Source organism: Brassica napus, chromosome C3 (genome assembly GCF_020379485.1).
Source record: "Brassica napus cultivar Da-Ae chromosome C3, Da-Ae, whole genome shotgun sequence".
Lineage (NCBI taxonomy): Eukaryota > Viridiplantae > Streptophyta > Magnoliopsida > Brassicales > Brassicaceae > Brassica > Brassica napus.
Genome location: NC_063446.1, coordinates 184866 through 287219, shown reverse-complemented (window position 1 = coordinate 287219; position 102354 = coordinate 184866). Strand labels below are relative to the sequence as shown.

At 35.1% G+C, this 102354-nt stretch overlaps 14 protein-coding genes, 2 long non-coding RNA genes and 1 pseudogene across 19 annotated transcripts; 7 read left to right on the top strand and 10 right to left on the bottom strand.

The window, feature by feature from the left end:
• Window positions 1-4958: 4958 nt before the first annotated feature.
• On the top strand, window positions 4959-6170 carry BNAC03G00540D (uncharacterized protein At2g39795, mitochondrial). 2 transcript variants are annotated; one of them, XM_013890777.3, is made up of 3 exons: window positions 4959-5296; window positions 5405-5766; window positions 5855-6170. In XM_013890777.3, exons 1-3 carry the CDS (start codon window positions 5030-5032, stop codon window positions 6012-6014), a joined length of 789 nt encoding a protein of 262 aa, XP_013746231.1. In that variant the 5' UTR covers window positions 4959-5029; the 3' UTR covers window positions 6015-6170. The 2 variants fall into 2 exon arrangements, with proteins under 2 accessions (XP_013746231.1, XP_013746236.1); XM_013890782.3 differs by having other exon boundaries at window positions 4960-5296; window positions 5414-5766.
• LOC106448978 (PRA1 family protein A1) lies at window positions 6124-7727 on the bottom strand. The gene is made up of 7 exons (XM_013890794.3): window positions 7397-7727; window positions 7160-7200; window positions 7001-7079; window positions 6812-6898; window positions 6648-6736; window positions 6478-6549; window positions 6124-6384 (listed from the first exon to the last, which is right to left on the bottom strand). Exons 1-7 carry the CDS (start codon window positions 7552-7554, stop codon window positions 6281-6283), a joined length of 630 nt encoding a protein of 209 aa, XP_013746248.1. The 5' UTR covers window positions 7555-7727; the 3' UTR covers window positions 6124-6280.
• A 9009-nt stretch (window positions 7728-16736) lies between these two features.
• Window positions 16737-20506, bottom strand: LOC106448992 (BEL1-like homeodomain protein 9). Its single transcript, XM_013890802.3, has 4 exons — window positions 19501-20506; window positions 18418-18812; window positions 17875-17935; window positions 16737-17442 (listed from the first exon to the last, which is right to left on the bottom strand). The coding sequence occupies exons 1-4, from the start codon at window positions 20206-20208 to the stop codon at window positions 16882-16884; spliced, it is 1725 nt and encodes a 574-aa protein (XP_013746256.1). The 5' UTR covers window positions 20209-20506; the 3' UTR covers window positions 16737-16881.
• Window positions 20507-25778: 5272 nt separating this feature from the next.
• LOC106362080 (glutathione S-transferase T3-like) lies at window positions 25779-26976 on the top strand. Its single transcript, XM_013801900.2, has 3 exons — window positions 25779-26642; window positions 26741-26794; window positions 26893-26976. Exons 1-3 carry the CDS (start codon window positions 25779-25781, stop codon window positions 26974-26976), a joined length of 1002 nt encoding a protein of 333 aa, XP_013657354.2.
• Window positions 26977-37654: 10678 nt separating this feature from the next.
• On the top strand, window positions 37655-39701 carry LOC106377199. 2 transcript variants are annotated; one of them, XR_002656307.2, is made up of 7 exons: window positions 37655-38073; window positions 38467-38536; window positions 38655-38806; window positions 38919-38982; window positions 39066-39131; window positions 39210-39273; window positions 39441-39701. XR_002656307.2 is itself a non-coding variant. In XM_013817384.3 (6 exons), the coding sequence occupies exons 1-5, from the start codon at window positions 37948-37950 to the stop codon at window positions 39080-39082; spliced, it is 429 nt and encodes a 142-aa protein (XP_013672838.1). In that variant the 5' UTR covers window positions 37659-37947; the 3' UTR covers window positions 39083-39131; window positions 39441-39701. The 2 variants fall into 2 exon arrangements, 1 of the variants encoding a protein (XP_013672838.1); XM_013817384.3 differs by lacking the exon at window positions 39210-39273 and having other exon boundaries at window positions 37659-38073.
• A 5718-nt stretch (window positions 39702-45419) lies between these two features.
• Window positions 45420-48186, top strand: LOC106449002. Its single transcript, XM_013890812.3, has 3 exons — window positions 45420-45727; window positions 45906-47683; window positions 47775-48186. The coding sequence occupies exons 2-3, from the start codon at window positions 45908-45910 to the stop codon at window positions 47997-47999; spliced, it is 2001 nt and encodes a 666-aa protein (XP_013746266.1). The 5' UTR covers window positions 45420-45727; window positions 45906-45907; the 3' UTR covers window positions 48000-48186.
• Window positions 48187-48442: 256 nt separating this feature from the next.
• LOC125583988 (laccase-9-like) lies at window positions 48443-52558 on the bottom strand. The gene is made up of 2 exons (XM_048751678.1): window positions 48739-52558; window positions 48443-48627 (listed from the first exon to the last, which is right to left on the bottom strand). Exons 1-2 carry the CDS (start codon window positions 49703-49705, stop codon window positions 48443-48445), a joined length of 1152 nt encoding a protein of 383 aa, XP_048607635.1. The 5' UTR covers window positions 49706-52558.
• A 2413-nt stretch (window positions 52559-54971) lies between these two features.
• LOC106441311 (laccase-8-like) lies at window positions 54972-58870 on the bottom strand. 2 transcript variants are annotated; one of them, XM_022717461.2, is made up of 6 exons: window positions 58629-58856; window positions 58144-58295; window positions 57789-58033; window positions 57164-57274; window positions 56111-57079; window positions 55028-56006 (listed from the first exon to the last, which is right to left on the bottom strand). In XM_022717461.2, exons 1-6 carry the CDS (start codon window positions 58728-58730, stop codon window positions 55822-55824), a joined length of 1764 nt encoding a protein of 587 aa, XP_022573182.2. In that variant the 5' UTR covers window positions 58731-58856; the 3' UTR covers window positions 55028-55821. The 2 variants fall into 2 exon arrangements, with proteins under 2 accessions (XP_022573181.2, XP_022573182.2); XM_022717460.2 differs by lacking the exon at window positions 57164-57274 and having other exon boundaries at window positions 54972-56006; window positions 58629-58870.
• Window positions 58871-64192: 5322 nt separating this feature from the next.
• On the bottom strand, window positions 64193-66030 carry BNAC03G00470D. The gene is made up of 2 exons (XM_013874640.3): window positions 65437-66030; window positions 64193-65363 (listed from the first exon to the last, which is right to left on the bottom strand). Exons 1-2 carry the CDS (start codon window positions 65805-65807, stop codon window positions 65108-65110), a joined length of 627 nt encoding a protein of 208 aa, XP_013730094.1. The 5' UTR covers window positions 65808-66030; the 3' UTR covers window positions 64193-65107.
• A 1158-nt stretch (window positions 66031-67188) lies between these two features.
• On the top strand, window positions 67189-70339 carry LOC125584024. Its single transcript, XR_007321031.1, has 2 exons — window positions 67189-68666; window positions 70103-70339. It is a non-coding gene; the product is annotated as an uncharacterized LOC125584024 (long non-coding RNA).
• A 1888-nt stretch (window positions 70340-72227) lies between these two features.
• Window positions 72228-73788, top strand: LOC106426874 (L-type lectin-domain containing receptor kinase VIII.2-like). Its single transcript, XM_013867605.3, has one exon. It carries the CDS (start codon window positions 72533-72535, stop codon window positions 73598-73600), a length of 1068 nt encoding a protein of 355 aa, XP_013723059.1. The 5' UTR covers window positions 72228-72532; the 3' UTR covers window positions 73601-73788.
• LOC106426873 (pentatricopeptide repeat-containing protein At5g01110-like) lies at window positions 73714-76424 on the bottom strand. Its single transcript, XM_013867604.3, has one exon. It carries the CDS (start codon window positions 76229-76231, stop codon window positions 74030-74032), a length of 2202 nt encoding a protein of 733 aa, XP_013723058.2. The 5' UTR covers window positions 76232-76424; the 3' UTR covers window positions 73714-74029.
• A 2010-nt stretch (window positions 76425-78434) lies between these two features.
• Window positions 78435-81561, top strand: LOC125583987. Its single transcript, XM_048751677.1, has 4 exons — window positions 78435-80321; window positions 80480-80572; window positions 80931-81122; window positions 81214-81561. Exons 1-4 carry the CDS (start codon window positions 80112-80114, stop codon window positions 81334-81336), a joined length of 618 nt encoding a protein of 205 aa, XP_048607634.1. The 5' UTR covers window positions 78435-80111; the 3' UTR covers window positions 81337-81561.
• A 370-nt stretch (window positions 81562-81931) lies between these two features.
• Window positions 81932-83385, bottom strand: LOC111203685. The gene is made up of 2 exons (XM_022697652.2): window positions 83280-83385; window positions 81932-83178 (listed from the first exon to the last, which is right to left on the bottom strand). Exons 1-2 carry the CDS (start codon window positions 83293-83295, stop codon window positions 82421-82423), a joined length of 774 nt encoding a protein of 257 aa, XP_022553373.1. The 5' UTR covers window positions 83296-83385; the 3' UTR covers window positions 81932-82420.
• A 3708-nt stretch (window positions 83386-87093) lies between these two features.
• On the bottom strand, window positions 87094-87954 carry LOC106433814. Its single transcript, XR_001286645.3, has 3 exons — window positions 87839-87954; window positions 87424-87579; window positions 87094-87348 (listed from the first exon to the last, which is right to left on the bottom strand). It is a non-coding gene; the product is annotated as an uncharacterized LOC106433814 (long non-coding RNA).
• Window positions 87955-90746: 2792 nt separating this feature from the next.
• Window positions 90747-91844, bottom strand: LOC106433800 (putative F-box protein At3g22650). Its single transcript, XM_013874630.1, has one exon. It carries the CDS (start codon window positions 91842-91844, stop codon window positions 90747-90749), a length of 1098 nt encoding a protein of 365 aa, XP_013730084.1.
• Window positions 91845-100548: 8704 nt separating this feature from the next.
• The window catches only part of LOC125584023, a 1881-nt pseudogene continuing 75 nt past the window's right edge, over window positions 100549-102354 (bottom strand).

Here is a 102354-nt window from a genome sequence, read left to right as displayed (position 1 = left end):
AGGGTTTAACCCTAGGGCAGGGTTTAGGGTTTAGCCCTATGCAGGGTTTAGGGTTTAGGGTTTAGGGTTTAACCCTAACCCTCGGCAGAGTTTAGGGTTTTGGGTTTTGGGTTTAACCTTAACCCTCGGCAGGGTTTAGGGTTTAGCCCTAGGTCAGGGTTTAGGGTTTAACCCTAGGGCAGGGTTTAGGGTTTAGCCCTAGGGCAGGGTTTAGGGTTTAGCCCTATGCATGGTTTAGGGTTTAGCCCTCATACAGGATTTAGGGTTTAACCCTAGGCATGGTTTAGCCCTTGGACAGGGTTTAGGGTTTAGCCCTATGCAGGGTTTAGGATTTAACCCTCGACAGGGTTTAGGGTTTAACCTTAAGACAGGGTTTAGGGTTTAACCCTCGACAGGGTTTAGGGTTTAACCCTCGACAGGATTTAGGGTTTAACCCTAGGACAGGGTTTAGGGTTTAACCCTAGAGCAGGGTTTAGGGTTTAGCCCTAGGGCAGGGTTTAGGTTTAGCCCTATGCAGGGTTTAGGGTTTAACCCTCATACAGGGTTTAGGGTTTAACCCTAGGACAGGGTTTAGGGTTTTAACCCTAGCCCTAGGGCAGGGTTTAGGGTTTAGGGTTTAGGGTTTAGCCCTAGGGCAGGTTTTAGGGTTTAGCCCTAGGACAGGGTTTAGGGTTTAGACCTAGCCCTAGGGCATGGTTTAGGGTTTAGCCCAATGGCAGGATAGGGTTTAGGGTTTAACCCTAACCCTCGGCAGGGTTTAGGGTTTAGCCCTAGGGCAGGGTTTAGGGTTTAGTACTAGGGCAGAGTTTAGGGTTTAGCCCTAGGACAGGGTTTAGGGTTTAGCCCTATGCATGGTTTAGGGCTTAGCCCTCATACAGGGTTTAGGGTTTAACCTTCGGCAGGGTTTAGAGTTTAACTCTACGGCAGGGTTCCCTAGGACAGGGTTTTGGGTTTAGTCCTATGCAGGGTTTAGGGTTTAACCTTCGACAGGGTTTAGGGTTTAACCTTAAGAGAGGGTTTAGGGTTTAACCCTCGACAGGGTTTAGGGTTTAACCCTAGGACAGGGTTTAGGGTTTAACCCTAGGGTTTAGGGTTTAGGGTTTAGGGTTTAACCCTAACCCTCGGCAGAGTTTAGGGTTTAGGGTTTTGGGCTTAACCTTAACCCTCGGCAGGGTTTAGGGTTTAGCCCTAGGGCAGGGTTTAGGGTTTAACCCTAGGGCAGGGTTTAGGGTTTAGCCCTATGCATGGTTTAGGGTTTAGCCCTCATACAGGGTTTATCCCTCATACAGGGTTTAGGGTTTAACCCTAGGCAGGATTTAGCCCTAAGACAGGGTTTAGGGTTTAGCCCTATGCAGGGTTTTGGATTTAACCCTCGACAGGGTTTAGGGTTTAACCTTAAGACAGGGTTTAGGGTTTAACCCTCGACAGGGTTTAGGGTTTAACCCTAGGACTGGGTTTAGGGTTTAACCCTAGAGTAGGGTTTAGGGTTTAGCCCTAGGGCAGGGTTTAGGTTTAGCCCTATGCAGGGTTTAGGGTTTAACCCTCATACAGGGTTTAGGGTTTAACCCTAGGACAGGGTTTAGGGTTTAACCCTAACCCTCGGCAGGGTTTAGGGTTTAACCCTTGGGCAGGGTTTAGGGTCAAACCCTCATACAAAGTTTAGGGTTTAACTCTATGCAGGGTTTAGGGTTTAGCCCTAGGACAGGGTTTAGGGTTTAGCTTTAGGGCAGAGTTTAGGGTTTAGTCCTCGGCAGAGTTTAGGGTTTAACTCTCATCAGGGTTTAGGGTTTAACCCTAGATAGGATTTAGGGTTTAATCCTAGACAGGATTTAGGGTTTAACCCTCGGTAGGGTTTAGGGTTTAATCTTAGTGTTGGATTTACGGTTTAGGCATTCAGATTTTTCGGTTCGGTTCGGTTTAGATATTTTTCTTTAAAAAATTATATTTTTTATATATATTAAAATTAAAAATAATATTTTAATATATTTTAATATATTTAAAATATTGGGATATCCGTTTGGTTTTCGGTTTGGTCTCAATTCAATTTTGATTTTAGGATTATAAATATGGGAACTGTTCGGGTTTTGTAATTTTCGTAATGTTTCTTTCTTAGTTTTTTCGGTTCGGATAATATGCCGAGTACTAAGTTTATCCAACAAAAAAATAGTGATAGCAGAAAAAATCCCATGAGTATGCATTATTTTTTCCAAGTTTGTTCTGACGACAAAAAATAGAAAGAATTTGCCTTCTGATAACAAAATAATTTAACAGCTTTTCAAAATGACTGATAACTAGAATTGTTAACTCCAACGATCGATAAAAATTTATGGAAATATCATGTTCGATAATAATACAACTACACTCTTAATTTCTACAAAAAAGTTTGAAAGTATAAAATTTGAATGCAACAAAAAAAAACCTTTCATCAAAAACCTTTAAGGAGTTAAAAAAATGATCTTAGTAGATCAATTAGAAAATTATGTGAAAATAAGTGTGAAATCAAAACAAACATGCTATCTATAACGATCAATAAAAACTGACAAGATATCATGATTGATTAGTTTTCTCACATTCAATTACACTTAAAGTTTACATAATCAATTAAATATTACATAGTTTATCTCAAAAAGTTTGAAAGTATAAAGTTTTAATGTGAGCATATAATAATCTTTTCACCAAAAACTTATAAGAAAGAAAATAAAAAGGGAGAAATTGGATATTAGTAGATCAATTAGAACACTAAATGAAAATAAATTTGAATTCATAACAAACATGTTATCTTTAACAATCAATAGAAATTTGACGAGGTATCATGCTCGTTTAGTTTCACACAGTAAACAATTATACTCAAACTTACGTAATCATCATATTATACATAATTTGGAAAAATTATAAAAAAAAAAAGGAGAAGATAAGAGATCATACCAAGCAAGAAGGCCGCTTTTGTGAAGATTGACATCCCACGTTGATGAATGATGACCGTTGTTGTTCATTGGGCACCGATCAATGTTGGGACGATAAGCGATACGTGTGTGTGTTCTGTTCAGGCTATCAAAGTTTGGTACTTGAAGACTTGTCCAGTGGCCACTGACGAGAGTTTTGTAGCAAGATCTGCTTTGAAAAAAGTAGACATATGAGTAGATAAAAATTGCGTTGTGAAGCACAGAAAAAGGACACCTATACCATTCTCTTTGTACCATTAAGGAGGCAACTGTTTCTCTCCCCCATTTCCAGCACAGACAGGAAGTGAAACTTTGTCTGGGTACCAATGACAACAATAATCTAATTGGATATTTTATCCGTAGCTATCTAAATTAACAAAGAGTAAATATCAGAAAAGTTATACCCTCGAGGTTTATATATCCCTTGCTAAGTGCAGGACTCTCGTAAGGAGCCACCTGTTTAACACAGAAACGCCAAAAAAAGAATCCAGACAATGAATCGATGGCAAGAATCTAGAATTAGAGTCAGTTTTATATATAAGGAAACTTACTGGTTCCCTGGAGATGATAGCAAGTTCGCCAGGCTTGAGGCCTTTCCTTTGAGAACTCTCTCTCTCTCTCTCTTGCTGGCGTACGTATCCCTGTGATTCAAGAACATCCCAAAACAAAACATTAATGGTTTACAGATAAATCGGAGCTGGATCGAGACGCGGTTGAACCAAATCGGAGCTGGATCGAGCTCATCTATTACTGTGTTTAAGATAAAATAGAGTAGGACAAACCTTGAACTACTACTCTTCAGGCGAGGTGGTGTCGTTGTACTGTAAACGGAGATGGAGATGGAAAAATTGTTCTTCGTGTTCTGTTCTAGAGAGAGAGAGAGAGAGAGTGAAGTGGTAGGTGTGCGTGTGTTCATTCATCGAAACCAGAACTACTAATTTAAAAGCAAAGTGCTAACGGTCGGATAACAGTTTTCAAGATATTCCTTTTAAATTTCATTTTCCTCCTTTTGTTGGGAAATAAAGAAAAGAAAGGATTAAGAAAATAGATAAAATCGTTCGGGGGGACTCTCTCTCTTAACTCTCTCTTAACTCTCTCTGTATCTTTCAGAGAGAGAGTCGGTGGTTAGATCGTCGGTGTTTTCCGGCGTTGTCTCCCGTGTATCGGGTTTAGGTTCCGACATCTGGTGGCTTCGATAGCATCATTGACTGGTCGGTTTCTGGCTCCGACGACGCGCCTTCTTCAGGTGTAAATCGTCGGCTTCTCGCTCCACCTCGCATCATCCGCTTGTGTTTGACGGTGGTTTAGTTCCGGTTGGTTCCGGATTGTGCTTGATTTCTTCTTCTTCGCTTTCCCTCTCTTTCAAGCGATTCCCTTAGTTGTTTGTTAACAGCGATGGTAGTTGTTTGAAACTATTGATTTGAAGATGAGATCTTTTTGGGCTTTAGTGCTCGACGTCTTTCGGTTTGTGACGTTGAAGACTACAGCGTTGTGGCTGGTGACCTTTTCACTTCCAGATCTCGTCGCGGTGGCTCTTTGAACGGTGTGTCCTGTTTCCGGTTTGGTTCCGGTGGATTTTCGATTAGAGTTTCGTCAACGACGTGCATGCCGGTGAACTATGGTGGCGATTCAACTTTAGGGCGTGTGTGTCCCCTCCTCGCTAAGATTCTAACGCGTGGAGTAGCTTGAATGGACCGTCCATCTTTCTTTGGGCTTTGTCTTTTGGTTGGACTCGTTTTGGACATTTTGTTGTTTTTAGTTTCTGGGCCGTTTTGGCCTCCCATGTACTTATATCTGTTTATGTTTATTTAATAATCCTACAAAAAAAAAAAAAGAAAAGAAAAGATTTCTACTTTCTAGTAATAAAAAAGGAAATTGTGGAAAATTATTTACGATTTAGTATCTCTCAAAATCTTTTACAATTATTTACCGCTAGCAAACTATGGGCTTTAAGCTACCCATTAAGTTATTGGGCCTTATCGAGTGACACTATAAAATCTTTAAACCTCTCGTATCTCTCTCACAGCTAAAACCCTCATTTTCGATTGTCTACTGATTCTTCGCAAACCCTAGAACCCTCCGTGAGAATGTCGTTGTTCCGTCGAGCCTCGTCTAGTTTGGCCACTCTTGCCTTCCGTGCGGTTAGATCTCCGGCGAGCCTCCGAAATGGCGCCGTCTCCGCCGAGAGATTGATTCTTCGTACCCAGCAGCTCAGCCGTGGATCGGTGTTTTCATTCTCGAGATTTTCGACGGAGAGTGCGGTGGCTAAAACAACCGCCGACGAGAATCTGGTCAGCGTTCTCGAATCTGAAATCGAGTGCGCAGTGAAGGAGGAGGCGCCTGATGAAAACGTCGTAAGTTATCTCTTATGTATCTGCTAGATTCTCTCTGTAATTAGATCTTCGGATTCAATTGTGTCTGAGTATGAGAATTAATTAGAATTTTTGCAATTTGAATTTGAGTTAAAACAGATGGAAGATGTGCCAGAAGGGTTTCCCTTTGAGATAATTGATACTCCAGGAGAACGAACTCTGTTGCTTCAGAGGAAGTTTGAGGATGAAACAATCCAGGTCGAAGTTGACTCTTGTGCGACTTATGATGACGATGAGGAAGAAGAAGAGCAAGCAGAAGCTAACGATGATGAGGATGAGGAAAGCTCTGTTAAGCTTCGGATTCCCATGGTTGTGAGTGTGGCGAAAGGTGACGGTGTGTGTCTTGAGTTTGGAGTCAGCGCTTACGCCGATGAGATTGTGATTGATAGTTTATGTATCAAACAGCCCCAGGGATCTGAGAATGAGCTTGCTTACGAAGGACCCGACTTTGAGTATTGTTCCATTTGCGCTTTGTCTCTCAATATATATATATATACGATTGGATATTGTCATGTGATTTGAGTTTTTGGTTTTGTGCAGTGACTTGGATGAGAATCTGCAGAAGGCGTTCCACAGGTTCTTGGAGATCAGAGGGATCAAACCGAGCTTCACTGGCTTTCTGGCAGATTATGTGGCCAACAAAGACAGCAGAGAGTATCTTCAATGGCTCAAGGATGTCAAGTCTTTTGTTGAGAAGTGAAGCTGATCTTTGTTTCGGAGATTAATAAGAGTGAAACTTTTAGGTTGGATTTTTTTATTTACTTGAGTTTCTTTCAGCTGAACCTGTTCTCATCATTGTCCATGATGAATTGATGATACAGAAAAGTCATTGAAATGAGTTGTTTCTTGTTGCCAATATGGCTACAGAAAGCAGAAACCAAATCAAGTAACAGATAATCCGAGTCATGGAGCTAAAAAAATCAAAGCTTACAGCAACAGCAATACTCTGCTCGAGCTTACATTACTCTAGATCTCACTGTAGTTACGCCACACTGCTCGAAATTCCTCCCTGAAGGTGTTAAGACGTGCCTTCAAGTTGGGTGTTCTCAAGGTTGCATGAAGAATTGTAGCTGTAACACAAAATAGCAAAAACAGTTTTAAGCATGTGGATGGATGAAGTAGAGTGACAAACTGAGGTAAGACAATTAGTGTAGATTGCATACCAAGAAGCCCAATGAGTAGTGCCAAAGAGACGGTGAACAAACCACATGAAATATACCAAAGGGCAAAACTCACTGTGAAAAAACAACAAAAAAATCCAAAAGGTTTCAAGATATATATTTCATAAAGTTCCATAATCAAACAAAACATATAGAGAGAGAGAAACACATACCAAGTGAGGATATCAAGACAAAGACCCAACGGGGTTGGCCACAGATATAGATTGCTCTCTTTGCTGATGGGCGTCCACGAATGACAGGCCTATATAAGACCAAGTATAAACAGATGATAAGCAAGCAAGCAAGGAAGGAAGGAGAGGGAAGCAAAGAAACATACGCCAATGGAGGTCTCATTTTAGCAGCTAACTGTGGGGAGAAACTTCTGATGGTTCGTGTGGCCTTCTCACTAAAGGAACCTGCAAAGCTGTAAATAATAAAGAAGAATCCTCATCAAGTACATCCACTGGTTCAAAAGGTGTGAGATTGAAACAGCTTGGAAACAAAAGAAGTTAAAAAAAAAAAAAACCTGTCATTAAGAAATGCCACAGTTACTGCAGTCAAAAAGGCAGAGAGAATGGCGAGAGGCCTTGTAAGAAATCCCAATCCTGTAAACATCACAGGTCAAGATAGAGATCATCATGATGAAAAAGGTAAATCATCATAGCTACTTTATCACAGCACCTACCAAGTATAAAGACGATCATGATGAAGTAGTTCGTTCGGTAACTGCAAAAAAAACAGATCCATCACAACAGGTCAAAATGAAGCTCAATTCCGAAATGAATACGATCGGGTGATTTACGACGAATAGTTCAGAGATTGATCCAACTGTCAGATCCGAGATTGAACAAATTCACAATCAATCGGCTAAAGTGTAGACCTAACTTAGCAACTAATAGAGCGAGAGAGATAGGGATCGTACTAGTAGAGATTGCACTTGAGGCGGCTGTCCCATTTAGCGAGAGATTTAGGAACGGTGAACCTTGAGAAGAACTCAGACAGCGGACGCGGCGGCGACGACCAATCAACCTCTCGGAGAGCATCGACGAGATCTTCAGCCGTCACACTTCCCCAATCCATCACCTCCGATCACAAAAAAACTCAACTCTCTTAATCAACAATAACAATCTATCGATTACGATCAAATCAAAGCTTCCTCTCGAAGAGAAGACGAACCAAAACTGATCGTATTGTATCGAAATGAAATGGTGTAATGCTTTTTCAATGAACACGCCACGCGTCTTTCTCTTTTCCCCCAATGACATTTCCACCCTTGGACTCTTTTTTCCTTAACCGGAGACTAGATTTTATTTAGCCCGGTTCAGTACGTACCAACATAAAATTTAGAATCTGTTGTTATGGTTGGGATAAATTCATTGTTCAATATTATAAAGGAGTAGATTGGATCAAATAATAATATATTACCGGCATAAAATCAGACATATACTATCTATCAAATCATATCCCACTTCCTATGGCTAGACCATACGATTGATGAATATATTCTTCACGTAAATAAGCACATGACATGCAACGATAATTGTTGTTGTTTTTTTCTTTTTTGGTATGATTTTTTTTTCTTTTTCATAAACCCTATCGGTTGATCCGGTCGGCCCCGGAAAGAACGTACTTAGTGCTACAAAGTGGACTAGCCCGAAAGCGTACCACACTACCTGATCCGAGTTTGGAATACTTTACGGCTAATGCCAGGGAGTGGACCAATCATCTGTTATGGCCCACCATGTAAACCATTTGGACCGAAGCCCAAGCCCAAGCGCAGACTGACCAAGTAGTGATAGTTTAGTTCTCAGGGGGGAATCGAACCCATGACTGATGTGGGTACACACCAAGTCCCAAGAGATTGCCATTAAGCTACCACCACTTGGTTTAAAACTGTAAGGATTGAACTTTTTATAATGATTGGGCTCACCATGAAAGACCACATCACAAGAAATTCCCAATGCTTGCCCGAGAAACCCAATGGACCATCTGCGAGCACAAGATTTTTTGATTACCACAGTATGGTAATTGTTGTTGCTGCTTAGAAAACTTAGAATTCTCGTTTGTGGAATTTGCTCTCCTTCAAAACCTTCCACTTGTTTGGAATGGTCCTGTTACAGGGAATGTTATGTTGAAGATTGTTTCCTTAGGTGAGGGAACTATGCTCCAACATATCTCATTCAGCAATCTATGATGCTGCCCTTTTGTCCATGATGGCCCTTGAGGATTTAATGTCTCAATTTGTCTGGAGCTTTCAAGATGCAAAAGGAGTTTCTCTTTTCGAAGGTCTTCTTACATATACTTTGTTGGTTGCATTTCACAATTCACTTTTATCTCTCTTCGAAAGTTTTGTTGTTGCTTTGAATGTTTCAGCTCTATGGAGCCATGTTGTATCCTTCTTTAAGTGGAGATGAACCATAAGCTTAATGCAATTTAGTTTGACCAAAAAAAAGACATGCAACAGTAATTGACAAATCATAAAACATTTGTTAAATCTGTTATGCACATCTATCTTATACAAATCTACATCTCCAGTCTCCATGTATCTTCTGAATCAGTCAATCCATACGTGAATATGGTTTTGTGCAATCAAACCATGCATTTGGCATCATTTGACGATTTTATATCGTTCATATCAGTTTGATCTTTGTGTTTCTTTTTTAGGTGAAGTCGATACATTTGATTTTGCTCGTTATTTTACCAAAACATATTATTATTTTGATAAAACATTTGTTCCGGATTTTGAAAAAGTAAGTAAAACTTCTGTAAGTTTTCTATTTACTAAAACTTTCTCTTAATATCTCCATTTTTGTAAAGGTAAGAAGTCTTCGCACGTATATAATTACTAAAGTCATTTCAACTCACAAAATGATAAATTGTAGGAAAAATATAAAATGCAAAGAGTAGGGATTATCTTTGAGCTAACCAATCTCCATGCTGCTAATATAATAATGTCATGCTTCTTCTCCTCCAAGCAATTTAAGGTTTTTGTTGAGTTAAGTGTTGTCTTGTACTTTCAGTAAAAGGAAGAGGTAATCTGTATCCCGAGGATTAAAAACTATAATACACACATTTGCATGTGCCTATGTATTTTTAAACCTCAGGATGCAGATTACCAGTTCCTCATCAAGTACCATAATCTTCATCTTCTTCCCTGCGTTACTCTATTTCTGCTGCTGCTGCTGTTGTATATGGTGAGTTGTTTTTGTTGTGGTTAGTGGTGAGAATATATAGAGCTAGCGAAGCTAATAAATAGTAATGGTGCAAAAGAATAATACTTATTCCGACGGTTTAATGCTTCTCGAACAAATACTCTTAGAGAGACAAACTTTTCTTGTCCATGGTTTCTTATATATTCCTATATTTATCTTCAGTTCTTCACATATCCATCCATGTACTAAGATTAATATATAATCTATGATATAATACTGTAGTATGTACGCCTAAAGCGGCATATACATGTACATAGATTTTTCTTACGAAACGTACTGTTTTTAAATTGATTCAATAATAAATCGGAGAGTAGTATGTATATCTTTTACGAATTTATTTGAATTTATAAAACGTGTGGAGTCTTTTTAAGCATCCACATAACATAAAGGAGATGAATTGTGAGAGATCAAATCATAAGAAATTGATTCTTTGTTCTTTATAAGCCAATGATGGCACCTTCGTTTTTTCGCTTTACAACATACATATAATTAACCTTTGAAATTTTCTTTGACTGCTTTATGCCTTCTCCCGGCTCGTCACATGAACCGATTCTCCTCTCAATAATTGAATTTCATGTAATTGAAAAGACACCTCGCTAGTATATGTTTACGCGCGTCTTATAATTAGGTACAAAAAATTTAGTTCAGTTAATTCTATTTACTATGAGTAGTCATGTGCGACGTTTTTTGAAAAGGTTAACTTCCTCGTACAATATTTTTCTCAGTTAAAGGGTCTAATTTGCAACTCATGGAATTATGATGAACACAATGAGCCGTAATTTACCCTAAGCACCTCTATTAAAAACTTGATTTTTATAAGTGTGGAAGATAGGCTCATGATGATCTACAACAACTTTGTTCATCCTCTGATGTTATTAAGACCAACTGACCAACGGGTGAAACATAGGGGCGGGTGCATTTTAATTTTGACGACATAAGCCAGCTTTCATACAATGAAAGAAGCTGGAGACAAACATATTTTCGATTTAAACATTCTTATTTTCTAGTGGCAGAAAAAACATCTTAATTACTTTCCTGTACAGCTTTCTTTAATATTTACTAATATATTACATGCTCAAATCATCACTTTATATAACAAAAAAGTATAGTTAATGCCAACATACTGAGATAATCTTCATTTTCAAACATTTATAGAGTTGACTATATGTCCACATTTTAATACTTTTCTACAACTGAACTAAAATCTCTACGAACCGGATTATATATGTTCATATATATATCGAGTAAAAACAAAATTTGGTGAGACAGTGTCCCTTTGGATACCTCAAATCCCTACCTGTCAAATTGATGCATCATGGATCAATAATGGCAATGTCAGTGGCTTAGGGTGGAGTCTTAAGGATCAAATGGGCGTAGAATACTTCGGATTACGGGCGTGTAACAGGAACCTCTCAGCTTTGCATGCTGAGATGGAAGAATTACTTTGGGCAGCCGCATGTATGAGAGACAGAAGGATCATTTCGGTACGGTTCGAAACGGACTGCTTAGACTTAGTGGACATGATTACAAACCCGATGGACTGACCAGCATTCGCGACAGAGATCGAAGAGTTCCAGAAGTTACAGGATGACTTCAAGGATGTGAGACTATCTCATATTCCTCGGAGTCGGAATGGCCGGACAGACGCTTTAGCGAAAGATGCAAGGACCAGAGACTATATTTTCACCCATATAGATCAAACCCGGACAGATGGTGATGCTCTTCGGAGAATCGACTCGTCTGCTCTCCACTTGATCTAGCCTAGATGGGAAGACAACAAAAAAAAAAACAACATAAGAATAATTTGTAACCGGTATAACAACATAAAAACACTATTAAAAATTATATGAACATATAGTCTGTAAATGTACGTATGTTTATGCAAACAAAAGGGTGTAGAAAAACAAGTCTGAAAAATGGTTAGGAGAATAAATTGTAAAAAAGACATTTTTTATGTTTCTTAGTTTTATATTTAGAGGGAAGGGTTATATACTTATATATCCTTTGATTTCCAAAAGCAAATGCAAAGTTAAGTTGAAGCAACAAAGGCACATTTTCATCTTTTGCCCTCATGAGCTCCTCAAAAGCCAAGTATGTTAACCTTTAACCATTATTAGATGGGATACAAACCAAAGTAATTGGATTTGTGTTTAAAGCCGGTTCAAAAAGAAACTATTAGTAGAGTTAAATAATATTATGTCTCACTCACTCAAACCAGATATGGTATGTGATATGAAGGATGATTTCTATTGATGTATAAGAGTACATATTTATACAGATTACATACATCTTTAAGGGAAAAATATATCAAGCATTTATAGAGTAATAGAGAAAACGTGATACGCAAGTAAGGTGATTGATCTTCTTTCCTTAACATTCCCCCTCAAGATGGAGGTGCTTTAGCAACACCAATCTTGTCTGAAAGCATCCTGAAAGGTGATCTGGACAGTGGCTTAGTCAATGCATCAGCAAGTTGGTCTTTTGATGAGACATGAACCACACGAAGCTGACCTGAAGTGATCTGATTTCGGATGAAGTGGTAATCAAGCGCCAAGTGTTTCATTCGAGAATGAAAGATAGGATTAGCACAGAGATATGTTGCGCCAACATTGTCACAATAGATCACTGGTGGCGATGATATCTTGATGCCAAGCTCAACGAGTAGAGAGCAGATCCAACGAATTTCAGCTGATGTATTAGCAACTGATCTATACTCTGCTTCAGTGGACGAGCGCGCAACTCCCTTCTGTTTCTTAGAAGACCATGAGACTGGATGCTTGCCAAGATAGATTATGTAGGCATTTGTGGATACAAAGTCATCAGTATCTCCAGCCCAATCAGCATCGGAGAAGGCATGTAAGGAGGACACATTGTTGCGGCTGAAGTACAAACCATGAGACGCTGTTCCTGCCAGGTAACGTAAGACTCTCTTTGCAGCCTGCCAGTGATCAGTCGTGGGCTTATGCATGTACTGAGACAAGCGGTTCACAGCATAGGAAATATCTGGCCGGGTGAAAGCAAGATATTGGAGGCTGCCAACGGTTGATCTGTAGACAGTTGGATCAGACAACAACGTTCCTGAACTGGCAGAGAGCTTTGGAGCCGTGGCCATAGGAGTGGAGACAGGCTTAGCGTCTGTCATATTACAGCGTTGGAGAAGATCCAGAATGTACCTTCGCTGAGTTAAGTGCATGCCTGCATTGGTGCGATGCGCTTCGATGCCAAGGAAGGAATTTAAGTCTTCAGGATCCTTGACTGAGAAACGAGTAGCAAGGAGAGTCAAGGTCTGTTGCAGCATAACAGGATCATTACCAGTGATGATAATGTCGTCAACGTACACAAGAAGATATATAAGACTGTTATGACGCCGAAGTATAAACAGAGAAGTATCAGCGAGGGAGTTTGTGAAGCCAGACTTGAGTAGATGATTGCTGAGTTCTTGATACCAAGCACGAGGTGCTTGTTTAAGACCGTACAGAGCTTTATGCAGGCGACAAACATGATGAGGATGATCAGCATCAATGAAACCAGGCGGCTGTGTTGTGTAAACTTCTTCGGTTAAAGTACCTTGGAGGAAGGCGTTGTTTACATCCAACTGTTTGATTGGCCAATTTCGACTGATCGCAATGTCCAGAACCAGACGAATGGTGGTGCTCTTGATCACCGGACTGAAAGTCTCTGTATAATCAATTCCTGGAACCTGCGTGTATCCTCGAGCGACAAGTCGTGCTTTGTACTTGCGCACAGTCCCATCAGGATTATATTTGATAGTGAAGATCCAGCGGCAACTCACAGTGTTCTGGTGTGATGTTGGTGGAACCAGAGAGTATGTACCGTTTTTAACGATGGAGTTGAACTCGTCAAGGACAGCCTGACGCCACCGAGGATCAGCTAAAGCTTGTGCAATTGTTTTTGGAATTGTATGTGTTTCCTTCTGAAACTGAGCCGTATTAGCATATTTGGTATTCGGTTTGGAGATACCCTTTTTAGCTCTTGTAGTCATCTGGTGATGGTTTTGGCGTTGCTCTTGTTGGGGTTGCGCTTGTTCAGAACTTGTGGGCAAAGGCATGGTTTCTGAGTTCTCTGCTTGACCGGTACCAGCGTCAAAAGTAGAGGTCATCGGAGCATTGTTGACGTTTTGTGATAGGACTGGAGCAGGTTGCAGAGGCTGTTGAGGTTGAGAGACTGATGGTGGTTCCGGTGCTGAGACTGGAGGAGGAGGATTCTGCATCTCATCAGAAACCAGAGTTGGAGGATTAGTCAAAGGAGAAGAAATTACCTCATCAGTTTCAGGTGAAAGATCAGTGCTCATGGGAGTCGTAGGAGCTGCAGTAGGTGGCGTTGAGGTCGTGTGAACTATCGAGACAGGAGAGATCCAGTCTGTAGTGGTAACTGCAGCAGGGTTTTGGGTTTTCGAAAGAGTTTGGAATGGGAAGGTTTGCTCATCAAAACGTACATGACGTGAGACAAACAGACGATGAAGAACTGGATCAAAACACAAATAGGCACTTTGAGTTAAGGAATATCCAAGAAAGACACAAGGAGTGGATCGTGTTTGAAGTTTATGGTCACGATAAGGACGAAGCCAAGGAAAACATTGACAACCAAAGATTTTGAGTTTGGAATAGTTAGGTGGGGACTTGAAGAGAAGCTGATATGGAGAGTTTAGAGAAAGAACAGGAGTAGGCATTCTGTTTATTAGATAAACGGCAGTAGAAAAGGCATAAGACCAGTAGGTGTTTGGGATTTTTGAGTGATGAAGCAGAGAGAGACCTGTTTCGACAATATGTCTGTGTTTTCTCTCGAGAAGGCCATTGTGTTCAGGAGTGTGAGGAGGAGAAGTGAGATGAGTGATCCCTGATTGTGAAAGGAAATCACGTAAAACAATGAATTCACCGCCATTATCCGAGAACAGAGTTCCAATCTTTGTTTGAAACTTGTTTTCTGTCAAAGCTTTGAAACGAATGAATGTTTCTTTGACATGAGATTTGAGTTGGAGTGGATAGAACCAAGTGTATCGAGTGAAATGGTCAACAAGAATAAGATAGTGTTTGTATTTGTCAACCGAAAGAACAGGAGAAGTCCACAAATCTGTGAACAAGTACTCAAGTGGGCGAGTAGAAGTAATTGATGTTTGAGAGAAAGAGAGTTTATGACTCTTATTTGAAAGACAATCAACACAAGACAGGTTTTGTGAAACAGAATCTGAAAGCGGTAAAGCAAAGGTAGAGAGAAGATTTTTAAGTATAGAAAGAGATGGGTGGCCAAGTCTTGAATGCCAATCTGAGAGGGTGGTTTTGACTGTTGGTGTGGCAAAGTAAGAGACTGCTGCAGCATTCACAACCGGCCACTCATACAGCTCCTTACTGGTACGTCCGTGGAGTAACGGGATTCCCGAGCTCAGATCTTTCACCTGAAAATAAGAGGGAAAGAATTCTACTGAGACTTTGTTGTGATTGCATAAACGATACACTGATATAAGGTTCTTATGTATAGTAGGAACATAAAGAACATTAGACAGAGTAAGTGGCTTTGAAGAAGAAGAAGGAAGTGATGTTGAACCCGTTTGCGCAATGGCGAGACCACTACCATCACCAATCAGAACTTCCTCACCGCCTGTGTAAGGTTGATGAAGAGCTAGATTACTCAGATCAGATGTGATGTGATGAGTCGCGCCTGAGTCAAGGATCCATGGTTGAGATGCGGAGGTAAACGCCATGTTTGCACGCGGGTTCCAGCCAGTAGGAGTGGGTAGCAGCGGGGGTTGAGACGTTTGCTGAAACCTCTGGTTACATCTTTTCGCAGAATGACCCTGAAGTCCACATATTTGACACCTCCCTTGATACCCTCGAGATGATCGTTGCTGATTGTTGGTGTTGGGATGTGTCCACGTGGTTACAGGTTTCTTGTTTGACTTCGGAGCATAATGTTGATTGTTGGCATAATTCGCTGAGATAGGGGCAGACACCAGAGGTGTAGAAGCGTTGAGTTTGGCTTCATGGTTGATGAGCTTCTCGTGAAGTTCAGTAAGCGATGGAGGTACTTCTCGACCTTCAATCTGTTCAATCACAGGCTTGTACTCCTCAGGTAAGCCTTGAAGAACGTAGTCAAGTCTGTCCTCATGGTCAAGAACTTTTCCAAGCAATGCTAGTTGATCAAAACGTGTTGTGAGACCTTGGACATACTCATCAATAGTTTTTGTGTCCTTAGTCCACGACTTGAGCTGTTGCAGCAGGAGCTTAATGTGTCCACGCGTAGGTTTAGCGTAGGTAGACGCCAGTGTGAGCCAAACACTTGCAGATGTGGGAGCTAGAGAGACCAGCGGTTGAATGGTTGGGGAGAGTGCACCAAGAAGCGCACTGAAGATCAGTTTGTCTTGCCTCTTCCACATCGTGTACTCTCGATTCGGAGTTGTGACACCATCAGCTGTGATCGTTTGATCTGGTTTGGGTGCCGACTCATCTAGATGAGAAGTGAGCTCATATCCATCGAGGAGGGCATGAACTTGTCGACTCCAGACCAAGTAGTTAGATGCCGTGAGTTTCACGATGTTAGACATGTTGATGTGGAGGAGAGCGGGGTTATTGATCTGGATTGTTTCTGCAGCGGTAGTAGCACTGTTATTGGTAGACATGATAAGAAAGAGAGGGACGTGGAGAGAGAGTAGAGAAAGAAGAGGGAGGCGGCAGAGGAGAGAGCTAGGTAAAAAAAAAAAAAAAAAAAATTAGACTAGCTCTGATACCATATGTGATATGAAGGATGATTTCTATTGATGTATAAGAGTACATATTTATACAGATTACATACATCTTTAAGGGAAAAATATATCAAGCATTTATAGAGTAATAGAGAAAAACGTGATACGCAAGTAAGGTGATTGATCTTCTTTCCTTAACATATGGTTCAATTACTCTGGGAAGTTAGAGTTTCAATACAAATGATTGAGCAAAACAGACGGTTTAGATTCTTAGCTCTTTTTCTTTTTCATTTTCTAGTAAGACTTATCAGACTTCTAAATGCTGAAAAATAGACATTATTCACGCAGATCAGTTTTCAGTTCAAGTTAACTCCTTAGAAATATTCCATTTGTCAAACATGATAATATACACATCATGTGGCATTACAATTTCTCAGCTATCAAGTATCAAATACAGTCAAACGTCAAACATTTGTTTGTCTTCCCACACAAATGATATCATCCTACAAAATCATGTAGAAACTGATGATTACTACCTCCAATAAAATCTCTACCAAACTGACGATTTTGCCTATCGTACCCACCTCCTCCACCGCCACTACTGCCACCGTCAAGTCCAAGCCTCTGAGCCGTTGTCATCGGAAAAGGCTCCGACAGTCCAATCTGATGATGAAGCCCTAACGTCAACGAGACTCCTCCATTTGTGCTGCTACTTATCCCCGGGATATTAGACGACGCAATACCATAGGAAAAGCTAACCGCGCCGCCTCCGCTCCCACCACTTCCAGCGTTCATGAAGTTGTTATTATTGTTACTGTTGGGGCCATGAACGTCGTGGTTTCGCACCCTTCTAGCCGGAGATGAGTTGTTGTTAGCTCTTTGTTGGGCCGAGGAGGAAGAAGGATTGTCGTTATTGTTATCGGGAAAGTCGGCGGTGCTACGTTCGTCTCTCCAAGAAGAAGAAGAAGATCTCTGAGATTGTCGAGTCTCCAGCAAATGAATCTCTTCCACCATCGGTTTCCAAACCCTAACTCGTGCGTTTATGAACCAATTCGATACCTAAAATTAATAAAGTTAATAATCCACCAGTAAAGTTCCTAAATAGCCATCAACAACCTAAGCAAAGTTAAATCGGTTTGTGAAAAAAACATAAGGATTTAGATACCCCTATGTAAAGAAAGTGGACTAAACAGAGTTATCGAATGTCAATTCACCAGACGATTGCCTTCTTGATATGGTTAACCGCATGACACTTGTATTCCAAATATCCAAAACTTCTTCTGTTTTTTTTTTTTTTTTTTTGACACATAAACTTCTTCTGTTTTATTAAAACATTTCTCAATTAAAAAAAAAGATTTTGTGCCAGTGAAAATTGAGTTAAAATTCTCAATATATTTTCGAAAAGAATGTTGTATCAAGTAAAAATTAATTATATAACAAGAAAATGAAGAGGAAAAAAAAAACAAAGCTGACGATATCAGAAGTGCAGACCTGATTTCTGGAGAGACCTGTGTGTTTAGCCAACACGAGTTTGTCTGTATCAGTTGGATAACTGCAACAAAAGACACAACTATATTTAATATCTTACAATATATTTCTTACATATATATGCACATAATAACATTTACAAGGGCTACATGTATATCCAAGTTTGAGAAACAAACAAGCACTCGACATGTCCCATCAAAAACGTACTTCCAAGTTACAATACATTTCTATACATACGTACACATGCATCTATAGCTATTTGGTCACAAGCATATAAAATAAGTGGTTCATATCTTCCTGACACATGGATGAATATCAAATTGAGATATGATGTAGACATATTTCGGATATTGAACTTTACTTATGTCAAGTTAAAAGTGTAACTTCAGTGAAATTGATTGATGGTCTGGTCGAATGACATTGCTTTTTTTTTTTTTTTTGCTTAATCGAATGACATTGTTAACACGAAGTATATTTAGAACTAAGCTAAAAACTCAAATCAACTATTATCAAAAACAGATATGTGGCTGAAAAGGGTTTACTTACGGATGCAAGAAATGATCGAAGAGCCAAGCCCTTAGAACGGCGACGGCACGTTCGGGTAGGCCACGGTGTGGTCTCCATACAGGAGCATGGTGATCAGGAAATCCATGTCTTTGACCAGCAGAACACAAGCCTCTACCACTATCACTTCCTCCAAATCGCAGAGAGTCGGTTTTATTGTCAGAGTCCATCACATGACCACATTGTTGTTGTCTCTTGTTATTGGTGCTAAATTGAAGCTGGTCTGTTATAGCAGTCTTCAGACACTTGAAATGCTTAGACAATGCCTTTAAAGTTAAGCTTGCATAAGGAGCTGCGTGCCCGAGTCCTGCTACGCATTCGAATGAGCCCATTACAGCTTGAAGCTGCTCATAGTATTGCTTATACCTCTTGTAAACCTAGTAAAAACGTCACATAGAAATGACTTTACTTACGAACCAATTATATTAATAAAAATGTGTAAATAGACTAATTAAATCTTTAAGTCCCTAGCTTGCGATCAAATACCAATCTCGTGCATATATTCCCTTTCATAAAGAAGAGATTCTCTTTTTTATCCGTTTGATTTATATCCACAAAAGATTTAAAGAATCCAATGCACACATTTAGATCAAAAGACAAGTAAGCTCCGTATAAAGTTACTTCCCCAAGATAATATTTATCATTAATTTAGTATAACCTTAAAGGCTACTACTAATAAGGGAGATGAAGGCAAGCTTTGTATACATTAATGTGGACTTGGTAACAAACATCTTCTATTCATGCAAAACGTAGGGAAAGATCAGTTAAAATAATGCATACTCGCTGTATACAATATTTAAAACGATATAGTTTAAAATGGCTTTGAAGGAGTTCCATTTTTCAAGGAAGATTTTCCTAAGAGACATACATTTTGTCTTCAATTTCAAAGGACACCAACCATAAACAGTGAGCATCAACACAATAATGCACATACATAAGTATAATAAGTCTGTTTGATCAAAAAAAAAAGTCTAAAAGACAATACAGTAACTACCAGAGTGTCCAGGTTTAATTAGATGGCTTTTTAGAACGAAAAAAAAATAGAAATTGTATGAATAACTATACCTCGTCGAGCATGGAGATGAGTTTTGATTTTTTCTTCCCATGTTCTCCAGAAACGCCGCATAGAGTCTCAACCGTGGGATCGAAAAGCAAAGAAGAATCGTCTTCGTCGTCCATGACTTTGTCGGTGTAAACCCCAAGTGCCACGTTACAAAACTCATCAAGAAGCATCTGTGCTGGTTTCAAGAACCTCGAGCCTTTCAGAATGGATGCGTAGCCAGTGCACGGTCCTAGAGGACCGGAGCTTCTTGACGCGACGGTGACGGCGGCTGCAGCTGCTTCAGAGGCGGATCTACAGAATCCGAAGCTAGCAACGCCGGGAACAACTAGATCGTAGGCAAGTCTAGGGTGAGATGATAATGAGAGGGATAAAGGCTCGGGTCTGAAGACGAGAACGTCACCGGAAGAGAGTTCAGCGTTAAAGGATGGATCTCCGGCGACGGTGACTGCAGCGGATGAAGAGGAAGATGGGCCACCAAGAAATCCCATGAAGTTACTGTGGCTAGGGTTGGATATGTGGTTGCTGTTGTTGTTTGAGTGAAATCCACCGGCGGCGAGGTAATCGGAGTCGGTGAAAGGAAACAAGCCTCCACCGGATGAAGAAGGAGGAGGAGGGTGGTTAAAGTGGAAGTGGGAATCAAGAGAAGGAATCCGAAGTTTATCTCGTCGGCTTTGTTGGAGGATATGGTAAGGCTCGTAAGCATCGGCCATGGAAGAGGATGATTTAGAGATACAGAGAACTGTTAAGAGATAATAAAAGTGACGGATGAAACCAGAGGTTAGGAGAGAGAGAAAGAGGCTTTTCTGCTTTCTTTTTGAAGCACGATCAAGTAGTATGTATGTGTATCTTCATATAGACGTCTACTGTTTAGTGAGTGCGGAAGAATTTATTGAGCAATACAGTTTGGTCAAAGGATAATCTTTTCGGTGTTTGTAACTACCTAGTTAATGCTCTCTCATAGGTAAACGAAGTTTTCATGAATATTATGTTTATACTTTTATTTCGGCAAAACAAATTTTTTTATACTTTTCCAGTTATCTACGTGATTCCGTCCGTATAAACCTGGTTAAATTTTTTAGACCAACACTAAAGATTATAGGTTTCAATATATAAACCATTTATCGAAAAATTCAATATTTTCGTAGGGGTGGTTAATACGTAAATTTTGAAAAAAATTCAAAAATACGACAATATTGTTTTAATACATAATTGCATCATGTACTAACATATGATGAATGCCAAAGTGGTTTAAAATTTTTGTTGTCTCCATTTTTCTAGAGAATATCGATTTTATAGTGTTTTTTTTTTTTTTTTTTTTGAACACCGATTTTATAGTGGTTAGTCTACCAATTTAAAGAATATTAAGAAGTTTTACTAAATTAATTGATAAAAAATCAAAACGATGCCCATGTAACATAAAAGAAAGTTTAATATACATTAATACAAATGTAGAATGTGCTTAGAAATTTTTAAACAACACTAAAGATCATAGGCTTCGGTATATAGAGCATTTACCGAAAAACTTAATATTTTCGTAGGGTGACAAAAATTCAAAAATATGACAATACGGTTTTGATGCAGAGTTGCATCATGCACTAACATATGATGATGATCAAAGAGGTTTAGAACCTTTGTTATCTCTGTTTATTTAGAGAATATCGATTTTATAGTGGTTATTCCACTCATTTGGAAAATATATGAAGTTTTACTAAATTAATTAATAAAATTTTAAATGATGTCCATGTACCATGAAAATGAGTTTTACATATATTAATACGAATGTTAAATGTAGTTAGAAATTTTAAATCAACACTAAAGATTATAGGCTTCAGTATATAGAGCATTCATCTAAAAATTCAATATTTTCATAGGGGGTGGTTAACACATAGATTTTGAGAAAAATTCAAAAATATGAAAATACTGTTTTAATGCATAGTTGCATCATGGACTAACATATGATGAAGGTCAAAGAGGTTTGGAACCTTTGTTGTCTCTGTTTCTCAAGAGAATAACAATTTTATAGTGGTTAGTCCACCAATTTAGAGAGTATTATGAAAATTTACTAAATTAATTGATAAAAAATTAAAATGATGTTCATGTATCATAAAAGAGAGTTTAATATACATTAATACAAATGTAGAATGTGTTTAGAAATTTTAAAACAACACTAAAGATCACAGGCTTCAGTATATAGAGCATTTACCGAAAAACTCAATATTTTCGTAGGGGGTTAACATGTAGATTTTGAAAAATATTCAAAAATATGACAATACTGTTTTAATGAATAGTTGCATCCTGCACTAACATATGATGAAGGCCAAATAGGTTTAGAACCTTTGTTATCTCCGTTTTTCTAGAGAATAGCGATTTATAGTGCTTAATCCACCAATTTAAGAAGTATTAAGAAGTTTTACTAAATTAATTGATAAAAAATTAAACAATGCCCATATACCATGAAAAAGAGTTTAATATACGTTAATACAAATGTAGAATATGTTGAAATTTTAAAACAACACTAAAGATCATAGGCTTCAATATTTAAAGCATTTACGGAAAAACTCAATATTTTTGTATGGGTTAACACATGGATTTTTAGAAAAATTCAAAATATCACAATATTGTTTTAATGCATAGTTGCATCATGCACTAACATATGATGAAGGTCAAAGATATTTGGAACTTTTGTTATCTCCGTTTCTCTAGAGAGTAACGATTTTATATTGGTTATTCCACCAATTTAGGGAGTATTATGAAGTTTTACTAAATTAATTGACAAAAAATTGAAACGATGTCCATGTACCATAAAAGAGAATTTAATATACATTAATACAAATGTAAAATCTGCTTAGAAAATTTGAAACAACACTAAAGATCATAGGCTTAAGTATATAGAACATTTCTGAAAAACTCAATATTTTCGTATGGGTTAACACATAGATTTTGAGAAATATTCATAAATATGACAATACTGAATTAATGTATAGTTGCATCATGCGCTAACATATGATGAAGTTCGAAGAGGTTTGGAACATTTGATGTCTCTATTTCTCTAGAGAATAACGATTTTATACTCGTTAGTCCACCAATTTTGGAAGTATTATGAAGTTTTGCAAAATTAATTGATAAAAAAATTAAAATAATGTCCATGTACCATGAAAGAGAGTTTAATATACATTAATACAAATATAGAATGTGTTTAGAATTTTTAAAACAACACTAAAAAATCATAACGATTTTATAGTTAGTCCACCAATTTAGGAAGTATTATGAAGTTTTACTAAATTTATAGATAAAAAATTAAAACGAGAGTTTAATATATATTAATATAAATGTAAATGTGTTTATAAATTTTAAAACAACACTAAAGATCATAGGCTTCAGTATATAGAGCATTTACCGAAAAATTCAATATTTTCATATAGATTAACACATAGATTTTTATAAAAATTCAAAAATATGAAAATATTGTTTTAATGCATAATTGCGTCCTGCATTAACATATGATGAAGTTCAAAGAGGTTTTAGACCTTTGTTGTCTATGTTTCTCTAGAGAATAGCGGTTTTATACTGGTTAGTCAACCGATTAAGGAGTATTATGAAGTTTTACAAAATTAAATGATAAAAAATTAAAACGATGTTCATCTACCATGAAAAAGAGTTTAATACATTAATACAAATGTAAAATGTGTTTAGAAATTTTAAAACAACACTAAAGATCATGACGATTTTATAGTGGTTAGTCCACCAATTTAGAGAGTATTATGAAGTTTTACTAAATTTTAAAACAACACTTAAAATCATAGACTTCGGTATATAGATCATTTACCGAAAAATTCAATATTTTCGTAGGGATTAACACATAGAATTTGAGAAAAATTCAAAAAAATGACAATATTGTTTTATTGCATAGTTTCATCATGCACTAACATATGATGAAGGTCAAAGAGGTTTGAAATATTTTTTTTCTCCGTTTCTCTAGAGAATAGCGATTTTGTAGTGTTTTAGTCCCCCAATATAGAAAATATTATGAAGTTTTAATAAATTTATTGACAAAAAATTAAAACGATGTTCATGTATTATGAAAGAGAATTTAATATATATTAATACATTCCAGCTAAGAATAAAAATGATCCTATAATGAGTGATAACTATGAAGAATAATTTTTCGCTTAAAAATATTAGACGTGTTTTAAGTAAATTATACGAGTTAAAAACCTCGTGCAACTATATAATAAGTTCAACACTTTTTACCAAAAAAAGTTCAACACCGTAACGAATTATAACTTTGCAAAAACTATATTCTGAGTTCCGCCAGAAAATGATAAAAAACGGGAAAGTAGATTCGAATTAATGTGTTGTATAATCATGTTTGAAACAATCATTACAGGATTTTTCGTCTGCATGGGAAATAATGAGATGAAATGATAAACTGTGTGTTCGAACAGTAAGCAACTGATGTTAAAAAAAACATTAAGCAAATGTTTGTTCTGTTACATTTATTTTTACATGAAAGTATTTCCTCTTTTGGCTAAGATGGACCACAAAATTGAGACAGGAACCAAAGCACTCCAATGAAGTATTACAGTAAATTAAATATTAAAGTGCACGTAATTATTAGTTCTTGTCTTCTTGTTTTCGCATTACATCACGGGTTTAGCAATTAGCACATATGAAGATCTCAAGCAATTTGATTAAAAAAAAGAAGATCTCCAAGCAATTTGATACCTACATTTTGTTTTCATGATTGTTTTGACTGAAAAAAATACCTACATTTTACCTAATACAATTCTGTAAATAGTCTCTCTCCATAAAAAATCTCTCTGTAAATACGTTAGGTGCTTCGCAAGCCTAATTGTACCTAGCAATTAGCATATCTACCTAGCAATGTATGAACATTTAAACCTTTAGTATGGAAGGTAAAAGTGTTCAAACAAAAATAATGTATAAAATAGTTTTAAAAATAATAATAAGAATAATAATAACTTACAAAATATTAGTCTGGTTGTCTTAATTAAATAACATCCCAACCGCAAAAAACTATTAAAACTTAACTTAAATAATCTTTTGAACAAAATATTGTGTATATACTTTGGCGGGACCTGCTGACGTACTTCATCCACCCTAATCCCTATGGTAACAGAGAACTGGAACTCGAGTGCCTGAGATACGGACTCATACTTCAATAATTCAATTGTACTTATATTCGGAATTGTTAGGCCATCTTCAAAGGGGGAGCACATGGGGTGTGCTTGGGCTTAATATATTTGGATTTAATCCAAAAGTGGGCTAAGAGCAGTTTGGGAGGACTTGTCGAAGAGCTGTGCTTAAGGGAAGTGCTGGTCGACGTGGCAAGTGTGTATTGGTCGAAAAAATGAAAGGGAACACGGGTTTTTCTTTTTCCCATTTTCTAGGGTTTGCGATCTATCTCTCTGTCTCTCGAATCCACAAACGGCGATGAACGGAAGAAGCCAGTTCCGTTCGATTTCCGACCGAAGCACACCGTGAATCGATCTTTTATCTCCTCCTCATCGATTTAGGTTTGTAGGTATGGGTTAAGCGTTTTAATCGATCTTATCCATTGTTTACGGTTAGATTCTTAACAAAATTTTGTCTCTGATCTTTTCTCTCCTCGTCTCCTCGTCTCCTTCGTTTATCGTTCTCATCGGTTTAGGTTTGTTGGTATGGGTTAAGCGTTTTAATCGATCATATACATTGTTTACGGTTAGATTCTTAAGAAAATAGGAAGTCGATCTTGTTTATGGCTTCGTTTAGGTTCTTAAGAAAATTGGAAGCTTAAGATTCTCTTTTGTTTTGTTTCTGAGGATTGAAGTTGCTGATAGTCAGGCCGAGAGTTAAACCGGCTAAGCAACAACAAACAAGCCTTTATCGAAAGTAAAAGGTTAGTCATATGTTTTTTCAATAGCCAATGCTTGAATTGAGTTGTTGTTGTGTTTAGTTGAATAGTTTAGTTAGCTTTTGATTTCGTCTTTCTCTTCTCGTGTATCAGTTTGCTTTGAGTTAACTAGTTTCATGGTTTAACTCACAAAACTATAAAGTGATATGAAAGCTAAAGTGATATGAAAGCTAACCAACAAAACTTAGACTTAAATGATATTGTAAGCTTTAACAAAACACTCTAATGTTTGCAATAAGTGTCTGAGTTGATGGAAGTAGGTAATGGTTATTAGCTAAGAATTAACTACAACTACTACCATTTAAACCCGAGATTGTGAACTCAATCTCTCTTCATCATCTTCTTCTTTGTATGAAATCGTTTCCTATGGATTCAAACAATAATCCTAGTCAGTCTCAATCATACTTTAGTCTTCTTAACTTCCCTTATGATAGATTCTCTCCCAGTGTAAACTTCTCCTCTTCTCAAACCCAAACCCCTTTTCTTAGTCCACAACCGAGTTCCCAGCCGAGTCAACCTCCTAGTCAAGCAGAAGAGACACCAGAAGAGCGTAGAGAGAGAAGGATATGGTCCACACAAGATGACTTAGTCCTAATAAGTGGCTGGTTAAACACATCGAAGGATTCCATTGTTGGCAATGACCAAAGGGGTGGGTGCTTTTGGAAGCGTATAGCCGATTATTATGCATCAAGTACTCATGTACTTGATGGTGCTGAGCCAAGAAACCATGAGCATTGTAGACAACGGTGGCAAAAGATTTCTCGCGAAGTGAGCAGGTTCTGTGGAACCTATGCAGATGCAAAGCGTGAGAAAGCTAGTGGGATGAATGATTTGGACATTCTGCAGAATGCTCACAAAATCTTCACTTTGCTGTATAAGAAGAAGTTTGGTTTGGAGTATGCGTGGAATGTCCTGTGGTTTGAACATAAATGGAGCGACCACACCCCTATGAACCCAACTCCGAAGACAACCAGCTCTAACAAGAGAAAAGCCGATGATGCAGCACCATCTACAGTATCTGTTGTTGGTGAGCATGAGAGCAGGCCTCCTGGTATAAAGGCCATGAAAAGGTTAAGGAACAAAGGGAAAGACAAGGATGCCCCAGCTTCGAACATTAGTCAGATATGGGAGATCAAACAGAAAGATTTGGACGTGAAGAAAGAACTCCAAAAGATGTCACTTCTTGATACCCTCATTGCCCGCAATGACACTCTTGATGAAGATGAGAAAGTCATTAAAAAGAGCCTAATGCGTCAACTATTTAAGGAACTTTGAACTGTCTGTTGCAAGTTTGTTTGCCTCTGTCTTTGATATGTTTTATGCTTTAGGAAACGAGTCTTGTAATGAACCAGTTTGGTTTCAGGATATGTTTTAATGAATCAGTATTGTCTTCTCTTGTTTTGATGAATTATGTTTTAGTTTCATTCTTGCACAAGTGTAAACTTCTAAACTAATAACAAACTCTGTTTTTTGGTTTCAGGTTGAAGAAGACATGGGACTTGACTCTATCTACGACTATGGAATAAACAGCCCATTACTATGCTCTGCAACTTGGTCTTGCTGAGGTTGGATACACTGGCTGTGAAGAGGAGGCTCAAGCTGAACCTGATTACGGAACACAACTGATGCAGCTCAGGGATCTGCAAAGCCTTGCAGACCAGAGGGTGGTGCACCTGGAGAGGGTTTCAGCTCAGGGATCTGCAAAGCCTTGCAGACCATTGATGTGGCCTTATTGTATTTGCTGCATTGTGGTAGCAATGGCTGTGGCGCTATTGTATTTAGTTTAAGAAGGTGAAATGATCTATTGTATTTTGTGTATCATGTACTGTCAGTTTGGTAATCATGTAGTGACATGTATTTTGTGACATGTACTGTCGGAGTAGCAACTATCACGTGTAGAAGAGAAGAGAATTGTATGTTCATTAGGAAAGAAGAGACTTGTATTTATAGGTATTATAGAAGCTCAATTATTTGGGACAACTCGATGTGATTCTGATTCATAGTGATTCTTCGTTTATAACTACATGCCAACTACATGTGATAGTAGCAACCCAAATAATTGAGCTTCTATAATACCTATAAATACAAGTCTCTTCTTTCCTAATGAACATACAATTCTCTTCTCTCACTTACTCCTTTCTCTATCTTAATAATATTTTGCTTTCATGGCATCTTCTTCCAACAATTTTCACTATCATTATGATGCAAATGATGATAGTTTAGATCAATTTTTTCAAGAGCAATTTGATAAAGAATTAGAAGCTGCTGCAGAGGAAATGCCGGCCGCAAAGAATAAACGTATCTATATCGATAGAAAGCGGGAAGAAGGTCACAATCGGTTATGGAACGATTATTTTAGTGATAATCGACTTACCCGGAGAAGTTATTTCGTAGACGATTTCGAATGAACAAATCATTGTTCTTGCGTATTGTCAATCGTCTCACTGCAGAAGTTCCATATTTTCGACCAAAAAAGGATGCAACCTTCCGGGATGGTGTATCACCGTTACAACAATGTACTGCAGCTATTCGACTATTAGCATATGGGGGTGCGGCGGATGGTGTTGACGAATATATACGTATTGGCGAAACAACGGCTCGTGCATGTTTGGAACACTTCGTCGTCGGAATAGTTGACTTGTTTGGCGATGAATACCTACGCCGACCCACAGAAGATGATCTTCGAAGGCTACTCTTTTATGGAGAACGACGGGGTTTTCCCGGGATGGTTGGCAGCATCGACTGTATGCACTGGAAATGGAAGAATTGCCCAACCGCTTGGAAAGGAATGTATTCACGAGGCACCGATAAACCAACAATTGTTTTGGAGGCGGTGGCTTCAGAAGATCTATGGATATGACACGCATTTTTTGGAGCGCCAGGTACTTGTAACGATTTAAATGTACTTGACCAATCACCAGTATTTAATGACATTATTTACGGTCGAGCTCCCGAACTGAAGTACAATGTCAACGGAAGGGAGTATAATTTGGCTTACTACCTGACGGATGGCATCTACCCCGAATGGGCGACATTTGTTAAATCCATCCCACGACCACAACACCCGAAACATCGTTTGTTTGCAGAACATCAAGAAGGTGTGCGAAAAGATGTTGAGCGTGCATTCGTAGTCCTCCAATCTAGATTCGCGATAATTAAAAATCCATCTCTTTTATGGTCGAAAGGTAAAATAGCATATATTATGCGAGCATGTCTCATACTCCATAATATGATTGTTGAAGATGAACGAGATTCATACACTCTCGAACAAGAATTGGAACAAGAAAATGGAACCGGAACTACTCCGGGTCGTTCATTTTCAGTAAGTATGGCTTCAAATCTCAAGGGTTTTGGTGATGGTCACACAAGAATTCGTGATAGACAGGCACATCACCAATTGAAAGAGGATTTGATTGAGAATATATGGAATAAATTTGGATATTAAAATTTGTATTAATTAAATAAAATGTTTGTTTGTTTAATTAAATAATATGTTTGTTTCATACAAATTTCCAATTGTATTTTGTGTTTCTTTTTTTTTTGGAATCAATTTTAAAATAAGTTTTTTTGTTACATTATTTAATTAATTTTATTTGGTTAAGCACACCCTTAATTAAGTGATCTCCTTTTGAGAATGTCCCATGTTCCTAGCCTAAATACAATATTATACTACTATTTTCACTCTAAGCACACACCTAACTGCTCCCCCTTTGAGGATGCCCTTAGCAACTATACTGAAATTTCTTTATTTATACGTAATTACTTTATAAACTTATATTCAGCTTTTATTTTAAATAAAGTAACCAGTTGATCAATAAAACAAGAAGCTAATGGCAATATATATATATGGATGTGGATAGAGGGGTAATGTTATAACTGTGATACAATCCTCATGACATGGATTACTAATTACATAGGATACATTATATAGAGGGGGCTCCACTTGGCGGTAGGCATATGGCTGATCGGAACCGGACCACTGCAGTTTTGAAAGTGTCTGTGACAGCTATGTGAACTGTTTCTTTTAGCGGGATTCTGCTCCAGATCTTTTGTGCAAACGGACACAGGAAAAAGATATGGATAGGAGATTCAATACTCTTGCACCGAGGGCATTTGACTTCTGTGGTGACTCCTCTTCTTTGGAGATTTTCTCTCAGTGGCAGAGCATCTTGGAGAATCGACCAAACCCCTCTTGGGCTTGGGCTGTCTTTTTGGCTCTTTTAATTAAATATTTCTGTGACATAAAAAAAAAGAGGGGTCAATTTTTCATGTGAATCTATAGAGACTGTACAAACTCTAGTAGGACTGTAAGAGTTAAATTGAAGTCACTTTACAACTGCAAGTCTGCAAAGTACTTAAGTTCTGAAGATCTCCATCGGGATTCTCAGGTGACGTCGTCATGATAACGTCGTTTTGGTTCATTTCTATGGAGTATAAAAGAAACGAGAATCAACATTATTATTATTTTTTTCCGTCAAACATTACTTCATATAAAATAGAAACTTAGATGACAAGGTTTTCTCTCATAAAAGAAGAGTTTTGGAATTAGAAAAGTGCCTCTTTAGCCAAACGGTCAGCAGCTGTATTACAACGCCGAGGATCGAACTTAAAACACGATAGAAGAGAAGGAATTGCTCAACGCACTTATGTCATGGAGAATTCCTTGGAGCGCAATCACAAATGTATTTCTTGTGATCAGATTGATCAGGCCTTTTGAATCTGAGCAACATATTAGGTCCTTGATGTTAAGAGATTTCGCAGCTACGATTGCTGCCTTGAGAGCCAGAGCTTCTGCCACAAGGGCCGAGGCCACCGTAGCACAAGATATCGAAATTCGCAGGAGAGTAGCACCGGCAGAGTCTGAGCATATCCATCCCCATCCTCCTGCATAAGAGGCACTATTCCAAGCTGCATCTGAAAAACAGAGAAACGAATTCTCCGGCGGTTGAGTTTGAGTAGCGTTGTTAATGGAGCAGTCGTTAGGCGAACCAGTGGGGGTTTGGTGTGTGCAGTCGAGTCTTGCCACTCTCTCGCATGCTTCAACGCTTTACCTAACACCTCTGTTTCAGAAAAAGACTTATCCTCAAACATAAATTGGTTTATGCTAGTCCAAAGTACCCACAAAAGCCACGGGTACAAGGGGTTAGTCATGCCCACTGGTGGGAGTTGTATCATCCTGGTGCAGGCCTTTAGTAATTCATCAATTGATCTCACCGCCAAGGTCCCATGAACAAATATCGATGGGACTTTCTCCCAGACTTTTCTTGCAAATGGGCAGAGGAACATTACATGGATAGTGGATTCCATCTCACCACACCTCTTGCATTTTCCTTCTACCATTATTCCTCTCTTAAGCAAAGCTTCTCCCACATCAATGGCGTTATTCTTCAATTTCTAGAGAATCAACGTTATCATGTTTGAATTTTTCTGCACAAATCTTTTACTTACCGATAATCCACTGAATTTGCCGTCAGTTAACATAATCGCGTTTCTCATTCTACAGATAACTCCGTACTTTAATATATTCATTTCCCCCACACGCTATAATATAATTATAATTATCTTCCCTTAATTTGCTTATCAGTCATGACTAATTTAACATTTACCCAAAAAAACTGTAATTAATTGGGAAAATGTGTATACAAATCCCTTATATATTATTTGTAAAACATTACAACTTCTTTTTGTAGCCACATGTCATCACTAGGATGATTCTTAGAATTATTAGAGAAATAAGTTGGTCCATCTAATTATATAATAAGTTTTTTATTAAACTAACCATAAATTCATTATTAATATCATTTATTATTTCCTTAAATAAAGATTACGGAATTGCCTAATGTGTGTAAAGTATATATGACAATTAATGATTTTGAATAATAAAGATCTATAAAAAATATATCTTCTATCAAATTTGTTTAATTTTTAAAATATTAAAATATTTTTTTTAAAAAAACAATAACCATATTATAAAAATTTAGATTTTTCTGCATATGTTATATTTTGAATTTTAAAAAATGACTATAAATTACTAAAACTGTTAAAAATCTCACATTCAAATTTTGCGATCCATGGTTTAAAATTTTTGTTATGACAAAATACAAATGATTACAAAATCATATAAGTAAAAGTCTAATTTAATTAATCATTAAGATTTAAAAATATATATATATATATATATATATATATATATCATTCTAAATTAAACTATAAACCATATTGAATAAATAAATATTTTAGTTTCAAAATTTACTTTGAATAATTTTTTTTGATAAATGTTTTTAAATTATCAATTACTAAAATTATTAATCCCACAATGAAAATTTTGTTATCAGTAATTTAAAGTTTTTGCTATTAAAAATACACATGATAAAAAAACATATGAGTAAAAAGCATCATTTAAAAAAAAATAGACATTAATATTAAAAATATACTATGTATGTTAATATCATTTAAATTTAATTACATATCCTATCAAATATTTTTTTAAAAATGTTTGGATTAATAAAATTGATTTATACGTTCGCACCAATTTAATTATATATGTAATAGTTACTGACTTTTAATTATTTAATATATATTTATTATTTCATAATATGTAAGAACATATAATACATAAAATAATTTATATATATAATGTTTATCCCGCGCAAGGCGCGGATCTTAATCTAGTATAAATTATTGCTCCTTACAATATCACACTACGTAAAATAGAAACCATATTTCATGATACTAAGACCATCTCCAATGTATTCCTCTATTTTTTCATCTATAATAGGGAAACTCTATAATAGAGGTGAGTTTGTCTCCAATGTATTCCTCTATTTTCTCCTCTAAACAAGAATATTTTTAAGAGATTCTTTTTAATTTTACAATTGACAGCCTTTTCACTTATAAATGTTGAAAATTAACTCATTCATTATATCTTTTGGAATTTTTTCATAAAAATGAAATATTATTTAATTTAAACATTTAATTACAAAAACATTAAACAAAAATAATAAGGCAAAGTAGACATTATCTAACCATCATTATTATTATATTTTTCTCATAAATAATCAACTGATGCATTATGAAATGAGATTTTTTTTTTTATCTTTGATATTTTTCAATCGACTTAAAAATTCTTGAAATCGGTTATCTTCATCATCTGATATTTGAATCTACCAGCAATAAAATCAACAAGTTCCATGTCCATCCATTTCGTTTGGACAATATTCTAACGATCTTTTTAGATCCGGAAGTAATTTACCAGAATATTAAGTTGTTTTAATATGTTATATTGATTATATTTAAGTTCAACTTAAATATGTTATCAATATGTAAAATATATGAGTAATTTTTAATAAGTAAACTATAATTAATAACTTTAGTTTTAAATATAAAATTTAAGTATTATTTGTTAAAAAATTGACTTTCAAATAAAATAAAATATTATTTATTTATTTTATTTATAACTGTAATAATTAAGAATATTATGTAAACAAAAATAATTGGGTTTTATATGTAAAAATAATGTATTTCTACATAAACATGTATTTTAGTTATAATCATAAAAAGTTAAAAGACTATTATGTAAATAAAAAAAATATGTCTTTATTATAGAGAAATGCTATTTCTTCCCTTAAATATAGAGAAGAAAATAACAATCTCTATTTTAGAAGAAGAAATAGAGGTGAAATATAGTAGATTTTACTTTATTATAGCGTATAAAGGTAAATATAGAGATGAGTTGGAGATACACTAATACCATATTTTGGCACAAGAAAAAAAACTTTGGCCCTTTTATTAAAATATAAAAAAATATATCCAACTCACATTCTTAAAGTAAAAATCACATCAGTCATTAGATGCTTTTTCATTTAGGTTATGAATGGAAGGGCATGACGAGCGCAATTCTCCTGCATGTGCAGTTTTTCCGCAATACAATCACTATTCACGTTTTTCTGTTTGCAAAAGCAGTTTAAGCGGAAGATATGCATGGAGTTCAATATTTTTGTCTTTTTGTGGAAAAAACGGAAGATCTGCATGCAGATATCATCCGCTAACATTTGGTAGTTTTGATCTGCTTTTTTTTTTTTTTTTGATAATAAATAATTTTGTTACAAACACTTAACTTTAAAATATATTTATCTTATTTTATAAATAATGTACAATGATTATCTCAAACTATATAGTTTACACTAATAGTGTTTGCGTTGTTTTAAAATTATAAACATGACGTTTAATCGCCGACAAAACACAACATTTTCAAAGGAAAAAAATATAAATCTTCCTACATAAATATCAATAAGGGTAAGCAGTTAATACTTTTTATGTTTTAAAATAGTTAATATATAGATAAATGATTGAAATTTTGTAAATATGTCCCGTTTGAACTGATTTTACCTTTCGAAGCCTTGGATATATGGACATATACTTGTATAATAGCTCGTAGATCAAGTTACGCAGACGCTTTAAATTAGATTAATAAATGGTCATATCATTAAAATGACAAATTCCCACCACATGTTTACGACTATTATGTTATGTTCCATCAAATCCAACTTACTACCTATGTGAAATGCTAGCTGATTTGATCTTTCGTAAATTTGTATAACTTATTTCTTAATATTCTGACAACATAATCAAGCTACAAGTTGCATTGATTGAGCACACAACTAAATATTGTGAGGACAATACACAATGTCGAAAAAATGTTATATATTTTTCAAAAAAATTAAAATGTATTATCATATGAAAAGCCTTTTGTGAATGTTATATTTTTTCATATTTTTTAAAATGTATTATCATATGAAAAGTATTTTGTGAATTACATATACATCCAAGTACGAAAGAATATTTGCTACTTTTTATGTGTAGAAGAATATATTAATTTTTTTTTTTTTTTGATAAAGGGCTTAGAAGAATATATTAATTGCTATAGATATTTAACTAAAACGTGCAAAACGCTACAGAACTAAGAACAAATTGGGATTTATTTCTGTTAATCATGAATATCATCATAATGCATTACTTTCCTTGGATGTGGTGTGGTTGCGTATGTTTTTAATTCAAAATAAAAGTTACTTGCGCATAACAAGTTTATAGTTAACGAAGTTCGTAAAAGTAACTAGGAATTCCTTTATTTTTGTACAACTTAAATACATAGAAGTAATTAAACAATGTCATATTTTTTCTTTGATAAGATGATCTTCTTATTTAATCTTATCCCGAGAAAATAAAGGGGTTAATATATTGTTTTTCAAAGAGGATTACAGAATGGGGCCCAAGGGGATAGTTACACAGAATCACTTTGATGGCGTAACCTGTTATGTTGCGTGACTCCTGGGCGCTGTATTCTGTATTACGCTATCTTCCACGCTTTACTTTTCCTTTTTCACTTCGCAAATTGATTATAATTTATTTAGTCGATAGATTGATATACTATTTTACAGCATTAAGACTCGAAGTTACAATATATTTTGAATGAATCAAAGAGTTTCAGCTCAAATCTACAACGAAGAGTAGATTATGCTCGATTAAAACCTAATAAAGATTTAAATATATAAGATTCCATGACAGCAATAGCACCAGTGGTCTAGTGGTAGAATAGTACCCTGCCACGGTACAGACCCGGATTTGAATCCCTGCTGGTGCATGCATCTTCATTTTTATATTTCACAAAATTAATATAGCAAATCTTTACGTTTTACATATGCCACTTTCTCGACTCAGGGCATCTCTAACCTATAACACCATTTTAGTGTCAAAACTACACTATTTTAATGTAGTTTTAGCACCAAACTTTTTTGAGTCTCCAACCACAACACCAAATATTACATTAAAAAAGAATATTCTTTATTATTGTATTATTAATCAAGATTCTCTTAGTTTTTAATAGTTTTAATAAATATTAATTATTTTTATGACTAAAATATTTAAATTAATATTAAAACTGTAACTAAAAAAATTTCTATTTCAAATGTTTAAATTAATCTTTAATGTATCTTAATTTTATATATATAAAAATTAATATTTCATCCAATTGTAAAATAATCATAGAAATCAAATGTAACCAAGCATAATTAAACAATGTATATAATAAACAGTCTTTATGTAAATAAAAAAAATTAAAAAAAAAACTTTTGCCGTTGATACAGTGTTATACCAAATATAATGTGACAATGTAGCAAAAAACAAAATCACACTAAAATGCAGTTGCATATGCCGTTCGGTTGGAGAAAAGAAACATCACATGCTATTTTGACGTTTTACCGTGCCGTTGGACTTGGCCTTTAGTTTTAAATGCATAATTTAGCAAGAAATATCCCAAAGAGCATTTTTATCGCTGCATTCTTAAGTGTATTGTTAGGATAATTGTAATTAAAGAAAAATCAAATACATAAAAAAGTTAGAAAGAGAAGTGGAAAAAGTTTTTATTTTGCTACGGTAGAAAACGTCTCTAACCCACTTCTTCTACCTGTCAAGGTATGTATAGCTTAGACATTTTATTTACATTTAAATTTAATTGTTTAAACATAATCAAATAAAATAATAATAATGATGCTCCTAATGTATTAATGATTTCTTTCTTTTATCATTTGCCTGCTAACCGGAAGTGCACTGGACCAATTTGGATCAAGAAAGATTCTTCTTTTCAGAATCTCGAGAAGAGAATTAAAGAACGTGTCATCATCGTTAGCAGTTCTCCCGACGTAAGATCCGCATGCATGAAACAAGTTCCTAAATTAATATGTTAACATAATAAAAAAACAGTCGTTTGTTTATATTGAATATTTGCATCATCGTTATTTTAAAACATGAAGTACTTGTTTAATTAAGTGTTCTAAGATAAACTAAAATTCACAAATATACGTTCTAAGTTATTAAATAAAATATGATCAATTTCCATAGGGGATTTTAATTACTTTTCCCATGATTTATTACATTATTTTGCAAGTTTGGTTGAGAAATTTAGCCCGCACTTTCAATTTATTAATTAGCTTGTCCCCAAACTCCTTGATTTTAAATCCAAACAATAAACACAATTCACAAACCACGTTTAGCTAATTCTATCAACTTAATTTCATCGTTGCAGTCGTGTATTATACTCCCTATTTATTATAAAATACTTTTTAAAAACATAATAATTTTCTTAATCTTCGCGATTTTAGTCAAAACTACTTATATTATGAAACGGAGGGAGTATTATTTTTACTCTCACACGAGCATCAACTACGAAACCCCGTTGGAACTTGTTACTGATGCATTTTATTTGGAGAAAGAACCTGAATTTGACGATTTTCGAAGCCTTAAAAAGGAAAAAGATTTTTGAACTACATGCTTTCACATCTCCAAACTTTAATATCAAAGCAAAAATATTGAAGCTGCGAAAGAAAAAAGTATTTTGCATTGAATGAAACGTCTCGTTCATTGCGATCAGATATTAGAAAGGTCAAGTTCAATGTTGTTGCCGACAATATGAAAGAGATAAGGTAATGTGTTTTTTTTCTTTGACTATATGGATGGATCTTGTTTCTTCACTAACTGTCACGTGAAAGTGATATAAATCCAACGAACCGTTCACTCATCCTTTCAAGTGTTCGTTAGCTATCCATTTTGGATATTGTATTTTTGTGTCCTGGAGTTACTCTCAGTCGTAGCAATGTGGTGGCAACTACTGACCTCAAATAAAGTTTGGTTCGCCACCTTCTGTTCGATCATCACGTGTCGATCGTTTTATCAGACACCTAAAGTGGGAGTTGTGTGTACGTAAACGGATGTATAGATTCCACTTACTTTGTAATTTATTACGTATTGAAACTTTTTTTATCAACAAATATAGCTGTAAAAGATTTTAGTTATTTAGAAATAATATACATTAATGGTGAACAGTTAAAATGTTGGTTGGTGAGGGATAAAGGTACAAAATATATCGATCATAAAATAGCAATATTTGTTGTGTAGATTATTTCTATCAATGACATAATTTAAAAATTGTTATTTTTCTATTTTAAATCATTTTCCTATTTTAAATTATTTAGAAATATTACATAAACGATTCTAATAATTCTATCACCTTATCTTATGAAAATACACGTTTGATTGTGCCACTCCGAATCGCTATATAAGATCTATGTTCGATGATACACCATGCACCATACTGAAGATTTTTTAGAATTTTTTTACCATAATCTACATAATTTGCATTTTCCAGAATTTTAGTCCAAAATCTCGAGGTGTAGAATCATTAATCACTCTTAGTCAAACTGGTGGACTAAGGTATTTTCCATCTATTTTAAATCATTAAGTAATAAAAATGGTATCAATCACCCATAAATATTTAAATGTCATTAGCAACTAATTCGATTATCATTTTTAAAATCTGAGGGCGATCCACACTTTCAGTTCCCTTCTCGACTCCTCTTCCGTATGCATAATCGTATAAACTGATAAGTACACACATATTTGATAACCCTCTCCATATATACAGAGTGCGTATAGTACACGTACGGATTCGTGGGTTTAGGTTAGAAGTGGTTTTGGAGAGACAATGGAGGGAAGAACGGAAAAGGCTTCCTCTTCTTCTTCCTCGTTAACCTCTGAGCTTTTTGGTTCCAAAGTAAATCCTTTGCCTTCCTCGTCCTCTTTCAGATCCATTTTCCCCCCTCCTTCTAAGGTGAATCTCCTTTCTCCAAAATCTATGATTTTACAAATAATTCTTTTTTTTATAGGAATTTAATATGTTGGTGTTTGACCTCTGGATTTTTTTCATATTAATCTTATTTTCTGTTTCTATTTCGATTAATCGTTGGAGATTTCTAATTTCCTTGAGAATGGAATGTGAGATTTTATGAAACTAGGATTATTCTGATTCGATCGTATCGCAATTGATTGATTTAATTGTGATTTGTGTTTCCAAATTATGGATTAATTTCAAAACGGAAAATTTAAATTCATTAAAGACCCACACAACCCTTAACTAAGAATAAGAACACCTAAGGAGAAGAGGAGTCTACATGATCGTGGCTTGTAGAACAAGTTAGAAATTTATGGGTTTGTTTTGTCTCAGGTTATGGGAAGAGAATCTATGCAACAAGACACTGTGACTGCTGGCTGGAATGAGAAATCCTCCAAGATTGGTAATCTAGTTTAATACTACACAACATGATCCTTGAGAAGTCTTTGTTGATCAAATTAAGTCTTGTTCCTTTTTGTGTGTGTTTTAAAGGGTTTTTGGATATTATTATTATTTTGCAGGTGATGATGTTGATAGACAGAGAGAAGAACAAGATAACCTTGGTTCAGTTTATCAGGATCAGAGAGTGCAACCTTGTCATCTGAGTTCTTCCATCTATTATGGTGGCCCCGATGTTTATTTCCAGTCTCAGGATTCGAGCTCAAACTCTACGGTAATCTATTTAGTCTCTGGATAAAATCTTGAAACTCGATCTTTTGAATCTTTTAAAGGTTAAGTCTCGTGAAACTTTTGATGAGTTTGAAGGGTTTCTTTTCGTTTTCTAGGAGAACAAGAGAGAGGGGGGCGGAGATGATTCAGGAAGTGCTTCAAGAGGAAATTGGTGGAAAGGTATCATATTCCAATTTTCTATCATTTTGTTTTGTTCCCTTCAATTCTTGTTTCCTTCACTAACTCTTCTTGAAAACTTACAGGAACTCTGTATTATTGAGTAGAGATCTCTTTTGCTACTTATGCCAATGTTATACTACAAAAACAAGGTATAATTAATAAACCCTGGTTTCCCCAACCAAACGATCCTGGTGCAGTTTTAAGATGCAAGAGCATGTTTATTGTAGGTCTTTTAGGTTGAGGTTCTTAACGTAATATAAGACACGGTCTCTTAGCTTTTAACTAAAAAAGGTAAGAGACGTCTCTTATATCTTTTATTTAAAAGATGTCTCTTGATTTTTTTAGTTAAAAATTAAGAGATAGTATCTTATATTATGCTAAGAACCCCAAACTAAGACACATGCAATAAATATGCTTTAATACTTGATCATGGGTCGGTTCGTTTTTGGATTTTGCAGGTACATATAGGACCAAAAAAATAGAGTCCCCTTGGAGTGGATCAGTACGTTTTAGTAACTTCTCATCTTATTATTACAACAAGTATGGAAGAAGTTTGAAGGTAGCTGCTACAAAAGAACAGGGGAGTTTTGGTCCTTGTGTTCTTGTCGTGGTTTAGTAATTTACCCGGTTGGATTTCTATTTTCCTTAAACGTACCTATAGATAAACCGTTTATGATTTTGTATAATCTATACTATTATTTATGAAATGATTTTGCTTACTTGTCGGCTTTTCTATAATATTAGATGATTTTGCTTATTTGTCATTATTTATTGCTTATTTGGCATATTTTCCATAATTTTAGGTAATTTGTTTATTTGTATATTTTAATGATTTTAGTTTTGTTTATTTGTCATATTCTCCATAATATAGGTTATTTATTTATTTTTCATGTTCTTCATAATTTTAATTGGTAATTTTATTTATTTTTCTTATTTTTAAATAATTTAGATGGTAATTTTAATTTTGGTTACTTGTCATGTTCTCCATGATTTTAGGTTATTTTGCTTATTTGCATTTTTTATTATTTTTAAAAGCTTATTTTTCATATTTCATAATTTAGGTTGAGTCATTAGTTTTAATAAACAACTTTTTGAATTGTTAGTTTTTAAACATTTTTAATGATTATTTAATAAATATTTTCATTATATTCAGGAATAATTATTATTAACAAGTATTATCAAATTATAGCAATAGTTTTATAGTTTTCTTCATCTTATGTTTACTTTAGTAATATTAAATAGTTTAATGTTTTTATTTATCATTTTAAAAAGAAAGTTTTTTTCTCTTTTGTATCACCGAATTATCTTACCAATAAAAAAATATGAGTCCAAAGAATACAATCTCTCGCCATTATAACTAAAAAATTAATTTTTACTAGACATATATAATCTATCACTTTTAGTTTATAAAATTTCAGTAAAAGTATTTTTTTAATTATTATAGATAAACTCTCAAAAAGAAAATTCATAAATACAATTAAGACTTTGACGAAGAGAGGTTTGATTTCATAGGCTTCTCTGATAATTGGTAATTTCTTTTGTAAATTTATCTTTTAAGTTATTTTAAAATATTAATAGAACTTTACGAGGTTATTATGATAATATACTTTTACATGTGTGGTTTACTGATATAATAAATAAAAGATTTTGCAAGTAGCAAACTATTATCTATGATGTGTTGTGATAAAAAAGATAAATTATAGGGCAATTCTCTTAAATAGACAATTTTCAAGTTTTGATCACAAAAATAGACCACAATAAGGAAAATGACCAAAATGCTCCATTTAATAAGTAAAAGAACTCTAATACCCTACATATATATAAAAAAGTAAAATTAAAATAAAAAATAAAATTAAAAAAATTATTATTTTTTTATAGTTTTAGATTATATGTTTTCAAATTCGAACTTTTTTATAAAATTTTTTTAAAATTTTTTTCGATTTTTTTTTTCAATTTTTTTTTTTGTAATTCAAAAATAATTTTTGAAACTATTTTTAAAATTTTTATTTTCAAATTTTTAATATTTATTTTTATTTTATAAAATTTTAAATTTCAATCCCAAATCTTCACCCCTTAGAGCATCTGCATTGAAGGTTCAATGCTCAGTTTCACACCATTCCCAAAAAAAAAATATTATAATATTCTCATTTTTATGAACTCACCCCTTGCAGATTCGCTGGGATGAACTCGGTTCATCACTGCAACGCGGGCTCCACGCCACGTGGCGACCCGCGATTGGTCCGTTTTTTTTATTGTTTTTTTTTTAAATCAAACGAAAAAAATAAAAATAAAAATAATAAAAAATTAAAGTTATGATCCCCCCTCAAGGTTCATTGATGTAGATGCTCTTAACTCTAAACTCTAAGGTTTGGATTAGTTAACCCTATGAGTATAAACATATATTTACATCTTTAATGAAATATTTTGGTCATTTTGATCCTTAAAGTCTATATTTGTGACATAAATTTTTTTATTGCTATCCTAGAGTATTTTCCTAAATTATATCTTCTCTTTAATTTAATATTTGAACTATTGAAATTAAACATTATTTTAAAATTTGAATTAGTTTGATGTATATTAATCCGCACAAGTGTCTGGACCATCATCTAGTACTCTAATAAATTTACAGTTTCCACGCATGTATAAATAAATTAACTGTTTTTTTGTTTTAATAATATTGAAGGAGACAACTACTGAATCTATAAAAACTTTGTTGACAAAAAAGGTAAATATTGAAGGAGACAGTTATGTATAATTGCAATTGGTATCATGTATAAATGTATCCATAATCAAAGTTCTTATTTAGAAGAAATTCTTGATCTAAGATTTACTAGATTTCGATCCGCGCAACTGTGCGGGTTTTTGTTTTCATTTATTTTTATATAAATATTTTGTTTTCAATTCTAAATTGGTATTTATTATAATATATATGTGTCTATAAATTTTTAAAACATAATAAGTTTACTGTATATTTTTTCATTGAATAGATTGTTTCAAACTTTCACATGTATTTGTATCTTCTTCTATATATATATTTTCGGTTATTATTTCATTATTACAATCATAACTATATATATAAAGATTAATAAAATATTGTTTTATTGTCATATTCAAAGATATTGTAACATTTCACAAATTTAGAAAGTTTTAAAAAAATTAAATTTTTCGCTTCATAGATTTATATTATCGAGTAAATAATTAAATATTTAGTTTTTGTTTAATTTTTAAAATAAACTATATAGTTTAAAATTTGTTTTCATTGGTTTAAGGTAGTAAAGATTAATCATTGTTAGATAATATGATTTTTGTTATTAAATTTTTTTTTTTTTTATAATTTTAAAAGTTAACATCGACAAATATTTAAATATTTAGCATATAGAGGTATAGTATTACAACATTAAATTATATCTATTTAATTTATATTATCTATAAGTCCAATGGATCATCTATTGTTTAAATCCAATTATTAATAGCCCAATAAACATTTCTTGTAGGCCCAAAATTAAAATGATAAGATTAGATATTAAATGTAACATGATTTTCTAGGAATAGGTCCATTAGGTCCAATTTTTAAAAAAATCACACATGAATCAAGGTTGTGACTTCTATTTTAATATATAAAAGATTTATATTTTTTTTTTGCTTAATAGAAAGACAAAAGTAGTAAGCATTTTCAAATAAGGACTATAAAGTTCTTCAGGGCGTATATCGCTTGATTACTGTCTGGACCGAAGCGAGCCAGTATTTTTTTTTTTTTTTTGGTCGAAACAAGCCACTGAGAGTTGTACTAGTTCTTTATACGCTTCTATTTCTTTCGTTTGCCTAAAAAGAATTTCTCGTTGGGCTACCATCCACTGCTTTACTAATATGTCACTATGGGTTTATCCATTGGCGCAATCATCCAACTCACCTCCACAGAGAAATAACGAAACAATGTTGTTTGCTTAGTGAATGATTTGTATATCAATCGTAGTGATTGAACTTTTTGCAAATTCACCAATTTAGTACTTGATATACTATCAGAATATATATGTAACATATGAGATACGACACTCAAAACATGTCCGAAAATAAGCAATCCGTGTGTGTCTAATATTTTACACAATTAGAACGATACCAATTCAAATCAAAATAATTATCCAATATACATTGACCATTGATGTGGCCAAGCAAGGCCATTAAAACCACTACTGATGCGTGACATGCGTCCATGTACTTACATGCAGCTGGTCATGGGTTGTTGCCTGGAAAAATCAAGCAATGACAAAAAGTAAATATAGTGAATTTTGAGGATCACTAATACTAATACATAACAACGAAATGAATTCGTTGGCGTGTCCATTGCTCTAATTTGTTTGTTCTCTAGTGTTGTAGATCTCGGACCCAGGACTGAACCCAACACTGCAAAAACAGCTGGAAATTTTTTTTTTTTTTTTTTTGTTCAAGCTGGAAATTTTGTTTAAACTTGAAAGCTACTGCTTCTCAATGTAACATGATTAGTCTAAATTGCAAAGTTATCACAAATATTTTTGGATCAAAGCATACAAATACTTTGTTGTTGTTGTTTCCTTTATATAAAGACGATGAGTGATCTTAACTTTTATTATATTATATGACATTATGTAGTAGTCTAAATATTGATCATCAAACTTTTGATTGTGATTTGATTACGGGAATAATGAAAAGTATATCAATCACTTTATCTCTAGATTTTTCAAGACAAAATTCAAGTATATATAATTTCTGATCATGCACCTTATTGAGTGTTTTTATTTTATATAGTTCAATCATATTGATTAGATGAAATTCTAACACAGGCGGAATGGAAAGATTGTATCATGTTAGATAATATTATATATGTATGTAGGTTTATGTTGCTTATACCATTTCTTAAAGTCCGTACAGGTTATACAACTGATGTAATTTATAACTACAAAAGCACGTACAGGCTACAGCCAACCAAAAGAGGTCCATAACTCATGTGTTTATAATAGTCAAAATATGTGTAAGAGCTTAAGTTTACATGCCATCATGAAATGAGGAGAAAGTAGAAGTCCTTTTGCTTTATTGACGAAATAAACATATCTTTAGTAAAAAAATCAAAATCCAATATGCTCCTCATGCAAAAAAAACACTTTGTTATGATAACAATAATATATGTTTGATATGATAATGATGTAATGCTGTTGATCGTGGTGGGAAACATGTGCAAAAAAGTTTAACTTTAAAAAAGAGTCACATTTTTTTTTTTTTTGCCAACTAAAATTTATTAAAAAGACAACACCCAAAAGACCAAGCTCAAAACGTAAACAACGATACAACCATGAAGCTCAAACACACTAGGGCTAACCAAACCGTAAACTTATTGGGCCCTAAGCCCATCTTCCTAACCCAGAAAGGCGCCTCTTCCTTTCCGCGAGATGCGTGAACATGACATGTGTCGTAATCCTCACTGTGAGAGACATGCGTCACCAGGCCGTCACGTCTTGACCGGAACACCATCAGAGGGGTACGTGTCCTAAGATCGAAGCCCCACCCCTTCATCGGCATGCAAACTCCATCGCCGCAATAATCAGACCTCCACCAGAAGAGTACAACAGCTTCCGCCGGGGTCAGAGCAAAAGCGCGACCCAGCTCCACCTTGGAGCCTAAAACCGATGAAAACCTATAGATCTCAAACACCATAGATCCACGCTTTGAAGAACAACAATCATCTTCCATCGATCCAAAAAATCCAAACAGATTTTCAGATCGAGAGTCGATTGAACAGAGAAAGAGCAAGAGCGTAGAACGAGAACTTGATTCCAGATCAAACCGGAGAAGGAGCCGGCGAAAGAACGGTGCTATCAGAGCCACCGCTTTCCCGAAGACGAAAGCCGGCGAAATCGGTGATGTCAGAGCTTCCATTCCCCGGAAACAGAAGCTGGCGATAGCGGTATAAATAGAAACACCGTTTCCCTGAAACAAGCTTACTAACCGGAGATGAAACTGTTAGAAACTCCGGTAGAGGTCTCTTCTCAATCTTTCCTCTGTGTCAGATTTAGAGAGAGGACAGAGTAAAAGGAGAGAACCTAAAATTGATGAGACGATACACTGGTAAAAAAAAAAAAATGGCACATAATTGAAACTAGAATAAATTAAAAAAACATATAAAATTGATTGATTTTAGCTGGTGATCACATTATATATTTATTATTTGCGAAGATGATTGAAAACTTCTTGTAAAGCCGTAACGGACAAATAATAAAGAAAGGGGGAAAAAACGGGTGAATAATAGATAAAGAAACCTATGCGTCTGACGTCAGCCTACGAGTGGGTCCGTTCCGTTTCGCTCTAAAAAAAAACGGAAGACTCTTAATGGGCCCGACCTAATAAATTACAGACCATACGATCGCTTTATTAATATTAAATCTTGACCGTACGATCCCCAACAGGAAGCCATCTCTCTCTCTCTCTCTCTGTCTTCGTCTTACTCTAAGCGGCGAGAGATTCTCTGCAACTTCCGATTCCTTCCTCTCTCTCTCTCTCTCTCTCTCTCTCTCTCTCTCTTGAGTCTCCCTGGGATCACACAAACTTTCTTGGTTTCCGTGAATGGAAGATTGTGCTTCGTGGTGTTGATTTTGCTTCCACTTCACGTTGTTCCCTTTTGCCCCGAGGATATGAGCAGCAAACCAAATCGAGTTTGATTTTGATGAAATCGTGAAATGTTGGGTTAATTTATAAGTAGATTCGAGTGCCAAGCTTGGTATGTTCCCTTACCTCTCTCTCTCTCTCTCTCTCTTCAATAGAATGCTGCTTCCAATGTATTTGCTTCAAAGATCATTGCTTTCGATAACATTTGAGTTGAATTGAATTATCCAAATCTCTGGCGAATTAAGTTTATACAGAGTTGATATGATTTTGACTAGTGTGTTTGTGTGTAGAGATGCAAATGGGTACAAGAACCCATCTCAGAGAGAGAACAAAACGTTGGAGCCATACTCGAAAGGAAGAGCGTGTCAAAGTTGATGAGGTTGTGAAATACATGTCAAAGTTGCCAGGTTATCTCCAAGGAGAAGAAGAGGAAAGCAATGTTTTGAATGTTGGAGTCTTGGATTGGGGTCGTCTCGAGAAATGGAAGCAGCGTGGTCGAGGGAAAGGCGGTGGAAGATCAAGCAAACGTGAGAGTAAAGTGTCTTCTACTACTACTACTCTAGGAACGGTTCCCAATGGGGGCTCCTCCTCTTCTCATCAATATCGTCATCATAGGTGTAAGGTTGATGACCAAGTGCATGCTTCTTCTCTTCTCGGTAAAGTTAAAGCAGCTTCTCGGGATGCTTTTAATAAGCAGGAGATGGGCAACTCCAATGGATCTCTAGGCCCAAAGGGAAACTTGGTGATCAGGTATAAGAAGGAGTCTGAGAAGAGAGCACAAGAAGAAGCAAGAGAAAGCGGGAAACAATGTGCTGAGAAGTTAGTTGGAGAGGAGAAGACCCTTGGAGACTCTAATGATAACTTGAAAGTAACAAGGGAGGTTAGCAGCCTCTTTTCAGACGGGATCAGCAGCTCTTTAGGATTGACATCTCAAGTTCCTCCTCCTTCATGTCCACTCTCTTTTCACTTGGAGAGAGATTCTGAAGATTTGCGTCTTGGTGTTGATCTTTCTTGTAAAAAGGAACGTTTTTGTGGGTTAACAAGTCATTCAAAGCCAGCTTCTTCGAGGATATTTGATCAAGAATTTCGACAAGAAAAGAACACACATAGCAAGCGGTTTAGTTTTAGCTTCGGTCGTCTCAGCAGAAGTCACACCTTCAAAGAGGATTCATCAGCTGGTCGCCAACCTTTGACTTCTTCTTCAAATGATGCCATCAAGTCTGACTCTATGAGATGTGATGGTTCAGCTTGTCCACCTCAGTCAAGTAAGCACCGTGGATCATCTCGAGTCAGCCCTCTAAGAAGGCTGCTTGACCCTTTACTGAAATCTAAAGGCTCTGAAAATGTTCTTCCATCAAAAGAAGAAAGATCAACTTGTTCCAATCCAAAGCCAACCGACATGGATGAAAAGAAGCAGGATACATCGAGGAGAACCCGAGCTCTTCTTCAGCTAACCAACAGAAACGGCGTCCCTCTATTTCAGTTTGTGGTGGATGATGACAACCTCAACAACAACAGCAGGAGGAGCATTCTCGGGGCTACGATGAAAAACTCTGATTCATCGTTCAAAGATGATTCTGTTCAGTACTGCACATTCTACTCTGTTGATGAAGTCAAAAAGAAGAAGAGAAGCGGAAGCTGGCTAATCCATGGACACAAAGAGAAACAACAACGCGGGTTCGTCTACACTGTGATCGGCCAAATGCGGTTATGTAATAACTCCATGAGCTCAGATATTAAAGAGAAGAACGTATCTTGTATCATCAGAGAAGCAGTTCTCTTTGATGAAACAGAGGAGCAAGTAAAAGGGAGAAAAGAGTTTGCAGCTGTAGTGATCAAGAAGAAGCCTGCCGAAGAAAACTTGAACGCCCTCGAGGAAACCACTGTGATCATTCCAGGCGGGGTTCACAGTTTCCCGGTGAAAGGAGCACCGACACCTTTGGTTACCCGGTGGAGATCCGGAGGGTTATGCGACTGCGGTGGCTGGGATGTCGGATGTAAACTCCATGTCCTATCCAACAAAACACTCCTCCATGAGTTGGACCATAGCTTCAAACTGTTTGATCAGGTAAGTAAACATTAAACATAACATAAGTCTCTTAAGATTTTCCCAAAATCGAACAGTTCTTGAAAAGAGGTACTCGGGGTTTTCATTGCAGGAAGAAAGTGATCAAGACTCGGTTCCGGTTTTGGCCATGACAGAGCTGAAGACAGGGATGTATAGGGTGGAGTTTGGTTCGTTTCTTTCTCCTTTACAAGCGTTTTTTGTGTGCGTGACGGTTATAACGTGTGCCTCTGACTCTGAGGAGGAAACGATGTCAAAGACCACCGGAAGATCTTCATCCCCGTTTGCTCCGCCTCTATCTCCCGTTGGTAGAGTCTAAAACCCACAAGTTCCGGGACACAGAGAGAGGGGGGAGGAGTTATCTAGTGGTCGTCTTTCTTTCTTTGAAACTCTTTTTTTTGTGTTGTCTCAAGGAAACCAAAACACATACAACCATATATATTCAGAATATAATGAATGTATATAGTATAAAATATAAATACACGCTATTTCAAAGTTACCATCAATTACATGCATGCAGTCTCTCCCTTTTAGAGTTTGAATATAATTCCTTACTATCTAACCAAGTAAGATTTGAAGCTACAATCAATCAGTTAAGAGACGACTGTACCCAACAATACTTGAAAGCATCGTCTCCAGTTGCCAACTCTCAAATTTAAATCAAGTCTCTCAAATTTAGGTGCTTTTTGACAAAATATCTCTACATCACCCCTCAGTTAAAATGCCAAAACTCAAGAATCAACTACGATTAATAGTTAACTTCTAGGAAGACAAATCAACGTTAGTGGTCGGCGACTCATAGATTGTCGGATCATGAGTGCATTGTGGAAGATTTGACGGTGGAGGCTGCAAGCTTGTTTCCGGAGTTGGTCCATTCTCAACTATGAAAACCATTATAATTCCGTATGGTAAATGTGCATCCATGTGACAGTGGAACATCCATGTACCTGCACAGATACAACATTAAATTTTTCAACCTAAGCCATCCATTTATATATAAACAGTTGGTATATAGACAATCTATTATATTATTTTTTGTAAAATAAAAATGTTTTTACCAGGATTATTGGCTATGAATCTTAAAACAACCCATCCACCTGGTGGTACACCGACGGTATTGTGCATCTGCGGGTTAACTAGGTTTAGATTTCTTGCATGGAGGATGGGATCATAGTTACCAAATCCATAACCCAACACATAAAAGTTGAAGCCATGAAGGTGCATGGGATGGCTCTCTGGGCTGATTATCCCAGTGTTTTGCACAATTATCTCGACTGTAGAATTAAATTTGAGTGTCTTGGTGCTAGTCTTTCTCTCCGGAAACATCATTTCGTAGTCAGACTCTGTACGGACGCTGAAATTAGCATAGTCAAATTTCATGGGAGGTTGGTCGGGGAAGTCATCGGTGTATACTCCACTGATATTATAGAAATAGGCTTCTTGGAGTGAAATCGTTTCTGGCATCACAAAAGTACGGTTGTTGAAAGAACCAGCGATGTGCTGACCTAACGGACCATTACACGTGGTTTCCGGAGGGCACGGGTCTAAGCCAAGCCCCATGGTTACGAACATCTTCTCGTCCACGTGTTCAGGCACTGGCGTCCAGTAGGGTCCACCCACGAGGCTAGTGATGTTCGAGGAGAACCTATGAGCGGTGGGTATTGCATTCGTCCCTGAAGGCAGCAACGACATCGATGGGGATGCTGTCGACTTGGCACCCTCATAGACTATTAAGCTTCTAATATCATGGCCAGGGGGGACCGGTGCTAACGAGTTAGCACTAATGTAAGGGCTTATCGACATATAGTACATGCCGATAGGCTGGTCGGCGGTGAGAAGTGCGTCGACGGTTTGTCCCGGCGTCAAGATCATCACATCGCTAACGTAAGGTGTCGTGTAGGCAGCATCTACAGAGACAACTGTCACGTTGTGATCAGCTATTTTGAAGAAGAGGTGAGTGTTGAGCGCCGCGTTTATAATCCTTAGCAAGTATGTTTTCCCTTGTACTACCTTGAGCTTAAACATTCCTACCGACGCCGATAAAAAAGAAACCCATCAATTTTTCTGCAAGCGGTTCTTTTATCTTTTGATTTACGTAAAGAATGAGTATTACTGTTCTTAGAGCAAGGATATGAATCTCCAGCGAGCCCATTGATGAGGTAGGCATCGCAAATAGGAGCTGGCTGTAAATTGAGAAGTTCAATATTTACGTCCCACCATTGTTCTTGCATAATCATTTTTCCCAAACAAATTAATTAACACTTTCAGTAACAGGATAATAATATATGTCAGTATTTGATAACTACAAAGATTTTGTTTCTTAGAAAATCTTGGCTTGGCGTAAAAAGAAGTATTATATGCTATTTACAAAATCCAAACCAACCTAGTCATACTACTAACATCAACACGCTCTCTTATATTTTATCCCCCAAAAATCAGTTTGAAAAATACAAAATATGTTTAAATACATTTAAAATAAATAAATTTGCTTACAAATATTTTGTTATTACATAATTCAGTATAAAAATAAAGTTCATCGGCCATTGCCTGAGTTTGAGTGATAAATAAATTTATCAAATTTATCATCATACAATTTTAATTCTTAATTCTTATTATTTATACTTTGAAACTATAAAGGCAAAATTAAAAAAAATTAAAAAAAATAAAGGCAGAATTAATTGAAAGAATAAGAAACGGAGAATTTTCTAAAAAAAAAAAAAATCCGTTTTTGTTTCTTAATTTTATTCGGAAATTAGGAAAAAAACAACAACAAAAATCTTACCAAAAATGAGGGGAACTTCCTTGTAGGGTTTAGGAAAAGGATAAGGACGACCTGATCTAGGACGGATGATTAGAGCCCCATGAAGTGTGGCACGTAGATTAACGACGTGTGCATGCCATAACAAAGTACCTTCCTGCCCGGTGATATCAAATCGATAGGTGAAGTTATTACGTGGTTGAATCGGACATTGAGTTATCATATTCGCACCGTCCATCCATGGACTTTTCAGCTGGAACACTCCATGCCTAGATTATTATATTTGTGTGCCATAAACAGATTGTTCTTACTGATCAGACAATAAAATAAAAACTCATTGTTTTGTGATGAAATAATATCAAGATCAATATGTTACCAGTGGATGGTTATATTGTAAGTTGAGTTGTTGATGACATGGACCACGAGAGTATCGCCTTCTCTAACGTTTATAGTTGGACCGGGAAGACTTCCGTTAACAGTCGGTATCATTTGCTCCTTGCACAACGGTTTCACCACCACGTTTTTGACCTATTGTCAGACGTCGTTAATATTTTCCGTTAGGGCATGATTATCGGCTGGGACATTTTTTGGTCTTTAATTTTTTTTTATTTAAAAAAAAAATTAAATGATGAACCAATTACCGACCGCCACGTGTTAGTGGGGTCCACAAACAGTTAGGGACATGACAACATTTGGAATGTTTCTTAATTAGGGACATTTGAGCAAAATTCTTAAAAAAAATGTGGTGAGCTCCACACCAAAAATACTAAGGACCAATGTTGGGACTACCAATAATCATCTTCTTATATATTAATGAGTGGCACGTAAAATTGGGTTCTTCCATTTATATATGGAAATATTCATATATATACTACGTCTCTTAGATTAGATCCAGCAAATACGGTAATATTTTTTTACCAAAAAAAAAAACGGTAAGATTTTTTGCCAGGGAAAACAAAAAGAGGCTAGTAGATACAATGAAATGATATATGCAGTAGCGGAGCCAGAAATTTTTTTTACAGGAGGCATAATTTTTTTTTCAAATAATATTTACTATTAAATAAATTATTTATATAAATAAATAAATATTTATTATTAAATAAAGTGACAAACAGCTGGTATTTTAAATAAATATTTTTATTATTTATATGATTTAACATATAACTTAAATATTTTTAATAAAAAATGTATATGGTATTTGTAAAGAAAATAACCTAATCATGACTCATGAGAAAATAATAAAAACATAATTATCTCATCAAAATAGTTAATCAATAAAAAATATATAAAATAGTTATTGAACAACGAAAGTTACTGAATAAACCTCTTTAAATAAAATACAAAAATGCATTGAATATTTTGTCATGGATATTAGTGTACATGCAAAATAGGAAAGTACCAATAATTTATTACAACTGATAAATATGAGATTAAAAAAAAAAACTGAAATGGTGAGATGTGAAGCTTGAGGGAAGGTTTGGTGAGGGCAGGAAGAAAATTTCAACGGGGACAAGACAAGGTGATGTAGTGAAACTTTGGTTAATTACGTAACGATTTGGATAAATATTTTGTTTTATCTGGGGCAGCTGCCCCCCTCTCCATTAGCGTAGCTCCGCCGCTGGATATATGTGCAATTATCTAACTGGCAAAAATGTTTCTAAAAAAAAGGTTTAACCCGTTATTTCTTATAGAGAATAACAAAAGGAGAGAGTGGATTAAAAGTAAATACCTGGAAAACATGTTCGACGGTAGCTGCCGAAGCAATGGAAGAGAAGAAGAGGAGAGGGACGAAGAAATCTTTGATTGCGAGCGTCATTGTTCATGTAAGGATATGAAAAAGTCTTCGTTACTAAAAGGAATGATAAGTTGTGGGACATTAATCGTATGTGCGTATTTAAAGAAGAGAAAGAGTTGTGACAATTTTTTTTTTTGGAACATATTGAGTTATCATGCCTTTAGTCAAAAAACATATTGAGTTATTAATATAATTAAGCGAAAATGGCAACCTCAAACATGATTCCACATTTCTTCATAATTAGCTGTCTATGTCTAAATTTTATTTTTATGTCCTATTGACTAATCTGATCAGCTTTGTTTGCTATATAGTAGACTAGGTTAAGATCCGCGCCTTGCGCGGGATGAACATTATATATAAATTATTTTTATGTATTATATATTATTTTATATGTTATGAAATAATAAATATTAAAAATTCAATAACTATTACATATATTATCAAATTGATGTGAACACATAAATAAATTATATTAATCTAAACAAACACTTTTAATTTTATATGGTCTATAATTAAATTTAAATGATATTAACATAGATATATAGTCTATTTTTAATACTGATATTTATTAAATATTTTTTTCTACTCATAATTTTTTTGATCATTTGTATCTTTTTAATAGCAAAAACTTTGAGTCACTGATAACAAAAAATATCATTGTGTAATGTTTAATAGTTTTTGTAATTTATAATTTTTTAAAATTATTCAATGCAAAGTTTAAAATTTAACTACAAAATTGTCAATATTTGTTGAAAGCTTTTATCGAAAAAAATTGTTCAAAGAAAATTTCGAAATTAAAATATTTATGTATTTTATATGGTATATAGTTAATTTAAACGATATTAATATATATATGATTTTATAATCGTTTGTATCTTGTCATAAAAAACTGAAACCATTGTTCATGAAATTTTTTTAATGTGAGACTTTTAACAGTTTTAGTAACTTATAGTTATTTTTCAAAATTGAAAATATAATATATACGAAAAAACTAAGTTTATATTATATGGCTAATGTGGTAAATTAATTTATTTTAATAAGTTAAAATTGAAAAAAAATTGATAGAGGATACACTAATTTTTATCAAATCTTTATTATTTAAACTCATTAATTGTCATATATACTTTAGCCACATTAGAAAATTCCGTAGTTTTTGTTTATAGAAAGAATAAAAATATTAATAATTAATCTATGGTTAGTTTAATAAAAAACTTATTATATATTTAGATAGACCAATCTATTTCTAGATTTTGATAATCATTGAGGTGATGACACGTGGTTATCTCAAATGTTGTATTGTTTCTCTTTTAATATATAGGAGATTTCTCTCCAAATAACCATCAGAGTTTCACTTCTTTGATAACTTATTGTATAGATTTTTTTGTTAGCTAAAAAGAGTTTGGGCATTAGGTCCTGGTCTCTTCCATAATTTGAAATCAGTTTTTGTTGATACTAACTAATGACACAACGTAAATTATTCTTTTAATCGGATTTTGAATCAAAAGCATAAAAATATTAATGTTCAAGCTTAAATCAACTGGTCTACTACGTCCGGTGGTAGCTTATTGTATAATTTATGTGTTGTTTAGAGAATATATAAGCTGTTGCTCAAAAAAAAAAAAAGAGAATATATAAGCTTTAGATCTCTAATACGATTACGTTTCCCTTTGGTAGTGGCCCAAACATGTTTCCAGAGTTATCATTTTCTTTCTATTATGTCACGTTGTCTGAAACTAAAACCAAAGTATATTTTGTTTTATTTTCTTAACAACGTACGTACATATATGTATTTTAAAAATTGGACTGAAATCAGCCAAAATCCTTTCTGACATTTATTTTTAAAAGTGATGATATTAGTTTATCCAAACAAAATTAAACACATTTAGCACACTCAATAGCTGTTGAGATCAAACCTAATATTTTTAGCTATTTTATGTTTAAACTTAAAAAACATTTACCATATAAGTCTTTTAAATAATACAAACGTTTAATGTCAAAAAGTATCAAATTTCAAAAATATATAGTTTTTCGGAACAGTAAAATACCTAATAAGACACTAGCATAATTCAGTCATTCAATCAAAATTTTTTTAACTAAACTAAAGCAACTCGTGTAACAAAAAAACTAATAGATTTCAGATATTTAGTGAAGGAAATTTTATAGAAATAATCCTAGATCATATTCGGTCTTAATAACATCAAGGGAGCAAATGTCCATCTCTAGAATTATTAAGAATAAGAATATAGAATTATAGATACGAAAAATCCAATTCCGTAAAATTACTATTTGTTTTCAAGTTATTTCAAGTCTTATATTTTCTCCTTCTTATACATGGAAACATTGATCAAGTTTACATTACTGTCTCGAGTCAAACACACATGAGCATGATACATCTATGCGACTTTGACATGTGAAACACGAGACCTTTGTTGTTGTTTTTTATTTCTTAATAACATATGTATCTCTTTTTTTTAACATATGTATCAAAAGCCATACTTTAGTAATTTACTAAGATGCCAGATTTCGACGACCCAGTTTTAAACAATCAAATATATACAATATAGCCACTTCTATCCCATTACGCCTACTAGCGCATCGAAAATAATGGACACCTTTCTGTCTCATTATTTCTTTGAGAAAATATTTGTATATAGTTATATCTCGGATCTTTAATCTACGATATTGATGAAATATTCAATAAATTCTTCTTCCTCTTTTTTTTTTGTCTTCTGGTTTTATATATGTTACGATTTGGCTTAAACATGTACAACCACATCCTCTAGAGTCTAGACCCATTTAAAATTCTGCTGCAGTAAACACTTTTCATACTAAATGTTCATAATTATGTAATTATAAATCATCTGAATATATATTATATCATTTGTTGTAGAAAAGGAGCCTAAGTGTGGGCTTAAAATGAAGGTCCGTGGAAGAGAGCAGGGGATATACATGCACAAGAAGAAAGAGAAAGAGCGTCAGACAGCAGGAAACAGTGAGCTGAGAAGTTAGACTGAGGGGAGAAGACCGTTGGAGACTCGAATGCTGATCTTGCTTCTGTGTATAGCAAGAGAATCATCAGGTCCGCAGCATTGTTCTCTTGCAATCAAGAGAGGGAGAGTATCTAATGATCGTCTCTTTCTTTCTTCCTGTAATTAAGACTCTTATTTTTTTTTTGTGTTGTCTCAAGGGAACCAAAATTCACAAAATCATATTCATTCATAATAGAATGAATATATACACGCTATTTCAGAGTCACTATCAACTACATGCAGTCTCTCCCTTGAGTTTGAATTAATTCCTAATTCTATCTTACCTTGGTTAATGTCAGAAAAGCAATAACTAATCAGTCTCTCCCCAAGTAAGATTTGAAGCTACAACCAGTCAGTCAAGAGACGAGAGTACCAACAATACTTGAAAGCGTCATCTCCAATTGCCACACTCAGATTTAAAACAAGTCTCCCAGATTTAGGTTTTTTTTGGAAAAATATCTCTATATTACCAATCAATTAAAATACCAAAAAATGAAGAAGCAACTACGATTGATAGTTACTTCTAGAGAAGATCCGGCAGCTGGGGTAAAAGCTACTTCTAGGAAGACAAATCAACGCTTGTTGCCAGCGACTCATAAATCGTGGGATCACGAGTGCACTGTGGAAGATTCGACGGTGGAGGTTGCATGCTTGTTTCCGGACTTGGTCCATTTTGAACTATGAAAACCATTACTATTCCGTAAGGTAAATGTGCATCCATGTGACAATGAAACATCCATGCACCTGCAAAAGTATAACGTCAAATTAAGCCATCGATTTATATATAAACAGTTGGTATATATGAAAATCTATATATTATTTTTGGTAAAAGCAAAAATATTTCTTACCAGGATTATTGGCTTTAAATCTTAAGACAACCCATCCACCTGGTGGTACACCAACGGTATTGTGCATTTGCGGGTTAACTAGATTTAGCTTATCTGCATCACGGATGGGATCATAGTTACCAAATCCATAACCCAACACATAGAAATTGAAGCCGTGAAGGTGCATGGGATGACTCTCTGGGGTGATTATCCCTGTGTTCTGCACAACAATCTCTACTGTAGAATTATATTTAAGTGTCTTCACGCTAGTCTTTCTCTCCGGAAACATCAATTTGTATTCAAAATTTGTACGGACGCCAAAATTTGCGTAGTCGAATTTCATTGGAGGTTGGTCGGGGAAGTCATCGGTGTATACTCCACTGATATTATAGAAATAGGCTTCTTGGAGTGAAATCGTTCCGGGGATCACAAAAGTACGGTTGTTGAGAGAACCAGCGTACCGCTGACCAAACGGACCAATACACTTGGTTCCCGGAGGGCATGGCTTTAAGCCAAGCCCCATGGTTACGAACATCTTCTCGTCCACATGGTCAGGCACTGGCGTCCAGTATGGTCCACCCACGAGGCTAGTGATGTTTGAGGAGAATCTATGAGCGGTGGATATTGCATTCATCCCTGAAGGCATCAACGAGTTTGATGGGGATGCTGTCGACTTGGCATCCTCGTAGACGATTAGGCCTCTAATAGGAGTGCTAGGGGGTACCGGTACTAACGAGTTAGCACTAGTGTAAGGGCTTATCTCCATGTAGTACATTCCGCTGGGCTGGTCAGCCGTGAGAAGTGCGTCGACGGTTTGTCCTGGCGTCAAAATCATCACATCGCTAACGTAAGGTGTCGTGTAGACAGCATCAACAGAGACGACTGTCACGTTGTGACTGGCTATTTTGAAGAAGAGGTGAGTGTTGAGCGCCGCGTTTATAATCCTTAGCAAGTATGTTTTCCCTTGTACTACCCTGAGCTTAAACATCCCTATGGAAGCCGAGAAAAAATATCATTAATTGTTGTAAGCAATTTATTAATTAACTTTTGAGCTACGTAAAGAATGAGCATTACTGTTCTTAGAGCAAGGATATGAATCTCCAGCGAGGCCATTAATGAGGTACGCATCGGAAATCGGAGCTGGCCGTGAATTAAGAAGTTCAATATCTGTGTCCCACCATTGTTCTTGCATAATATTTTTTTCCAAACAAATTAATTAATAGTTTGAAAAACAGGATAATATGTTGTAATGAATATTTAATCCTTCGAACGTAAATATTTGTTAACTACAAAGATTTTGTTTCTTATAAAATATTGGGTTGGCGTAAAAAGATAAGTATTATATGCTCTTGTATTTAATCCGGACCAACGCTAGTCGTGTGCATACTTGTAACATTTACCCAAAAAAGTACTAACTTGAAAAAAAATACAATACGAGTATTTCTATTATTTATATTTGTTAATCGTAAAAAAGATAAAGTTCATTGACCATAGCCCTCAACTAATTTTCTGACAGTGACTCAACATTGATTATATTTACCCCGTTATATCAGTTCGAGGAAAAATAAAATAAAATATGTTTATAACATTTAAATAAATTCATCCTCAAAATATAACTCTTTTTACATTTATGATCAAAACACAGTCCGGTTTTGCTTCTTAGTCGTAGTTGGTTCTAGAAAGAAAAAAAAATGCTTACCAAAAACAAGAGGAACTTCTTTGTAGGGTTTAGGAAACGGATAAGGTCGGCCCGATCGGGGACGGATGATAAGAGCCCCGTGAAGTGTGGCACGTAGATTAACGACGTGAGCATGCCATAACAAAGTACCTTCTTGTCCGGTGATATCGAACCGATACGTGAAGTTATTACGTGGTTGAATCGGACATTGAGATATCATATTTGCACCGTCCATCCATGAGCTCTTCAACTGAAACACTCCATGCCTAAATATATGCGTGCGCCCATAAACAGATAATTCTTATAGATCGTACAATAAAATAAAATAAGAACTCATTGTTTGGTGATATAATATCGATCGAGATCAATCCGTTACCAGTGGATGGTTATATTGTACGTAGAGTTGTTGATAACATGAACCACGAGAGTGTCGCCTTCTCTAACGTTTATCGTTGGACCGGGAAGACTTCCGTTAACAGTCGGTATCATTTGCTCCTTGCACAACGGTTTCACCACCACGTTTTTAACCTATTGTCAGACGCCGTTAATATTGTCCCGTCATATTTTAAAGAGTTGCACGTAAAGCTGTCTCTTTTTCTTTACCATATTTAGAAAGTTAAAAAAAAAACCCAAAAGTCTATACGGAAATATTAAATATAATACTAAAAGCTGGGGTTAGTTAGACTCGATCCACCAAATACGGTAATATTTTTTTTTCGAAATGGAGGAAACGACAACGAAATGCGTGCCACCGCGTTTCCGGTTCTAGAAAAGAGGCTAGAATATAGAATGATGTATATGTTCAATAAAATAACTGACAATATATTTTCAAATAGGAGAGAGTGGCATATAAGTAAATACCTGGAAAACATGCTCAACGATAGCTGCCGTAGCAATGGAGGAGGAGAAGAAGAAGAAGAGGAAGAGGAGAGGGACAAAGAAAGCTTGGATTGGGAGAGGCATTGTTGATGCAAGGATATAAAAACGTCTCCGTCACCAAAAGGAATGACCAGCTGTGATACATTTTTATGCGTATTTATAGAAAGGAGTATATGTTTTTTTAACATTATAGAAAGGACCATTTGACTTATTAATTCGCCAAAACTGCCGAACTCAAAACTTTATTGAACACTTTTTTTCATACAATAGCTAGGTGTCAAAAAGCTGCTCCTCTTTTGGTCTCTTATTTTATAGACTCCATTCTTAAAAAAATCTATATTCTAGAAAAAAATTGTGTTTCAAAAAGATACATATTTTATATTTTCAATGTAATTTTTGTCAACTAATAATGAAAAATTGTGAAATTCAAGAACATTAATTACATTTTAAAAATTTTATTGATTAAAAAATATAGAAAATATAAAATTACAAAAACTATGCATTTATATCTAAGTTTTAATATATTTAATTAAAAAGAGTGAAAATTCTAAAAACGTGATTTTTTTAGGAAATAAGTATATTTTATGTGTTATCTAGGAAATTGTTATTCTCGAGATCTGTGATAAGATTAGAGCAATCTTATTGGTTGGGATCTAAAACAAGTATCTCAGCAATTTAATATTATTATTAGTTCAATACAGTTTGTTTACATAATTAAATTTCAATTTTTTAAAAAGAATTAAATCAAAAGAATTAAGTGGACATGTGGTACGAGAGGTTCTAATGGAATTTTCATAAGATCTTTCTGAGAACTCAATCTCACTTTTTCTTCAATTTTTTTATTTTTATATATAGTTTAACAGTGAGATACTCATTCACATATTTTCATTGGAGTTGTTCTTGCATCCTTATTTAGCGGTGGCCCAAACATAATTCCAAATAAAAATAAATGTTAATTCGTTTTGGAACAAACAATTTGATTTCAAATATTTAGTGAAAGAAATTTCAAGGCAAATAATAAGAGATAGTATTCGATCTGAGATTCTAAAAAATCAAATGATTGTATGTCCATATTAACATTCATTCTATTTCATAAAATTAAATCTTTAAAAAAATTGTTTCAAAAAAATGCATTTTTTTTTATTTTCAATGAATGGTTTATCAACTATTTATGATTAGTTGCAAACTTCAAAAAATTTATTTGCACTTATTAGATTTTTATCGGTTTACAATTATAGAAAAGATAGTACAACAAATTATGCATTTATAACATGTGAAAAACATAAAATATGTATTATATTGAAACAGAGGAAAATATTGCTTAGACAACCATTAGTTGGTAACGACCTCTTTTATGTTTTAAACCTTCATATGACAAGAATATAACTATAATTTTCAAATAATCTTATGTTTTTTTTTTTGAATAATCCAATGTTTCTATTCCTTTCCAATAATTATTCATTCATATATATGCATAAATCGTGGTTTTAATTGGATAACTATTATAGAGCTCTTGACAAAAAAAACTAATATGAAATTTTTACTTCAAAATTTAAACTACTCTAGTTTCCTCCAAAGTTCTACCAATCAAATGTAACAATATTTTCTCATGTTTACTCCACTTATTATTCAAAAAAAATAAAATATGCACACTCATATTTACTATTCCATCTGTTCCTAAATATAAGATGTTTATGTAAAAACACGCATATTAAAAAAATCATTTTTTTGTCTAGAAAACATCAGTAAAATTATAAATTAATGTTATTCAATCAATTACTAAATAGATTATCAAATATGATTGGTTACACGGTTTTTAATAAAGTAAAATGTTACCTAGAAAAATGAAAACATTTTATATATTGGAACATCAAATTTTTGTATCTTTCTTTTTAATCAAGTTATTTTCATCACTTTTACCCCATTTACCTTTTATCTTTCTTTTTAATTAAGTTATTTTCATCACTTTTTCACCTAAATATTTTACTCCATTTTCTTCAAAAAAAGAAATCTCTGCTGACCGTCTATATATTTCTAGAAGAACCTTCTCAACTAAAGGGCATATAATAGAGAAATTGCTTCACGTACACAAAACTTTCTTCCTAAGTAGGTAAATACCCTAAATCTCGGAGGATATTGCTTTGATTGCTAAAGACAAAAAATTTAGATTGTTAATATTCATATTCTTTTTTAATTATGGACCAATTGACTCTGTATAATAAGCATATGACCACGATACACTTGCACAAAACACGAGATAAAGAAAGAACATGATACACGTACACAACTATACACATACGATTTTGCCATGTGAAACACGAGATCTTTTGTTTTTCGTGATCTTTTTATTTCTTATTAAAATATGAATACGATAAAATTAGAGAAAAAGACAAAAATAGCACTAAATCAAATGTTCCCAAACTATCACTCAAAGTCAAAAGTCACAAAAATAGCACTTAATATTTTATCAAAAGTCACAAACTTAGGGTTTAGAGTTAAAGGGTGGGGTTTAGGGTTTAGGGTTTAGGATTTAGAGTTTAGATTTTAGAGTTTAGGGTTTAGGGTTTAGAGTTTAGGGTTTAGGGTTTATGGTTTAGGGTTTAGAGTTTAGGGTTTAGGGTTTATGGTTTAGGGTTTAGGGTTTAGAGTTTAGAGTTTAAGGTTTAAAGTTTAGGGTTTAGGGTTTAGGGTTGAGAAATGAGGTTTTGGGGATAAGATTTCTAATTTTGAAAAATAAAAAAATTAAAATTTTCAAAAGATAAACTTAGAAAGATGCTATTTTGGTCATTTTAGTTTTTGAATGCTATTTTTGTGATATAAACTTAGAAATGTGCTATTTTGGAGATTTGTCCGTAAAGTTACTCAAATCCAAAGGCCAAATTTCAAAAATCTAGTTGTAAACAATTAATTTATAAAAATGCCCACGTCTACCCCATTACGATCATAAAAAGCCCACGTGTCTCAAACTTTTCGTACATGTATTTGAGAAAATACTTTTCATATAGTTCTCTCAGATCTTTAATCCTGTGTTTGTATATTTATGAAATGCTTTTTTTTTGTGTGTAGATCAATTCTACATCGGCTGCAGTAAACACTTTTCATACTAAATATCCAACTTAGGGCTGTGCCTGAGTGCAAGTCCATCAAACATGCGCTTGAGTGTCGGTATAGCTAAATATATTTTAGAAGTCAATTTGAAAAAAAAATTGGTTGATTCAGTTGGTTTTGGACTAAGCGTTTGTTTACTTTGTTGACAAATTTGATTCTTCCTACATACCAATTTATCAAATGTTATACTCTTTCTGTTGCAAAGTAGTGGAAACTATCACATTACATTGGTTCCACTGAGGCTGAATAAAATGGCAAATGAGGTGGCGTTAAGTGTTACTCGTGATCATAGAGTACAGTCGTACGTAGCACATGTTGGTCCTGCTTGGCTTAGCTCTCTCATTCGATCAGAAGCATCTGGAAATAGCACTTGCTGATACTGAGCGATGGAGGTCTGGAACAGCACCTTTGTGGTGCTCTATTTTTCAGTCTTCTAATTGGTTTTTCTCATTCTGAATTCCCAATTTGTGGGTCTTATCCTCACCTACTGGCGTTGGTTGGGTTTTTCTTTTCATCTTTATTCTCTTTTCTGGCCGGTTTATGGCTTGTTCGTACTTTGGTTTACCCAATTACCCTTAAATGAATTCATTTGACAAAAAAAAAAAAGATATTTCGGTAAAACACGCTTATTAATAAAATTATTTTTTATATAGAAAGTATTATTAAAAATATTAATTAAAATTTTTTCAACCAATTACAAAATAGAACTATTAAATTTGATTGACACAGATTTTGATAAAGTTAATGCTACCTAAAAAATATGAAAACATCTTATATATTGGAACAAAAAAATTTTTATAAACATTTTACATTTCAGAACGGATGAAGTACTAAAGAATAAAAAAAAATTGCTTCTAGGCCCAAAAAAATTCAGGCACTGCCCTGTGTGTGGGATTTTATTTGTTGTAGTCCTCTAGAAAAAAAAGAGAACCTATATGTGGGCTTAAAATGATTTAGTTAATTGAGACTAAAAGCATCAGTTAGTAACTTAGTGTTGTGAAAGTATTGAGTTTTGTTGTCATTTTCTATGGTCTATATTTCTGGCCATTTTTCATTTCTTTTGATAAGATTATCCAAAATATAGTGACAAGTAACAACCAGAAGATTTTAGGCTGACACTATTGGGCCAACGACAAAGTTTATGTTAACTATTGCCCATCTAGGCCCGTCTTTTTGTTTCTTTTCTTCTTTCCAATTTGAATTCTATAATGTCAAAGATTTAGAGACGATGATTGTTTCCATTAGTTTTTGGTTTTTACATTTTGGTTTTAGATTTTGGTTTTTGGTTTTTAACTTTTAGATTTCATTTTTTGATTTTCAGCTTTTGGTTTTAGTTTTTGGTTTTTAGATTTTTGTTTAGTTTTATTCTTAGTTTTTTTTATAAAATAAGCAAAATATTGTTTTTTTTACGTAAAAAAAAGTTGAACAAAAAAAAACATTGTTTTAAAATAATATATTTTTTTTAAATTACCATTAAAATTTATCTAAATACAGTGGCTGTTATTTAAAATAAAAAGATCACCATGTTTTAAATTATTTTATTTTACGTGTTATACATAAATATAATTAATAAAATATCTATAAATTATAAAAATTAAAATATTTTAAAATTTTGAAACTATTTATAAATTTTATTACATAAAATATTTTTCGTTTTTTAGAACTTGAATGGCTATTTTTCAAATTAATATAATATATTGTATTAATAAAATATTTTAAATTTTATAAATTTTATTTGTTGTTTATCATGTATAATAATAATATTATTCAATAATTTATTTATAGATATTAAGAATTAATTGGCTACAACTAATACTAAAATTATCTATATTTATTTACATATATGAAACACATAAATTATTTTACATTAATGTTAAATGATAAAAAAAAATGTATGGGAATTTTATCTTTATGAAAATATTATTTACTTAGTTATTAATTAATTAAAATATAGTATTTTATACAAAATAAACAAAATTCGTTTTTATTTTGAAAACCCACAAAAGTTGGTTTTTAGCTTTTTTTCACAAATTGGTTGAAATTTTGAAAACTAGTTTATCTAAATTTTAGGGAATCTATTTGTTAAAAAACTTGATTGGCAAGTGAAATGGTTTTTACAAAAACAAAAACTAAAACCTAAAACTTGATTGGATAAAAAATGGTTTTTACAAAATCAAAAACCAAAAACTAAAACAAAAACTACAAACAATCAACATCTCAGTGTGTGGTTTGTCTTCTTTAATAATGTTTCTAGAGTATTAAAACTTAAGAGATTCAGATATTCCTAAACTAAATATCCATGATATTGTAATCGGTTCTAATGTATAGTTAGGAAAGCATGATTGATGACCAAATACCACAAGCAAGCAGCAGATATCTTTTGATAATACAATGTCCGTTTTAATTTTCTCCCCATTACTAATTTTGTGTTGGGAGATTTCAGAGAAAAAAAAACTGAATATTACGTTGATTGAAAAAGCTTAAAACACAATTACAAAATATTGAATATTTAAATAAGAAGACAACTACCCATGATCCCAATAATAAAAACAAATAATTAAACCCCTAATATTTATGAAACATCCCACATTAAACTAAATCACAAATCCAATACTACTTCCTAATTTCTAGATTGATACTTTGAATCAATCAACATTTTGTTGCCACACACAGTATTGGCAAGAAGGTGGCATGTTTTTTCCTTTTTCTTTTTAGGTGGCTATGTTACCTTATGAGTGAAATGTTCAGCGAGGCTCTAAGCGATGCAACGCAAGCACAAGTACTTTCACTGGGATGGCCAAAATCGCTCTTTACTTACAAGCGGCTTGTCTTACCAAACTCGAAATGGAAGTTGAAAGTAAAGCTATTAGAGCATGATTATTGGGGATTCTTAGAATGAAGTTCTTAACGGAATATAAGAACCCGTCTCTTAACTTTTAACTAAAAAAGTTAAGAACCGGCTCTTAAAACTCTTATTTAAGAACCGGTTCTTAGCTTTTTTAGTTAAAAGTTAAGAGACGAGTTTTTATATTCCGTTAAGAACTCCGTCCTAAGAACCTCTCAATAATCATGTTCTTAGGCATGGTTCTGCCCTTGAGGCTTATAAGAGTTTGTGAAAAAAACATGTATATTCAGAAATTGTGAATAAATAAATATAAACATGTAAGTAACCATACAGATTTGTATGCTATTTTTTAATCTAACTCAATTATGATTTTTTATATATATATTTGTATTCCAATTGTTTGATATGATTGCACTCGTGCAAAAAGCTAAAACAGGAATCAAATTCCACACAAAGCAAAAGAAAAAAAAAAGGAAAAAAAAAAACAGAGGATGTTTAATCTTGTTCCTCATTGTTGTGAAGGCAAGTTGAAGTGAAAGAACCATGAGATTACAAATGCAGAAACCATACATGTCAAAAGGAAGTTAAGAAACCTATTATTCCCTCTCCAGAATCTCCGGTCATCGGAATCCATTGTGGCCACCACCGTGGATGAATTTCCAGCCTCCACGTCACTCACATTGGTTTCAATCGTGGTTGTTTGATCAATCTCGTTGCCAGCTTTAGAGAAGTTTAAAGCTATCGAACGACAAATCTCGCAAGTCCTGAAACATCAACTTGTTAAGTCCAACATTGGTTTTTATTGAGTGAGATCAAACTAGTTAATTGGTTGCTTACTTGTCACCCTTGATCTTGAACCAAGTCTCGGCACATTGCTTATGAACATAACCCAAATCATCTTTACAAGAACATCCAAGAACCATTGGGTCTCCACATTCACGGCGGCTACTCTCTAAACCCAAATGGCAAATCCGGCAATCTTTCTCCTCCGGAGATGATCGAGAAGTTTCCGATTCTGATTCTGAGAGGTCCTCCAAATCAGGAAACTCAAACTCGCCGCAAAAGCTCCTTACAGCTGAGTGAAAATCGTAGTCATAGTCGCAGGAAGAGCTGTCTTCTCCGAACTCGCTGACGTCACTTCGACGGTAATGACGCTGATCACCGGAACCATTCTCTAAATCAAGGTGAGAGATTTCGAAAGATGACATTTCTTTTTATTTGAGAGAGAGAAGACAAGACTTTGCTATATTATCATTACAAGACTTCTGTCACAAGTAAACATGAACTCTTGGATCAAGAGATTATAAAAAGCAAATAAAACTAAGGGAAAAAAGACATGAAAGGTCAGAAGATCTGAGGGACTATGTTTTTGTTCTGTCTGTGGACCAAAGTGATGCAAAACATTATTCACAAGACAGCTTTATTTTTATTTATTTAATTTGTTTTGTACAAAGAAAAATAAAACATTATAGCAGGCTTTAAGCTGATAATACTCGATTGTTAACTAATCCGCACGCTAAGTATCATCGTGTTGTTTATGATTTGAGGGCATGTGTTTCGTATTATTAAGCTTATGAAATCTTTTTCTTCTAAACGTTGATTTAGGTTATCGGAGAGGCGTAAGTCAACATGTTTGACGGTGGAGATTACAAATTACTCGCATGGGAGGCACGTGACGTGATAGAACTAACGAAGTATCGTGATCGTAGTGCGGCTGAGCTTTGGGACCACCGCCTTTGGGTCGGTCTGTCTCATCATCCTTCCCTTTCACGCCACCACTCACTTCTCTCATGCTTCTGTTTTTTTTTTTTTCTCTTTTATTAATAAAGGTCAGACCAAATATTGTTTTGACCGCAAAAAACTCTCTGTAAATGGAAAGAATAAACCGGCGACAGAAAAAAACTGAACCAAAGTAAATGAAAATTTTTAAACCAAAACTGAAATTCAGCTGAAACCAATATGCAATACAAATAGTTTTATTCAATTATCTGATAATAGAACTGATAGAACTTACACCAAAAAAGAAAAAGAAAATCTGATAGAACCAGCATAAAATATAAAAACAGATGGAAGGGTGCCAACATACTAGTACTAATGCACCATATCTCATCAAAACTCCATAGTTAAATGCGTTCGGATGAAAATAATATTAAAATGAAACCTTCCCAAAAATCCTAGTAACATTAAGACCATCATTAACCCGGGATTCTTAGAGTGCAGTTCTTACCGGAAGTTAAGAAACTGTTTCTTAACTTTTAACTAAAAAAGTTAAAAATCGGTTCGGTTCTTAAAATCTTTATTTAAGAATCGGTTCGCTTCTTAAAATCCTTATTTAAGAATCGGTTCTTAGCTTTTTAGTTAAAAGTTAAGAAACAGTTTCTTAAATTTTGCTAAAACCTTATCCTAAGAATTCCGGATTAATCATGCTCTAAGACATGCCGTAAAATGGATTATCAGTTTTCCAGTAATTGTTACTGGAGAGTCTGGACTTGACTGTAATCCGTAAGAAACTGGTTAGGGTAATTTATATTCTTTATTTGATAAGAATTATGGCCCATTAATAATATAATTATCTTTTTCTAGGCCCACGAATAAAATTACTGATAGTTAGGCCCATATTTTAAGAAGCCATGAACAATTTGGTATGGATAAATAATATAATCAGTTGGTTGGCCACTAATTAACACATTTATTAGAGATAAATGAGATTCCATCTTTTTGTTTGCCAACACAACTCCACCTTTGTTTATCTCCAAACCCCACATTTTCTACTTCTCTTTGGTTTGTGGACAATAAAATATCATTTCATCTCCACTATCTTAAAATCTTAAAATCAGCATTAATTTCTTTTGTCTAGATTTTCTAAGAGCATGTTTATCGGGACATTTAAAGGAAAGCTTAGAGGAATCTAATGATTTAATTAAATGAAAAATAATAAGAAAGACAAAAACCGATGCTTAGCTTAGGTAATTTGTGATCGAATTTAATGGGGATTTAAAACACGTGTCACGTAAGCAGTGGACCGTATTTAAAGATGCTTTTATCTTTTATTTTTTTTCTTCTCTTCTCTTTCTCTGATTTTCCCGTGTTCTTGTTTTGTCCGTCGAGAGAAAATAACAAAATCGAAGAGATTCCTCCACCTTCTTTGCTCGAAACCGACGATCGAAACCGATGACGACTCTCTTGTCCTCCCGGAGTCTCATCTTTTCCCACTTGCCTGGTCTTCTCCATCAGATCAAAGATCGAAACTGACGATCAAAACCGAGGACTCTCTTGTCGTCACGAAGTCTCGTCTCACTTGTCGGGTCTTCTTCATCTGATCAAGGATCGAAACTGGTGACGGACGACGTCTCTCTGGCTTCTCACGGGAATTCCATCGCCATCTCCGCCGATACCGAGGACGACTCTCTTCTCCTCACAGAGTCTCGTCGTTCCACTTGTGTCGTCTTCTCCGCCAGATCAATGATCGCTACCGAGGACGGATTCTGTCTGGCTCCTCATGGAGATTCCTCCTACTTCATGTGAGGGTCGAGGACTCTGTCCGTGTTGACGGCGTCTCCTCCGTTGGAGATAAGTTCACAACTATTGACATATTTCTCCTTTCAATTCATGAATGCATGTGATAGTAGTTAAGTTTTGTGTGTCATTGTAAAGCTTTAGCCTTTGATCAAAAATTGTAGGCTGCTTAAATGTTTAGTGTGCTTGGTGTGATTGTTTAGTAAATGAAAGGCGATTGTTTTCTCTGATTTTTTAGTTAATGAAAGGTGATTGTTTTGTCTGATTGTTTAGTAAATCTTGAAACAAGTATTGAAGATCAGAGAGGACTGTATAGTGTCATGTATTGTTGCTGATATCTCGTTAGATCTTTCTTTTTATTTGTCCAAACAAGTTGATGAATCATGTGTCATGTATTGGTTATTTGAGAATGGTAATTAAGGTTGTTTATACAACTGAAATCAGTAACGTATATAATTAAGTTTGCTTTGGTTTGCGTAGATAAATCATGTGAGGAAGGTAAGAGGAGAATGAGGAGCCAAAGACAGGCGGGATGTTGGAGGCAAAGATAGGTTTGTTGTTTTTTTCTTAATTGCTTTCTTATGCATAGTACTTATTAGGATAATAAATGCTGGTTATAGTTAGGCTGTGGTTGTGATGAATGCTTTTGATTAATGACTATGATGAATGCTTGTGTTAGTGGTAGATAACTTTAACTCTGACTAATGACTGTGATGAATGCGTGTTAGGTTTGTGTGGTAGATAATAAATTTCTTAGATAGATGGAAGAGTAAAAGCAATTAGCTGTCCAACTAAGTCGATCTTCTTCTCTTTTCCTCTATTAAAACCGAACCTTTCTCTCTAGTTTTTAATCTTCAAAACACATTTCTTTTTCCTCTCTTCCCTCACTGGTTAGGAAATGGATCAGACATCCAATTTTGTTGATTTGTTGAACAGTCAACAAGATACTATCCATCCGTATGCTAGTTTTTCACAACTCCCTACTCAAACTTCATCCTTCTGTGAAGACTCACCTACAGAGCGTAGAGAAAGAAAGAAATAGACAGTCACAGATGATCTAGTGCTCGTTAGCGCATGGCTAAACACGAGCAAGGACCCAGTCGTTTGCAATGAGCAGAGAGCAGATGCTTTCTGGAAACGCATTTCAGCAACAAGATGAATGATCTGGTGTGCAAGTTCTGTGGAGCTTATGCAGCAGCAACAAGGCAGAAAAGCAGTGGCCAGAACGAGGCAGATACTGTTAAACTGGCACACCAAATCTTCTACAATGACCATAAGATTAAGTTTAATCTTCACTATGTTTGGGAGGAGCTGAGGAATGACCAGAAATGGTGTGAAGTTAGTAACTCGAAGGTTGATGGAAAAGGTAGGAAGAGAAAGTATAATGATGGATCACAATCTGAAAGCTCTCAAGCACCTTCAAATCTCGGAGATGATCCAACTAAACGTCCTCCTGGTGTTAAGGCTGCGAAAGGAGTATGTAGTAAGAAAAGTATAGCAGAAGACCAGGCTCTTGCTCAGTTTGAGACCATGTGTTCTATTAAGGAGAAAGATTTGGCTGTTAAGGAGAAAGATTTGGCTATTAGGGAGAAAGATTTGGCAGTTAAGGAGAGAGTTTCGAAGATGTCTTTGCTTGACAGTCTCATTTCCAAAAAAGAGACACTTTCTCAAGCTGAAGAAGCTCTCAAGCAGAAGTTACTAACAGAGATGCTCAATAATTAGTTCTGTTTTTCTAGGTTTCATGTTATGTTGTTCATCAAGGTGTGATGCCCTGTTTTTCATCAAGGTTTCAATTTCGGTTTAAGTCGCAATATGCTCGGTAATTGTATGTTTCTGAATTATGTGCTTGTATAATTATAAAGCTGTTTCATGTTATCTTCTATGTTCTTCTCGTGATCTATCTCATGTTCTTCTATAATTATACAACTGTTTTATGTTCTCTGTTCTTCTCATGCTTTGTCTCATGTTCTCTTCTCGTGTTTTGCAGGTTCAAAAGAGTGTACCCCTGTTGATGGGACCAGTGAGGATTGTACTCAGAAGTCACGAATATGCTTTGTCTTGAGTTTTGTCTTGTTGTGTCACAAGTTCTTTGAAGTAGCAACATGTATTTGTTTGTATGTGTCACGAGTTCTGTTGTAGTACCAACTTTGTATTTGTTTGAATGTGTCACAAGTTGTATTCAAAACTTCTTGATCTCTAGATAAAGCTTTGATTCACTCTCGTATTGTATTCACAATCTCATTACTCTTTCTCACAATCTCATTACTCCTTCTCGTCTTATATCCCTCTCACCATCAGTTCAGTTTAAAGCTTTGATTCACCCTCTCACTATAATCACATTGTTCTCCTTCTTCTCGTTCTATATCCCTCTCACCAATAACCGCACAAAAAAAAACTTTAAGTCATTTTCATCATATATTTATGGCTTCTTCTTCTCAAAACACTTTTGAGGGAGTAGATTTTGATCAATATTATGAGTAATATATGGAACAAGAATTTGTTCAATCTTTTGAAAATTTGAACATTCAACAAGAAGAAGGAAGAAAAAAAGGAAAAAACGAGTTCACATCGAAAGGAATCGTGAAGAAGGCGATGTACGTTTATGGAATGATTATTTCAGTAAAACTCCAACATATCAACAAAATCAATTCCGACGGCGATTTAGAATGAACAAGCCATTGTTCATGCGCATTGTTGATCGACTCGCCAATGAAGTTGAATTCTTTCGACAAAAGAGAGATGCTCTCGGCCGGCTTAGTCTCTCTCCACTACAAAAGTGTACAGCAGCCATTCGTGTCTTGGCATATGGTACTGCGGCTGATGCGGTTGACGAATACCTCTGACTCGCTGATTCTACTACTCGGTTATGTGTGGAACATTTTGTGGAAGGAATAGTATATTTATTCGGCGACGAGTACCTAAGAAGACCAACACCGGCTGATCTTGAACGCCTACTTGCAATTGGAGAGTCCTGTGGATTTCCCGGGATGATAGGAAGCATCGATTGTATGCACTGGGAGTGGAAGAATTGTCCCACCGCATGGAAAGGGCAATATGCACGTGGTTCGGGAAAATCGACAATTGTTTTAGAGGCGGTTGCTTCCTTTGATCTCTGGATATGACATGCATTTTTTGGATCTCCAGGTACCTTAAATGATATCAATGTTCTTGATCGTTCACCTGTTTTTGATGACATAATACAAGGTCGGGCTCCGCAAGTCACTTATACTGTGAATGGAAGGGAGTATCATTTGGCTTACTATCTCACCGACGGTATTTATCCGAGATGGACTACTTTTATCCAATCTATTCGGGAGCCACAAGGGCCGAAAGCGGTTTTGTTTGCTGAAAAACAAGAAGCTGCCCGAAAAGGTGTCGAGCGTGCTTTTGGAATCTTGCAATCTCGCTTTGCCATTGTTAAAAACCCGACACTTTTTTTGGGACACAGCCAAAATTGGGAATATTATGAAGGCATGTATCATACTTCATAATATGATAGTAGAAGATGAACGAGATGGATATACCATGCGAAATGTTTCAGAGTTCCAACAAGGATAAGATACCGGAAGTTCACATGTCGATCCCGATATTGAAAGAGAATTCCATGAAGTGCTCACCAATATGATGGGACGTTGAAGACAAATTCGTGATCCACGTACAAATCAACAACTGAAAAAAGATTTGGTTCAACATTTATGGCATAAATTTGACGTGATGAAAACAACAACTGAGTTTGGAAGTTTGTTTTCGAATTTTTCTCAGTTATTGTACTAATCTTTATTTCATTTTTATTTTAAATTTCTATGTTTTTAATGTTATCCTTTAATGTATTATAATTAATAAATGAATTTTTTAAAATTTTTTTTTTATTAAGAACCCCAACTTAAAAACTCTCCATTGGACTGCATAAAATGAGAGCACCTTAACAAAGATCCTTAACCCCACTAACCATTAAATTTAATATTAAAACTTCATTAGCACCTATTTAAGCATCCGGGGTTAAAAGATGCTCTAAGACAGCCATTTGTTAAATCCTACATCGTTACCCGATCAATGTTGATTATTGGAAGGATTATTAAAAGAAAGAAGAAGTGGGCCTAAAATGTCACAATCTAGACCATGGGGGTAAGGGAAGAGAGAAGTAAGAAGTACTGGTGGTGGGGGGGGGATTAAGAACAGAGATGGCATTAATTGAATTTCACTGATTCAGCAACTACCGAGCGTGAAAGATAGCGAACCAAAGTTCACCTTCTCCCAGTAGAAGATGTCTTTAAATTCTATTTAATTTCTACCACTCTTGAAAACTGCAACTCATTCACGAATCCTAGAAATTCCTTTCATCGGAAGCTGAAGAAAGAAGTAAAAAAGAAAAGCTCCTTTCTAGATTCCTCAAAGCTCCCCATTTTCAATTTCAGCTATGGCGGTTTTCAAAACCCTAGCTTTTCTGCTGGTCATCAGCTTCGAAACTATGGCTGCTGCCGCAGATGCAAATTCCTCGTTTTCCTTTGATGGGTTTGCGAAATCTCCGAGCTTTGACAAGAATATTGCTCTGTTTGGAGATTCGAAGCTCGTTGGTGGTGGAGGTTCGTCGATTCAGCTGACTGGCTCAGTGAGTCGGAGCCAAGGGCGAGTCATTTACATGAAACCCATCAAACTCTTCCAAGGTACTACTAAAGGGAGAAGCTTTCCAGGTTCACTCTCGACTAGTTTCTCCTTCACCATGCCCTCCAAAGAGATTGGGAGTGTCCTGGCTTTTGTAATGGTTCCAAGTGGTTTGGATCTTAGGCTGTTTGGTAGGAAGGATAACGCTTCCTCAGGTCTAGGTTTCTTATTGAAAAAGGAGATTGTTGCTGTTGAGTTTGGTATCTCCAAGAGAGGAAACCGTGTGGGGATCTTAGTTGGTAGACCTGAATCTGCTAAAATTAGAAACTTATCATCTTTTGATGGCCATTTCAACGGAGAGAAGAGATTGAATTGCTGGATTGATTACGAGGCGAGCTCAAAGAGAGTAGAGGTTCGTTTGAGTGTTTCTACTGCCTTAAAGCCTGTAGATCCATTCGTGTCTTACTCAGTAGACTTGGCTAAGCTATGGAAAGGAAAGAACTTCATGGTGGGTTTGACCTCTTCTAATGGAAACTCTTCCAAGCCACATTATCTCCACTCATGGAGCTTTGGGATGAGACATCCCTCGATGAGGATTCACTCGCAGCCGCTTGATCCAAACGCAGTTTCCAAGACTGTTAAGGAGGAGGTGAAGACGGTGGAAGTGAAGGGGAAGAAGAGCAAGTGTGTTTGGAGAATGCTTGGTGCATTGGTTCTGGGTGCGGTTTGTGGAAGTCTAGGAGCGATGTTAGCGTTATACCTTTGGACAATATGCGGTAATAGGCGGTCAATGGCAGTGGTTCCTGAGGAATGTGCTAATGGCAAATCAGATATTGTCGTGATAAAAGCTGCCGCTGTTGTTGATGAACAAGGCAAGAAGTAGTTTCGTGTTTTCTTTTAATAGAATTTTTGGAAGTCTCTGTGTTTGTATTGTAAATTCTTGTGTCCTTCGCTTTGTTTGTTAGTGGCAAGTTTGGTGAGATAAGTTTTCACATGTAGAATCATTTACAATATGTATTAATTAAGATCTTGAATTATTGAACAAATTCAATGCAGTTTGTCCTTTTTCTCTTTCAATTGTGAACAAGAGGAGACGTTGGTGTATACTAGTGAGAGTTTGTCCAAAAACAGAAAGAATGCATTTATAATCAGTTGCCACGTTCAGACACCTTACTCTGTCTCATTTCTCTGTCTTGACTCGGAAGAAAGTGAGAGGAGAGTAGTAATGGAATGTGTATTGTCTCCAGTGGTCCCCTTCCTCAGCTTACGTGAGTTGCAACTTGCAGCAGTAAACCACAACAGGAATTGAGCATCAGAATTGATCATCAGGGGAGAATCCTCTCTGCAACATCTCATCGTGAAACCGAAACGCCTCCGTTAAGTTATCTTGAGAAACAAATCCATTTATCAGAGCAGTATACGTTGACTTGTCAGGATTCACACCTCTCTCAATCATCTTCCTCAACACAGCCTCAGCTTCTTTCATCTGATTCTGTCTACAAAACCCATGTAAGATCGAATTGTACGTAAACACATCAGGCACTAGTAATCCTCCCCCTTGCTTCTCCTCCTCCATCTTCTTCACCAAACCAAAAGCTCTACTCATGTTTTCTTCTCTAACATAACCGTATATCAACGTGTTGTAAGTGATGATATCCGGCACAAAACCTTCAGAGACCAACTTGTCCAAAAAGCTTTCTCCATCCGAGGCATTACCAGACCGGCAATAGCCCTTTATCATAGAGTTACAAATCATGACCGTTGGCTTCACACCTTTACTCATCATCTCATCCCATACCCGAAACGCTTCAGGGAGATGGCCTTTGCTGCACAGCGCGTTAACCATAATGCTGTAAGATACAGGAGTCGGTAGTATCTCTCTTGATACCATATCTGTCCATATCTCTTTCGCTGTATCGATATCGCCTACTTTACCAAACCCATCTAACAGCGTGTTGTACGTCACAACGTCGAGTCTGATCCTCTTTTCTTTCATCTTCTTGAAAAGCTCCATTGCGTTCTGCAGGTTCCCGAGCTTACAGTGTCCATCGATAAGTATGGTTAGAGTGTAGGAGTCTGGAAACAAACCCCTTTCTGTCATCTCTCTGAAGAGCTTATCCGCATCACCCAACATCTTCCGTTTGCATAAGCCGTGCAAAATGGTGTTGTAGGCAACAACATCCATACAACAACCACGCCGAAGCATTTCGTTTCTCAAATCCATAGCTTCGGAGATCATACCTTTCTTACAATACCCTTGGATAAGAACTGTGTAGATCACGTTATCAGGAACCAAACCAGCATCCTTGACAAAATCGAAAAACACTAACGCCTTGTCTAAATCTCCACTCCTAGCGAAAAGACTCATCACCGAGCTAAAGCAAACCAAATCAGGAACAACATCCCTACACCTCATATCACTGAAAATCTCTTCTACCTCAACCGCGTCTCCCTTCTTACAAGCCTCCATCAGCAACGATCTATACGTAGTAGAGTCAGGACTCAAACCAGATTCCAACATCTCAGCGAAAACCTCCTTAGCTCTCTCGTATCTCCGATGCTTACAGAGACCATTAATCACAGTGTTGTAAGTATAAACACCAGGACTAAACCCTTTGCTGGGCATAGCGTCCATCAACTCAAACGCCTCTTCCATAAAGCCTTTACTAGAGTAAGCGCTAATCAACGTGTTGTAGGTAACGATATCAGGATAAACACCCATCTTCTCTTGCACTTGCGATAAAAAGGATCCGACTTTATCCATTTGACCGTCTTTGCACAACGCATTAACCATTATATTGAGAGTGTAGACATTAATTCCACTCGGAGAAATGTCGTGATAAACACCCCAAGCCAATTCAACCCACCCGAGCCTCACCAAGCTTCCTAAAAGAGCGTTGCACGCATCTATAGAGACCGTGTAGCCTTTGCTTCTCAGCAATGTGAAAGCCTCGTGAGCTTCTCTTAGCTTTCTAGCCTGAACGTAAGTCCTAATCAACAAATCGAAAACGGAATCATTGGAGGCACAGTTACTGTAAGTGGAAACCAATGAGCTCACAACCTCTGCTCTGGAGACGCCACTTCTCCTAATCATCCTGAGAAGACAGCTCTGCGCATCGGATAGCCTTCCGCTCCTTACTAGGATATGGATGATTGCGCTTAGAGAGAAAGACGTGTGCTTGAAATTGGGAAGGTGTAAACTTAATTGTTGGATGAACCTTTGAGCTAGAGTTAAGTCGTCGCGGCAACGGTACAGAACCTCGACGACGGATAGAGGGTTTAGTCGAATCAGGTGGTTACGCAGAGAAGCCGCTGTCGCTGAGTTGTTGTTGTTATTAGCTTGGTTTAAACTGAAACATAGTTTGTCCACCAAGTATGGATCAGAGGAGGATGGGGTTGTTTCGGATTCGGGAGATGTTGACAAGGTTTTGAGAGGTTTAAGTCGAGTGTGAGGGGTAGTTTTAACGCGGGAGCAAAGGAGGATTCTTGAAGGTAATAAGCGGTGAGCAACCATTTCTTCTGGCCTTGAGAGAGACAAGGGAGAGTTGAAGACTAGTGCTCTACATGACAAGAACGGAGCTCCAGGCAAAACGGCGTCGACACTCAACGGGCTGTCTGTTCCCGAGGGCTAAAGAGTCCAGTGAAAGTGGTAAGCCCATAGAGTTCTTTTCTCTGCTCCAGAATTCATTTGTGTGGAAATTAAGTTGGCGTCCCTCTTTTAATATTTTTTGCACAAATACTAGGGGTCCGGTTTGGTTCCATTTTTTTTGGTTTTTCAGTATTTCAGTTTCTAAAAAGTATCTACTATACTAAAACCAATTTAGTTTGGTTCAGTTTATATACTGTCGATTTTTTGTTTATTCGGTTTTATACAAAAAAACATAAATTTATATATCTTTTAAGCTATTTTACTAATTTGACTAGATATTGAATTTTATATAATTTGAACATATTTCAAATAGTTTTTTTCTTTTTTTTTTCTATTACTATATAAAACAATTAGTAAACATATTAAGTCAATCATTATAATAGTTTTTATACAATAAAAATAATAAAATTTTGTAATCCATAATATTATAAATAACTAAATAGTAGCACATATATATATATATTTTTAAAAAGGTTAAAGTTTTGTTTTATTTAATTTGATAAAAATGAAACATAACTTTCTACTTGAAATAAAATATTAATTTACTAAAATCAACATTTTAAATATGAAGATCATATCAATAAAATAAATTATGTTTATATTCTTAATTATCATATATAATTTACATATATTACTATTTATCTGAGAGCTTCAGTTTGACTACAACATATAGTAGCCGTCCCATGACTTTTGTGGATCCAAAATCAGATGACAGATGGTACTGGGTTTGTGAAGAGAGGGACAAAGTTTACTGTGACAGATGATCTGATCGTTACAGCTAAGAAGTCTAACTCAACATTTAGTATACTGAAGAAGTTGAAGGGTCAAGCAGATGATATGGAGGTGCAAGTAATTAGCATCAGCAGTGCAGAGGTATATATAACTAACTAAACCCTTTTCCTTTCTTTCTTGGCCAGTTAAGAAGACAATACTGTGATTTTCTCTGTTACTTTGAAAAATTAGGCTTTGAATCTGTTGAAAGCTTCACTGGTGACATGCTCTGCTTTGAGCTCGGCTTTTAGGAGTTTGCTTCTGAAGGAAGATAGATCGAACCCTATTTCAAAGAGACTAAAGATAGAGACATGAACAGTGGAGAGAGAGCTGCTACTACTATTATTGATTTTAAATTATGCAGAGATTAAACTTCATCTGCTTGCCACCACATTGACTTGGTTTTTTCTATTATTATTGCCTTTCCTTTTGAAATTTTTGCAGCAAAATTGCTAATTTTCCACTTATAGTATAGTTTTCTACACAGCTTTATCAGGAGAATCATGAAATCTCTATTTAGCACATCTAATTTCTTTTGAAATAAACGATGGCTAAAAGAAGTGATATTTTACGAGATGTTGGCCATGCAGTGAAGTGGAAGCTCAAAGGGTTGTCTTTAAGAGTGGCTCTTGGCCTCTTGGGGGTTTAAATGACTTGTTAATATTTTTATTCAGTGTTAAAAGCATCTCTAAAAGACTTTCTATAACTTCAAATATGAAGTTTTTTGCTCTCAAAAAAAGAAACTTCAAATTTTGAATAATAAAACTTTAAATATAGAGAGACACTAATCAAAACTTCAAATTCGAAGTTTCATATTTTTCATTGCATTTTGGTCCTTATATTTACATATTACATTTATGATTCTTAAATATTTTGTCGTTTTATCTTTTTAATCCTTAAAAACTTTATAACTAAGAAATATTTCAAATTTGCTTTTGTAGTTTTAATTTTTACAAATAAAATTAAAAAAACTTTAAGATAAGCATTTTTCAAAACTAGATTTAGATAACAATAATATTAAAAAAAACTTAACAAATGCACTAATTGATCATATCTGAAAATATTACGAAAAATAGTTTTATACATTAATGTGGTATTTTACATGTAGTTTAATATTTAACTAGGTATTTCTATGTAAAATTTTATATTTTACTGAATTATTTTGTTAATTAATATTTCTATAATTTTTTTATATATGTGCTATGTATTTTTAAATTTGTATGAATTTAAATTAAGTATCATAAATATAAATACTATAATATAAAATATAAATACTTTTGAAATTTAGTTTGAAGTTTTGATTTAGGAGAAGACTACCTTTAAACTTCAAATATGAAGTTTTAGAAACTCTAAAATAGAGTGTCTTTTTGGAGATGCTCTAAGAGTTTATACTCTCATAAAATTGGTTACTGGTGTGTAATAATACGTATAAATGAAAAGTTTCTGAATATAAAGTGCACGCTACAAGGGGGAAGATTAAAGGGCTGCTGGTATTCAATGTCATACTTAAAGACTGTCTTAAACTGTTTATATTAGCTTCCCCACACTGTTCTAAATGGGGAAACTCTAAGGGTTGTTACTATTTTTATTCTTCCTCTTTATTCTTTAAAGTATTTCTTCTCTCTTTTCCATATTCTTACCTCCAAAAGGGCGACAATGGCTGAAAGTTCTGGGGAAGCAAAGGTGTAACGGCCTTGGCCCGATGAACCTTATCAAATGCTTTACCCCAAACTTTTTCGTTCAAAAACTCTTATTAAAACTCAAATTTGTCTTACATAAAACCAAACTTAACAAAACTGAAATGTCGAATAAAAACTTAAGAAGAAATGGTTGAAAGAAAGGAGTCATAAATGAAAGACTCGAGAAAACATTTGCACCATACGGACATCTACTCCCGCTCCCTCTCGGCCCTACCTGTAAAAAGAGGGGTGAGTACATAATACTCAGTGAGGGTAGGTTCTAGGAACCCACGAGCTCAACTCAGGAAGAACAAACAATCACAAGTCATGAGCTAATAAGATCTATTACACAGAAACCCATACTACCCGACATGAACTAAAGACCCTACAATGCACATCCTTTTCATCTTTTCTTCCTTTTCATCAGTGGGTAGCCCCAACTAGGTTTCTACTCCATATTCTTGTGGATTGGCCACATCTCCTATGGGTGCTTCCATATTCTTGTGGATTGGCCACATCTCCTATGGATACCTAGCGTGGACTACTACCCCACATACTTTCCTTAGACTCTCTATATGATCCCTTATTCGTACTTATTCTTACATCTTTCACTTATCATTCACAACACGTCTCAACACCTTATCATCATATTCTTGACCACCGTAACATGCCTACGTTCTTATCACTTCAACACGTACTATCGTCTAGACAAGATCAATCACATATCACATCACACATACACACAATATCTAGAACTGATTAACAAAGGACTAAGTCCCATTGGTTACTCAACATGAGGCAAGTTCACAGCCAAGTCCTCACCTTAGCTTTTTGCAGAAGTAGATCTGGATCTAGGTTTGGGGAACAGTCACTTCTCGAGATCTGATTTGAGAATCGGACTCACACAAGAGAGAGATGGGTTTAGAATCTGTCATTTTCCAATGACTTAGAGCTAGAGATCTTAGTTTTACCTTTAGGGTTCAGATCTCAGTTGCTTGCACGAAACTGAATCAAGGAGGCGGCGGCTAGGAGCTCGGTTGCGGCGGCTAGGGCTTCGCGGGCGGCTGGCGGCTGGCTTCGCCGGAGATGGAGCGGCGGCGGCTTGAGACGGAGGCGGCGGCGGCTTGAGACGGAGGCGGCGGCGGGGTTCTGCTCAGGCAGGGCTTGCTTGCTGTCTCTCTTGTGGCTGAACCCTAGGGAAACTTCTCCTTTTATAAGCAATGGGAGGGGTTATGTCTAGGGTTTCTTCTCCTTGGACCTCCTGCACTTGAGTTTCCTTTTGGGCCGGGCCCGGGATGTTACAAAAGGTCTATCTGAGACTTGTCATCGATGAAGAGAAGAACAAGGTTGTTCTGGCTGAGGCCGGTAAAGATTTTGTTGATGTTCTCTTCAGCTTTCTAACTTTGCCAATGGGTACATTAACCAAATTGCTTAAGAAGCATAAAAAAGCTGTTGGCTGTTTTAATAACCTCTATACAAGTGCTGTGGATATGGGCATTGATAAAGTTGCAGACTAACGCAGAAGAAGTTGTTTCTCAAGAAATCAGCATCAGCAAGAGGTGAGAGGTATGTAATGCTTTTAGTTTTATCCCGGATATTTCTTCTCTCTACACTTTGTTGGAATGCAACTTTTGATGAAATCTGTGCTGTGTTTATGAAACAGGCTGTGGATTTGTTGAGAGCTTCATTGGTGACTTCATGTGCTTTGAGCACTGCTTTAGGCGATTTGATTGCAAAGACGCCAAAGAAGGAACCAGTTTGTGAAACCCAACTTCTAAGAAGCCAAAGGAAGAAACAGAAAGTCAAATCAATGTCAATCCTCCTAAGCTGATCGATCATCTGCCAAAAAAAATAATCCACATTGTCCACCCATTTCTACCATGTTTCCCCTGTTTCTTTAATCCCATTTTCATGCTTCTGACTTTTCGAAGGTTTTAGTTTATTATTAATGAGATGAATCTTTTATCATTCCGACTTAAATAAACAACCATCACTAGTTAAAAAAACAGCAAAGATATAAAACATTTAACAAGCTTACTAATCATTTTGTATAAAAAAAAAAAAAGCTTACTAATCATTTTTTTTATACAAAACACAAAAAATAATACATGACTTTTGTGGATCCAAAATCTGATCATAAGCCAAAAGATGGTACTGGGTTTGTGAAGAGAGGGACAAAATTTACGGTGTCAGATTATCTGATCGTTACACCTAAGAAGTCTAGCTCAACATTTAATTTACTGAAGAAGTTGAAGATTCAAGCTGATGATCTTGAGGTGCAAGTCATTAGCATCAGCAATGCAGAGGTATTATATATAACTAAAACCCTTTTTCTTTTCTTTTTTTTGACCAGTTAAGAAGACAAAACTGTTGATTCTCTTTTACTTTGAGAATCAGGCTTTGAATCTGTTGAGAGCCTCACTGGTGACATCCTCTGCTTTAAGCTCTGCTTTTAGGAGTTTGCTTGTAAAAGAAGATAGATTGAACCCTATTTCAAAGAGACCAAAGATAGAGACATGAACAGTGGAGAGAGAGCTACTACTACTATTATTGATTTTAAATTATGCAGAGATTCAACTTCAAATCGAGATTTCATGATCCTATTATTATTGCCTTTAAATTTTGCAGCAAAATTGATAATTTTCCAGTTATAGTTTAGTTTTCTACACAGCTTTATCAGGAGAATCATGAAATCTCGATTTAGTACATCTAATTTCTTTTGATATAAACGATGGTCAAAAGAAGTGATATTTTACGAGATGTTGGCCATGCAGTGAAGTGGAAGCTCATAGGGTTGTCTTTGAGAGTGGCTCTTGGGGGTTTAAATGACCCATTTAATATTTTTTATTCAGTGTTAAGAGTTTATAGTTTCTAAATTCTAAAGTGCAGGCTACAAAAAAATATCCTACTCTAGTTAGTGTTGGTTCATATAGATGCTGCCTTCTAGGTTTGAAATCAAATTTTTGGAAATCTATTTCCTCAACCCATAATAACATAGTCTTTTTGGTCTTGTGGATGCGGTATGCCAAAAAAGAGAGGGTAATACTGGGAGATCATCGAGAGTTAAAGTACTTGCTCCACGAGACATCTCCATCGGTCAACTTATTTGTAAGGCTTTACAGAAACTCAAACAAGTCACACTCATTGAAAAAAAAGTTTTTTTTTTATTTGAATCCAAGTAAACATTCATTGAAAAGAGAGAAATTAAGCAGTTTGGAGTTAAAACAAGACAAAGAACCACACAGAAAATTAGTAATGAGTATCCTCTCTGCTCTTGAGCTTTCCAACTGCTGATAGGTCTTGCCAAGACAATAAATGAACATAATTCACTTTTCGTGGGATTTTTTCAGATGTCAAGAAAACATTGTGACCGTTAGTACTCAAATTATCAAGTTTATGCAGGCAGTTCAATTCGTCGTCTTGCAAGAGTTTCGAGATTAAGAGCAAATTAGGGCCTCTAGTACCGTGAGGATCAGCAGGATTGTCAATTGACCACAAAAGAAAGTCCATTGTCATCTTAGCCAATCTTGAAAATTTGTCGGCTGGAGAATTGCGTACCACGGTGATTAAGACTCGGGCATCTTCATAGTCAAACTCGTCATTGTCAACATAGGCATAGATTGAGATACCACCACAAGGACAAGGAACAAGAGCACGAACAGCTGATAAAGATATTCTCATAAAACACAGGGAGTTGTAGACCGAGAGGGAGAGGGTAATCAGAGACATCCCAGAAGACGCATGTTTCAACACCCTGAGGCATGGAGAAACTTTTGGTATGGGCATCGGGAGGTGGGAGCTCAATAAAATATCTCTGGCTATGCTTTACATCTTCATCTTCTTCCTCATGCTCTAGGTGGTCAAGTAGGTCAAATAGGTGTGGACAAAGCAACACTGGGATTCTCTCAGGCCCAAGAACCACATTGGAGGATACAGTGATTCCAAAATTACTTTGTGGTGCTTCAGGCAGTGCAAATAAAACAGGGAAGCCTCTGCTTGTCAAAGAAGCAAGCACCCTACAGATCATCTCTGTGTCTTGTGCCAATTTTGTGATGATCACCAACGGGGATACGTGATCGTCATCGTGTGAAGCCATTAAAACAGCATCCACTAACATCATATAGTTTATTTGATGTGCCTCTTCTTTCGAAAATCTTAAAATATAGTCGCATTCAGGACGCAAGAAATACTCATGTTCCAAGTCTTCCGAGAATATGTCCGAGTTACCGTAAACTGTAATATGTTCATTAGAAAAACCCCTTCTTGAAACAGATAAACCGAGAGACAGACAAGTAAAACCAGGTTCCTCATACTTGTCGGGGAGCCATCCGTCGGCTTTCCACAATAAGTGTGTCCTCTTCCCTGCACGCAAAATAAACAAACAAACATTATGGACGATTAGATATCACCTGAAAGAAAGAGACAGAGATGGAGAGACAAGAGCTAGAGACAAAATATCTTACCCCAGACACTTGGCATGGTTCAGATATGAAGAACTCGAGAGAATCAAAAAGAAAAAAAAAAATTAGGGCTGGCGATGAGATCGTTTGAAGCAAGAGAGAGAATATAAAGCAATTTGTTAGGGTTAGGCATGAGAGTATTATATATATATTACTTGACATATAGTACCTTTTTTCTCGAAAATATAATAGTATATGAGAAACAAAGAAATAAAAAAAAAAGCACAGAAAATATATTAAAAATGGAAATTTTATAATTTATTGTGCATTATTAATGGAATTAATCTGATATTTTTCTTTTTTTTTATTTATGGAAATTTGATAATTTTTTGTGTTTTTAATGAAGATGTGATAATTTCTCATGATTTTTTTTATTTATAGAGATCTGATAATTTATTGTGTTTTTTTTACGAGTTGTGCTTTTTTATTTGACACTTAAGATTTCCATTTTTAATATATTTCCTTAACTTATTTCTTTCAAGTGTCAACTAAGTTATCATATTTTCTTTCTTTTTTCGTTTATTATATATATAATGAATCATATAAAGTTATTAATTTATAGAGTTATTAATATATATATAGAATCATATAATTTATCATTTTTTTTTTTTTTTTTTTGTTGAAATGTTAAATTTATATATCAACAAAAGAAAAATGTTTACAATACGGAAATTTTGAAGTTTTAAATGCAATACGTTAACTTAGTTTCTTACAAAGCCATCTCTGCATCAGAGAGCTAGTAAAATCAGTATTCCTTGGTCGAATGGAGGAGATCCTGTTTCGTATGGTCCTATCCAGCGACTTCACAAGCTGAGCCGGCGAGTTCCACGAATTGTTATGCTTCGTCTATTGCGTTTTCTCCAAAGTAAGTAGACTGATCCTTGAAAGGCCAGCCGAAGCAGGCAGGAGTCAACCTTGTTACGTTGGGGAGATAGCAGTGTGTTCATGGTGATGTTCCAGTCCGGGCTAGGCCGAGGAAGGAGATATCCAGTGAGGTCGGTCCAGACGGTATAAGAGTACAGGCAGGCGAAGAAGAGGTGGTCGCGGGTTTCATCAGGCTCGCCACACAGCCTATCCTGGATTTCCCCCATGCTCGAGTTCGATCATCTGTTGAAAGCATGTTCCGCGCAGTCGGCCACACCATGAACGAGAACCGAGGGATTGATTCCGAGAACCATATAACTTTGCTCCATTCAACTGCAGTTCCGTGCACTCGAAGTTGATCCCATGTTCTAGATGATGAGAACTAAGATTTGTAGTTATCCTCTCCATGTTTCCAAAGCACACGATCACCGCCTGCGCCCTCTACCTGGGGTGGGACAGAGTTGATGGCAGCTATCATCGCCCGTAGGTGATAGCTGCGACATCTTCTGATGTTCCATTGCCCAGACGAGGCCACGTCGGCGACTGTGGCATATCTGTTTAAACCCATCAACATGGTACCCGAGTCACCTGCAGTGTCAATTAGTTTTCCCATATTCAGCCAATTATCAAACCAAAACAGAGTATCCTTTCTGTTACCAATTTCAGACTTGAGGAACATAGCTGCTTGATGGCGGAGTTTAAAAGTTTGCGCCATATCCAAGAGCCTGCTTGAGTGTCCTTTACATCCCAGAAACATTGATTATGTAATAGGTTTGTTCGAGTCCAAGCTACCCAAAGGGATCCTGAATTTGTGATAAGGCTCCAAATCAGACTCAGGGAAAATACTTTAGATGAATCAACCAGCCGTCAAATTCCCAAACCCTCTTCCTTAGGCATACAGACTTCGTCCCATGCCACTTTGGCTTTCCCGCTAGAGTTGGCGTGCCAGACCAGAGAAAAGCACTACACATGATCTCGATCGTTTCAAGACAACGCTTCGGTAACCTAAAAACAGAGCTCCAAAAGTTCGTAGTACTTACAATCACCGAATTTATGGGTTGCAGTCGCGCAGCATAGGGTAGGGATCGGCTCATCCAGGAAATAAATTTAGATCGGATACGATCTATAAGAGGTTCATAGTCATCCCGTGTCATTGACTTGGTCGTGAGGGGAGACCCAGATACTGTATCGGAAGAGTATCAATTGGGAGGTTTAGTCGGCTCACCTCATCAAGGAAGCATTGGTGAACTGTTCCTCCCATGTAAATGGCCGACTTGGCTGGGATTATAGCAAGACCTGACCAGCTCTCAAACTCGTTTAGGACAGAGAATATGCCTTGTAAGGAGCTAGGCTCACCATCAGTGAATACCATGATATCGTCTGCGAAGCTCAACTGAGTAAGATTGATTTGAGCGCAAGTTGGGTGGTAACCGATATTACCTGCTGCAGAAGATTTGTTTAGCGCCAGAGAGAGTACATTAATGGCGATAACAAATAGATACGGAGATAGGGTGCAGCCTTGTCTCAGGCCCCTCGCACTAGGGAAGAATCCCTCTAGTTCACCATTGAGTACTGATATGGAAAAAGCAGCAGTGGACAGGCAGACATGTATCCAGTGAATAAATTGCTCTAGTATATGCATCACTCGAAGCGTGTCCTCAATAAATGACTATTGGACCGTGTCAAAGGCTTTTGATATGTCCAGTTTCAGTACACTACGAGCTCCAATCGAGTCTTTGTGGTAATTCTTGACCAGTTCAGTGGCCAGAAGTACATTCTCCAACATGAGTCGCCCTTTCACAAAAGCACACTGGTTCGGTTCTATTAGCTTCGGAAGTAAGACCTTCAGACGATTGGAATCATCTCCTCTCATACCCCTTTATCTCATATGACAATCTCCACAGGACCTCGTCTAAAATCATTATTGTTTTGAATTATTTTTAATGCGAAAATTAAGTTAATTACCTTTTTACCCTCTAAAACTATCCCTAAATATTTGTGATTCATTTTCTGTTTACTTAATTCTTTTTTTTTTCTTTCTTTCTCTTCTTCTCTACGACGGCTGACTTCTTTTTTCTCTCTTCCTCTGTGATTTTTTCTGCTTCTCATCCTCTCTGTAATTTCTTTTCTTCTCTACTTCTTTGCGGTTTTTCTTTTTCTTCGTTCTTCTTGTTTATTCTTCTATCTTCTTCTCTATTAAATCAAATGATTAATTTCTTTTTTTAACCCTAAAACTAGATCTGGAAACCAAAAAAGAAAACATATCTACGGTAGCTCGAAGTGATGTGATAACAAACAAGGTGGCGAAAACACTGGTTCGGTTCTATTAGCTTCGGAAGTAAGACCTTGTGATCTATGGACCGAGCCATTCGTGACCGCTTACTGAGCTGTCCGGCAACGCGACCTCAAGCGTGCTCACTCCTTCAGTTATACTTCTGGTTCATCGATCCCTACAGCTAGCAGCTGTTTCTTGAGTAATTTCCTTTAATCTATGTCTTCTCTCCCTGTAACCTCTCTGTTGTTTCTTCAAATACGTTGCTTGTGCAACAATTCTGTAAAAAACTTGAAAAGCTTTGGTATGAATCTTAACATTTACACCAAAAAAGTATATGCAAGTCGTTTTTGGGTGGGATAAATGTGCAAGTTGTTTTCAAGATCTAATATAACAGCGGTCACGAATGGCTCGTCAGCCTTAAGCCTCTCAACGATCATCTCTAGCTCCTTAACCTCTCTTTTCAAAACAAGTATCTCCCGCTTCTTGTTGGAGATGGTTTCCTCAAGCAAAGCCTTCAACCGTATCAACTCCGATGTCAAGATGGTCCACTTTCTCTGCGTGGATAGCAGCCAATCTCGTTATAGCATCATCTGCTTGACTCTGGCATCATTAGCTGCTAACAATTCTTGACTGACATTCTCCAGCTCCCAGCTGGTTGCCAAAAGAAGAGAAGCCGAATCAGAAGCATATGATCCATCTTTATATAATTAAAACCAACACAATTATGAAAATCTCAGCTCTCATACAACATATCACAACAAATATTATACAAGAAGCATCATTTGAATTAACCAACGCTTGTAGCTAAAAACAGAATATTTCCCATTCAAAGACAAACCAAAATAAAACAGTACATTTGTTGACCAACAAAATCTCTAGAAGTACTGTAAGGTGTGAATGAAGTATGTACATTAGCTATTGTATCTTTATCTCCTGGAAAAAAGAGATCATAAACAAGTTATAAAAAGAGAAAAGAGTGTGAAGAGGGTAGTTAAAATTAGATTGTACCTTTGGTTAGGAAGGTCGGCATCCCATCCATCAACTCAGGCGAAGGTTGGGTATCAGTATAAGCCAAGAAGGCATTAACCGCACCCTGAAATCTTTTGTCTCAGTTTGGGCATTCCTCGACGTTCCATAAGACGCATATTTCACGCATGTCAAGCACTGCAATGTTTCACCAAACCAAGGCATAAGCCATACGAAGCATCATGGCTAGTATAATTTATTAGATCGTACAATAGTTTACCCAAAACAAACCAACAGATAAAAATTTTGAACAAGAAGATGTACTATAGTTTTAAATCATTGAAATCCTCAACAAATCCCAGAAAAAAAGCAACCCTATAAAAACCAAACCAACATATAAAACAGAATCAAATTGCAATAAACAATTTGGAGGAAGAGAAAGTGAGAGAAGTCTTACGGGATAGGGGCGCCATCGTTTGGTCGAGAGAGAAGAAGACCTAGAGAAAGAAAAAAAAAGGGTTTTATCGTGAGATTAATTATTAAGATGCACTAAATCCTTGTTTTTAAATAGGATGTCTTTCCTTTTTGTTTTTAATGTTTCCAAAAAAAAAAAAAAAGTAAATATCCATTTTTTTTTAGAAAATGTAATTGAATTTATATTTTGGAAATTTATAATTTTTATTAATGATTTATAAAGCAAGTATGAAGTTTATTAAACATTAATAGTTATTATAATAGTTTATAAGCTTATATAAATAACTTACAATCTCTTAACACAAAAAGAGCTTCACGAAACGGTGGTCTTCGTGTGTCACACACACCCAAAAGAGCAAAGGTTTTTGCGAGAGATGCACTGAATTAGTTTCTAACTTTTACGTTTGTGTAGTTGATGACGAACGACAAGTTCAAAAGTGTGGAGCATAGGGTGCTTGCAAACAAAGTTGGACCGAGGATATCAGTAGCGTGCTTTTTCAGCTCGAGTATGATTCCGAATTCAACAGTTTACGGACCAATCAAAGAGCTTGTGTCTGAAGAAAACCCACCAAAATACAGAGAGTTCACTGTACCTTAGTACTCAAAGGGATACATTGAGAAAGGTCTTGATGGAACATCGCATTTATTGAATTACAAGATATGAAAATAAAAAAACACTTACAAAGAGTAGAGCTTCTTGTTTGATGTATGATGTATCAGAGAACTAGAGTAAACTGTGTGTTTATCAGTCGCTTGCAACTGTTGTGTTAGAATCTTTAACCATGTTATGCTACTCTAAAAAAATGTTAAGCTACTCTGTTCTTGGAATTTGTCTACGGAAAACCAATTAATGCTTTCAAGAAATATGAAAATTGCCAAAAAAAAGTTACGATGGAGTATAGCTTAAAATAGTGTCCTTTAAATATTGGCGCAGGGGTGTTTAATTACTTACTAAAGGTGAGAGTAGAGAATATTAAAAAGTATGTTTTAGTCACTAACTTTAATTTTAAATAAAAAATGCTTAATATATTAAATATATGATTATATCATGAAATCGTAATAGTTTGAAACTCTTTTTAGCAATTTTGAAAATTTATATTTTATAAATATCTTAGTCTAAGAAGAACATTCCTATTTACTTGTGGTTATAGACATCAAATAAACATTTTCCAGTTAATGGCTGTTTTGGCATTGAGCCTCTCCAAGCCGATTCATTTTTGGTTCTTACCGGTTTGAAATGTTAGAATTCTAAACTTTTTTGTTTGTAGGTTCTTAACCGTGGTTTAACTTACCAATCTTTTGTTTTGAACATTCCATGGCTGACAAAAAAAATCACTCGTTTAAGTTTGTTCATAAATGTTTCAAACCTTATACAAACCAAAATATTAAAACAGTGGTTTAAGCTCATTTAGATGAATCACATGAAATTACAATTATATCAAAACATATAGCTTATATGTTTAAAACATATAGCTCCGACTATGATCTCTTTGATTATGATGATTGTAATCAGGTTGTCTTGACAAGTTCATGTTGCAATATGTTTAAATATGAGTTCTAATATAAGTTGTCTCAAGACACCAATTCTGTAAGCATCAGCTTTTTGAGAGATTTTGCTAGCATCAGGGACTTCAGGGGCACGGTAGCTATCAAAACGGTTAGGTGCAGATGCGGAGCCAATGATAGGCGCTAGACCGTAATCAGAAACCTTAGCTTCATAAGAATTAGACAGGAGTATGTTTGAGGACTTGATGTTTCCATGAGATGTAGATAACTAATCGCAATGTTGGATTAGTGCTACCATTCTACGTGGCTTACAGAGATAGCAGCTCCATCGTATTAAAATGCTCCCCTCCTCTGTTTTTAAGCTCTGTTTGTTTAAAGGAATGAGTTTTTTGTTTAACTTTTCATGGTGTACAACAACTTTTGTAGGTACTTAAAATCATCTTTTATAATTGATTTTCTTGCTTGCATGCCATGGGATATCATCTACAAGGTAAAGTTTATAATATTCTTTGATTTCGTTAAGACATAAGAATCAATTACCTATTCACAAGAATCGTCAAGCTTATATTCGTCTAGCTCTATTGCACTCACACCGCCGCTTGTATCTTCTATTACTTGGCCACCACGCTTCCTGCTTATCAAGAAGGTACACCTGGATTGGTAGCTTGAAACTGGGAGATTACAGTTAACGCTAAGTTTCGTGAGATCGATCTCTGGACTCGGTACACCACTTCTATGCACTTCTAACATTTTGTTTGATGCTTCTTTTCTATTCACAATTTGTTAATTTAGCTGGAAGAATATATCTTTGGATCTAAGCCCTTCCCAACAAATTTTTGAGAATAATACAACTTCGTAGCGTGTGTGATAAAGGAATCATCATGGTTTAAAAACATGATTCATATGAGCTTGCTCACGTATAGTGAAAATTTGACACTAAGACCATCATTAACGCAGGGTTCTTAGTACATGGTTCTTAGCGAAATATAAGAACCCGACTCTTAACTTTTAACTCGGCTCTTAAATATTTAAGAGCCGACTCTTAACATTTTCAGTTAAAACTTAAGAGTTGGGTTCTTATATTCCGCTAAGAGCTCCGTCCTAAGAACCCGTTAATGATGCTCTAAGTGAAACTAATAATGTATCTTCACTGTATAAACAACAACTCTGGACCAAACAAAAACAAAGCTCAATATCAGGTCTAAATTCTCCAATAAGTGTGAGCCAATACGCTATGCAAAAGTCTACTTATTAAAATATTTAATTATATAATATTAATCCATAGTATTAATACGTAACAGAAGAAGACAAGCTTAAAATTAAGCGTGCCTGAAATCTACCAAAAGCAATCCTCACAAGTCTCATTTATGTGTACACTCTTGTTCTTAATCTGGAACTGGAACTAGGCTTGGAACATATACATGATTACAAGATTGATCATGCAATGTACGCGTTATTGTGGCCTCAACTTGTTTGTCTATCTCACCCTCACCCATTACGTAAACATCTGTGTACACATATGCCTCGTTGTAATCTACTTCCTCGACCCATAACATAATCTTTTTGGTCTTGTGGATGCAGTATGCCAGAAAACGACAATCGTTACGGTAGGGTAATATTGGGAGATGAGCGAGAGTTACGTTGAAATAGTTGCTCCACGAGACATCCCCATCGGTCAACTTGTTTGTAACCCACACCTCAATCTTCAAATGTGTATGTTGTTGTAATAAAGAAAGCCTATCTCCCCCGTAACCTGACAAGAGTACTCTATGAACAGTAAACCCATGAAAACGATCTGTTTCCTCTGGAACACATATGGGCTTGAATGTTTCTGTAGAAAAATCAAAACTTTGGATGAATTCTATTTTGGAGTCATTACTCTTTGTTTGAGCAACCCAATACATGTTCCCATTCATAGACATAGCTTGGCACAGTCTATGGTATTCGTCCACAGTAGCTCTAACCCTTCTCCAGAGTTTGGATCTAAACTCATATATCTCAGTTTTGATCCCCATATCGATCCTCAAGATCTTGTAGTTGTCACGAGATACACTGTCGTATCCAAAAGCAAAGACATCAAAGTATTTGTAATAAGTCGAGGGTTCGATCCATTTGAGTCGGCTCACAAACGGATTCCAAACTGCGAGCTTTCGACCATTATCATGCTCACCTCCCTCATCACACTTACATAGCAATAATCCGTCACAGTGAATGATTGCTTTAAGGGTATAATCGTGTAACTTTTCTGGGGCTGGTACACATAAGGGAGCGTTATTGATCTTCATACTGGAGAGTTGTATTGCTTTATGACCGACTAGTATGCATCGTTCATGGGAGAGATCCAAAAGCTTGTAGATGAATCTCTTGTCTTTGATGAGAGCGTGCCAATCTTTGCTTACGGATTTGAATCGTACCAAAGATTCGATCGGAATTTTGTAAAGTACATCTTCTACTAATTCTAAAGGCAGTGACGGTGAAGTCATTGAAGTTTTGTAATAAAAATTATGTGACGATAGAAATCCTTTTATACCCTAATTGATCAATTATTTGAACAAAAACTCAGGAAGTAATTTCCTTTTCCTCTACGATTGGAATATAAAAAAGGGAGATATTCTTGAATGTTGGTTGATATTAATTTGAAAGTTATAAAAAAAAAAAGTTAATTTACCCTATATTTTATTTCATTACTTGAACAAAAAGTCTATAATATCTTTTTAAAAATAAATCCTCTTTAAAAAGTTCTTTTACAAAAAGGATATTTACCCTTATTCATTTTTATTAAATTATTATTACTATAATAATAACTCTAATTTTATTTTTGGTTATACCACCATTTCTTTTTGTCTTTAACTTTATTTTGACCTATTTATTATTTTTCGTATTTTTTAGTTATTTTGGCTACAAAATTATTTTGTTAACTTATATACTTTTCCAATATTATTTTGTATATCTTCAACTGATTCACTTTGACAAATTGTGGTTTTTCGTTTCCTTTTGAACCTAACTGTACCAAGCTACGTAAACCAAACATTTTGTACGAAAACCATCTAAGAAAACTTAGATAAAACAAAACCAATATTAATTTGAACCGAATTAGATTTGACTAACAACAAAAATCTAATTACGTGAAATGATAGTTTAGTTTTATTATTATCAAAAAAAAATTACGTGAAATGAAACAAATTAATATTGTATGCAGTAAACCGAGGTTTCAGAATACCATATGATACTGTTTGCTACGATTTGCGTTTTGTAGCAAATTCGTGGCAAATTCATGGCAAGCTCGGTCCATGATAATCCACGCTTTGCATGAAGTGAGTATTTTAACTATAATGTATTTAAATATTAGAAACAATATTATCTTCTTTTTTTTTTTGTCAACAAAGTTTCATTATATTGAGTCCATTAGACAATTACATTTGGTATCAGACTTTTACAACAAAAGAGAAAGCTCATTTAAGACATTAGAAATAGCCCAAATGGAGAAACATCCAGAGAGTGCTCGTGCTACGGTTCTCTTTAACGCCACGTCTCTGCGACACGCGTCCTTCATGCGTTGGGCGGCAAACTTGGCCGCACCGCCGAACCAAACCACCACTTGCTTCCCGAAGACGCCTCTCGTGCTCTATCTCTCCTCCGTAAATATTCACCGTAAGCAGCAAAGATGCTTCATACAGAGAACTCTGACACCAAATATGAAAGCTTTCTACTTTCCACCGCGAAACTACGTGAGCAGAGAACCCTTCAATCACCGGAGTTGAATCAGAGGAAAACCAAATCAAGAGGAAGTGAGACTCTTGTCGGACCGCCATAAGACGCCAACTCTTCTGAATCTTCTTCACACATGATTTAGAGAATCCTATAAACTCGTCATGCCTTCCATCAGAGTTGCTTCGATTTATGCCATGAACGGCTAATCTGAAAACGAAGACTGATTCTCATTGTAGGGCTTCAAAGTGGGCGATGAAGAAAGGTCTACTAACCCAATATCCAACGGAATATGGATTAAGAACTAAGCAGAAAGCAAAACAAAGATCTAAACTTTATCACACAATCCAAATAAACAGAGATAAAAGATATAAATTTTAAGAAAAGCTCTGATTTGGATTGAAAAACACAACAAAAGACATCGCCTTGCGAAAGTAAAGTCGCCTATGCGAAGACTTATTCGATTCGTAGATCGAAATATTTATAAACAAAAAAAAAACAAAATTAAAAGATGGTAACCGGTGGCAAAGGCCACCGGCCACCGGTGATTATAACTCTGATGAAAACTTGTTTTTTAGAGAGAGGTGAGAGCGACTAGAGAGAGAGAGTATATTGGTAAACATAAACCTAATTAGAAACAATATTATCAATAGTTTTTTTCTACATTTGATTAATGATGGACATTCGAGTATCATTTGATTCAGTTTGGTTATGTTCAGTTTGGATTTTTGTGGTTCGGTTTGGTTCGGATTTTTGTGGATTCGGTTTGAGTTCTGATAACCCATTTAATCTTTTAGAAAATTAAAACTCATACATATTTTAATTTTCTCAAAATCTAAAAATAAAAATATTATATAACATATAATTTTGAATAATGTATGTAAAAATATCTAAACTTAACATAAAAATTGGTTTAAATTAAATATTTGGATAGAAAATCAATACATATTTTAAATATTTTTGATATTTTGAGTATAGTTTAGATATTTTAAACATGTACTTTATTTGTATATATTTACAAGTATTTTGGACAACATAAAAACATCTTATATTTTTGTATATTCATTTAGATATTAAATTTTAAAATAATTAATATATTGAAGTATATTAATCTAATTCGAATATACTCGGACACCAGGTTCTGGTTCTCTAAATACAAAAATTTTGAACCCGTTCGGATATCTAATCCTTTGGATTAAAGTTCGGTACTACTTTTCAAAGTGAATTTAGTTCGGTTTTTGGATACAGATTTTGCCCAACCCAATATTTTTTATTGTAACAAAATTTTAAACAAAAGTGATGACACGGTTCATATTTATTTGGTCGAGGTTGTGTACACTTGGATTCCATCTACTTGTGTTAGGTGCGGAAACCTGGGACACAAAGAAAAAAGGTGTCTTCTTCCACCCAACTCACCAACTGTTCTGGAAGTTAATGAAGAACTAAATGTGCCCGTGGTTAATATTGCAAACCTCCCACAAGAGTCTAGCATGTCATCACCCCAATCTACTACTTCTCAAGAGAAGTTGGCTATTATTGATGAGACTCTACTTCATTCTCACATGGAAATCATAGGGGATCAAGAGAAAATGGAACAATCTACCAAAGAGATAACAACTTTTCAGCAGGAAGCTACTTTACCTCTACAAGAGGTACCTTCTCCTCATTATGACTCTACTTTCTCACCATTAGCAGGGTACTCCTCTGCTCCAAGTTACAAAGAATTATGGAAAGTACTCCATCCAACATGATCACTACCGAGATCGCCTCGGAAGATGATGCTTCAATTGATTCCCAACCAGCCATAAACACCACCATCGATCCACCAGATCGTGAGTCAAACACTCACATGTTCACTAGGGGTGGGAGATCAATTAAACCGACCCAAAAGGTTCAAGAAATGGGGTGGACAAAAGTCAATGGGAGAGGAAAACATGTTTCAAGAGGACGTGTGGTAACCGCAACTCATTACATCATCTGAGTTTGGTCTGTGTTTCATTGTTTGGACATTACCAAAATATAGAAGTTTTCATCGGTTTTGTTAGTACAGGAGGATATTATAGATGTACACATCGATTCACAAGAGGTTACTTGGAGGGGAAGCAAGTGACACAAACCCTTTGTGATACAGTAAAATAACATATACGTAACCATATTATGCCTATAGTTTCAACAAATTATAACTTGTTTACTTGTAGTCGCTAGCTCTACAAACATATCTCCTATGAATTAGTTGTTGGTACTTTGATGAAGTTTGTTTATGGAACACCCAATATAAACTATTTGCCTTTACATATCCTTAAATTATTGTTCCACAAACTTATATTTATAAACCATTATAATCCGGGTTATAAATCATACAAACAATGATGTATGTGGCAGAAGAGAGCCCTCCCAAAACAGAGAGATGAAGAGCGTAGGAAGAAGATAGCCCTCTCAGGAAATTCTTGGCATAAATCTTTAAACTAGCGTGGGAGAGAGAGAGAGTTTCACGACACAATTTCAAAGTAAAAGGATAAAGAGAAAACTGAATCTGCAGATATCTTTATTAAACGAGAGAGAGAGATAGAGAGAGTTTCACAGTGCAATTTCAAATAAAAGATAAAAGGTAAACTACATAAGTCCCTTGGTGCTAGATGAGTTACAATCTTCTTCACTTGAATCTGAATACGAAAGAACATCAAATTTGTTCTTGAGCAGAGGATAATCATTTACCGTAGTGGCCACGTAATGTGACCATTTGGAGTTGTGACATGAGGATGTTGTAAGGTGGGCCTGATTTGTTGCTGATGTCTCTAGGCCTAGTTGTATGTTCTGTCTCTCACCAACAAAATCAAATTGTCTATCAGGCAAGGGATCTTCAGGGTTTTCTCCTTGGATCAATTTCGTCCACTTCCAAAACCCACTTGAAAAATCTCGAATGAGAGGAGAACCTTGTATCCACGGCGGGTCATGAAATTCATAGAAGATTCAAAATCTTTATCTGCAGATACTAGGAGAACACAACAAGGAGGTGGATGATTGAAATTCAGAATTATCATTTCCCGGGCTAAAATCGCATCGCCAACGTCTGTCACTCTTGAATATTCATCTTGACCCTTGAAACGATCTGCACGCTGTTGTTCAGTCAAGTCGGATACATTTGGAAAAGTATGCCCACAACCATCGCAGGTTCTTTTTCTTGATGGAACTTTGATAATTGTACATCTGGTATCCTGTTTGAAAAAGCGAGTCCTATCGTCCGCAATCTTTTTCTTTTTTCCCTCTTCTTCGTTGATAGCTAAAGCATAGTGTTCACCACAAGCCACCACACTTTTGATGGTCATACTAGGATTATGCTTTTTCAAACCTTCTTCCATTTTCGTAAACAAGGTTTCTATGTCATATCCAGTGGGAAGCGGGGCATTGTCCCAATCCCGTATGACATGTACATCATCAGGTTGACTTTTTGTTGATACAACTGTTTTCCATCGCAAAGGGAGAAGCTGAGCACCGTTAAATTTGATAAACATGATGAAAGATATTTCAAATGGGGCAGATGAGAGGGATGTTTCTAAAATTTGGTGACAACATCTACTATAAATATAAAAAGAGTAACTTCTATTTTCCAAAACTGAACGCAGCCAGCAAAAGGATTATTTCCTTTTTGTTTAGTGTCCGTGCACGTTTTATATTTTTCCATTCCTTTTTTTTTTTTAACGGCTATATATTTCCATTTTTCGGAAAAGGAAATCATATAAAAAAGGAAATATTCCTTTTGTTCGGAAATGGAAATTACTGTGTGCTGATATTCGATTATATATAGTAGCTTTTGTCACCATATTTCTTAGAACATATTTCTTAGAATCATCTCTATCATATCCTTTATCAAAAAAAAAAAAACATCTCTATCATATCTCATCAAAGCAATATGCATTCCCCGTCGAAGAAAGACAAAAAAGAGACTTGCCATGAAGATAGACATATAACATTATCCTGGTATCAGAATTCTGGGGGGAAAGCATATTTGCCAGTTTAACCACGGATCCGGTCAAATTTCAAAAGAACAGAATATAACACTTCATCAATCACAAATATAAATTTATATGAAATAAATTTGGTTGGTTCCGAAAATCATTCCACGTTTTGAAAACACATGTCAAACTAGTCATCAATACTATTAAATAATGAATACGTCCAATTAATATTATTTGAGTCCCAACTATTTTTTTCCCACATAATCTACTTAAAAAATAAATCAAATATTCTATAACTGCATCTAAAGAAATTATACAACTGTAATTCCATAACCGTAAATAAAAGAAACTACTTCTAAGTTGTATTGATACTTAGTAACGTCACCATTAATTCCAACTAGATTCTGACCAGCCCTTAAAAATCTATAATCGTAAATATTAATTGTAACCCGTTCTATTATATTATAGAATAATATGAATGTTAGTTAATTTGTAATATTTTATTTTTACCAAGTAAATATATATTTATTCAATTTACTATTTAAATTTAGATTTTTTTCTTAAATTAAAATTTTATTTTCTAAAGAAATTATTAAACTATATTTATGTGAATATATAGGGTTAGAGTTTGTTTTGAGAATTGGAGCCAAATATATTTATTGATTTCAATAGTATTATATCCTGAAATTTGGAATATGTTGTGAGTGCAATATCATATCAATCATATTAATAGAGTTTTTAGTCGGGGCCAAACTTGAACCAAAATTTAGAAATATATGAATGAGACTAAAATTTTTTACTCTAAAAACCCGAAACTCAAACAAACCTGAACCGAACCCGAATGGATACCCAAACACCCACCCTTAGTCACTATTATATACTCCCTCTGTTCCTTAAAGTTACGTATTTTAGATTTTTCACACCTTTTAATAAAACACATTAAATTTATATATTTTGTGTTTATCTTTTTTCCATAATATTAAGCCAATAAAAGTCCAACCAATGCAATTAAAGTTTGCAAGTAGTTAATAAAATATGCATTGAAAATATGAAAAATAGATCTTTTTGAAACAAAATTTTTTTCTAGAATATGCAACTTTAAGGAACGGAATGAGTATCATATATGTGTCATCATATAACTGATCATATTTTATACGTACCATCATATAAATAATTATATAATTAATAGTTTTTTATAAGTACCACCATATAAATAATCACATACATATTATATTTTTAAAATTTAATATGAAATATAAAAACCATAATTTAAGTTGGTGTTTGAATTTTTCTTGTATATAAATAAACATTTTTCTTATAATGATTATTGGAAACTATTTTAGTAAAAATAAAATTTTGAATATATGTATACTTTTGAATGAAATTTTGATATAAATCAATTTTAAACTATTATTTTGATTTGAAATATGAATATCGAGTAATTTTAGTTTTACTAAAATATTTTTAATATAATGTATGGGCTTCTAATTTTTTTAATAACATGAATCCATTACTTTTTCTTTTTTAATATACTGATATCCTTATTTTCAAACAATTTTATATTTTTTAAAGAGTATTATCTATATTTCCAAACACTCCAAAATTTTTTAATTTTTCTATTCAAGTCTCCAAACACTTCAATTTTGTACTTGAGTTTTAATAAGATACTAGGATAATACCCGCGTTGAAACGCGGTTTTTTGTAGCTGAACCGATAAAAATTATATATTATATATACAATAAATTTGTTGATTATTTATTTTATTTTATTTTTAATTTAATATTTGTTCAATAAATTATTCGGGTAAATTCATTCTCATAAAAATAAATTATTTTTTATTTATAAGTTTTTATATTAGTATAAATACATATATATCTCATATTACTTATATGGTTTCTTGAGATCGTTCACACTTTGTGAAAATATATCAATAATCTTGTGGTAAAAAGATTTTAAAGAATATATCATTGAACAGTTATATTGTCTTTTGACTTATGAAATTATATTTTTATTTCTAAGTCGATCTAATAATTTTCTGCAAAAAAGTTGATCTAATTATTTATTTAAATGTTATCCGTGCAGATTTATTATGGTGAATAACTAACTTTCCTTTACTATTTGATATTTATTCAAATAACTTTTAATATGGTAAATTAAGATTACCTGTGATAAACTATTTGTATAAAATCTAACTGTTTCTTAAGTCTTTACGTAAAGACTTAACAATTTTTCCACAAAATGTGGTATAATACAGATTCTTAACCCAATTAATATCCTATACTATTAGTAGATTAAGTAATTAAGTCAATATTAAGAATATTGTATAATCAATGTGTATATTAAATGATAGAATTATGAATAAGTTCAAAACTTAAATGACAACTTTCATGGTGGATAAAAATGGGAAAACGTGTTATTTCCCCACGAGAAGTATCGTATCCTCCCATATGTCTCCCAAACTATAACTTCATCACATATGTCTCCGAAATAAAAGTTCGAAATCTATTTATCCATGAAAGTATATCATAAATCTTATATATTCCCGAAATAGAAATTTGAAAGCCATAATCCCATAAAATTAAATTACTCGGTTTAAACCAATAAATTAAAATCATTTTGGTTAATTAAAACAGTTTTAGATCAATAAAAACCCGGTTAAGATCAGATTACATCAATCAAATCACAAATTATAAACCATGATCAGATTAATTAACCAAAACAGTTTCAGTTTATAGGTGTAATCTGATCTTAACAAGGTCTTTATTGATCTAAAACTGGTTTAATTAAGCAAAATGGTTTTAGTTTATTGGTTTAAACTGAGTAATTTAATTTTATGGGGTTATGGTCTTCGAACTTTTATTTCGAGGATATATAAGAATTATGATACTTTCATGGATAAATAGATTTCGAACTTTTATTTCAGAGACATCTGGAATGAATCATAGTTTGGGAGACATATGAAAGATACGATACTTCTCGTGGGGAAATAGCATGTTTTCCCGATAAAAATAGAGAGCAGATGACAGATTTTTCTCTTTTTAGTGTAGCCGCGTCGGATTCTTTTTAATGCATGTGGGTCCCACATGATTTCCGGTTTAGTTGGTTGTCTGATTCGTTGATTGGTTTGATTGTTGTCGGTTTGGTTTGATTATGGGAGAAGTAATTATTTGGCATAGTATCAACTATCAAGGGTTTCCATCATCGGTTCAATTCATCTCTGAAACACGGTGACTCTTTGTGTTTCCATGAAACCGTTTGTGAAACCCAACTTCGAAGAAGCCGAAGGAAGAAACAGAAAGTCAAATGAATTGATAGTTGATCTGCAAAAAAATCCACATGTTTCTTTAATCCTTTTTTTTTTTCCACTTTCTTTAATCCCATTTTCATGCTTCTGACTTTTGACTTTTTGAAGGTTTTAGTTTATTATTATGAGATGAATATGTTATCATTTCGACTTGATAAACCATTACTAGTTATAAAACAGCAAGATATAAAACATTTAATAAGCTTGCTAATCATTTTATACAAAACATAAAAAATTAATACATAAAAACACACACAATGTAGGTGATCCGAAAATATTAAAACCCTAAAGGCCAAAGTCCACTAGACAAGACATATGAACAACATCAAGTTTTTCATAAACACATAAGCAATCCAAGTTTTATATAAAGATGAACCAAAGTAAACATCATTTCAACCAAATCAACCTTTGATTGCGTTAACTTCCGGAGGCACAGGAAACAGTCGTTTAACCAACCAATTGAGTGGTCCCAAAAGCTCAGCTTTCTTCCTCCTCCAGAACCATATCGCTGCTCCGTACTGCTCATTGCGTATCTTCGTCGTTGCTGCTCTCCAATCATACTCTCCGTCTCTTCTCTTGCCGCTTTTTCCAATGATGTCTCTTGTTTCACTGTCTTCCAACAAAGTTCTCAGCTTCGTCACGCAGTCTTCCACATCTCCAGGGTTGAATAAGAACCCGGTTTGCCCTCCTAAAATAACATGAGCATCAGAAACTCTTTACAATGCAAGATCACAGTTAATTGTATTTTGTAGTTCGGTATAAGATTAACTGACCTGTTCTTCAGGGATGATATCAGGGATTCCACCAGCTCTAGCTGCAACAACAGGAAGTCCTGAAGCCATGGCCTCAAGAACCACAAGGCAAGCGTCTCTGACTCTGATGGCATCACAAACACATCTCCGCTCGCGTAAGCTTGTGAGAGTTCCTCCCCTTGTAGCATTCCAGTGAAAACCGCTGGCATTCCGGTGAACAACTTCTCAAGATCCTCTCTTCAAATAGTTTTTTTTAATCACACAATGCTGTTTAAACCTCTTTAGAAAGCAATAATGGCTAAGAGATTAGTACCTGTATGGTCCATCTCCAATGAAAGCAATCCGAGCTTCAGGCAATTTGTCCATTACACTGTATTACACTCAAATTTTAGCATTTTGATACACTAGCACCACCTAAAAGAGTGTAAAGCTATAAGAAATCTAACCTTTTTAGAAGCTCCAAACTCTTTCTACGCCAATACGTCCTACATGGATCACTAGAGGCTTTTCTGGTTCACCATTACTGTTAAATCAACAAAGCATTGAAGATTAGCACAAGGAAAGAATCTATATTAATAAAGAACAAGAGCAGATTCTATCTTCTTGCCTTAGCCTTATACGCATTTCTTGAGAGCGGAAACGGGGATTGAAGCTTTCTGAATCGACACCCTTATTCCACAGTCGAAGTTGATTAGCTTCAACATATATAAACAGGAACAAAAGGTTAGTTTTCAACAATCCCAGAACTTGTATAACTAGTGTAGTGTTTTGATCTGTAATTTCACCTGCAGTTGCACCAGCTGCTACAAGATCTTTTCCAATGGCTGCGGAAGGAACTAAAGTAAGATCAGCCGCTCGGTGAAGAAATCCTGATAAAAGTTCATTCGCATATTTACTCGACAATAACCAGAAAAAAAAAGGTTGACATTTGATAAACAGAGTTCACATACTGATTATTGACCACATTGGTTGGACCAACCAACTAAAAGTGTATCTTGGAATGTATCTGCACGTCAACACAAGCTTAATGTTGAGAAACATATTTCATAATTCACGAGTTAAAAACCGATAAGGGAGGCAGATAAGGAGCTTACACAGGGACGTGCGTGTGGTAAGACATGACTATTGGTACAGATAGCATTTTTGCTATCGCCAGAGCACCAAATACCTGAAAGATTTTAAAATCAGTGTGGATTGTCAATTCACACTTTTGGTAATGCTTTAGTCATTAGTGATGACTATATTTGTTTTTTGTGGTTACCATAATCCCAGG

Bases quoted from the DNA above. Each gene is read 5' to 3' on its own strand.
- LOC106449002 (XM_013890812.3), top strand. From the start codon at position 45,908: ATGCAAATGGGTACAAGAACCCATCTCAGAGAGAGAACAAAACGTTGG. The intron at 47,684-47,774 runs GTAAGTAAACAT...TTTTCATTGCAG, and splicing joins GCTTCAAACTGTTTGATCAG to GAAGAAAGTGATCAAGACTC.
- LOC106448978 (XM_013890794.3), bottom strand. From the start codon at position 7,554: ATGGATTGGGGAAGTGTGACGGCTGAAGATCTCGTCGATGCTCTCCGA. The intron at 7,080-7,159 runs GTAGGTGCTGTG...TGATGTTTACAG, and splicing joins CATGATCGTCTTTATACTTG to GATTGGGATTTCTTACAAGG. The intron at 6,550-6,647 runs GTATGTGTTTCT...GTTTTTTCACAG, and splicing joins TGTCTTGATATCCTCACTTG to TGAGTTTTGCCCTTTGGTAT.
- LOC125583988 (XM_048751678.1), bottom strand. From the start codon at position 49,705: ATGTTTAAGCTCAAGGTAGTACAAGGGAAAACATACTTGCTAAGGATT. The intron at 48,628-48,738 runs GTAAAAACATTT...GTATCTGTGCAG, and splicing joins ATTCATAGCCAATAATCCTG to GTACATGGATGTTCCACTGT.
- LOC106362080 (XM_013801900.2), top strand. From the start codon at position 25,779: ATGGATTCAAACAATAATCCTAGTCAGTCTCAATCATACTTTAGTCTT. The intron at 26,643-26,740 runs GTCATTAAAAAG...TTTATGCTTTAG, and splicing joins CTCTTGATGAAGATGAGAAA to GAAACGAGTCTTGTAATGAA. The intron at 26,795-26,892 runs GTATTGTCTTCT...TTTTGGTTTCAG, and splicing joins GGATATGTTTTAATGAATCA to GTTGAAGAAGACATGGGACT.
- LOC106426874 (XM_013867605.3), top strand. From the start codon at position 72,533: ATGGCGGTTTTCAAAACCCTAGCTTTTCTGCTGGTCATCAGCTTCGAA.
- LOC106426873 (XM_013867604.3), bottom strand. From the start codon at position 76,231: ATGGTTGCTCACCGCTTATTACCTTCAAGAATCCTCCTTTGCTCCCGC.
- BNAC03G00540D (XM_013890777.3), top strand. From the start codon at position 5,030: ATGTCGTTGTTCCGTCGAGCCTCGTCTAGTTTGGCCACTCTTGCCTTC. The intron at 5,297-5,404 runs GTAAGTTATCTC...TTTGAATTTGAG, and splicing joins AGGCGCCTGATGAAAACGTC to TTAAAACAGATGGAAGATGT. The intron at 5,767-5,854 runs GTATTGTTCCAT...GGTTTTGTGCAG, and splicing joins TACGAAGGACCCGACTTTGA to TGACTTGGATGAGAATCTGC.
- LOC125583987 (XM_048751677.1), top strand. From the start codon at position 80,112: ATGTTACAAAAGGTCTATCTGAGACTTGTCATCGATGAAGAGAAGAAC. The intron at 80,322-80,479 runs GTTGCAGACTAA...TTTATGAAACAG, and splicing joins TGGATATGGGCATTGATAAA to GCTGTGGATTTGTTGAGAGC. The intron at 80,573-80,930 runs GTTTGTGAAACC...TAATACATGACT, and splicing joins AGACGCCAAAGAAGGAACCA to TTTGTGGATCCAAAATCTGA.
- LOC106441311 (XM_022717461.2), bottom strand. From the start codon at position 58,730: ATGCCTCTCCCAATCCAAGCTTTCTTTGTCCCTCTCCTCTTCCTCTTC. The intron at 58,296-58,628 runs GTATTTACTTAT...GTCTGACAATAG, and splicing joins TCGTTGAGCATGTTTTCCAG to GTTAAAAACGTGGTGGTGAA. The intron at 57,275-57,788 runs GTAAGCATTTTT...ATATTATGCAAG, and splicing joins AGAAGTTCCTCTTGTTTTTG to AACAATGGTGGGACACAGAT.
- LOC106433800 (XM_013874630.1), bottom strand. From the start codon at position 91,844: ATGACTTCACCGTCACTGCCTTTAGAATTAGTAGAAGATGTACTTTAC.
- BNAC03G00470D (XM_013874640.3), bottom strand. From the start codon at position 65,807: ATGTCATCTTTCGAAATCTCTCACCTTGATTTAGAGAATGGTTCCGGT. The intron at 65,364-65,436 runs GTAAGCAACCAA...TTGATGTTTCAG, and splicing joins TTCAAGATCAAGGGTGACAA to GACTTGCGAGATTTGTCGTT.
- LOC106448992 (XM_013890802.3), bottom strand. From the start codon at position 20,208: ATGGCCGATGCTTACGAGCCTTACCATATCCTCCAACAAAGCCGACGA. The intron at 18,813-19,500 runs GTATAGTTATTC...CGTTTTTACTAG, and splicing joins TCATCTCCATGCTCGACGAG to GTTTACAAGAGGTATAAGCA. The intron at 17,443-17,874 runs GTCTGCACTTCT...TATTAATTTTAG, and splicing joins CAGGTCTCTCCAGAAATCAG to GTATCGAATTGGTTCATAAA.
- LOC106377199 (XM_013817384.3), top strand. From the start codon at position 37,948: ATGGAGGGAAGAACGGAAAAGGCTTCCTCTTCTTCTTCCTCGTTAACC. The intron at 38,537-38,654 runs GTAATCTAGTTT...ATTATTTTGCAG, and splicing joins TGAGAAATCCTCCAAGATTG to GTGATGATGTTGATAGACAG. The intron at 38,807-38,918 runs GTAATCTATTTA...TTCGTTTTCTAG, and splicing joins ATTCGAGCTCAAACTCTACG to GAGAACAAGAGAGAGGGGGG.